General features: G+C 35.3%; 1 protein-coding gene across 1 annotated transcript; it reads left to right on the top strand.

The window, feature by feature from the left end:
• Nucleotides 1-55215: 55215 nt before the first annotated feature.
• On the top strand, nt 55216-137630 carry LOC138702036 (UNC93-like protein MFSD11). The gene is made up of 8 exons (XM_069829534.1): nt 55216-55396; nt 116673-116842; nt 118603-118779; nt 119798-120063; nt 122656-122781; nt 127205-127373; nt 129010-129145; nt 136781-137630. Exons 1-8 carry the CDS (start codon nt 55304-55306, stop codon nt 136982-136984), a joined length of 1341 nt encoding a protein of 446 aa, XP_069685635.1. The 5' UTR covers nt 55216-55303; the 3' UTR covers nt 136985-137630.
• Nucleotides 137631-138254: the final 624 nt, after the last annotated feature.

Below are 138254 nucleotides of genomic sequence, written 5' to 3'. Positions count from 1 at the left end.
TTTTTTTTTTAAAGATGGGACATGACAGTGAAGCGGCCGAGCTTGGAACTACAGTGTCATGTTGCCAATATTGACTACCACGCTGCCAGCTGATGGAAGCTTTAGCAATTGTCGTTAAGTAGCTGACATTAAAATATTCATTGACAATTGACGCGAAGGTAAGAAAACAATACAAAAATCGACAGAGAATCAAAGACGAAACATACCAATGCTAACATTGTGTGCACAAATGTCGCCAAGAGAGCTATTAACCACTCGCCACGTGGGAACTATAAGTTTGGCAACTCAGCCGTTGTTTCCATAGCAACAGGCCTATCACGCTATGTGACATTCAGTTGCTTTTCCGATCGCAACGTTCCTGTCATGTCCTATCTTTCAAAAAAACAAGTACAGTAAATCCAGAAATCGAGTTTGATCAAAAACCCTGTATATAATACTATACAAGGTCTTTGGAGTTGATATGCACTGATAGAAATAAAATTACATAAATTTGAACAGTGGAGTAATGTTTAGCGCGTCTGGCCGCGAAATCAGGTGGCCTGGGTTCGATTTCCGGTCGGGCCAAGTTACCTGGTTGAGATTTTTCCGGGGTTTTCCCTCAACCCAATATGAGCAAATGCTGGGTAATTTTCGGTGCTGGACCTTCGGACTCATTTCACCGGCATTATCAACTTCATCTCATTCAGACGCTAAATAACCTAAGATGTTGGTAAAGTGTCGTAAAATAATCTATTAAAATAAAATAAAAAACTTAAACATCTGACTTTTTATTAATTGTTCAATTTCATTCACGTAATATACATTTTATAGGCTGCATTTAGGTTAGGTTATCTGTGGGAGCAGGAAACATATATAGCTATGTTTAAAAAAAAACCGCTAGCCGACCAATATCAGCTTTACTCCGTGCTAAAGGAAAGTATTTTCTATAGCGCGGTAAACGCAATACATATTTCTCGCTGTATTGTATTACGGGCTTAAATCTGTACTGTAAATATTGTGTAATAAAATATATCTTGACGTAATTTAAAGTACAAGATAGTCCTAAGTCTAAATCAAAGTACATATTTTCTGTCCTCTTTTTTCGAACAATGTCCTTTTTGAAGCTTTGTATTCGCATTTTTTATCGATGAGAATCTGGTCAACCTGTGTAATCCTAATGATTCTTCTTTAGTTAGAAAATGCAATTTAGAGGACGCTATGATTATTGCGTATTGTGAGCATGTAACGCTTAGAAAATCATACAGAAATTGTACATATGTTATCTCATGAATTGACACCTGAACAGTCTTAACGCAGAATGGATCTGCCGTCAGTTTATTGCTAATCCCATGGATGAGGTAGACTTATCAGGGCAATTGTTACATGTGATGAAGAATGGGTATATTACCTCAACTCTTACATCTTAAAATAATGGTTCGATCCCCTTTAGCCTGCCAAAGTCTTCGTTATACAAAATCGCCTCGGCCCCAAAGTAATGTTACGTGTCTGGTGGAATTTTGAAGGTGTGATTCACTGGAGTTTGTTCCAAACGAACGTACAGTCGATGCGAATCTTTAATCTCAACAGCTAGAACGAGTTCATAAAGGTTTGAGGGACAGATACCCGGTATTAGTTAATCGCATTAGAATTATCTTGCAAGAGGACAATACCATACCCCATGCCGCTCCAACAACCATAGAAAAAGTCCAGGAATTGGGAGGACCTGCTACCACATGGCCCAGATCTTACGCCTTCAGATTACCATTTGTTTCTATGCATAGCCACTTCCTACGTATAAGAAATTTCCAAAACTTAGAAGCCATTGAAATGGGTATTACCGAATTCTTCACATAAAAATCAGAAACTGGTACCGTCTCGTGATAACAAAGCTCGCTGAACGATGGCTCAAGACCGTAGAATCTAATGGCCTTTACTTTGAAGATCAAATTAATTTCTTATCACAACACACTCCACCTAACATTTTTCTCCAAAACCGACATTGCTTATTGGACAGTATCTGTAAAACTAAAATTAAAGCTGTCTTGGAAATAGAATATTAAAAATATATGGCTGACAAAATCGCATCTTAAGGTCCTACGTAAGCTGTTAGAGATCGGGTCGATCCCAGGACCATAATGTATTCCCGTAACGATTAGGTTAATTATACTTGGTAGAAAATGAAATTAATGAATATGATAATATATGACTATCTCAAGTAATGACATTGCGTCATATTGGCCACATGGCTATGGAATCCAGTTGCGTATAATTATTATAGTTATAGTGTTGGTGAATTATTGAAGAGGAGATAGATCATTACGGAAGGAAGAGAAAGAATGCGACAATGGAAAACGCGGATAAAAATTAAAAAAAAATTGGCAGGTGCATAGCTTTACTATGCTGCATATCTTTACGTAGAACTACGTGTGGATACGATCACCTATTGACAGATGCATAGCTTTACTATGCTGCATATATTTACGTAGAACTACGTGTGGATACGATCACCTATTGACAGATGCATAGCTTTACTATGCTGCATATATTTACGTAGAACTACGTGTGGATACGATCACCTATTGACAGATGCATAGCTTTACTATGCTGCATATATTTACGTAGAACTACGTGTGGATACGATCACCTATTGACAGATGCATAGCTTTACTATGGTGCATATCTTTACGTAGAACTACGTGTGGATACGATCACCTATTGACAGATGCATAGCTTTACTATGCTGCATAAATTTACGTAGAATTACGTGTGGATACGATCACCTACTTAACTTTACTATGCTGCATATATTTACGTAGAACTACGTGTAGATACGATCACCTATTGACAGATGCATAGCTTTACTATGCTGCATATATTTACGTAGAACTACGTGTGAGTACGGTCACCTATTGACAGATGCATAGCTTTACTATGCTGCATATATTTACGTAGAACTACGTGTGGATACGATCGCCTGTTGATAGATCCATAGCTTTACTATACTGCATATCTTTACGTAGAAATACTTGTGAGTACGATCACCTGTTGACAGATGCATAGCTTTACTATACTATATATCTTTACGTAGAACTACGCGAGGGTAATGCGAGAAATGAAAAAAGCGGGATATAAGGCTAACTAGAGGGACACAAGGAAAAGACAAGAGGAATACAAGGAGAAGACAAGGAAGATGTGACGATGAATTCCCAAGTTACCTTACGTATCTACTGAGGAGAAACACGTAGTTTACGTCAAAAGAGAGAGTAAAACATGCAAGATGGAGAAGTATAAGTTATGATTTGGGTTAGGGATGAATAGTGAGACAGTCCAATCATACTTATGCCATTGTTGTGGGCCCAATGCGCTATCTCCAAATTTATACTATACGTGGGCGCACTTTGTCAGGGTCAAGGTTCTTTTACGTGCCTGAAATCAGCGGCACTTTACTTCCGTCTCGGAGGAAGCCGTTCTAAGGCATTTATCGTCCTTTGAATTTCATTTGTCCACAACAAGATTTGAACATGCAAACTTCGATACAACGACTACATTGGTAACAGACAGACCGCCGTGGAAAAAGAAAATTATGATAAAAGAGTGATGTAAGAATGGGAAAAGGAACAGGGCAAATAATGAGAAACATGAGACATAGAAGAGACTTAAATCACAGCTATGGACGGTTGTTTAGTCAACTGTCCGGAGACAGGTTTGAACCTTACAATGATTCCAACAAGGCACCAATTATGAGGCAACTAGGCCAAGTGATAATGGGATAGGGTGGCCAGTTTCTTTCCCCCTCCATTGCACACATCGCTGATTAGCTACATATCATACTAATCAGACTTCAGATGTATACAAACAATTGTTCTTCCTCTGACACATATCGTCAAGTGTATTGCCTGGTAATAGATGTCATATTAGCCAGAACCTCAGACAGATGCACGGTATATTACTGTATATTTCAAATTTCAAATTTTCAATTTCAAATTTATTCACAATTTACATTTGTAATTATACATATGAATAGATACTCGAAATGAGCATAATGCTCGTGCTCGTGTACTTTGTAACTAATTCAACAGTTCATAGCATAAATACACGTCAAAAAAATGACTTTCATACTCCATCGGCAAGTCTATCGTGCTATCAAAAAGGAGTGCGTTATATGGCAGTAAAAATTTTTAATAGCCTCCCTATCGATATAAAAAATGAAACTCAAAACATAAAATTATTTAGGGCCAAATTAAAGAAGTACCTAATTTCTCACGCCTTCTATTCTGTAGGTGAATTCATGACATTCAATAACACTTCATGAAATTGATACTAAAACTATGTATTGTACTAGTAGACTATATTGTAAATCTCGTCTGTATATATTTCATCTAGACTGTGACTATAAATTAAGATTTTTTGACTTGTTCCATATTCTAGCTGTAAGCATGTATGAATACCATGGAATGTTAATAAATACAATACAATACAATACAGTCCAGTAGTCTACATAAATTTTACAGAGATCAATAATAATGTTGATGATAGAAATAATAGTAATAATAATAATAATAATAATAATAATAATAATAATAATAATAGAATAGCCGTGACGGAGATGATAGAACGATAGTAATACAGATTAATTCATTAATAATAATAATAATAATAATAATAATAATAAAACAAAAATATTTACAATAATGAAATAAATACTAAGACGGATAAAATAAAATATAAAACCACTTAGCGAGAGTTAACACAACTTAATTAAGCATGCAATAACCAGGAAAAAAATGACGAACTCTAAAATCAACAGAAAAGTTCGTTGTATCGCAGACATCAATCGCCGTACTGACATTGTGTTATGTATTAATGGTAATAGTAGGGGGGAGCCGAAAGTCTACGTAACTGACGTTCTCTTCGAATCTTCTCATACAATCATGGGACGTTAATGCTGAAAAACATAATGTCTACGAGTCAAACTGTTCATTATTACCAGGATAAATACAAATAATACTGAAATATATTAATCAAGTTTCAGTTATAGATCTCCCCTTTTGTGCAAGAGGTATCATATCAAAATATTTTATGAATGGCGGGGAAAATATAAATTTCAATAACTCTCTAATGACAGAGATAGTGACAAGTACAATCAAGTGTATCTGTGGCGATGCTAAGAAATCATTTATTGGAGATATACATACACTGTTATTAATTTAAAAAATGTCCATTTATATTTATTATAATGTTTTATCTTATAGGTTACATGCATCAGATAAATACAATAAATATTAGTAACATATAATGCTAGTAACACTTAGAATAATAATAAAATTTATCAAATATCATACAAACATTTTCACTTTATTTTTAAACTTAAGAATGTGTAAATTGCTTAGTTCTGGATTATTTTTTAATACTGAATTGTATAGTCTTGGTCTATAAAAACTGTAAATCCCACATGTATGTGTATATGTGCCTTTGAAAGGAAACCACGAAATCTAGTTAATTCAGATGCTTTTGACTTGCGGTCTCAATCAAAAAGAAGTAAAATATAAATATAATCTATGACGTTATAGACCACTTGCTAACCGATCGTGTACACAAGCTCTCATATTCATCACGCAACCGCAAAGTCAAAGGTCATGGTGAGCATTGACTAACCGACAGTAATTCTGACTACAGAAACGATTTCACTTTAAAGAAACGTACGGGAGACACACCTTTCTCATATAATAGCAAAAGTGATATCATTGACGACAGATTGCAATTGTTATACCAACTCTTTAAAGTTAACATCGCAGAACTACAATTATGAAAGTGTTAATCAAATTGTTTTTATTGAGCGTGTTAATGCAGACAACAGGATGCGTTGCTCAACATTTTGTGAAGTGTTTGCAAGATATCGCACTCGGGCATTTTACTCCACAACGCACACTGGTTATATCCCATAACAGTCGTTTTCCAAAAGATGGCTATCGATGTGGGATGGGATCTTTAAAAGAAACTGGACGTAACTCGTGTTTACAAGATAAACCTTGGAACACTGCGATCGAAGCCATTCATCAGCTTCAGATGTGGCCCATATCTATTTCAGAAGCTAGTGATCCAAACCCAAAGTACAAAAAGATTGGAGATAAATATGGAAATTATATTTTGATATTGGAAGATTACAGTTATATTGCTGACGATATAAGAATTCAAGTGGCAAATATAAAAGCAACCTCCGCGTGGAATCCTCGAGGGAAGTACGTAGTATTAGTCTGGAATATGAATATTTCTACCGTTAAAACGTTAGCAGCAGATATATTTTCCGAACTTTGGGCCTCAAATATACTGAATGCTATTTTTGTTAGTCAAACGTCAAATAATTTTCGTGAATTCGAAATACGCACTTGGTTTCCATACCATCCGCCTGGTCGATGCGCTGATGTCAGAGACTCAAGTCTGTTGGACACATGGATCGAAAACACTGAAAATGGAGGTAATTTCCTTAACAACATCACGCTTTTTCCAAAGAAGATCCCACGAGATATGTCAGGCTGTCCCTTTCTGGTATCCACATTTGAGTACTATCCTTATATGATGAAGAGAAAGAACACCACCGTCGTGGACTATGAGGATGGCTTGGACATACGTTTGATTCAGTTAATAAGAGAAACCTATAACATGAACCTAATACTTCGACCTCCCCCTCCAGATGGCGGGAGATGGGGTTTTCTGTTGGACAACGGAACTTGGGTTGGCGTAACAGCGGAGATGATGAGGGGATCCTCAGACCTGGCACTTGTCGGCTGGTTCTACAGATGTCACATCATAGACGAGATAGAATGCTCCTTTCCGTACCTAATTGACGAGGCAAGATGGTACGTACCATGTGCTCAACCGTATCCACGTTGGATGAGTCTAACCAGAGTCTTCAAAGCCTCTCTCTGGGCTGGCTTTCTGGCAGCTTACATTGTGGTTGCTCTTATCACCTGGCAAGTCGTGAAGATTAGCAACAGCATTTCGACAACACCGGTCGAAAATCAGGCATACACCAGTTTGATCAAGTGTCTCTTCAACTTTTGGGCAATCATCCTTGAGGAATCTGCCTCCAACAATCCTCCGCACGTGGGAGTCATCCGAGCCGTCTTCCTCATCTGGGTTTTGTACTGTTGGGCTGTAAATACAGTCTATCAAACGTTCCTGACTTCCTTCTTAATAGACCCAGGTCTTCAACACCAACTGTCGTCTGAGGAAGAAATTTTGAACTCCGGAATTGCGTACGGTATACCAACAACAATGGTGTCTATCCTACCAGGATTGTCTGATTCACGTTACCATCGTAAACTGCGCTGTGACGAAGTGGAGGTGTGTCAGCATAGATTGGCTATTGAAGGAGACTTGGCATTGTTCTTCACAAAATACAACAATGAGTATATGGTGGCCCTTAAGTACATGGACGGTGATGGCAACCCTATGGTATGTCAATTTGAAGGAAACTCTTACAGGCAGTATGTGGTAATACCAGTCCCGAAAGGAAATCAAATGTTGGAGTCCTATAACAATATCATTCGTTATGTTTATCAGTCAGGATTGATGGAGAAGTGGTGGGAGGACTTAAAATATTTAGCTACATTGTCTTCTGCCAAAGATTTCAATTTGCCAGTCGGGGAATATATTAAACTCACGTTAGAACACTTACAGTCTGCGTTTTACTTCTTATTTTTGGGATATGCTTTCAGTGTGATCTCTTTTGTAACAGAATTTTCTTGTCGTGGTAAAGAATGCTTACGAGGTTAGCCCAGCGAATAGGGATTATAAAGAATGGACACTGAGCGAATTTTCCTGTGTTTTGTTTCTTTGTGCGCCAGCGGCTAGTTCCACTTTCAAGCGCTAGAGGTAGTGTAATCGAGCATACGCTAAGATAATAGAGTTGAGACACAGGATCCAAACATCGCTTACCTCATTGCATAATCCAGTAACGCTTTGCTTCAAATAAATTCAAGTTAACAGCTTTTCCTTATTTCTCAGTGACAAACTAGTTGTAATAATAATATTTTTTATTTCAGATATCATAAATTATATTGTAAAATAATATAATACATTATAAAATTAAGTATCGAATTCGTTTAATATTTGTATATAATATTATATAGGTATATGGTTTTACTTCTCGTAAGAGTTTTGTTTTTCCATTTTCAGCGCTATCAAATCATTACATATTTTAATTGTTGTTGGGGTCAACGTCTCAACTCTCATTATAAAGGAACTCTAGAGTCTAGATATTACAGTTAATGAAGGATTTTTTATTTTATGGATCCAATTTATTTTATTTGAGTACATAATGTACCTAGATGTATTAATTATATGTGTTATATTTCCGCTGTGTCGACTGCTAGCTGGTTTGATGTCAGCGCCAACTCTAGGGAGAAAGCTGAATCTGACGCTCTAGCTGGCTTGAAGGTCATTGAAATCGGTCCGGCTACATCAAAGGTACCGACGCGAAGTGTCCATTCTTTATAATCTCTATTCGCTGGTTAGCCTTGGAAATCAACAGCACATGACATATATACAGTAGAACCTCTGTTATCCGTGGTAATGAAGGGGGTGGGCTCATTTGTTAATCGAAAAAGTCGGATAATCCGTACCATAAAAGTTTCTCGTAAATTTAGTTAATAATTTCATAATTTCCTCTATGGTCTTGTATTCAACACGCTAGGTGTAGGATCAGAAGTTCACTGACTTAAATCTGATTGTTAACAACGGAGTTTAAGGGGCAAGGAAACTTCTTATAACGGCTATCTGTGGAAAGATAGGAATAGTATAGGTCTCAATATATAGATTTATATACTTACAGTCTTACTAATAAACTATGTATAGTTTTTATACGAGACTTATGCAGAGTTGAGACAGAAAACGTTACTAATAAACCGTGAATAAGCTATGGACGTATAAACAGGCTGTAACTATACAATGAGAATTGCTTTGCAGTAGTTATATACACGAAACCCCTTGTTTAAGCGTTGTATATAGGGAAAAAATGGCCGCCCCTTTAACAGCTGTTCGTATCGACTGTCATTTTATGATGATGTTTACCTTGTAACCACAGAAGAACAAACCAAAGATCATAGAATTATTAGAATAATATTGCTGTAGCTTGTACTCTTTGACCAAAATGTAGTGTGGTAATCGATTAGAGCCAGTTGTACTATCGATATTTAACACGCCACACCAGAGCACTCTACCGGATCCAGTAGAGAACCTCAGATATTCTATTACCTTTCGTAACGAAGTAATGACGAAACTATGACATAGCTGTGTAACAGTTATACTGTTATACACGACGTATGTAGTGATTATTAGTAAGGAATTTACACACGACTTATAAACGAGCTACTCATTGTATAAGTGTAAGACAGTTAAACGTCTGTATATAGAGTTTTTATTAGTAAGACCGTTAATATACTTCATCCTTGATTTTTATTAAATTCCACACGATTATGATTCCAATATCGCATTCTGAGATGAGCCTCAGCTTCTCGTTCCCCAAACGACGCAGTTATTTGCACTTATTATACTTAGCACAACACAATTTTTCTTTTGATACCCGTGTAAGAGATTTTATATAGAAGTTATACAGTACAACTCGAACAATAGACCATACCATACTGCGTAAGGATAAACTTTGTAATAACCTCTCTATAAAAAAAAATTTGCTAATATAACGTACAGTACTTCATGTGTTTCTGTAGAAAAAACAAAAGACAATCGGATAATCTGCCAATCGGTTAATAGGGTGACGAATAATCGGGGTTCTACTGTAGGCTATTTCCGATTTACGTTTCATAAGCACTTCCCATTAGTTTAATAATAATAATAATAATAATAATAATAATAATAATAATAATAATAATAATAATAATAGGTAAAAATGCGCTCGAAAGAGCATTGATAATACACATTATTGTTTTATCAAGTCGTTCAACGACCCCGTCCATCTTCTACACTGTTTGAAGTGATATCTGCCGCACTTTTGTTCACATAACTTGCATTCACACGAGTCACTCGGTTGGTGGAACTTCACTGTCTTGCACAATTTATGGTGGAAACCGTGCGTGGCCAAACCTATAATAGCATGTCTTTGTGGTTGGTTGCTGCTGGTCCACTCCCTGTTCGTCATGGCGTCTGTTGCGAAGAATTCTTTTTCTATCTCTCTTTCCTTCTGTTTTCTTCTCTCTGCGACATCCTTGTAAGGTTCCGTTGCTGGCAGCATCATCCTGATTCGCAGGTCCTCCAGAAATGGTGTTTCTCTGGCCAACATGTAGACCATTCTGCTCGGTGTATATTTGCTTGCACCTAGTGCCCTCTTCATGAATCTAGTTTTTACTTTCTCCAGCCTCTCCATGTCGCTCGCCGTAAGCTTCTCCCATACTAGTTCTAGCCCGTAGCTAGCGATTGGGGTGATCACTGTTTAATATGCTTGAATGTAAAAATAGACTACCCCCCAGTGATTGCAATATTGTTTATGTTCATTGATTGAAGATCTTTCTGGAAAATGAATCTAGGAACATAGCTTGCTACTCCAATGCAATAACACTAGCTAATAGTGGAAGAACTTTCTCTCTTTACTATACAATACTGTGGCTAATAGCAGAGATAGTGGTAAATGTATTCATGGTACTTATGCTATGGTTCCGCTATGGCTGTCATTGCCGAGCGAACAACGTTGGCGACAATCGTTCAGCGTTCAGCTTTAGTTGAGCGCTTTCCTTACAGCGAACATCGTCATCTTTGCTATCGATAGTATTATATCATCAGAAAATTTGACAAAGATATTGTAGGCAATGATTTTGCCGAATCATTTAGCGTTGGAGACAAGTTTAGGGTTTGTTGTTCTAGTAGGAAAAAAAGAGTTAAATTGTATCAGTGAGATACGTTGTTGTACTTATTGCAGTTTAAACGGAGACGTACAGTATATTTAAATTATTTTGTGCGAGATCGTGCGTATTTGCTTGTTTTCCGCACAGAACCAATACGCGGTAAGTGTGAAATACCACATTCAGTATTCCCAACGTAACACACATAACAATTTCCCTCTTCTTACCGCTTAAGCGCGACATTCATTTTACTGCCTTAGGCTTTTAACGTATTATTTTTAGAGACGTTTAACATAGTAATAATTATAAATTGGAAACTCACCACTGCAATTTCACCTAAATTGCAATGTTAATTATTGTTTTTAAATATTTGCAAAAATTAAGTAAAGTCTACTACTCCACGAAACTTATTGCATTCCTGATACAAGTAACATTAAGGAAGCCGTGAAAAAATCAACGAGATTCCAGATGCCGATGTTATTACTGCAATATGTTATATAAATAATATTGTTAAAATATTAAAATGAAAAATAAATCGTTACAAAAACTTACCGTTTGTTTTAAGTTCGCATTTATAGACTGGGGGAAAAAAAAAGACAGACGTATATCACGGCCTGGTGGAGTATAGTAAACACAGAAAACATTTTACAGCAACAATGTTGAAGAAAGATATTTTGGTGTTCCGAAGTTGGCGTCATTAAACAGAAACCAACATGGAGATTTCATTGCAACTAATTAGAAATTCGTATTTCAGGTATGTAATAAACGATCTTCGCACAAAATAATGTACGATACACGAGCGGTATGTTTGTTTTCATGTTCGAGGAAAAGATTGAAAAAGCTCAACTACGTTTCGCTTTTTCAATCTTTTCCTCGAACATGAAAACGTCAACATACCGCTCTTGTAACGTATATTACTATTTTGCACGGTCGTGTTTTTTGCTGTATTTACAGCTGTTGTTAGGCCTTGAAAGTTGGAATTTCCACACAGAAACTTGTTGCTAGGGAAACCTCTCTTCATAACATAAAACTATACTGAAATATACCCATTACAATACACTTATTGTTACTTAGTTATCATTACAGTGCAGTTTTGCGAAGGCTTTGGAATAATGTTGCTCTAAATTTTCAATGAAAAATATATTGTGTTTGCAATTTTAAAAAATATGATCGTGCAAAGAATGTTGTACAATACACGTTTGTGAAGTGCATTACAAAATCTCGGAAATTGAAAAACTCGCTCTTCTCGTTTTCCTCGATTTTGTAAAAAGCACTTCCCAAACTTGTACTGTAATATACTGTTCCGAGCGAGCGATCTGTGTGAACTTAATTAATTCAATTATAGTGGTTACAATATTCAAGCTTTTGTCCAACTTAAAACTAGTTCTAAGACACACTTAATTTGGATTTTAAAATAATCTCAAGTAACTGATTACATTAATCGTCGTTATTAAGGGTTGGAAAGATGGTCGGGGAAGATATTCCCTTGATATTCTTTATAAACGTCCCTGCTTTAACAACACTAAATTCAATTTTTTAATATAAATAGTGTCTTGAAAGAAAGGTAGAGTTTTAATTATTGTTCCTCTGATATAGCCTCCTGAGTCCTTAGACATTTTTGTTGTTTTATTTTAAAGTTCGATATAATTCTACACTAAAAAAAAGTCACTGACATGAAGAAAAATGCTGAAAAAATCCTGCAGGTTACAGTTAGGGTACAAATACAGGTATATTATACAGGGACATCATTTTATTTTTACTTCAATTTTTATTGTACCTGAGTTCTTGAATGTACTTCACTCCCACCCCTTCTACTAAGGAAGTTCCAACTCCACACAGAACCAAGACCGCAGATAGTAAGCAGTACTGAGTTACTGAGTATAGTACGTTCCAGAAATATGTTCGCGTTTTCCAGTGACGAAAGAGCTTTCAATATTGAATCATATTTTCGCACAGGTACTGTCCGTTTGCCTACGTCGCATCCCGATTTCCTCCTCTGTAATAGCTGGGCTGTCTTAGCTCTTTTCTGAAAACATATTTCTCTTAGGAATTGGAAGTTTACGTAATATTATGCAGCTGTTTAATTTAACTTAAATAAAAGGGCCTCGTTAAGTAATTAACTGTCACGTGATTTCCTCCCTTTCTACAATCCTGCGGCATAACCACTTGGACGAACAGTAGATAGCATGTCTGAGTAATTTTATATTTTCGGGTCGGGCAGAAGTGAAGATTGAATTTACAGTACGTAGAGTAGGTACAAAATTATTTCAACATGAGTTACTAGTACGAAGGACGAAACTGGCAATTGGAATTAGATGCAATAGTCTATAGTGCGATAATATGCACAAAAGAACTGAAGCCTGTATCGAAATGAGGGGCCACCATTTTCAAAACTGAGTTTAAATATTCATATTATGATTATTTTTCAATTTAACTTCTTTCTCTATTTTGTACGCTAATGTGCTGTAGACAGTATAATATACACCGCATAATGAATACGTTCGCATGGATAACTCACTTCGTGAGTAAAAACACTTATTCTTAATACAGTACTGTACTTTGATTAAAGAAAAACCTAATGAAAATTATCAAACTCAAAATCGCGATATTTCCTAGTTTACGTAAATGGATGAACTACTTTTCTTCCTTCCTATACCTAGTAGAGTGATTTGTGTTTTACACCAGTATCATCGAACTCCAGTCTTGGAGGGGGGAGCAAGCGGTGTTTCCGGTTCTCTAAAGGTATAGACAGGTTAATATTACAAATGTTAGTAAAAATAAAATGATGTCCCTGTACTTTACCTTGGATCTCTGCATATAGGTACATCTTATACAAAATTATTTCAACATGAGTTACTAGTACGAAGGACGAAACTGGCAATTGGAATTAGATGCAATAGTCTATAGTGCGATAATATGCACAAAAGAACTGAAGCCTGTATCGAAATGAACGGCCACCATTTTCAAAACTGTGTTTAAATATTCATATTATGATTATTTTTCAATTTAACTTCTTTCTCTATTTTGTACGCTAATGTGCTGTAGACAGTATAATATACACCGCATAATGAATACGTTCGCATGGATAACTCACTTCATGAGTAAAAACACTTATTCTTAATACAGTACTGTACTTTGATTAAAGAAAAACCTAATGAAAATTATCAAACTCAAAATCGCGATATTTCCTAGTTTACGTAAATGGATGAACTACTTTTCTTCCTTCCTATACCTAGTAGAGTGATTTGTGTTTTACGCCAGTATCATCGAACTCCAGTCTTGGAGGGGGGAGCAAGCGGTGTTTCCGGTTCTCTAAAGGTATAGACAGGTTAATATTACAAATGTTAGTAAAAATAAAATGATGTCCCTGTACTTTACCTTGGATCTCTGCATATAGGTACATCTTATACAAAATTATTTCAACATGAGTTACTAGTACGAAGGACGAAACTGGCAATTGGAATTAGATGCAATAGTCTATAGTGCGATAATATGCACAAAAGAACTGAAGCCTGTATCGAAATGAACGGCCACCATTTTCAAAACTGTGTTTAAATATTCATATTATGATTATTTTTCAATTTAACTTCTTTCTCTATTTTGTATGCTAATGTGCTGTAGACAGTATAATATACACTGCATAATGAATATGTTCGCATGGATAACTCACTTCGTGAGTAAAAACACTTATTCTTAATACAGTACTGTACTTTGATTAAAGAAAAACCTAATGAAAATTATCAAACTCAAAATCGCGATATTTCCTAGTTTACGTAAATGGATGAACTACTTTTCTTCCTTCCTATACCTAGTAGAGTGATTTGTGTTTTACGCCAGTATCATCGAACTCCAGTCTTGGAGGGGGGAGCAAGCGGTGTTTCCGGTTCTCTAAAGGTATAGACAGGTTATTATTAAAAATGTTAGTGAAAATAAAATGATGTCCCTGTACTTTACTTTGGATCTCTGCATATAGGTACATCTTATATCAAAATCATGTATGAAGTATAGTATTGTATAATATACTCTCAGGTCTGTGGAGGGTATTGGAATATAGGCCTACATAGAATTAGCTTCTGTCGAAATACTTACCGATCTTGGCTACAGTTTCACCAATTTTCTTCCACAACATTTCCTATTTATGAGTGTGTCTATATTTTACGGAACTCATATCGTACAGCGCGGGATGAGTGGAAACATGATTACCGGTTATTACAATATCATCATTTATTTGTGAGAAATTGCTAAATACACGATGTTTTGCAGCCATATTGTATTATCGTCATTCGTTTGTTTTCTAAATAAACGATGATCGCCACAGAACAAGAAAATAAATCATCGCTGTCAATTTTAAACTAAGTCAGTCCAAAGCGATGAACGCTAGCGTAGATCGCTGAAGGCCGTGCTGAGTATTGTAAAGAAACCAGCCCCGTGCACCTACAGACGTGGACAAATTATTAGCAAAATTGAAGATTTTTATTATATATTTTTACAAAATATGATTCTTCAATTTAGACTACACTTGACATTTTTGTGTATTTCCAAATTATTTGCAAAATTGAAGATTTGTACTGTATATTTTTAGAAAATTTAACTCTTCAATTTGGACTACATTTGATATTTTTGCATATTTACAAATTATTAGCAAAACTGAAGGTTTTTATTATATATTTTTACAAAATTCGATTCTTCAATTTGGAATACAGTTGACATTTTGGATATTTTTTAAAATTATTAGCAAAACTGAAGATTTTTATTTTATAGTTTTACAAAATTTGACTCTTCAATTTAGACTGTCTTTGACATTTTTGCTAATTTACAAATTATTAACAAAATTGAAGATTTTTATTATGTATTTTTACAAAATTTAACTCTTCAACTTAAACTACAGTTGACATTTTTGCATATTTCTGTCTACTGTAATGATAGAAATATGCAAAATTGTCAATTGTAGTCTAAATTGAAAAGTCAAATTTTGTAAACAGAATTATCATACAAATCGTCAATTTTGTTAATAATTTGTCCACGTCCGTAGAACTAATCGAACGGCGTTGTTCGCTCGTCGATGATCGCCATAGCTGAACCATAGCTTTAAAATAGTTTTACTTAGAAATATTGTATCATCAGGCTAAATGAACCTGTTAAGATTTGTTATACTGTTTTACTTAACACTTTCAACTGCAGAGATTATCATTGGTATTGGCAATAAAATTCTGAATTTGCTAATTGGAATACATTTCAAACACCCTGCCGCATAGTAATGCCTTAACACGAAATCTCAGTTAATATATGAGGAGAAAAATTCGCTCCGGCGCCGGGGATTGAACCCGGGTCTACGTACCAAGCGCTCTGACCACTGAGCTACGCCGAATTCAATCCACAGCACCGGATCGAACTCTCCTCCTTTAATGTTTCCCTTTGTGGCCTGACTCCAAGTTAGGTATATATCAATTTCATATTGTGGTATGCCGATAAGCTATTAATATTTGACTATAATTATTTATTTACTATGCCCCCTTTGCTTATCTTAAAAGTTAATAATTTACATTAACGTTTTCGATACATTTGTATCATCTTCAGATGTAGAGTGTTCAATGAACATTTATGATGAAAACCTTGCCTTATGGTATGGAACTTACTATGATTTTCGGATCTTGCTAAAGTGAATTGCTCTAACTTAACCTAATTTGGTCTATAATACACATGTTACATTAAGTTAAAATCATTTGCAGTCCATATAGTACAATTTAAAAGATTTAAAATTATTTAAAAGTGATATAAAGCTATAAATATGGTCAGGGGAATATAAAACGTTATAGGACACTTTAAAACACTGTAAGCACTTGTTGGCTGTGTTTGCCAGTTTTTAACATCGTTAGATGGGGCTGCTTCTGTTGATCTTGATTTTAACAACGAACTAAAACGGAGTTTAATATCAGCCAAGCATCAAGTAGGAGCAGTTCAACACACGTCAAATCACATGCAAGGCTGTATTAAACTCATGGACTCGACAACATCCATCTTGTACCAATAACGTCAAACCACCGACACATAGCAACATATATCTATGATTTTCACATCAATCTATTGACCAAAATCGAATGAAATGCTTTAATAATACACATTGTTAATAATTATAGACATGTTAGTGATATAAACAGTACTCCGTTTTAGTCCGTTCTTAAAATCAAGATCAACAGAAGCAGCCCCATCTAACGATGTTAAAAACTGGCAAACACAGCCAACAAGTGCTTACAGTGTTTTAAAGTGTCCTATAACGTTTTATATTCCCCTGGTCATATTTATAGCTTTATATCACTTTTAAATTGTACTATATGGACTGCAAATGAGTTTAACTTAATGTAACATGTGTATTATAGACCAAATTAGGTTAAGTTAGAGCAATTCACTTTAGCAAGATCCGAAAATCATAATAAGTGCCATACCATAAGGCAAGGTTTTCATCATAAATGTTCATTTAACACTCTACATCTGAAGATGATACAAATGTATCGAAAACGTTAATGTAAATTATTAACTTTTAAGATAAGCAAAGGTGGCACAGTAAATAAATAATTATAGTCAAATATTAGGTATATATGTTGACGTATATGTCCAATGTCAACTGCCATTATACTAGGAGCGCACTCAGCTGAGTGACTTGTTGGCCGGGAATCCGCAGTTAAGTGCACAGTAATCTCTACAGACATATGCACTGCAGCTATGTGAATATTATAGATTTATTAATATGTCCTACAGAATGATATCTGTAATATTGACAATTAATATTTGAGGAGAAAAATTCGCTCCGGCGCCGGGGATTGAACCTGGCTAGCAGTGCATTGGTTTTAGAAAGACAGAATCGAGGACTATTTCGAACTTCATTTGATGATTTACATCAGGACGATAAAAAGGATTTTTCTTCTTTTCCCCTCCCTTTTTTTTTTTTTTTTTTTTTTCGTATTTTCGCATGTTTAAGAAATTATTTCAAGAGCTTATAGCAGGAATTATAAATGAAATTCCAGAAGAAAAAAAAAAGACCGTGGCACAATAGGCTGTATACTGTCGTGGTGATGTAAGGAATTGGTGGTACAATAGTCGTCCGCAGCGCCACGAATGCGCCAGTAAAGTAGTGGCGTATCTGTGTTCTTATCTTAAACCTACAATATTTAATTCTATATATCGCTACTCCATGTATTGTGAGTCCCTGTCACCACAGCATGGCGCTTCCTCAGGTTGCGGATAGAGGAGACAGCCTCCAGATATGGAGGGTAGCTGCGAATATATTGAATAAGCAGTCGTGGACAGCCGATAAGGGGTGGTCCTCCAGCTTGGGGGTTGGGCGAAGGGCTAACAACCCATCACCGTAAAAAACAGCTTGTTACGAATCCCTACAATAAGGCAGGGTTTGGAATTGAACGGGTTACATCAGCTTCTTGTCTATGCGGATGACGTGAATATGTTAGGAGAAAATCCACAAACGATTAGGGAAAACACGGAAATTTTACTTGAAGCAAGTAAAGTGATCGGTTTGGAAGTAAATCCTGAAAAGACAACGTATATGATTATGTCTCGTGACCAGAATATTGTACGAAATGGAAATATAAAAATTGGAGATTTATCCTTCGAAGAGGTGGAAAAATTCAAATAACTTGGAGCAACAGTAACAAATATAAACGACACTTGGGAGGAAATTAAACGCAAAATAAATATGGGAAATGCGTGTTATTATTCGGTTGAGAAGCTCTTATCATCCAGTCTGCTGTCCAAAAATCTGAAAGTTAGAATTTATAAAACAGTTATATTACCGGTTGTTCTGTATGGTTGTGAAACTTGGACTCTCACTCTGAGAGAGGAACCTAGGTTAAGGGTGTTTGAGAATAAGGTGCTTAGGAAAATATTTGGGGCTAAGCGGGATGAAGTTACAGGAGAATGGAGAAAGTTACACAACACAGAACTGCACGCATTGTATTCTTCACCTGACATAATTAGGAACATTAAATCCAGACGTTTGAGATGAGCAGGGCATGTAGCACGTATGGGCGAATCCAGAAATGCATATAGAGTGTTAGTTGGGAGACCAGAGGGAAAAAGACCTTTAGGGAGGCCGAGACGTAGATGGGAGGATAATATTAAAATTGATTTGAGGGAGGTGGGGTATGATGATAGAGATTGGATTAATCTTACACAGGATAGGGGCCGCTGGCGGGCTTATGTGAGGGCGGCAATGAACCTTCGGGTTCCTTAAAAGCCATTTGTAAGTAAGTAAGTAAATATATATCGCGACGGGAAGCACCTCTTCTAGTGGTCGCCACCAGCGACGAAGCGAACCACTCTGCAGCGCCACTATTCTGTGGCTGTGGCTGCATCTGAAGGCCCTCATTTATATCCATTATCCACAAGCGGCAGCGCTTCTAAAAGTGGCCTCGTCTGAAGGGGCTCTTATTGTATTTTAATCAACCAAAGCCAATTATGATCTGCAGTCTTGTCGAAACAGTCTTTCGCACCTGATGCGCATTTGCTTAATTTGCTATTGCAACTGATGTTCAGATGTTAAGTATTTTCACTGTTCCATTAACAATACAATGGGCCGTGATATTTCATGATGACCGTGCTAATTAAATGTATTAAATATATTAATTTATAATATACTCTTGTTTCTGTATAGCAATAGTAGGCTTAATATAAAGTTATGTTTTATTTATAATTATTATTTATCCTATGATTGAGGTTCTGGCTGATATGTACATGTATTATCAGGCAGTACATCTCACATGATGATATGTGTCAGAGGAAGAACAATTGTTTTTAAGCATCTGAAGTCTGACCAGTGTTATGTGTATCTAGTCGGCGATGTATGCAATGGAAAGGGAAAGGAACTGGCCACCCTACCCTATTATCTCGTGGCCTAGTTGCCTCATAAGTGGTGCCTTCTTGGTATCACTTGTGATGGTTAGACTTGTCTTTAGGTAGTTGACTAAACAATAATTTATTTATTATTCCGGAAATAATCTTATTCAAATATCACGCGAGATCTCTTGTGATATTATATATGATAATCTGGGAATCGGTTTGTTTTGCAGTCATCAAAATACTTTTTTCTAACGAATTAATTTGTTTCAATAATTTTCTGGTTTTTTAGTATGAAATTCCAGACATCTTAGGCGATGAGCCTTTTTGCGTAGTAGAACGACCATTTTACATAATCCAGTTCTTAAGAAGAACTGAGTTGAATTAATGAAACGTGATAATTTAATTATACTCCAGCAGGACTTTTAAGAAACGTGAATCTAGAAGTAAAGAAGGCATAAAGAAAATGTTTACAGCACATATCCCTAGGTCTTGCTGCCAGTTCGAAAATCCTTGCAGAATTAATGTATAGCGCTTGTTTGAACTTGTCTATTAATTGACATGCAGCGTTACGGTTGTTTTTTTCTCCTGATATTCCTTGGCTCTCTTCTCCGTTTTTAACATAACAAACGGACGTATAGCTAAAGTTTAAACAATGAAAAATAATTAGTCATTCGTTCACTTACTGTATATATTATTTTTATGTCGTTGGAGTTCAATACGAGCTTCAGCGACAGAAGAATAAATAAAATTATAATTGCATCACCTGAAAACGGAACTAGCACACAAAGCTATTTAATTTCCCGTTACTTTAAATGTTTGTTTGTATCTCTTGTACCATTAACATCGTGTCTACTACATTGGATATTTTACAACGTCGTAGAAAGTGACAACGCAGAAGACTAGGTCTATTTCAGTTCACAATAATATTCTGTGTCTTGGCATCACAATCGGGGATAAAATGGGCACAATAAAAACTATGTGCATAACATTTGCGTCTTTAATTATCTGTTCCTCCAGTGAAGATCTTCAATTAGCTCAGTGCCTTCTGCATATCATGAAACAAAACTTTCTTCCAGAGCTCAACGTCATTATCTCTTACGACGATGAAGTAAGTAAGAATTCAAGTCAGACACCAAAATGCTTACGATGTGCAGAACAAACATTCACACCATCTTCAGAGGTAAATACATTAATTAACATGGAAGACATACATTCCTCTCAACAGATTAGCTTTCTTTTGGTGTCGAGAAGAGCAAATATACAAATAAATAGAAATCTGGACGCATTGGGAATATATGGAAACTTCATACTGATTTCTGAATATGAAACAAGCGAAGACATTATTGAAGATGTGACACAGCAGTTGCTGAATCTCAGACACAGTGTGATGTGGAATGCGAGGCAGAGATTTGTGGCCGCTGTACCGAATGTACGTAACGACAGCAAGGAACGAGTAGCGGAAGATGTACTGGCTGCGTTTTGGAAACACAATGTAATTAATGCTATTGTCTTGACTCCTTCATACCAACGGATTCCAGAGGAAGAAGAAGTCCCTCTAATGAACGTGTATTCGTGGTTCCCCTATCACCCTGTGGGAAGGTGTGCCAATGTGAAGGATGCCGTGTTGGTGGATCAGTGGGTGGTGGATGGTGAGGATGAGACATATTTTCTGTATAATGCATCTCTTTTTCCAAAGAAAACTGGTTTAAAGTTTACCGGATGTACGTTGACAATAGGCACATTCGAGTACGCACCTGTGGTTATGGATGTGGAAAGCCAAAATAATGTAAGTACTGTTTACAAAGGAGGAACAGAAGTGTTCTTAACTAGAATCATAGCCGAGAAGATGAATATGCCATTGGTGGTTCTGAACCCTCCGGCGGATGGCTGGAGATGGGGGTTTGAAACGAATGGAAAATGGACTGGAGTGACGGGAATGTTAATCAACGGAGAATGCGATACTGTTATGGGCAACTGGTACTACAGATGTCACCTGGTTGAAGAAGTCGAATGTATCACTCAACATAATATGGATGACACGCGTTGGTTCGTACCTTGTGCAAAGCCGTATCCCCGATGGTTAAGTATCACGAGAGTGTTCCAGCCTTCTCTCTGGCTGTCCTTCTTCCTCACGTATGTCACAATCGCCTTCGTCATGAGAAAACTCGTGCAAATTAAGAAGAGTACTTTTAAGGACTATAAACTGAAGTACATCTACAACAGCTTAGTGGAATGTCTCTTGGACTTCTGGGCTGTAATTCTGGGACAATCTGCGTGCGACATCCCGCAAGTTACTCTAATAAGATCACTCTTCCTGCTGTGGTTGGTAATGTGCCTAGCCATTAATACAGTATATCAGACTTTCTTGACTACATTTTTAATTGAACCAGGTTTACAGCAGCAGATATCTTCTGAGGATGAACTCCTGAATTCTAACCTTGTGCTTGGTATCCCCGACACTTATGTGAGCCTTTATCCTGATCTAAAAGACGATCGCTACAAGAGGCAAATACATTGTCCAAACGTGCTAAAGTGTCAAGACAGGGTGGCACTAAAAGGAGATATGTCCGTACTTTTCTCCATATTAAATACAGAATATGTAACGGCAACCAGACACACTGATGGAAGCGGAAAGCCTAAAATATGCAGATTTTATGAAAATTACTCCAATCAGTTTGTTTCGTTTCCTTTTCTAAAGGGAAATCCTTACACAGAGAGATTTGAACAAATAGTATTTATAATATTAGAATCTGGCTTGAAGGAAAAGTGGTGGAGCGATATAAAGTACATCGCCACTTTGAAGTCTATCTTGAGAGAAAGTAGTACTTCTGACGATTATGTTCAAATGTCCCTGGAGCATTTCCAGTCTGCATTTTTGTTATTGGTCTTAGGCTATATCCTCGCGTTGCTGTCCCTATTCTTAGAAATCTGTTGTCGATATAGAAAGCCCCGTTATGCTTTAAAGCACAAAAATTTAGATAAAGAAATAAATGTGGTAAAGGATAAAAACAACTGAATCGTAAACGAGAGCACTAATCGATCTGAACTTTCACGAAGTTACTGCGCCCCTAAGACAGGTCAGTGCAAAATCATTCCTCGAACATACGTAGCATTTCACTGGAGTAGAACTTGTAATGAACAATATGGAAAAAGATTCTGGGCATGTCTCCTTTCCTCCAGCTTTTAGAGTTTCATACACAAACCTCTTAATTTCATTTTCAGTTTGTTCTCATATCACATCAGAACTATAGCGTATTGTGGCATACAAGTTTCTCTGAGTCAAAATGAAGGCGGTCAATTAGGTATACCTTATTTTATTTCAAGGAGTGCAGTTCGGTGTTCAAAGGAGCCACCGAATAAAATAAGGTATACGAATACAGGATGGAAGTGAAATAACCCTACAAGTTTTCAGAACGAATAGTTCATGTTGTATGTAACAAAAAAGTGTGATACCATATTAGTGGAAAGATCATATTTTTCTCAGAAAAATGTTTTTTTTTTTTTTTTTCAAATGTTTAACACCCTCTTATTCGGTCACTATTGCGAGTAGGATCGTGATTTTTGTCTATATCGATAGAAAATTCAATAAAGAATAATTTATGCAAATCTAGTCTTTCGGGTGAAGCTCCCTGTAAAGCAGATTTGAATAATTTCAAGGGAAAAATTGTTCCGGGGCCGGGTATCGATCCCGGGACCTCTGGTTGAACGTACCAGCGCTCTACCACTGAGCTACCCGGGAACTCCACCCGACACCGTCTCAACTTTTCCCTTTATATCCACACAAATCGCGTGGGCTGACGAAACGCCAGAGACCCACAACGAGTGCACACAATCTCTGTGTGACTTGGAATTGTGGTTTTCTGTTACTCGTTGTGGGTCTTTGGCGTTTCGTCAGCCCACGCGAGTTGTGTGGATATAAAGGGAAAAGTTGAGACGGTGTCGGGTGGAGTTCCCGGGTAGCTCAGTGGTAGAGCGCTGGTACGTTCAACCAGAGGTCCCGGGATCGATACCCGGCCCCGGAACAATTTTTCCCTTGAAATTATTCAAATCTGCTTTACAGGGAGCTTCACCTGAAAGACTAGATTTGCATAATATATACGTTACTGTGTACGTTAACAGAAAACCACAATTCCAAGTCACACAGAGATTGTGTGCACTCGTTGTGGGTCTCTGGCGTTTCGTCAGCCCACGCGGATATAAAGGGAAAAGTTGAGACGGTGTCGGGTGGAGTTCCCGGGTAGCTCAGTGGTAGAGCGCAGGTACGTTCAACCAGAGGTCCCGGGATCGATACCCGGCCCCGGAACAATTTTTCCCTTGAAATTATTCAAAGAATAATTTATCCCTCTGGCGTATTTCAGTTGCGTGGACGGCTTTCATGTAAATTTAATTTTAAAACCACTAATTTGAAGCTACTAAACCATGCAACCAGATTGCAACGTTATAACCAGACAGGGAGTTGGGGAGTATAGTTGACCTTGACAGACAAACCTGAGTTTGTTGTCCTCTTACATCTGTATTACGAGAAGAAAGAACAGTGTGTTAGCGGTAATGTTGCCAAGGTGGTGAAACTTTCAAGTTTATTTTTCTAATTAACCGTGCATTTAAGTGTACCCTATCGTTCCTTTCAATCTGCAGAATTATTTCACTTCCACCCTGTATATCTTTGAAACGTTACCAAGCACTGATGTCAGTTAAGGATGTCCTATTGGCGAGACCTGTTAGTTTTTATGGTTGATCTATGTATATCTATAGTCCCGTCGCTCTTATTCCCAGCATCCAATCACGTTGCAGATCGGCTACATTTAAACGCGTGCGTCTTGTGATTCGCTTCCTAAGGCTCGATAAATAATATAATCGCTCGCCATTTTTGCTCTTTCGTTGGCGTTCGCAGAAAGCACACGAGAACTTTATTTGCCGCTACAGTGTGTTCTATTTATTATCATAGGAGCTACGACGTGATAATGTTTAACGGTGCGGCAAATAGAGTCCTCGTCTGGTAGCTTGGCAACGAAAGAACAAAAATGGCGAACGATACTACCTACCTAGACTTTATAGAGCCTCCACTTTCTAAGGCGTAAGCAAAGAGGAGGAGTCACGCTGGAAATAACAGCAACGCGATTATAGTGGCCGTTATAGAATAATTGTTCTATCTCTGAGTTGCAAAATCACACGTAGCAGTTCACTTACCTCACTTGTTAGCTTAAGATGTTTACAATGAAGTGGTTATAGAGCAGATAAGACTGTCGTCTACTGCCCTTCCTGGATGCAATAAAAGTGTTATTGATTCGGAGTTTGAGTGCTTTTAAGTTAAATTTTGCGCGTATGATATAAGTAAAATTAATTAATACAAAAATATTCTAATAATAAAAATAGCTTTTGGTGTTTTCATTGAGATAAACATTTTAAAGAATCCGTGATACCAAAAATGGTGTTTTATTTATTTATTTTTTTTGTATGTAAAATTAAATTATGGTTTATTTATCGACGCTCGCAACTGCCGAGTTATATCATATCAGCGTCGCCGGTGTGCTGGAATTTTGTCTCGCAAGAGTTTTTTTTTACATGCCAGTAAATCTACTGACATGAGCCTGTCATCGACCTAGGCCGGGATCGAACCTGCAATCTCGAGCACAGAAAGCCAGCGCTATACCGACTACACTACCCAGGCCGACTTTTGTATATATTCTGTGTTGTATATTAGGATATGTATAGTCTTTCTTCCTAATGTTTTGTGCGGTTTTAATATTCTGTATATCTGTCCATTTGATTTTGTGATGCGTGTGACTTAATGACAAGGTTAGCTTAGTACAGGGACATCATTTTATTTTTACCAACATTTTTAACATTAACCTGGCTATACTCGGAAACACTGTTGCCCCCTTCCATTACAGGAGTTTGATGTTACTAGTGCAATATGTAAACAAATCATTTTACTAGGTATAGGAGAGAAAAGTAATGTATCCATTTATTTTGTAGGGAAATACGATATTACGATTTTCAGTATGATCATCACTTTTACGAAATTTATCAAAATACAGTAGAGTAGTAACTTTTTTTTTTTTTTTTCAAAAACTCAACTTTTCAGGCGGCTATGTTCGTTATGTAATGTCTACTTTATTTAGCATATTAATTATTGATGTTAACATACAATATAGACATGCATTTAAATTGAGGGGGTCATAAGTAAAGGGCTGTTACTTTTGAGAAAATGGGGTTTAAATATTTAAGCTTTCGTAAAATCGGTGAAATTTTTATTTAAATTTTAATGTGTGGTGCGATTAAAATATCCCTTTGCCACTAAAATTTTAGATACTTTTGCTTACACTGGATGCACTTAACTCATGTTATTACAAATGTCACTAGCATTCCTTTGCTTCTAGCCACCTCAATTCAAAATAAGCTAATCTGATTTTTAAACAAGTTGCTGAAAATGGTTGCCGTTCATTACAATGCAGGCTTCAATTCAGTACTTTACAATTCATTTTATATATCAATATGCCTGGTAAATTATTAAGTAAGTATATAATAAATTTCAATCTTAAGACATATCAACTTGCAAATGTTTATTTGCTATTTAATAACAACATATGAACGTTTTCGCCGTTTAGGGCATCTTCAGATATAACAAAAAACATGTAATCTGGACCTATAATAGTAAATTATGCAAATGACATGGAGTAGAGAACAATATATGTAATACATGAGATTCATGAGCTTTATGTAAAATATGACATAATACACGATGAATATTGAGATGATCTTTGGATTTTAAAATTAAACTGGACGAACATTTTTACATATAGCTCATGTTACAATTAAATATACAATGATTAAAATTTGTCAATGATGTTAAAATTTAAAATTTATAATGATGATAATAAAATGTTTTAGAGTAATCATAGCTGAGAATTGTCGTAATAATAATAACTCGTTTATATTTTGCATTTATTACTATTTCTCCATCTCAATTTTCAGATGAAACAATTACAAAACACACGAACATCAGCTACGCAAACTATCTTGTAACTTACGACAATTCTCAGCAATGATTACTCTAAAACATTTTATTATCATCATTATAAATTTTAAATTTTAACATCATTGACAAATTTTAATCATTGTATATTTAATTGTAACATGAGCTATATGTAAAAATGTTCGTCCAGTTTAATTTTAAAATCCAAAGATCATCTCAGTATTCATCCTGTATTATGTCATATTATACATAAAGCTCATGAATCTCATGTATTACATATATTGTTCTCTACTCCTTGTCATTTGCATAATTTACTATTATAGGTCCAGATTACATGTTTTTTGTTATATCTGAAGATGCCCTAAACGGCGAAAACGTTCATATGTTGTTATTAAATAGCAAATAAACATTTGCAAGTTGATATGTCTTAAGATTGAAATTTATTATATACTTATTTAATAATTCAATTCAGTACGCATATTATTAAAAACATGTTGAAGCATATTCTCTGAAATTTAATTTATCGTTTCTTGAATATAATTTTTTGGTACGATATTATTAATATAGGTTCTTTTTTTCTATAGAAAACGCAATCATATTTATGAAACACACTATACACTGCAGTGTTTACTTCACTGCTTGAAGACTTCGAATGCAACAGCGGCCGTAAGTTTGTGTGTCTGACGGGAGCAAGGACATTAGTGAAGGGGTGAGAGTGAAGTACATTCAGAAAGGCAGGTACAATAAAAATGCAAGTAAAAATAAAATGATGTCCCTGTAGCAGCTGAACTATTGATAATCATGATTGTATCTTGTTTATGTTTCTTGATCCTGCTTAGTAAGGAACTTACTTGCTTCAGAAAAGTAATAATTATCTTGCTTATCACATTCAAATAATGTGTACGTATAACCACAGTCTAGTATATACAGTCACGAAGCTTGAGTTGTGAGGAGGCTAGGAACAATAGACTGTGCCGGTACTATTTCGCATTGTCTGTAATGAGGCGATATTAGCGATCCTAGTGGTTAGCAACTATCTATGGATTCATATTTACTACGTATTGACCTTCGTGACTGTATATACTAGACTGTGGTATAACAATGAGCATATTCATGTGTAGAGTAGGCCTGCTGGATAAAGAGTATATTAAATTTTTCTTAAAATTACATTTTACTTTTAAAATAAGCAAGAAGTGACAGTTTAACAAAATCATTTTTGTGGCAAAAACATTGTCAACTGAAACATAAGAGGTCATATATGCTCTCAACAAGATATCAGTGGCGAAGCTCTTAAGAGGCTTTTGAGGCTTAGCCTACCCAATATATTTGAGTCACTGTACCTAATAACAGTAGGCCTATAAGTTCATGATAACGATGTATCGTGGGCCTAACACTTGGTTTCACTCCGAACCTTTCATATATTAAGTTCACTGTTGGCAGTCATTCCATGATGAGAGTTTAGTGCAAGACTTGTGGCAGAAGCCTCTACGGGCCGTATTCATAGATATTCTTAGCGCGGGCTTCCGATGGATGATCAGCGAACTAACTTTTTCGTATTCATAAAGCAGTGTTAGCGATATGATATGATATGATATGATATGATATGATATGATATGATATGATATGATATGATATGATATGATATGATATGATATGATATGATATGATATGAATCTTGTACAAGTAACCAGTCGATAGTCGGGGCTAGTTTAGCATGCTCGTAGCGCGGGCTAGCGAAATGTCTATGAATAGCACCCTATAAGTCTAAAGGCATGGCTACATCCTTGACTCGCAAACTTAAGGGATGACCATGAAAAGGGTATCGATACGCTACAACTCGGTACGAGACGCAGTTCCTCACTTTCACAATACTGCGTTGCGCTATATTGGTGTTCTGTGAATGCGCTACGTTGTTAAGTGTTAGTTTAATCAAAAGTGCATGCGTGTATGTGTTACATGTTAATTTTGTGTAAAATGGCTCATACTGAAAGAACATTGAGATCATTATTTGTAGAATTGTTAAAAGAGAAACAGTTTTCAAATTGGAAATAGGCTATGAAACAAAATGTGCTTACAAAGATAGGAGATCGATACCAAATTTACATATTAAAATAGCAGATGGAGGAAGACAGAATATAAATTTAAATTGTCATGGCACCGGTATACGGCAGATGTCAAATTCCAGTTGTGCTTTGCCATGGACACGATAAAGACGCGTACACAATACTGTACAAGCGTAACTATAGGGAGTTAATGAAACGTTGGCATGACTGAGATACAGAAGGATAGACGACAGTAACGGTATTTATGAGATACTCTCATGTGCTTGTAGTAGAGAGTATTGTTATATGTGGCTCAAAAATAGTTATTTAGACTATTTGTCGTCTTAATAATACATTCTTATTGGTGGACTGACTTATTGCAAGTTGCGCCAACTTTTGAAAAACAATGGGAGCTCAAACACTTGAATTAAGTTAAAATAAATAAATCTCATAAATAATAATGATAATGATAATAACACGACGAATTATTGGGTGGGCTCGAGCCCCAAGGGCCTATATTGGCGCCATTGATTATTACGGATATTATAGAAGAAGTGTTTTCATAGCTTATTTCATTGTCTTCTTTAGACACGCTTAAATATTACAGCAAATTGTATTTATTTATCCTAATTCCATTACCCTGACGAACCAAAGGAAATTTCTTAAATACCACGTCACTGTTTTTGTTAAAACAAATTATGTGTATTAGTATGACGACAAAAGAGCACAATTAATAATGATAATAATAATAAATAGTCTACCTTTATAAAATTTCAAGAATATTTCAGAAGTCAAACGTTGAAAGGTGTAAGTGTAAACCAATGAATCTTGATTCAGCCTAATACGAGTTATTTGTAGCTACTTAGATTACAAGTAATGTATAGAGCAAAACAGTAATTTTGAGTTTAGATGACACTGTTGAAAACAATAAGTAATATATTACAACTTAGACAAGTCGAAATCGATTATAATTCTCTTTAGCTTCTTTATTACGTAACTTGTATTTACTATTGTAATATTACGCTTTTTAAGCACTCAAATGTAAGAGCTTTATTGTAATGCTGGTAAATCATTCAATCTTAATAAATATTATAATTATAATAAGAAGATTTGAATATTTACTTTTAAATTTCCCTGCGTACACGTAAATAGACAATCTTATCCTTGACACTCTGTATAGTACAGGGTCCGGCATTTGTTCCTGGCGGAAATTTAGAATTGCTCTTCCTCCACCCGATAACAGCATTCGCCTATCTATGATAATATAAACAGTTTGAAACGACTGGATGCATCTGTAAAGGGAAGAGTTCAGGACGTCCACATGTACCCAACGAAAGAGTCGAGAATGTGAGAGCAGCTTTCGTATGTAGTATGCTGAGGTAGTATATAACATGCTTAGAGCATTTCAGAATAGAGGAGATCTCTTCTCAGGAACCTTGTGGTTTTGTGGGCGTAGGATATAATGTGATGTTCGTCGTTCTCACGAAAAGAAACCAAGGAGTAGAGTTCCACTAAGTGTATTTATTCGGCTCACTTCCCTTGCTTGAGTCCAAGCGACGGAATACTGGCTGTTGTCTTCCGTGTGATTTCGGGTTATCGTCTAACGCCAGTTTAAAATCGCTGCTGTCACTTTTTGAGTAAAACACAAAGCTAAAAAGTGCGATATCTATACTTTATCACTTCGGTCGGCTGGAAAACGGAGAATGATAAGATATACACGATCGGAACACGTGCCGGAAATATTAATAATACTCACGCGATCGGCTCACAGGCCGTAGACTATATAAGTGAGTAAACACGCCACTGGCCGGCAGTCTTCTGACCAAACACACGATCGGCTCACTGGCCGGTAATATTCTGAGAAAATACACGCTCGGCTCACAGGCCGGTAATCGTCTGGGGAAAATACACGCTCGGCTCACAGGCCGGCAATCGTCTAGCAAAATACACGCTCGGCTCACGTCCTTTTAAATGCTCACTAAGGTGACGCGCTCACCAGACGCTACTATTGTTTGCCAGATTCAAACAACGCTACCAGCGCGTTCCTAGATAGGAAAAACCCCTTTATACTATACTAAAGTTCAGTAACCTACCTCGCGTCTACTGGTCTTAAATGCGTTAGGCGCCTGTCAGACTGAGTGAATAAAGAGCCTATTACGCGCTTCGCTGATCCCCGTGGCGTAGGTTAAACAAACATCTCAAAGAAATATAGAAATATCAAAAATGAAACTATACTATAACTTATATAGGAGAAAAAATATCTTACTATCGCCGGACCACCCGACTACAGCTTCAAAATGCACTTTCTTCATTCACACCTTCACGTTTTTCCATCAAATCTCGGCGCTGTAAGTGACGAACATAGTGAGAGGTTCCATCAGGACATATCAACAATGGAATCCAGGTGGCAGGGTCAATACGGTCCAAGCATGATGGGTGATTTCTGCTGGTTCCTACAGCGATCAACTACATGTCAACATAAGCGGAAAAGCAAAGATCTCAAGCACTTTTAACGGAGTTTTTAGTGCTTACTATATATTGTAACGGTCTTACTAATAAAAACTCTATATACAGACTTTTAACTCTCTTATACTTATGCAATGAGTAGCTCGTTTATAAGTCGTGTGTAAATTCCTTACTAATAATCACTATATACGTCGTGTATAACAGTATGACTGTTACACAGCTACGTCATAGTTTCGTCATTACTTCGTTACGAAAGGTAATAGAATATCTGAGGTTCTCCATTGCATCCGGTAGAGCGCTGTAGTGTGGCGTGTTAAATATCGATAGTACAACTGGCTCTAATTAATTACCACACTACATTTTGGTCAAAGAGTACAAGCTACAGCAATATTATTCTAATAATTCTATGATCTTTGGTTTGTTCTTCTGTGGTTACAAGGTAACCATCTTCATAAAATGACAGTCGATACGAACAGCTGTTAGAGGGGCGGCCATTTTTTCGCTATATACAACGCTTAAACAAGGGGTTTGGTGTATATAACTACTGCAAAACAATTCCCATGTATAGTTACAGCCTTTTTATACGTCCATAGCTTATTCACGGTTTATTAGTAACGTTTTCTGTTTCAATTCTGCATAAGTCTTGTATAAAAACTATACACGGTTTATTAGTAAGACGGTAAGTGTATATCTTCTTATACTCGTGACGAGAATTTTGTACGAAATGGAAATGTAAAAATTGGACATTTATCCTTTGAAGAGATGGAAAAATTAAAAAATCTTGGAGCAACAGTAACAAATATAAATGACACTCTGGGAGGAAATTAAACACAATAAATATGGGAAATGCCTGTTATTATTCGGTTGAGAAACTTTTGTTATCCAGTCTGCTGTCAAAAATTCTGATAGTTAGAATTTATAAAACAGTTATATTACCGGTTGTTCTGTATCGTTGTGAAACTTGGACTCTCACTTTGAGAGAGGAACATAGGTTAAGGTTGTTTGAGAATAAGGTGCTTAGGAAAATATTTGGGGCTAAGAGGGATGAAGTTACAGGAGAATGGAGAAAGGTACACAACACAGAACTGCACACATTGTATTCTTCACCTGACATAATTAGGAACATTAAATCCAGACGTTTGAGATGAGCAGGGCATGTAGCACGTATGGGCGAATCCAGAAATGCATATAGGGTGTTAGTTGAGGGCCGGAGGGAAAAAGACCTTTATGGAGGCCGAGACGTAGATGGGAGGATAATATTAAAATGGATTTGAGGGAGGTGGGATATGATGGTAGAGACTGGATTAATCTTGCTCAGGATAGGGACCAATGGCGGGCTTATGTGAGGGTGGCAATGAACCTCCGGGTTCCTTAAAAGCCAGTAAGTAATTAATTATATCTTATTATAAATGTATTTAAAATAATATAATATAACAATTTGCAAAGAATATATAAACTAAGCTCAATTTATATTTCTGCCTTTATGGTACAGAAAACCAGACGTACTGTGATAAATCTGATTACAGATTTGGAATCAGCGCATTAAAACACTTGAAATTTCCTCAGTAGCAGACAAAAAGTTTTTTTTTTTTTTTTTTTTTTTAGACCAGTGGTATTGTTTCCATTGTGATAGTTAATTTTTGCTTTCACTGGAATTATTTTCAAACAAGTAGAAAATGATGATAATGTTGCATTTATGTAACCAGAAACTGCGTAGGCGGAGTAACTCCGTATTTTCGTGTATACTTAAGATGGCAATTACAAACTACGGGTCATGATTCTAATATTAATTACGTTTAACAGTTGGAAATTCAATTAGTGTCACATACACAGGCACTCATAATGATTCCAGAGTTCGCTTTGTTCGTTATAAATGAAAAGTACATACTTCTTAGTACGTGTGTGAGACCATGGAATGAACGCAACTTGTCCATTATATTACAGGTTTATTACCTTTGAACTCATCACGCTACGAGTTCACCTCGGCTGGAGTTTGTTGTAAGACAGGGCAAAAGATTAAGTCTCGATCGCCATGTCAAATAAATAATTCCTGCCTTTTGCGACCGTCTAACACGCTCGCGTGCTGGAATAAGGTACTCTATTTATTTACTTCGTATCAAGCAATTGCCGTATTGACTTTAACGTAATCAAACCAGTGGCGGCTCATAAACCTTTAATGCATTGTGCCAGAGATAAGGATAATAATAAACAATAACAATAATGACATTATTATTATTATTACTATTATTATTATTATTATTATTATTATTATTATTATTATTACAATTACAAATGGTTTTTAAGGAACCCGAAGGTTCATTGCCGCCCTCACATAAGCCCGCCAGCGGCCCCTATCCTGTGCAAGATTAATCCAGTCTCTATCATCATACCCCACCTCCCTCAAATCCATTTTAATATTATCCTCCCATCTACGTCTCGGCCTCCCTAAAGGTCTTTTTCCCTCCGGTCTCCCAACTAACACTCTATATGCATTTCTGGATTCGCCCATACGTGCTACATGCCCTGCCCATCTCAAACGTCTGGATTTAATGTTCCTAATTATGTCAGGTGACGAATACAATGCGTGCAGTTCTGTGAGTGTAACTTTCTCCATTCTCCTGTAACTTCATCCCGCTTAGCCCCAAATATTTTCCTAAGCACCTTATTCTCAAACACCCTTAACCTATGTTCCTCTCTCAGAGTGAGAGTCCAAGTTTCACAACCATACAGAACAACCGGTAATATAACTGTTTTATAAATTCTAACTTTCAGATTTTTGGAAAGCAGACTGGATGATAAGAGCTTCTCAACCGAATAATAACACGCATTTCCCATATTTATTCTGCGTTTAATTTCCTCCCGAGTGTCGTTTATATTTGTTACTGTTGCTCCAAGATATTTGAATTTTTCCACCTCTTCGAAGGATAAATCTCCAATTTTTATATTTCCATTTCGTACAATATTCTGGTCACGAGACATAATCATATACTTTGTCTTTTCGGGATTTACTTCCAAACCGATCGCTTTACTTGCTTCAAGAATTATTATTATTATTATTATTATTATTATTATTATTATTATTATTATTATTATTATTATACTTACTTAGTGCCTTTTAAGGAACCCGGAGGTTCACTGCCGCCCTCACATAAGCCCGCCATTGGTCCATATCCTAAGCAAGATTAATCCAGTCTCTACCATCATATCCCACCTCCCTCAAATCCATTTTAATATTATCTTCCCATCTACGTCTCGGCCTCTCCAAAGGTCTTTTTCTCTCCGGCCTCCCAACTCTCCAAAGTATTACTCGTACAACAATGAGTGATACCCTAGATCATATATGTAACAGATAACTCCTCGCTACGTTAAAATCGGCAGCACTTTGAAGAGAACAACCGCCAGGATCGCCACCCGTCCGCCGTAAACGAACACGAGATGGCAGCACAGTCGCTAATGAAATTCAAATGGGTATTATGTCGTGACTCCTTATGTAACAACTAGATGGCAGCGTAGTAAACCTGACAAAAGTTGTTAACCTCAAAGCCTATAACCCCGACATATATGTTACATATATATCTAGGGTGATACATCAAAAGAACCGGAAACGCACCAGGTTTGCATTGTGTACACCAGTTGGCAGCACGAGTGTAGTGCCTGCACAAAATGGTGACAAAATAAGAAAAGAGTTTTTGTGTGTTGGAATATGCGAGATGTACGTCTGTTATAACAGTGCAACGCGCATTCGGACGAGGATATGGACACGAACCGCCATGTAAACAGAGGATTTTCCGGTGGTATCTGCAATTCAAGAACACTGGTTGTCTGTGTAAGGGGAAAAGTACCGGTCGACCGACAGTGCCTGACAGAGGTCTGCATCGGACGTTTTCGCTCGAGCGCCAAGTAGTTCATAGCATAATCCGATAGGTAGCGCACATGCATGATGGGTAAAATTGTCGCGAGCGATAAATCCTCGAACGGTATAAGCCGAGCGTTAGACATTCGTTCCTGATACAGTGATGATGTGTGTAGTATCATCATAGATGTTTATCATTTCAAAACTTTGCAGTGTTTAACTAACCTCTCCATAGTACAACTACAAAACTTGCTTTAAAATGTAATATAAATGTTGTAGGTAAATGTTTTTCTTTTTCCACACAGGAGTGATTTTGTTTTTTGCCACATCTGATAGATGTTATTGGATGTAAATGTAATTATTACGCAGTATATAGCGGAGCACTACGTATGGACCTATCATATTATATTATGTGGTAAATCAAATATAGAATAATTATTAACAATAATAACTGTATATCGAAGTTTTTCATAGTATTTTATTTATAACTTCATGTTTTCGTACGTTCCATTAGATTGTTCCATTAGACGTTTGTCATAAACGCAGAAAATAATGCCTTATTTTTACCATGTGAGCAAAACATATGTGTATCTTATCTGTCGCCTTTCATACAAGATAAGACATGTCGGTGAGATGACCTTGTACTGTGGTTCTATTTATTACGAGCGTATCACGACCGATCTTATCTCACTCGAGGGTGCGACATTCGACCGAGTTCAAGCGAGCGATTTAACTCCAATGCAGCACTCTGGTGCCTGATGAAACAGTGGAGAGAGTGCGAGGATCTTTCGTACATAGTCCACAAAAATCAACAGCCCGTGGAAGCCGCGAACTTGGAATACCACAGCACACTGTGTGGAAGATTTTGTGACAAGTTTAAACCATATCGTGTACAGCTTCTGCAACATTTGAAAGCTCGAGATTACCACCGGCGTCTGCAATTTAGCACCACAATACAGGAAGCAATGGAGGACGAAGATTTCGCCGCCTAGTTGATATTTAGTGACGAATGCACATTTCATTTATCTGGGGTTGTTAATCGTCATAATGTGCGTATTTGGGGCAGTCAAAATCCTCATGCATTTGTAATGCTTGAAAGAGATTCGCTAAAGGTGAATGTTTTCTGTGCGATGTCATACACAAAGGTGTATTGTCCGTTTTTCTTTTGTGAGAACACTGTTAAGGGTACATCTTGCCTAGACGGCATTTCTTGCAAGTTGAGAGGGCGCGAAGACATTCTTTTCCCCCTCCCTATTCACCAGATACCGTTAGCGACCGAGCAGTAGCTGTTACTTCTTATACCTGCACCCCCTACGCTGTACACAGAACAAAATAAAATATTTAATAAAGTACACTAGGGGATATAAAATGCAGCCATACAGATGTTTGACAATGACTTGTTTCAGTATATTTTAGTGTCATTGTTATAATATTTTCAACTGACTACTAATAAAATTAACGAATGTTGGTTTGAATGTTGGGGAGCGACACAGTGCAGATTGTCGCAGTGTAGCAACTAGCGGTGGAGAAAACATTTATCTTTTGCCCTGAGTGGTTTGAGATTTGTTTCGTCTAGTGATGGGAAATTCAGTTCAATTTACAGATTCGTTCGCGGCGAACTAGTTCGATAGAGAGATTAGTTCAACAATCTAGTTCGTTTAGTTCACCTAGTTCGTTTAGTTCATTTAGTTCGTCTGAGAAAAACTGACGCATATAATCATTTAGTTCGATGAGTTCATTTAGTTCGCTTGAGATGGAGAGGAAAGCTGATGCAAAGATATCAGAAAATCAGTATTATTTTAACTTTGAGGAATATATACTTATGCGATAATTGTTTCCTCTTAAAGAATAACTGATTTTGGGATATATGATGTTACATTACTTACTGTAGGCCAGTGTTTATTTATCACAACATTTATTTTATGAGAGAAAGTAACAGCAATGCAGTATCAAAATATTTTAGCGTTGCAAACGTTATTATGATTAAAACTACGGTAAAGTGAAAGCTTGAAAGAAAATAAATATTATTGAACTCTAAACTGTATAATCTAAATCCAACCCTCAAATTTCTTGATATTAATAATAATAATAATAATAATAATAATAATAATAATAATAATATAAAAGCAGAAAAACTAATAATCTCTCTTCAGACATACACATTTGGGGGACCGCACAAAAAAAACATATAATTGAACAAAATTGTATTGTCAGCAGAGGAACAGGTGGAGTGTCTCATTAAAAGCATCTTAAAATATGCTCCCTTATCACATCTATAATGCGGAGGGAGCAGGGGCGCCATTAGCAATAGGGGCACAAAGAGGGCGTGTCCCACAATATTTGATTTAATTGTTTATTATTATAATTAATGTTTATTATTAATCTGTTTACATGTGTTTAATAACATATGTTGTATTATGCAATCAGCAGTACAGATTTAAATAAATAGCGTCCTTAGACTTCATGTAGTCTTAAAGATTTCAATTTTCTTTAGTTTCTAATATCCCCCCTCCAATAGCTAACGGCGCCGATGAAGCGAGGAATACTCTATATGACAGATATTACATTCGAAAAATAGATCGAATGAAATTTAGGACATGAAAATCCATTCATTAACTGTTTTCAACATGAAGTTTCGAGTTGCCAATTCGGGACCCCAGTGCAATGGTAGAGTTCGAACATGCTAATTATTCGTACACAGAATCGATCTAAGAAAGCTGTAAACTATTACAGTTATTTTATTTTTAAAGAGAATTTCAACTAACATTTAAAGGAAAATGTACGTAACTGGTCACTAACGTAGCGATTCTGAGCGTAGAAATTAGGAATGTGTGTTGGAATGCTTAGATCCTGAATCCTACTATTTACTTCAATAAATTAAAGACAAGTAAATAATGTATTTGCGGATGTAATATCGGAGAGCATTATGGTCAACGTGAAATTGGGATTTTGTAATGCGTTTCCAAGAAACGATAACAGATTCGATATTGTAATAAAATTTTATAAACTTATAAATTTTATCGCTTAATGCTTGTCAGACTTAACCTCAAATCATTTCTTAATACTGGCTACGAAGGATACAAACACAACGTAACCAGACTGAACCACTCACGTTCATGTGCTCTTAACCTCAAACAGAATCGGCTGGGTAATGAACTATAATACAGTATTAGTGTCCGCATTTTATAAGTTGTGCAGAATGTTTATGATACACCGAATTTAGTATCTTTATGGGTCTAAAGAAGTAACATTATTAGCGTGTTGTGAAACACTGCCCAACACTCCTCTCGTTATGGGAACGGCTTCCCACAATGCATTGCTTCTTCTCATCTAGTTCGCGAACGACTTCCACAAAAATTTCGAACTAGTTCATCTAGTTCACTTGAACGACTAGTTCAATTCGAACTAATCGTTCGCGAACTACCCATCACTAGTTTCGTCCTTACAGTTTACTTCGTAGTGTTTTGTGAATATCGGTATAGGAAATAGTGTACATAGTGTAGTGTTAATTTCTTATATAAGTACATAGTTTTTTTTTATTTAGGCTTAGGACCGTATTTTTTCGTAGTTTGTAAATTATTTAACGAACATTATGGCTTCCAGCAGTGTTATAAAACATAAAAAAGGTAAACCAATGCGAAGTGGTCAGAAGAGGTGTGTTGAATTTATTTCAAACGTTATGTGCTGAAAATCCAACTTACAGTTTAGAAAAGGTGGCTGAGATGATGGGGAAACTGACGGGAGTGGGAAAAGCAAGTGTTTATCGCATCAGAAGAGAGGCGAAGATGAATGACAATAAATTAAAGAGTCCGGTGAAATTTCGCAAAACTATTCCACTATTAGAAAAATACGACGAATTCACAAAATCAACAATAAGATCTAAAGTTCACCAATTCTTTTTTCGTCAAGAACTGCCAACTTTAAACAAAATATTAGCTGCGGTGAACGATGATGAAGATAATAGTGATAACAACCTACCAAAATTCTCGAAGTATGTTAATTTAAATTAATTCTTGATTTCCGCACAAAACAGATTATGAAAGTCTATAAAAATATTTCTAGTTCTAATTTTATTATAATGCATGTCATAATACAGGCTTTGTATTATAATGTTATTATTCATAATTCCACTTAAATTCACTGCATAGTACTATAATTTGTGTAGCTGAACGTAGAAACGTATTACTACTGGTTCAGTAGACCTATGCTTATTAAGATCGAAATACTTAAATTTAATATGTCAGTTGTACGCCTGTTTTAGTATTTATTTCTTCTTACGTTACAAGTAACTGTCATATATTGAACTCATTAAATATTTTAATATGCAAATTATTGATATAGACAGTAATAAAAATAGAATTGATTTCTTGGTATAGACTTTCGAAATATAGATTTTGACACTTTGTGTTATAAGTCAATTAGTCGAACGTTTTTACGACGGACTGTAGCACCTTCCCCTTCACTGGCTGTAGAGAGTGTGAGTAGAGGGGAAAGCCTCTCAACCAAACTGAAATGGGGAGTAGATATGTTGACAACTAACCGAAGATTCAGACAATTTTGTCTTCCAACAAGACGGAGCACCCCCTCATTGGATGCTTGATGTTCGTGAATACCTGAACCATGAACTGCCGAATCGCTGGATTGAGCGTGTTGGTGCAGATGACCAAGCTCTGTTTCCTTGGCCCCCCAGGTCACCAGACCTAACGCCATGTGACTTCTCCTTTGGGGATACATTAAGGACCGCGTCTACGTACCTCCACTGCCACGAACACTGGTACAGCTGAGGGAGCGCATCAATAATGCAGTAATGGACAACGCTACACAATGTGAGGAACGAACTGAACTACCGCTTGGACATATGTCGTGTCACCCGAGAGGCACACATAGAACATAATATGTAGAGTGTGGGAATAAATGTGTTGCTTGTACGGTTCTTTTGATGCATCACTCATTGTTGTACGAGTAATACTTTGGAAAATATAGCACTTTGAAAACGATTACTTTGTAGTAGCTCTGTACATTACATTTAATGCTCATTTATGGCCATATCAGTTGCTGTGACGCCATTTTTAAAGCTGTGGTGCTCAGGATTTTTAAATGATCCTAAACTTTTGATTGCAGTTTTCCGTAACTTTATTTTAGTTTTCAATTTTTCCCCCTTTTTATGTGAAAATTACTTTACACAGGATTTTTAAATGACCTTACATCTTCATTGCAATTTTCCGTAACTTCAATTTTTTTTCTTTATTCCATACAGAAAGTTATTTTCGGAACTACTAACACTACATGCATGATATTTTGTACACACATTCTATAGGCTATTAAGAAACCTTTGTCTGTAACAGAAAATTGTTATTTTGTTGCATTTTAAAAATATGCCTCCATAGTTTTAAAAGTAAAATGTCGCAGAAACTTTGAATTTGTCCATGTTGAATCTTTCGTACACTACTTTTAACACTTGAATATAAATAATTGATTAAATGGCGATCTTACTCGTGTTAATTATTTAAGCATGTGCGGCTTACAGCTGTTTCGGTGCTATTCGACACCATCCTCAGAGCCTACTAGATCTCGGCGCTATCTCAACTTCGCTGCCTGTTGTGTGGGTGCGTTCGTGTGATGAAGAGTTGTGTCAAATAGTCTGTGTTCTGAAGTTGATCTGTGTGTTGAGAATTTGATTGGGGTGTGTTTTAGTGTGTATGTATATTTCATACTGTTCTAGTGTGTTGAGTTTTTTGTTTTTGGGTTGTATGTGTAGGACTTCCATGTCTGTATTTATGTTATTGTATGTGTGGTTAGCATTAGTTATGTGTTCGGCATATGTAGATGTATTGTGTCCTCTGGTTATTGCTTTAATGTGTTCTTTGTATCGAGTTTGGAATGATCTGCCTGTCTGTCCAATGTAGAAACTTTCGCAACTATTGCATGTGAGTTTGTATACGCCTTTGTGGTTGTATTTATTTGTGTGTGTTGAGATGTCTTTGTAGTTTTTTTCTGTTCTGTATGCTATGTTGTATTTCTGTTTTCTGAATGAGGATGCGATCTTGTGTGTGTTTTTGTTTTCGTATGCTAGTGTGATGTATTTCTTGTGTTTGTGTTGTGTTTTGTGTGTGTTGAGTTTTTGTTTTGTCTTCCTTATGATGTTGTCTATTATGTTTGGATTGTAACCGTTTTCTTGTGCTATGTATTTGATTGTGTTCACTTCTTCATTGTAGTGTTGTTGGCTCATGGGTATGTTGAGTAATCTGTGTACCATTGTCCTGAATGCAGCATGTTTGTGTTGTGTATGTGGTGGTGGTGGTGGTGGTGGTGGTGGTGGTGGTGATGGTTGTTGGTTTTCTGTATATTTTGAAGGTGTTTTTGTTGTCAACTTTTGTTATGGTGATGTCTAGGATGCTTACATAATTAACACGAGTAAGATCGCCATTTAATCAATTATTTCAATTTGTATTTAAAAATGGCTGAGATATATCCATTTTAGTGAATTAGTGTGTCACAGGTTTTTCTTCTTTTTTTTTTTCCTTCAAAATTTTGGTCCCAAATTACTTTTTCAAAATTTAATCTCGAATTTAAGTTGTTGCAGCAATGACATTTCTACATCTATACTAATAATAAATCTGTAGCCAACATTTTTCTGGTAATTTTCGATTTTCCAAAAATAATTGGTGTTAACATGTATAATTAACCATCCTGAAACCGAAAATCACTTTTTTGAAATTTTTGTTTGTCTGTCTGTCTGTCTGGATGTTTGTTACTTTTTCACGCGATAATGGCTGAACGGATTTCGATGAAAATTGGAATATAAATTAAGTTCATTGTAACTTAGATTTTAGGCTATATGGCATTCAAAATACGTTATTTAACAGGGGGGTTATAAGGGGGCCTGAATTAAATAAATCGAAATATCTCGCTTATTATTGCTATTTGTGAAAAATGTTACATAACAAAAGTTTCTTTGAAAATAATTTCCGATAAGTTTTATTCTATGCAAAATTTTGATAGTACTGATATTTAAGGATATACAAGACTTTTAAAGTAACAATACAATACATTTTCACTGCCGCCTCAGATTATAGTGTTGTTGTTCCTACTGTAACTCCTATGTGCAAAATATAAAATTTTTGAGTAGGAAGAAAAAACACATTTATTCATTCCATGTCAATGGTACATAGGAGATAGTGAATTCATACATTTTCGAAAGATAGAAATATAATTACATATCACTATATATGCTGTATTACTATTTAAGTTATTTGAAGGGTTCAGAACCATAGTGGGGCAAGCGCCATTTACTGAAGACGTAGAAAACAAGGGTTAAAATTAAGTTATTACCAGACATCGAGATTTTAGACCCGATAGAATAAGTTTACTAAGTCCATACTATAGGCAGCTTTGTCACTGTGTTTGAGATGGATGGGAGTCGGCAGGAGAGACATGTGTACATGAAACCAAGTTCAGTCCAGTCTGCTGGTGCCGTACAGTGACATTCCAAAGAAAGACAACTAATTTATCAAACATTAAAATGAAATGAATGTTAGAGGAGAAAAATTCTGTAGGACCAAAAAAAATCTATACGTAGATTGAAATAAAAATCTATAATGCGAAATTTTCAAAATAAATTAATTTGCATTTCCTTTCGGCTTCTTTCATAAGCACATGTGTGTTAAGGAACCCGGAGGTTCATTGCCGCCCTCACATAAGCCCGCCATCGTTCCCTATCCTGAGCGATTAATCCAGTCTCTATCATCATATCTCACCTCCCTCAAATCCATTTTAATATTGTCTTCCCATCTACGTCTCGGCCTCCCCAAAAGTCTTTTTCCCTCCGGCCTCCCAACTATCACTCTATATGCATTTCTGGATTCGCCCATACGTGCTACATGCCCTGCCCATCTCAAACGTCTGGATTTAATGTTCCTAATTATGTCAGGTGAATAATACAATCCGTGCAGTTCTGTGTTGTGTAACTTTCTCCATTCTCCTGTAACTTCATCCCTCTTCATCATCATTTCACATAGATCTAGGAATAACTCGGATGCTTTATTTGTAAGTGAATCTGACACAGGTGGAATTTCTTCCTCCTTAAAGAGACAAAATGTTTATCTGTGAAATGTGTTTTCGGGAGTTACAGTGGGTCTGAAGGTATCGTTTTTTTTTCTCCCCTTAGTCTGACATGACACAATTTATATGTAACATGATCCACATTAACTTCAAAATTATCATTTCCGAACTCCTGCACAAATAAATGCGTCTTAGGCCCAATTGTATAAAACTCCCTGACTAAAGATCAACTTTGATCGAAGATCGAAAAGTGAACCGAGTTCAGACACTTCTTCTATTGTATAAAACTTTTCTGCGATCAAATTACCTTGGTTCAAATGCAATCTAAGTTCACGTGAAAAGGATTTGGCAACATCGCATAAACAGGTGAAATAAGTGATGCGCGGACCATGTTATACAGGTTTGTTCAGTGTTGCCAATCTAGCGACTTTAACTCTTTTTCAACAACAATTTCTTTTAACTTTTATATTGCTTAAATAGGGATTTAATGACCTTTTTAGCACCCCATAGTGACAAAATTTAATCTTGCTTTGTTGATAATGAGCAGGGAAAGGATTTATATGTAAATACATATTTACTTATAAAGCTAATATAATTTATATTTTGCATTATCTTTATGTTTCACAATGTGTAGGGTTGAAAAATCCTACTTTTATTTTCCATATTTTTCCATATTTTAGAGTTTAGTACATATTTTCGTTAATTTCCATATATTTTCCATATTTCATATAAAACAGTCCATATTATATTAGGTTTAACAATAAAACAAAACAAAATTCCATTAACTTTTAAAAATACATTTCAACAATAGAGATTTAAACACATGTTCAGTAATCCCTTTAACATCAGAGTTATTTGAAAATTAGCAGTCCTATCAACAATGGGAAAGTAAGTTACAAAACTGTATTAATTTAATTTAAAATTTTTAACAGACTTCAGTTGTGCAGCTCAACAGTTAAATGCCAGTCAGAGTACACATAGGTTCAGTTTTGTAAATCATACTATAAAGACGGTAAATATGCCAAAAGTACGTCATTCAGTCAATTTAAAATCAAAACTAACAAGTTACATTTCAGAATTTAAAGAAGATGGTTTATCAACTGACAATAAAATATTATTTTGTAATTTGTGTCAGTGTGCAGTATCATCTACACAAAAGTTCCTGGTGCAACAACACATTACAACTAGTAAACATCAGGCCAACAAACAACTAAATTCCAAGCAGAGACAATTGTTTTTAACACAACCAACAACATCGAATGTAAGATCTGAGTTTAACATCGACCTGTGCCGTTCTCTCATCTCTGCTGATATTCCTCTCTACAAACTAAAGAATAAGGTCTTCAGGGAATTCCTTGAAAAATATACTCAACATACAATCCCGGATGAGTCAACACTTAGGAAGACGTATGCTCCATCCATCTACGATGAGACAATACAGAAGATAAGAGATGAAATTAAAGATAGTTCAATTTGGGTTTCCATTGATGAGACTCCCGACAAAGAAGGTAGACTTGTTGGTAATGTAGTTATCGGTTTGTTAAGTGAACAATATTCTGAACGAATTCTTTTACATTGTGATGTTCTAGAAAAGTGCAATAACAAAACTATAGTTAAACTGTTCAACGAAGCTATGGGTATCCTGTGGCCAAAGGGTATTATGTACGATAATGTGTTATTCTTTATTAGCGATGCTGCCCCTTATATGGTCAAAGCTGGACAAGCATTATCTGTTGTATATCCTAAATTGACTCATTTTACTTGTGTGGCGCATGCATTTCATCGTGTGGCAGAAGTGGTCAGAGACAATTTCCCTAAAGTAGATTTGTTGATTTCATCAGTGAAAAAAGTATTTCTCAAAGCTCCCAGTAGAGTTAACGTGTTGAAAGAAATGTACCCTGAAATTCCATTGCCACCAAAGCCAATTTTAACTAGATGGGGTACATGGCTAGAAGCAGTTGAATATTATGCCGAACATATAGACTCTATTAACAATGTTCTCCTTGCATTGGACTCTGAAGATGCAGTCTCAATTGATACTGCGAAAACAGTTACCTGTGACATAAGTGTGAAGAATGACTTAGCTCACATTCAGCATACATTTTCATGCATCATAAAAACGCTCAAAAGTCTCCAAAATAGGCACCTTTCACTATCTGAAAGTTTTGAAATTATAAATAGTACTGTGGAACAACTGAATCGTGGTAGAGGTAAAGTTGCAGATGCAGTAAGAGCTAAGGTGGACACTGTACTTTCAAAAAACCCTGGATATGAAGAACTACAAAAGGTTGTTGCTGTGATGAGTGGTGAATCAACAGTGAAGATTAACTTGGACTTATCCCCAGCAGACATTGTGAAATTGAATTATGTACCAGTTACTTCTTGTGACGTCGAACGCTCTTTTAGTCAGTATAAATCTATCCTCAGAGACAATAGAAGAAGATTCACTTTTCAGCACTTGAAAGAAATGTTTGTAACCTATTGTTATGGTAACAGACAATAAAAATTGTGTTTTGTTGAAACTACATTGGAAGATAAGGTACGTCCATTATATTTTTTGTTTAGTTTGATTAAAATGTACCAATATTTAACGTACATAGTCATTTTTTTATAATTTTAAGTCCATATTTAATTCCATATTTTGGTAAAAATCCATATTTAATTCCATATTTTGGTAAAAATAACTACATATATATTTACATATTTCATATATTTTTAGTCCATATAAATCCGTTCCCTGATAATGAGAAATCTAGCGACTTTACAACTACTTTTTGGCGACTTTCCGTATTACACTCTGTTGGAGACACTGGTTTTTTGTGCAGTGTAAATAATGGCGGACAATAAGAAGAAGGTTGACTGTTCTCCAAGTTGTTATCATGTTATGGTGTTTGATACTGCTAAACATAATAAAGCTTTATAAAAAGACAATTTTCGTTTAGTAATACAGTTAATTGAACATTTATGAATGTATCTATCATATCCATTGGTTGTTATAAACATAATGTAATTATAGGTTATGTTATTTGATACTGCTGAACACGATAGAGCCTTATAAAATATAAGAATGTTTGTGTATTAAGGCAAGAAATTGAAAGAAATATATATAAATGTACCTAACATATCTATTAATATTAATAATAATGGATATTTTATTTGCACAATCTGTCACTCGTATATTTCAAACAAAAAAGAAATAACTGAACTTGGATCATATAACTTAATCGGAGAAATTTCTTCAGTCAAAGTTGACTTTAGTTTAAGACAAATTAATCTCAGATTAACTTTATACAACACAAAATTCCAAGTTCAGCTAGAACGAGGATCAATTTAACCTCTGATCTAAGATTAAATGGTTTATACAATCGGCCCTGAGTAAATAAAGCACATGGGACGACAGGTAGGTCCCTACTCTCACTGCCCCCACCCACTACCGTCCTGATTTCCAACTTGAAATCGCACTGTTTTCTTCTATCGGGTCTAAAGTCTCTAAGCCTGATTATTACCATAATTCAATAGAAACATATAGCAAGTATTATAAAGCATACACATTAAAACTAAAAGATATGTCAATCTTCATTAAACTATGGTTGCATGTAATAACAATTAAGAAACATGTTAAAGGAATTGTCATTGCACCAAATGAGTGGTCTCTGGATCAAAATGATCGCATTTAAATTTTTAAATACAATTTAAATTAAGTAATATATTAAACGATTTATCCTTCTATCAAACACGAATGTTCCCTGGATCAAACGTCCTATTTTAATTATGTAATTACTTTATATTTATTTCTAACGGGTGCAGCGGAGCGCACGGGTACGGCTAGTACAAAATATAAAAATTGCGCATCAATTAGAAAAAAAAATCAACTTATACTATCTTCTCCCCTTCAGTGAATTCTTGTGTAATCCTGGTAAACATCAGAGTAATTTTGCGAAAGCTGCTATGCTGTTGAGTAAAATACAACACATTTTTATAGACTATCGTTAGAGTCGCGGTGAATGAAATCAGTTATTGACTCCTTCCTTTTGTAATGCAATATAGGCTAATCATTTTATCATCTGGGAATGTAAATTACTTTCATATAAATATAATGATATAAAGAATAAGAAAATTAAGTTTGTTTACTTGGGTTCCTCTGTCCCTTTTCTTGTTATTAGGCTTATTCACTTAGAACTTGCATGCGGTGTTTTGCCTATCTCTTCATAGATCCTCACATAAGCAAACATTACTTCTGTAAACATCCTCACATGCAAGTACTTCCTGTCACTGAACTTTCATTGCCTCATTCAGTGGTTAAATTTCGCATGCAAACATATTTAAATGTTTCGAAACATAAAACTTCAGTTCAGAAAGGTTTATCTTTAGGAGTTAAGATCTAGCTATGAGTCCACCTCTACCTATTCACTGCCCTGGATAACTTTCCAACGAACTCTTATTTTTCTTGACCCCGCCACGAGGAGTTGAGTGGCCACTTTCACACTCATGCTGAGTCACAACTCATTCATTTCATGGCTTCTCACCAAAACTACCCGGAGTTCTAGCCCAGGCAGTTCTTGTGAGACATGTTTTGGTACGATTGTCCAATTGTTGCTATTGACTGATTACACTAAACCCACATCGGCATCTTCTGAGTATAATTTAGGGAATCATATTATTTCATTGTTCATTTTTTTCTGTCCGGGATAAATCTGTGTTATGTGGTTTGAAAGTCGGTTTCAGAATGTAAAATTTATAGACGAAGTTAACTACAACAACATATTATAAATTATGGTTCATAGGCTATACTGTTTGTCCGAGTGTTTAAGTCGAATCCCGTTTCCCCCACTTGTTTCTGCTGGCCCCTCTGTAAAGGCTAGTGGCTGGACTCTTTCCTGAAAATATTTTCTGTGCGGAATTCGGAGTCTGCGTAATATTATACAACTTTAAAATTATTTAAAGAAAAGGTCCCCGTTAAGTAATTAACTGTCATGTGATTTCTCACGTTTCGACGGCCCTGCGACATAACGACTCGGACGGACAGTAGTTTTTACTCTATAAATGAAATTTTATACACCAACATTATAAACAGTCTTTATTATTTGAAAATAATGTACAACATGCCACATTATTGTACCAGTGTCGTAAAATATTACCATGCCAACTAAAACATAACTAGTACCATAAAGTTAATATTATTAAACGATTTTTCTTAGAATACCTAGCTAATATTTGCTGTCGTATCAACTCATTCTTCATAGAACCTGATTTCAAACTACCAGTCATTACAATTTCGATATATTATTTTTTATTTATTTTAGGATTGGTGTATAAGTTCATAATGTCCTTCTGTTCTTTCATTCATTCAGTAGTACTATAGTAACACAGCTACCATAGCAACGAAAAATGCTATAGAGGATTTCACATTAAGAAAAAAAAAACAAAAAGTAGCCTATGAAATACGTTTATAATGTTACTCAGGTATTGCATTCATCAAAATTAGGAAACTCGCTTCGCCCCTTTCCTTAACATTGACTCATGCAATAAAGTAGCTATAACATTATAAGCTACGAATAGTTACATAATATTCTGTTTTTGCTAATTAGGAAGTAGTATTCTAGAAACTTTGTCCCGCGCCGTGGCGTCGTGATCTATGGCATACTGCCTAGGACTCGCGGTACGGAATGCGCTTGTTCGAGTTTCATGGAGGAAGAAATTTTCTCATGAAATTTCGGCCAGTGTATGGGGCCGGTGCCCACCCAGCATCGTAATGCACTTGGGGAACGATTAGTACCGAAACTCGGTTACGAAAGCCAGCTATAACGGCGAGGGGATCATCGTGCTAACCACACGATACCTCAGTTCTTGTTGAATGATCGTCCACCTCTGCTCCGACATGTGGCCATGAGGCCAGCAGGCGGCTGGTCGATCTGGGCTCTAAAAGGGCTGTAGCGCCACGGATTATTATTATTATTATTGTTATTATTATTATTATTATTATTATTATTATTATTATTATTATTATTATTATATTCTAGAAACCTTGCTTAAGTACATGTAACTTGTAAGCTATATTATACCTCCAGTGTCGAAAATAAAGGGGGATACGCCCACTTCTTGGCCACTCCATATAATTATATACCTAGTACCTAGCTGTAAGTTCTTATTTGATATTTTGAATTCTATATAAAGTTGCTCTTCGACACATGTAACAGAGTTCACAGAATCCCATAAATAATGTACTGTAATCTAGCATTTTTCGAATCTTTGCTACCACATGAGTAGAGGGAATATCGAAAACACATGACAGCAGCGTGGTAGTATTACCACAGTCTAGTATATACAGTCACGAAGCTTGAGTTGTGAGGGTGCTAGGAACAATAGACTGTGCCAGTACTATTTCGCATTGTCTGTAATGAGGCGATATTAGCGATCCTAGAGGTTAGCAACTATCTATGGATGCATATTTACTACGTATTGAGCTTCGTGACTGTATATACTGTACTGTGGTATTACTGTTGCTGTAAAAGATGAAATACTTTACGTCTTTTAATAAAGTCTTATTCTTTTTCTTTCTTAAACTCTCTTATGATGTCGGGGTTTGACCATGCATTTCGGACAATTTTAATGTTTGTATTACGCATATACGAGGCAGAACGTCTGTGAAAAAGAATACAAAACCCATAACTATTAGTTATTGCCATCTAATACCAACGCGGTGCATGCTGTGGAGTAGCGGTTAGCATGCCTAACCGTATGACGAGCAGGCCCGGGTTCAAATCCTGGTTGGGACAAGTTACCTGGTTGAGGTTTTTTTCCTGGTGTTCCCTCAACCCAATAAGAGCAAATGCTGGGTAAATTTCAACACTGGACCCTGGACTCATTTCCTTGGTATATCACCTTCATTTCATTCAGACACTATGCTTGGTTTTTTGAAAGATGGGACATGACAGGAGCGTTGCGATCAGAAAAACAGCTGAATGTCACATAGCGTGGTAGGCCTGTTGCTATGATAACAACGGTTGAGTTGCCAAACTTACAGTTCCCACGTGATGAGTGCTTAATAGCTCTCTTGACAACATTTATTGTGCACACAATGTTAGCATTGGTATGTTTCGTGTTTGATTCTCTGTCGATTTTTGTATTGTTTTCTTACCTTCGCGTCAGTTGTCAATGAATGTTTTAACGTCAGCCATCTTAACTTCAATTGTTAGCTTCCATCATCTGGCAGCATGGTAGTCCATATTGACAATATAGCACTGTAGTTCCCGCTGTTTTGCAGTTGGTTCCCAAACAAAATATCAACAACGTGAGTTGGTTCCCCATGTTCAAATATCAACGTGAGTTGGTTCCCCATATTCAAATATCCAAGGCTGAGCTTCTAAAAACTATATTCGGACTGCCTTTATTGGCTTCTCAAGAAGTTGAAGATTGTTTTGTTAATGACTTAATGGCTGTCAAACCTATAGACGATCGATTGGACCAGTTCTTTGATTACCTCCTCCATATTTATATTACACCAACAAGTGAGCATCCATCTGCAATATGGGCTGAGTTTACTTCTTCCTTAGAGCGAACAACCAACTGTTGTGAATCTTTTCACAGTAAACTTAATGCGCACATTTGTGCTCCAAACCCAAATATATTTGCACTTGCAGATGCTCTGAAGGAGGTTCAGTGCGATACTTACATTAAGCTTAGGAGTAAAAGTAAATGTAGGCCTGAGATATTGCAACAAAAGGAAACTTTTGTGAAAGATTGGATGGAAAAGCTTTCTGATGGCAGTGTAAGTAGATATGCATTCCTGCGACACGTTTATTTCAAATTTTTACCAGTACAGAAATAAAATTGTGAAGTTATTCGACGCAGCGTGTCCGCCAAGCACAAAACATTTTTAACCTACCTACTACTGTAGACAGTAGTTGACAGTCCTAAGTCTGTATAAAATGGGAAGGGAAATGTTTCCTGTCTTGATCTAGTGCGGGAACCAATTGCAGTACACAGGAGAAATCAACCTGGAACCAACTCGAGTATAGCTCTGGGACGGACTGGGAACTAATTCACAGATTTGGGAACCAATTCCAGTACAGCCGTAGTTCCAAGCTCGGCCGCTTAACTGTCATGTCCCATCTTTCAAAAAAACAAGTCTAGGTAACCATAGCAGTTGATTGTAAAATAAACCAATTAAAACACGGTGCACTTCATGAACAACGGATAAAGATCCGTCAAGAACTTGCCTCCAGAAGTAAAACTCAGTATATCATACTGACAACGAAGATATATCGGTACCCGAGAGAAGATTCAAACCCTTGACCGTGGTTTGCTTCCACTCAACACAGTACAAGAAATCAGATTACAAATAAAAGTACACGCCCAAAAACATATTTCAGTCCATAATGACTTGCCTCTTCTTACGACAAAACAGGATATACTAGCAGCTTGTCTGGGCCTTTGCCTTGTTATAGACAAATAAGTAAATGCTAGAATTTGGAAAACCATAACTATCAAGGCTAACCACATTCAAGCTGTGTCCTCACATAACAGCATTCCTGCTACACATTATTGCAATTTAAAAAAACGGTGCCACTGAAATGACACATGCTTTCTCGCAACAATTCAGTTGTATGTACAGTGAAGCTTCGATATAACCGGATTAAAAGCGCGTTATAAGAGTGAAATGGGATTATCTTAAACACAAGCTTTCAAAATGTAGCCTATTTTATTACTGAGTGTCTGGATTTTAATGTCTTTGTTGCTATTTGATTTCAAAGTCTTATACTTAATCTGTTTTAGACAATAACACTGATATGTAATAATTTCAGTTTACAATTACGTATAAAAAAGAAGAATAAAGAAGGTACACGTGCGAATTCGAAACGAAGCAGTAGAGCAAGTGAACAGCTTCAAATACTTGGGGTGTACTATAAGCAATAACATGAGCTGCTGCCAGGAAGTCAAAAGGAGGATAGCAATAGCCAAGGACGCTTTTAATTGAAAAAGGACCGTCTTCTGCGAACTTATGGGAAAAGATTTAAGGAAGAGACTAGTCATTTGTGTGGAGTGTGGCATTGTATGGGAGCCGGAACATGGACATTACGACGAAATGAAGAGAAGCGAATGGAATCATTTGAAATGTGGATATGGAGAAGAATGGAGCGTGTGAAATGGACAGAGAGAATAAGAAATGAAGCTGTGCTAGGAAGAGTGGGTGAAGAAAGAATGATGCTCAAACTGATCAGGAAGAGAAAAAGGAATTGGTTGGGTCACTGGCTGAGAAGAAATTGCCTACTGAAGAATGCACTGAAAGGAATGGTGAACGGGAGAAGGGTTCGGGATAGGAGAAGATATCAGACGATAAACAACATTAAGATATACATATGCGGAGACAAAGAGGAAGGCAGAAAATAGGAGAGATTGAAAAATGCTGGATTTGCAGTGAAAGATCTGACTTTGGACGGAAAACTATGAATGAATGAGTTAAGTTTGTGATTTTTAAGAACGTTGCAAATTTTATGTTCTTGATTGGATGCAATAGAAGCTACAGTATATGCCACGGGCCATAGCCCTTTATTTTCGTCACTTGTTTCCAGACGCGTATGTTTTGATATGTAAGTAGTGTGCATCCTACTAAAACATTATTAATATCATCAGTTTCACAACACTCACATAGTGGACACGCTAGTAATTTAATTTTATTCAAGTATTTTGGATAAAAGACCACATTCAGTTTAATTTTTATTAATTAAATATTATATTTATTGTCTATTAGCACTGTATTCAATGAACCAAGATTTGGTATAATTCTCATATTTTTGGCGAATCCGTTCTCTATTTAACTCTATAATGCCTTCTCTAGATAATTTGATAGTATTAATAAGAGAGAGTTTCGATGCTTCCTTGGCTGAACAATCCACTGAGTCCAAATGGTATATGAGTCGTTTACAATGCACCACTGTCCATCTCTCTTAGTCCCAAATATTTTCCTAAGAACCTTATTCTCAAACACCCTTAATCTCTATTCCTCCCTCAAAGTGACAGTCCAAGTTTCACAACCATATAGAACAACCGGTTGTTTTATAAATTCTAACTTTCAGATTTTTTGACAGCAGACTAGATGACAAAAGCTTCTCAACCGAATAATAACACGCATTTCCCATATTTATTCTGCATTTAATTTCCTTCCGAGTGTCATTTAAATTTTTTACTGTTGCTTCAAAATATTTGAATTTTTGCACCTTTTCGAAGGATAAATCTCCAATTTTTATGTTTCTATTTCGTATAATATTCTGGTCACGAGACATAATCATATACTTCGTATTTTCGGGATTTACTTTCAAACCTATCGCTTTACTTGCTTCAAGTAAAATTTCCGTGTTTTCCCTAATCGTTTATGGATTTTCTCCTAACATATTCACGTCATCCGCATAGACAAGAAATTGATGTACCCCTTTCAATTCCAAACCCGCTCTGTTACCCTGAACTTTCCTAATGGCATATTCTAGAGCGAAGTTAAAAAGTAAAGGTGATAGTGCATCTCCTTGCTTTAGCCCGCAGTGAATTGGAAGAGATAGAAACTGACCTATATGGACTCTGCTGTAAATTTCACTAAGAAACATTTTAATTAATCGAACTAGTTTCTTGGGAATACCAAATTCAATAAGAATATCATATAAACCTTCTCTCTTAACAGAGTCATATGCCTTTTTGAAATCTATGAGTAACTGATGTACTGTACCCTTATACTGCCATTTTTCTCCAATATCTGTCGAATACAAAAAATCTGATCAGTAGTCGATCTATTACGCCTAAAACCACACTGATGATCCCCAATAATTTCATCTACGTACGGAGAATATTGGACAAAATTTTGCAGGACGTCAACAAAAGTGATATTCCTCGAAAGTTACTACAGTCTTGTCCCCCTTCTAAAAAATAGGTACAATTATGAACTCCTTCCATTGTTCTGGTACAATTTCCTTTTCCCAAATAGCAAGTACAAGTTTATAAATTTTTGCTAGATAATGCGCTTCCACTCTCTGGTATTAATTGTGCTGTAATTTGGTCGATGCCTGGAGACTTGTACTTTTTCAGATTTTCTTCGCAATTTCGACTTCTGAAAGTGTGGGTTCGGGTATAAAGTATCAGTGTGTATAGAGATAAAAATGCTTCGGCTGCAACCCTGAGAAGCCTGTTCACACGTCTCACTACTTTTAAACTGCGCGCAGCATGGAAAAGTAAAGAGCTGGTTCTGTGCTTTGGTAGCCGCTACTTCTCTCACACGCAGTGTTGCCAACACATAAATTGTATCCCCGTCAGTACAACACCTGGAAATCCGTAGAATCCGTCAAAATTAAAAAAAAAAAAAAAAAAAAAAGACCCTATATATATATATATATATATATATACTTGTTTACCAATCCTGATTAAAATAATAATTCGTCACAATCTAACTTGATTACGAATAAATCTGAAACAGGGGATTCTTAAACGTAGTACGGAACAGACAGGGCTGTTCAAATAAAAAGTAAAAGTAAAATCTTCCAAAAATTAAACAATTAAAAATTACAGTAGCTAAAAATGTCAAAAGACGATGTAAATCTAATTTCCGCCAGAAAAGCCGTCACCCGTCAAAGCCATTTTTTCCCGTCCGCTACGTTGAAATTCCGTCAATTTTGACGGAATTTCCGTTCAGTTGGCAACACTGCACACGTGTCATGTCAGTATTCTGTACTGCAGCGCTGCTGCGTAAGTAGCGACGTGTGACCGTACTTTTGCGAGTCATCAGCGACAATAGCGACTCTATCTGTACGACTCGGAATTACGTTGTCAGAGACAGCCATAATTCGATTGTTCGTGTAAAGTCGATTAAAATATTTCGATAGTCAAAGATCTTAGTGGAGAAATACATTACCGTATAAAGTTATGGACATGTGAAGTCGAAAAAAGTGTACATTTCGGATGTCTGACGGATTGAGACTAATGTAAAATACATTAATTATCCCAACATATTTACAAATCCACCTCATGTGCATGGCATATTGGGAAGCAATTCATGTATTTGTGTAGAGGAACTGAAGTGCCACATCTTTCGGAATACGGTGTTTGATTGCACACGCCCCCTAATCCCACCACACTCACATTTCCCTTCCCCCATCTGCAACCCATACAACACCTAATGGTAGAATCAGTGTGAGTGAAGTTTACGATACGTGTCGGACAGTAATTTCATTTTCTTTTCAAAATGGCTCTTGACAAGAGGTTTCTAAACGTTATACTATTAGGATTTGCTTTTATGTTCGTGTTCACTGCATTCCAGACAATGGGAAATATTGAGGTAAGGTGCACCACTTTTCTGCTTGAAATTACATCCTCACATATGTCAAGAAGACAGAAAGTAGGCGACGTAAATTAATAACGAAATGTAGCCTAATGGACTTTACAATTATTCTTTAAATTAATTTCTTTATTTTATACTGTATGACTCATGCGTGTTGCCATCGGTAGCAACAGATATGTTTTGAAAGAATTGCGTTATTGATTTACGGACTCTCTCTCTCTCTCTCTCTAGGCGCGCTTATTTTGAATCTCAACGCACATGGACCATTATCAAATCGCAGTTTATATCGGTGTTATCAGGAATTGTCCACGTTCGTGTGAAAAATAATCATCGTCGCACAGTAAAGAAACCGTTTCGCATATAGGCAAACGGCTGTACTTTCATTTTCATTAGGGTGATGTGGGATTTTTTTATGTTCTTGTGGAAAATCATCGCAGAATAAAAAGTGACAGGGGATTTGAGGAAAGTGTGCTTGATTGTGTGTAACACGTATACATGATTAGAATAATGGAATTAGGAAAAATAAATACAGTTTCATGTAATATTTGTGTCTAATGAATGGAAGGCAATAAGCTATGAATAATAGCCAATTCTCCGATAATAATAATAATAATAATAATAATAATAATAATAATAATAATAATAATAATAATAATAATAATTTATTTATTATTTTTTTATTTTTTTTATTTATTTAATGTGCTGTACAACAGCCAGCGGCCAATTACAGTTCAGCACAAATATAACAAAAAACATAAAAACAAAAATAATTATTACACATAAATATAATTACAATCAATTACAATAATGACGATGAATGGATAACTAAGAATACTATGAGACAATGTTAATTGAGTATAATGCCTAAAATAATACATAAATGATAAATCGTTGCCAAGAGCAAACAAAGTCTATACATTGAAGGGATCGAATTCGCAGCCATGCATGTTGGCATTTTTAATGCATCTGGAGACTGGTGAAAGAAATTTCGAATTTCTAATATAGAAAAGTTTGTGGGCTCTCATATCTTTTGTTGGAATACGTAAGGTAATATTGTTTAAGAAAGAGTCACAGGATATATCACCTTTGAGGACTTTACAAAAGAACAGATAATCTAGCTCATGGCGTCTAGCATATAGATTTTGACAATTAAAATATTCACATTTTCTCTCATAACTATACCCGGAATTAATGGGCAGAAATCTGAATGAACATGAGGATATAAATTTTCTTTGTATATTTTCTAATTTAGCCGAGTCCGTAGTTGTAATCGAGTTCCAAACTACAGATGCATATTCGAGTTTCGATCGCACCAATGTATAGTATAGCATTAAAAGAGAATCGGGCGTGGAAAAAGAATAAGTTATTGACCGTATTATTCCTAGCATTCTGATTGCGTGATTGTAAATGTAATCAACGTGACTATGAAAATACAATTTACTGTCAAAGAATATTCCCAAATCTTTTACGCAATCCGTTCTGTTAATTAGTACATTATTTAGATAATAATTAAATATCAGTGAAGAAGTTTTTATAGAAAAGGTTATTACATTAGTTTTGGATACGTTAATTTTCATACCATTGTCTTCCGACCATTTAGCGACTGAATTAATGTCACATTGAAGTGATTGACAGTCAGTACTAATAATAATAATAATAATAATAATAATAATAATAATAATAATAATAATAATAGAGGAAAGTGCCCAAAACCGGACCCCCATTTTGTTTTTGGTTTTTAAAAAATATGAAACAGTAAAAAATTATGTTTTAAAAGCATGTAATATTTACTTTATAATGTCATGCACCATTTACATTTTACTTTTAGAAAATATAATTAAAAATTGGTATGAAAAAAAATTATTTTCAATAAACTTACACTTTGGCGATTTGAAAAATAGTTGCCGAAATCGGACCCCTTGTAAAAATAATCAAAGTAACACTAAATAAATTCGGAAAAAAGGTATTAAATGAGAGAAAACATAATCTAGTTTCAAAGTATAAGTATAATATTACAGTTACAGGTTTTAGTTTTTAAAAAGAGATATAGGATGTATTCAAAAAAGATACACAAAACGTACAACAGAATTAAATCGTTTAGCGACAAAAATCGCAGATGTTCATGTCCTTTTCAGTCCCAGCACATGACGCAAATGACCCAAAGTTCCCCTTTAGAATCCTCCGAAAATTTTTTGTCACAAAACACACATACCAAGCATCATCTTTGGATAGGAAAAGTTTCAAGAAGAGATCCAATTCAGATATTCCAGAGGTCACGTTGTTTTCATCACGTAATATAATTACGCATTTAATTATTTGCACGCATCAGTTTCGTGTCCATGTCAAAGCACAACTGAATAACATTATTTTTTTAATTTAGTGTCGGACTGGTTGGAGCAGTTGGTATAGTCCTGGCCTTCTTTGCCCGAGGTTGCGAGTTCGATCCCGGGTCAGGTCGATGGCATTTAAGTGTGCTTAAATGCAACAGGCTCATGTCAGTAGATTTACTGGCATAACTCCTGCGGGACAAAATTTCGACACACTGGCGACGCTGATATGACGTCGGCAGTTGCGAGCGTCGTTAAATAAAACATAACATTTAAATTTAATGAGAGCCCCCGACGTAACTGAGGCGGTTAGCACGTTTGCCTGCTGTTCCGGAGCTGAGCTCGGGAGTGGGTTCGATTCCCCTTGGGTTGATTACCTGGTTGGAATTTTTCTGATGTTTTCCCAGTCAAAAGGTGAATTTTAGTAACTGACAAATCCTCGGCCTCATCTCGCAAATTAATTATTATTCCATCGACGCTAAATAATCTCGCAGTTGATAAAGAGTCGTTAAATAACAAACTAAAAAACTAAAATATATCGCAACCCCTCGTATATTATAATAAACTGTTCCAAATGGATTATGTATATGTACGGATTCCCCTTATGTATAAGAATGAACTCGTTCACATTGTTCAATTTATCGCATATTAAGTAAACGTTTCCAAGGTAACCAATATTTAATGTCAGTGTAAAAAGTCGTATCAGCAAATATTTTTTATTTATTTATTAGTGCAGGTCTTACACAGATGTTACATTCATGTCAAAAAATTGTGTAGTACACGAATCTTCATTCCCATTAACATTATTTGTCATGTTTATGTTCCTGTGAGAAAAACATCATCGCAGAAGAAAGAAAGTATTTAGCATTTGTTCCCACCAATTATTATTATTATTATTATTATTATTATTATTATTATTATTATTATTATTATTATTATTTCATAATTGGAAATATTAAAACCAGATGTTTGAGATGAGCAGGACATGTAGCACGTATGGGCGAATCCAGAAATGCATATAGAGTGTTAGTTGGGAGGCCGGAGGGAAAAAGACCTTTGGGAAGGCCGAGACGTAGATGGGAGGATAATATAAAAATGGATTTGAGGCAGGCGGGATATAATGGTAGAGGCTGGATTAATCTTGCTCAGGGTAGGGACCGATGGCGGGCTGTAATGAACCTCAGGGTTCCTTAAAAGTCATTTGTATTATTATTATTATTATTATTATTATTATTATTATTATTATTATTATTATTAAAGAAGTGCATCTGATAATAATGGCTGTAGAGTAGAAACATCTGCATACGGTTGAAAAAGTATTTTCGTAGCTTTTCTAGAGCAATAACAACAAATCTGTCATTAGAATGCAGTTTAGCTGTCCTTATAAATAAACATTGGAGAGTTTTATAATTCTGTGATTCATTAGGCTATAAAGTTTTAGGAGCAGTTCTTTTCAGTTTAGGGAGTTTTTTAAGTGGCGCATGGATAATCTTAGTTCTTTCAAACAGTGATTCAATTATTATCGTCCACTCAGATCTTATAATAAAGAGAGATATAGACCGTGATAGTAGCGTCATGCAGCATACAAAGAGATATCTAATAGTCTATGTCATCAAAGGCCGATTTTAGTAAATATAAAAAGCAACATTAGAAGCTTACTTACTTACTTATTGGCTTTTAAGGAACCCGGAGGTTCATTGCCGCCCTCACATAAGCCCGCCATTGATCCCTATCCTGAGCAAGATTAATCCAGTCTCTATGATCATATCCCACCTCCCTCAAATCCATTTTAATATTATCTTCCCATCTATGTCTCGGCCTCCCCAAAGGCCTTTTTCCCTCCGGCCTCCCAACTAACACTCTATATGCATTTCTGGATTCGCCCATACGTGCTACATGCCCTGCCACATTAGAAGCTATGTTATGTAAATATGTGAAAAATTAAATACGTGTATTTATTTACGTTATACAGTAAATTAATGAAGTCAGATCTTACGGTTTGAGATTATATAAAATGTTTTATGCTATTTGTAAAATTGAAATATATCTTCTTATTTGAATACTTAATAAATGACTTTGTGTATTTATTTTAAAACCAGTTGAACGAAATTTAGATTATTGTACTACAACCAGTACCGCGATTGTAGTAACATGACAAAGGTCTGAATTGTTACTAAACGTATATATTAGTGACAAAGTATTAGGTATATTAAGAATCTTCTCACTAACCTTTTTCCATCATTTTTTCACTCATATTAAGTCTGTCCCGCGCGTCATTACCGCGTGGTCTAAGGCGTCATGTTTCGACTGCATGCTGATTCGACTTTTCATGAAGAATAATGTACATTTTCACATAAAGTTCGCCTACTGTATGGGACCGGTTCCCATGTAGAAAAGTGGTCTGGAAGTGAGTTACAATGAGAGCGCAATCCGGTCCAGCAATTGCTGGGGGAGTTCGGGCATGAGTTCCATTCTCGCTCGAGCTAATAACCTATTTGATTTTTTCCCTGACTTTTTCTCGACTGTAAAGCGAATGTCAGGTAATCCAATGGAAAATCCTCGGTCTCATCTCGTCAAGTACCATCTCGCTGCCACAATTCCATCGGCGCCTAATAACCTAGTAGTTGATAAGCTAGTTAAATAGAAGAATTAAAAAAGTAGGCGTGAAACTAGCAGTCTAGGACTCTTAGGACTATTGCGCTACGTACATATTAAGCCTTGCTTTTAGTTGATCTTCACCCATTCGTCAGGATTTGTACTACGTCATTTACATTTCTTGATTTGTCTCCTAATGTATATTCAGTTGCTTTGAAATGTCATTGATTTGTGTCTGTCTATCCTACATTAACCTTTAACACGTCGTACGAATTGACTTCTGATAACATAATATGTCACATTCTTCTCTTTTTTAAGAAGCTCATATTTTATTTCCATATGTTACGGTTGTCATAGCAATAATCTGTTAGTTATAATATAGGGCTGCATTGCCTGTTATGTCAAATGTCTATATTTTAAATTATTTTTATCGCTAATTTGGCAGTTAGGACTAAATGTGCCTTTTAATCTCTAGATGAACATCAGTAAAATAACTATACAGTGGTACACTGAGTATGTTAATATAGGACGTCGAAATATTCTAGTTCTGTGACACGGTCGGCCTGGGTAGCGTAGTCGGTGTAGCGCTGGCCTTCTGTGCGCGATCTTACGGGTTCGATCCCGGCCCAGGTCGATGCGTTTAAGTGTGCTTAAATGCGACAGGCTCGTGTCAGTAGATTTACTGGCATGTAAAAGAACTCCTGCGGGACAAAATTTCGGCACACCGGCGACGCTGATATAACCTCGGCAGTTGCGAACGTTGTTAAATAAGCCATAATTTTAAAAAATTTCTATGACAAGATGGAAAAAAAAAATCTGGTAAAAATTTGTTGTTACACATGACTTTATTTGAATATAATTAATTACATTTCTGGCATCTAATTACATACAGAATGGGTGAAGTACATAATACAAAAATAACCTATAATTTGAAGCATTTCCTGGAATAACAACTTAACATACCTTCCGTCGTTTTTCCGTTTCCAGCATATATTGAAACCTTAATAACAAATAACACATCTCCTCCTGAGATTATTATTTCCCTCCAACAAACACAGTGTCCTCTAGAAACATTTGAATGTCGTTCTGCTCAATGCTGTTATACGAAATCTAAAATGTTTGATGCTTTGTATCTCAAATTAAATATTTTGAGGTTAAGTTCTTGTTCCAATTCTAGTTACAACATATGGTAGCAATACTTGGAAAATTAGGAAATTACATGAAGAGAGATTGGTTGCAAAATTTTTTTTTACTGCGAGACATACCGGTATTTTGATAGAGTAGAAGAGGAACGTAGATAGCCTACTGTATTTTGAAAGGATCAACATCAGAAAAAGTTCAGATTTATAGAAACAATCGGAAACAGCATATTCACTTATGCAAGAAGATAGATGCCCGAAAGTATTGCCTCAATATCATCCTAAAGGAAAAACAGGATTAGTCAGACCACTGAAAAGATTAGCAGACGACTTTTAAGTAAAGAAAAGGTATATTTTTTTACTTGGTTATTTAACGACGCTGTATCAACTACGAGATTATTAGCGTCGATGGGATTGGTGATAGCGAGATGATATTTGGCGAGATGAGGCCGAGGATTCACCATAGATTATCTAGGATTTGAACCCGGACCCGCTCGTTTCACGGTCAGGCATGCTATCGTGTGACCTGATAATGATTAATAATAATAATATAATAATAGTAATAATAATAATGGTTTCTTTAGTCTAGCAGAATTAAGGCCATGCGGCCTTCTCTAACACTCAACCAGGGGAAACGATTTATTAAAAGTCGGTGTTAAGTAGCTATTTATGCAAGAAGTTTCGAAATGATAGCGTTTTAAGCACGAGAAGTGAAGATTGTCCACGACTCGAAGGGGAGGTAGACATGGTGAGTGCTTAAAACGCTAGTTTCGCACGTGTGTCATACAAATTTTTTTTAGACAGTCGCTCGAGAATCCCTAATGTATTTATATTTTAAAGCTAATGCAAATGTTGATTCGTTCTCTCGCAACGGCGAACTTCTGATGTTAAAGACGAAAGAGCACAATATAGAGAACATACAGTAAAGACACCTAACAAATTCTGAGTGCGCATGTCACGAAACCGGGTGTATTATGTGGAACCTCCACTAGATGGATCTCCATCTACGACAGGGCTGGCATAATTTAATATTAACTGAAAACATTCATTACTCATCTTTTAATAATTTTAAAGACATGAGGCAAAGGAATGGCAATATAACCATAATAATAATTACTTCCGTATGCAATCATCATGAAAATATTCACTAATTGACGCTAACGTTCAAGTCACTGTTTGAGGCTTATGTTGGTAAAATTGATCCAAGTACAACATAATACATCATGGCGTCCATTGCAGTGAAGTGACAACATGAACGTCAACAATGGATATAAGTATTTTGACTTCCTAGCGACATAATATTAATGATAGATAATATACATACAAGATTATTCGTATTACTGACCAATAAAATAAATAAATAAATATTTTACTAATATTTTGATAGTGGTTTGATACTAGCGACATAGTTGGATTCATTGAGAACTAGACCTTACCGAGCTTGAATTTAGTACCAACAACATCAAAGGTGCCGACAAGAGTTGTCCCTACTGATTCTTCTTATACTGTGGAAAGAGTATTAGATTCGTATGGAAAAAGAGAGATTTCACGGTCTTCGGATATGTGGTAGTGATCTTTTGCTGGTTGTTACGAATAAATAAATAAATAGTTTGGAATTTATGTTTTCAGTATTTCTAATCTTTTAGGCACGTAAATTCACTTTCAAGCACTCTAATTTATGGATGCGGAAATCAATGTCTTTTCGATACTAAAATGAGAATCTAAAAGTCGTCATTATGAAACTATTGTCTAAAAAAATACTTTTCGAACTAGTGTTAAAGGTCGTTTTCGCCCGACACTGTGTAATAGTACATTTTTAATATGCTTGCATACTGTTAAAAATCAGCTTTTAGAAATAGCTGTCTCAAAATAAATTAAAAAAAAAAAACATAAAATCATAGGCAACATGATGAAGAAACTGAATTGTTGCGAAGTACTTAAAATGTGAAATGAGAAATATGTGTCTCACTTTTTATTTAGTCGCATATAGAGTGATCGTTTCTTATCTGCTCACGTAATTTTGGGAAACACGATTTATATTCACAAAATCAAGTCTTCACTCTATGTAGCTGATGGGCATTCGATCACGATTCATGAAATTCTGTCGAAATGCGACATAATGCCCAAAGGTTAATAATATAGACAGATTTCTATTAGCGCAATTACATACTGACAATAATCTCTCCAATCCATCTGTTTTGGCCTAGTGATTTAACGCCAATATTTATCGAAGTCCTAGTCTATTAATATTATTGGGTATATTGACATCGGTATTGGCTGATCTATCAATCGACCGGTCGTGGTAACCGCAGCGGTTAAGACACGTACCGGTGCCTTTGACGATGTGGGAAGGCTACGATCGTGGGAGTCCCGTCTGGAGATAATTTTTCTGAAATAGGTATTCAGGACACTCGAGGACTGTAGAGACAATGGTCAATGAAACTGTTAATAATACTTTAATAAGGTTCCCTTCAAGGGATAGTCTACTAGGACTGAATTTTTGGTCAAAATGGTAAAAATAATTTTTTTTCACGTAAATAATCAGCTTATACATTTGTTTAACATTATGTCCCATATTTAACCCCCACCTGCTACTTTTAAAGGTCTGGTGACCATTTTTAAAATGCCAAATGGCACACGCACTAAAAATTGCGTTTTCTCAAAACTATGTTTTTGGTCAATAATAAAGTTCCTAACGGCTTCCATTTCCTCCGATTTATATAAAACTTTTCAAGAATACTCACCATATTGCAGTACACAAAACTGTGAATGAAATCAGCTCTTCACTGAAAATTTTTAATGATATGAATTTTTAACTTCTAAAAATTGAAGAAAATGATCAAGAAAAAATTATGATTTGTAAGAAAATTTTTATCTCATGAACTAATGCTCAAATTTAAAAATCCATGCGCAGTTTTCTTTTTCATGAAATGTAAGTCCTTCACAGAAGATTTTTAAAACCAAAAACAATTCTGAAGCCGTCAAGTATGTTTTGAATTTACGCATGATTTAATATCATTAAAAATACGTGAAAATTAATATCTAAGGAACTAATGAATGAAACTTTATTAAATTTCTACTTATTTAATCATACAGACACAACAAATCCGCCGAATTTGAATGACCTTGAAAAGTTTCAAAACTCAGTCCCAGTGTTCCTTAATATTTAATACAGTAGTAATGGTGAAATTATCACATACAACTTCTTTTAAACATTATTTGAGTGTTTGTTGCCTTTTTATCCACTCTTGTACACGTTGCTGTCTATCATAAAACTACACGTGGAAGTAATTGCTCAAATCAATCTGAGGTATGAATATCTCCATCATACAAGATCTCGAAGCAATATCCGGAAATCGAAAAGCTGGCATGGAAATATGGTCGTGACAATTCCGTGGTTCTTCAACCCGACGTGGCCTCAAGGGACAAAGTGTATAATGACGGTATTTAATAGTGTTTTCCGCTACTTGTATGTTGGAATGATGTTCTAGGTCAGTGGCGCTACATGAGGTTCAGTCTCAAAGCTCGCCACAATACGAGGTCATAGTTTATGCAAGGATTTTAGAATTTTATTTTCCTTATCTTCTTCAAATTAAGTTGAAAATAAGTACTAATCGCATAAAGAACTTCTTCTTCCACGTCCAGGATTGAGTCTCTTGACCTGTTCGAAATTAAGAAGTTTATAAATTGTAACTAAAAATGTTTGTAATTAAGTTGCGTCGTTCCCTGGAATAACAAAGCAACGCTCTAACAATAAGGATAGATAAAATGTCATTTTAATCACTGGTGAAAAAAGCAGCAAATTTTTTCAACTCTTTTTTTTTTTGCGGTTATTTATTCTATATTGTACCTTTCTAGATTTTTGTTTTAAAAAAATAGATAGTAAACGGCCTCATCCATGTCTCTGATCTCTTTCTCCATTCAGAAAACACGGCACACTCCTTTTCATATGAGCGTTTGGATTTTTCAGACAGTAAATTTGACAGAACGTCCCTCGCTTTATCCAATACACTCTGCAACAGTATTATAGTAACAGTGCAAACAAGTTCGTATCAACGACCTTAATCGTTTTCAATAATAGGATCGACCAAAATGTTATTTTCAGTAATTCAGAGGACGGTTTGCAAATAGCAACAAGTAAGTTATTGGAAGTTATTAAAGTTTATAATCTTAAAATATCTTTAACCAAAACTAAAGCAATGGGCTTTCTGGGGACTAGGCACCTAAGGACTAAAATAGTAATAGAGGATAAAATAATTGAGCAGGTGAGTAGTTTCAATTATTTGGATTGCAACGTATCCTATTGCGAAAATAACGATGTTAACAACAAAATAAATAAATTCCAGAGAATGTGCGGTACAATAAAAAGAACTTTATCCCGGAAAACACTAAAAGAGACCCAACTAAAATTCTATAAAGTAATGGCAGTCCCTCTTCTTATGTAACTTATTGCAGTGAAAGCTGGGCATTGACTAGATCAGAAAGAAGAAGGATAGAGGCTGCAGAGATGAGATTTCTGAGATCAGTGGCAGGATACACTCTATTGGACCAGAAAAGAAGCACAGACATAAGGACGGAACTGGGAATTTTCCACTTAAACGACAGATTAGCAAGACAAAAGAAAAACTGGAAAGAACATATATTAAGGATGAATGAAGACAGATTCCCAAAAAAAAATACTGAACTACAGACCGGAAGGAAGGAGGAATGTCGGAAGACCCGCAATAGATGGGAGGACACTTTCCAAGAGGAAGGAACAGGCAACCAGGCCTAAACCTTGAAGATGATGATGATGATGATGATGATGATAATATTATCCAATGGTTGAGCTGTTTGGACATTTTCCTGCTGTCCGTCTGAAAAATTTCATTTCCGTTGCTTTGATTCTGCTCATATCTCTTTTCCTTAATGTCCAAATCTCACTTCCGTATAAAAGGGAGAATAATGCTACAGTGTTACTGTATATATTTTTATTCTTGTGGATTTTTGTACTAATTTAGCTTTTAATGTATTATTTATTATTCCTAAAATTTGTGTAAATTTGGTGATTTTCTTGTTCACATCTTTTTAATTTTGATAAGATATTCCACAACCTAGATAATTGAAATTTTGTACTTGTTCTAGGTATTGGTTATTGTGTATTATCTTACTTCTGATTGGATCTTGTCCCAAAAATGCCATTACTTTTGATTTTTGTGCTCAAATCTCCATCCCAAAATCTGATGATATTTTATTTAATGTATATATAGTCCTCTTTGTAAGTTATCCTCTGAATTGGAAATTATAACTTGATCGTCTGCAAAGAGCAGGGTATTTAATGTTAAGGTTCTGGTTATTAAGATTCCTGATGTATAGATTTGATTCCATTTAGAAATGATTTCATTCATGTAAATGAATACATGAATTTATATTTATAATTTCATTAAATACATTTCCATGCATATAATCAGCAGTAAGTATGATATTACCTGATATTCTGTTGAATAGATTAAAAAAACACGCATAACAGACATTATTAACAAAAGACTTAAATAGTATATTTTACTGCTATATGTGGTCAGTGAACTCGAACGTTGAAATTTGAATTTCAAACGAAAATACGGTCGCTCATGCTTGGAGCTTGCCACCTATTGAGAAATTATTGAAGGAACGAGGAATTATTGAAGATAGACGCCGTTAGATGTCTCTATTTCATGTAAGAAATCCTCCTGTAAGAGTTGCTCGTCAGGTCGGTGCGAAATATAAAGACAGCTGTTGTAATGTGAACTGTATAGAATGAAAATAATAATTTCGTGATTGTAACTAAACTAAGTATATGGAACAATAACAACAAGAAGGAATAATAGACACTAATAAATCAGCAATGGAAATAGCGAAATGATGAAACAATAGGAAATAAATAAATTAGCGGGGAAACAATTAAACTATTACTGCCATCTACTAGTGGAAGAGAGTAATAAATAATTGGGACCAATTAAACTGCTATTGCCATCTAGTGGTGCAGGGAAACAAACTACTTCTGCTTTCTAGTGGTGTTACTTCGTGCATTTTCCTTGAATTTTCTTGATGTCCTATTCGACTATAGGTAGCCATATGTCTGGAAGAATGATCTGGGTTGGCTAATAGCGTTATCCGAAAAACTCATATGTGCGGCTTCCTTGTACTTCCTTTATAAAATATTATCTACATTCGATTAACTTCTTATCTATACAGGATGATTCAGGATCTCTGCGACAAACTCTGGGGATTGACAGATCTCGCAAGGGGGATTATTTTTCGTGAAGCATCCCATGTTTTCCGATGCCTTGTTTAAAAATTATACATAGACAATGGATGCGGGATGACTTATCGTTGAATTTAAGTGCACATTTACTACATGTTACATTTTTTTCATTCAGACCATTGGCTCAACAGGTTTTAAACGTAAACAGACGACGTCAACATGCTACTGTATCTCCTTACAGTCAGAAGGAAAAGAAAAATAACGTACTGTAGTATATACCTTGCAAGGTTCAGTCCTCGTCATCATTGATGCAATTACCAGAGTTGCAGTAAACGACGATATATTCTCGTAAGTTGTCGAAGCTGAATCGTCTTCGCCTATCGCTTAAACAGTTTTTGTATCGAGAGAATTTCTGAAGAAAACCTCTAAAATGGGGATCACTCAATTTCTTTAGAGGAATATTTGTACTGAGCATCATGTTGCACGTGTCGTTAGACCCGGACAACTAAATGATGATGATGATTCCTCAGATTTCATCTCAACCCATTTCCTGTGCGATATACTGTTGCAATGTTTCTCTATAGCCTGAGTTGTTCTGGTTTTTATTTCAATTTTACATACCGTACATTACACACGATATTGTCTTCGTTAATACATAAAATGTCACTCTCATACTTCTTAATTGCATTTATGCTCGACCATGCCGAAATGTAGTAATTATACACCTGGTAGCAGCCCTTTAATGGACCTCATTAAAGTACACCTATTCATTAAAGTTCAGGTGTTCCACCAATCAGAAAACACCATTGTAGCAATATGAAAGCGCAAGTATCGATTATTCTCGGATATGCAATCGAAAGACAACTAGCAAAACGTCACGGAGGCTGGAAATCCAATACTGTCGCAGAAGGTTATGTTCTGTTACTATAATAATTAGCGTTAATTGTAAATAATATTCAAATAAATTCAATTTGTCATCTCGTTTTTCGATGTCTAAATCAATTTCAAGGTTATATCAAGATTAATGTTTATTTTACTTTCTAGATTATATCAAGGTCAATGACATTTGTTCCTCGGAAAAAAATCAATACTTTCGCGTCTGCGCACATCTCACAATTTACGAGATATTGCACAAGGTCAGTTCCGCTCTCCAGTCAGATAAGAATAACATGAATACTTATGAATAATTTCAAGTTAGAAATATGGTCGAGCATAAAAAATCGTATGAAACTTGCCTATAATGGTAATTAAGACGCTCGTATGAAAATTATGAAACTCGCGTCTTAATTACTACCATTATAGGCTCGTTGCATAATGTACTATTCTTATCTCTGAGCGAATTTAACGTCGTACTATTATGAATGGATCAGCACAACATATTCAACGCGTACTAAATACTTGAGCAGGATAACACAACTGCACACATTGCGTTGCAATGTTCTGTGAACAGATCGGGGTTCCTTTGTTTTGTACGCTGCTGTACTCGCCAGGTACACAAAAGACGGACGGCGCGGCACGTGCCATATACTCTGATGCGAAACAGCTTCACTTTTCCTCAAGTCATCCCGCATCCACTGTCTAGTTATACATATCATAAATATAGATTTTTTTATACGAGTAATTAATCTCAGGAGAAGACGTCTATCTCTCGCCATGTTTCCTGAAGTCTTCGGAAAGCGATATAAATTTCTCTCGATAATACTAATGAACGTTTCTGTATAATAATCAAATAATAGTTTTTTTATAGATATAAACACTAAATTATGTAATAAGCAACTTTTCTGCAATAAAATCGTGTAATACGCTTTCATTTCTCGTCTATAAAAACGTTTCCGGAACTCATTTCCTGCAATTAGTGTCGGTGCTTTCAGTCTTTGATCAAATACGGTCAAAGCCGGATGAACACAGAAACACATACCCACTTTAAATTATCTGAGGGTTTGTTAGCTATTGTAAGGTTTATTAAAGAAAACTTTGACCGACTTTGTGATGGTAAATGTGTGTCATAACACAAATAGAAATTGGATCTTGGGGGTCGTATTAAAGTAGGGCATTTCTAGACGTAGCGAAGAGTGAGAGAGAACAGTTGACTTTCGTCCTCTTGTAATATCAAAGCTCTCCTTTGTTTGTCGAGGGATACAATCTGCTCGTTATCGCCTCGAAAACACTTTATACAAGCACTGATTCTGAGTGTCGATATGTGAACCATCCAGTTATCAAACCCACACTCACTTTCAGTAAGAGTAGCCTAAAGGAAATTACGTGGCCTGGTGGTACCTGTAAGATTTCACCTGTACCGGACTGTCCTGCTTTCAAATACCGGAGAAGACATGAACCACAGATCTAAGTGTTGTATCTAGCAGCTTTCAGTTTTCTTCGCTGCCGGTATAATTAATGATGATGCGAATACTAGAGCATCAACTTTCCACGCAGGAGACTCGAGCTTCAATTCCTGCAAGTTGAGTAGCATTTCATCGTTGGTTTTATGAAACCTCCTATGTGACAGTACAGAGCATAAATTTTTCAGAAGGAAGGAAAATATATCAATAGGCCTACAGAAGAATATTAGATAATTCGGTAGAAAAGTTGGTGAATTTGATGACTTCATCGAGGATCAGTGTAGACCTCTTGATGTTTAAATAATGTTCCTTCCTCCTGAAAAATTATGTCCTGTGCTGTAACATAGGAGATTTCATAAAATCAACGACGATTTGTAGTAAATAAAATTGATGTTGTGGAAAATATTCAAGGGGTACTCCCATTCCCTGTGCCATAATTTCACAGTATTTCTCTATAATGCATAAGCATTCTCATCAACGATTTAGCGGTAACGGCATAATAATTATTATTTATTTATTTATTTATTTATTTATTTGTTTATTTATCTATTTATTTATACTGGTAGAGTTAAGGCCATAGGGCCTTCTCTTACACTCTACCAGGTCACAAACTATAAATGACGAGAAAGAATGTAAAAGGTGAAAAACAAGACAAATGACGAGAAAAAATGTAAAAGATGAAAAACAAGATAAATGACGAGAAAGAATGTTAAAGGTGAAAAACAAGATAAATGACGAGAAAGAATGTAAAAGGTGAAAAACAAGATAAATGACGAGAAAGAATGTAAAAGATGAAAAACAAGATAAATGACGAGAAATAATGTAAAAGGTGAAAAACAAGACAAATGACGAGAAAGAATGTAAAAGGTGAAAAACAAGACAAATGACGAGAAAGAATGTAAAAGGTGAAAAACAAGACAAATGACGAGAAAGAATGTAAAAGGTGAAAAACAAGATAAATGACGAGAAAGAATGTAAAAGATGAAAAACAAGATAAATGACGAGAAAGAATGTAAAAGATGAAAAACAAGACAAATGACGAGAAAGAATGTAAAAGATGAAAAACAAGACAAATGACGAGAAAGAATGTAAAAGATGAAAAACAAGATAAATGACGAGAAAGAATGTAAAAGGTGAAAAACAAGACAAATGACGAGAAAGAATGTAAAAGGTGAAAAACAAGACAAATGACGAGAAAGAATGTAAAAGATGAAAAACAAGATAAATGACGAGAAAGAATGTAAAAGATGAAAAACAAGATAAATGACTAGAAAGAATGTAAAAGGTGAAAAACAAGACAAATGACGAGAAAGAATGTAAAAGATGAAAAACAAGATAAATGACGAGAAAGAATGTAATTTTTTTTAGTTGGTTATTTAACGACGCTGTATCAACTACTAGGTTAGTTAGCGTCGATGAGATTGGTGATAGTGAGATGATATTTGGCGAGATGAGGCCGAGGATTCGCCATAGATTACCTTGCATTCGCATTACGGTTGGGGAAACCTCGGAAAAAAAACCCAACCAGGTAATCAACCCAAGCGGGGATCGAACCCGCACCCGAACGCAACTTCAGATCGGCAGGCAAGTGCCTTTACCGACTGAGTCACGCCGGTGACTAGCCTAAAGTCATCGACAGCCAATTCCGATAAACTATCATGTTAGATGACTAAGACTGTTCAGTCATAAAATTGACTACATGGAAACATTTATCACTAGCATAAAGTCATCGGCAGCCAATGCCAATAAACTGTCGTGTCAAATGATCCGAATTGTTCTGTGATAAAATTGACAACGTATGAACATTTATCACAAGCTAAACGCCATCGACAGCCAATTCCGATAAACTATCATGTCAGATGATCAGAATTATTCTATGATAAAATTGACAATGTGTGAACATTTATCACAAGCTAAACGTCATCGGCAGCCATTTCCAATAAATTATCATGTCTTATGACAAGAACATACTGTTCTTTGGTGAAATTGATAACGTAGGATCATTTATTACGGGTATAACGTCATCGGCAGCCAATGAAAATAATCTATCATGTCAGATGGTCAGAATTGTCCTGTAATACAATTAACAACGTGCGAACATTTATCACAAGCTAAACGTCATCGGTAGCAATCCCAGTGTACTATCACGTCAGATGATCAGAACTGTTCTTTGGTAAAAGTAACAACGTAGTAACATTCATAATGAGCATAACGTCATCGGTAGTCAATGCGAGTAAGTCATTGTGTCAGCTGACCAAAATTATTGTGATTCGTTAGTGGAAGTAAGGGTGACCGTACTTATGATGGCCAGCATCTCCCTCTAATCTCTTTTATCCTCGGGTAAGACATGGCAATCAATACTGTGAGAGACTGGATCTCGAAGACAGTATGACGCGATGAAAATCCCCGCATCCACTAGGACAAGAGATTTAATGCAGGTTCTTCCAGCTAACAGAGCTAAGTCGGCAACGAAAAATACGTGTATTCCGAAATAAAAAGATCTCAATTCCTAACTCTTCAGCTAGAAATGAGATAAGTGAATGATGTTATGGGTGGATGTTCAGCTCTGGTAGTCATGGACCTAAAACTAACGGTGTCTAGAATATATAGGTCGCTCCCCGAACACCAACAGAGCTTCCCCCAACCAGCCCGGCATCTTCTATAGAATTCCCACAATAGGAACACAAGAAACGTTCCTTTTTAAGGACCGACAGCAATCATCCCTCTCCAGTATTATAAATTTCTCTGATCCCGCAAGTAGAAACCACCATCGCATGTCCCTGACTGGTTAGAGACTTGGTCGTGAAGTAACTGGCTCGTAATCTCTAAAGGCATCATCGAAGCTCTTACATCTGACTGAAACCATTTTGACTTGTAACATCTATATTCGATTTTATTGAACGGAAATTCAACTTCAGTTGCCATGGAAATGCTTAAGGCCTATCTGATAAACTGAACAATGTGACGAGTCCATTCCTATAAAGTACTCCACGCACCCACATTTTTCAGTGCACTCTTGTAGTGTACATTCTTGAGTGCTAGCAGTGCGCACTTCCTGATTTTACCCCAGACGATTCAGTTATGAGTGCACTCCCGAGCGAGCGAAATTAAATTCTTAAAACAAAAGTAACAGCGGCTATCATGGTTATAGAAACTGAGAAATTTTAAAGTAAGAGAAAAAACATATTGCCCTCCTGTTAGTAGTTAATGCAAACTACGAATTCGTTTATACTGATGGATTTCTTCTTGTGAGGCGATTAAGGAAACAATGAAGTTCGTGATGCCGGTATATTACTCACTTTTGCTACAACATAGAAGATACTGACCTTCCTCCTTTTTGTTTCAACTGGCTTATAGTTTTTAGTCATAAACTGTTGAAACTCTTTCGAGCTATGTAAACAGGTCACATAACTCCATTAACGAAGTGTGGAATTTTACTGTCATCTCTCTTTATAATATAAAAACGTTCCGGTGAATTTCAATGTTGTGAAGGCCATAACTCGGAAATGAAGCATTTCCGAACACATGTTGTAATGAACTATTTTGATTGTCTACATGTGGGAAATACATACCTGAAATTATGCCCCGTATTTTTGAAACACCCTATATATATATATATATATATATATATATATATATATATATATATATATATATACCTATTTCAGTGACCTAATTCTATAAGAGAGCTCTGTAATGTAATGTAACAGCGAAAAATGGAAATTCCCATGAGTCATCCTATTTTGGACAGATGACGTTCGAATTAATCTGTTATAAATTTTTAATCGATAAATTGTTGCAAATACTTAGCTTTCACGATTGCAATGAGCTCGTGTCATTGAAGATAAGCTGCAGAGAAAACAATGAATATCGGTTTAATGGAATGCATTGAAATAAGTAGCATGGAAATTGATCTGTCGACAGGAAATAGTGCTGTGTCCTTTTCTGTTTGTTAACTTAGTTACTTAACGACGCTAATCTGGATAGGAAAACTTGTATCTTTCTCTTCCGTCTTTGTTTTTGGATTATGTTTACTTTAAATATGTGCTTCCGAGTATTTCTTGCAATAACGTGGTGCACCATGTATATTCTTCATCACTAGGGCTCGGATTTTTATATGCTAAAAGTCGGGGAAATATGTGACAAAAAAGAATAAAATATTTAATTATGTTTCAATTATTTAAACACCATGTATGGTGGGTCCCTATCACTACGGCATGGCGCGTCCTCAGGTTGCGGATAGAGGAGACGGCCTCCAGATATGGAGGGTAGCTGCGAATATATTGAATAAGCAGTCGTGGACAGCCGATAAGGGGTGGTCCTCCAGCTTGGGGGTTGGGCGAAGGGCTAACAACCCATCACCGTAAAAAACAGCTTGTTACGAATCCCTACAATAAGCCTCGGAATAGGACTGATTCTCTGGTATGGTTGTGAAACTTGGACTCTCACTCTGAGAGAGGAACATAGGTTAAGGGTGTTTGAGAATAAGGTACTTAGGAAAATATTTGGGGCTAAGCGGGATGAAGTTACAGGAGAATGGAGAAAGTTACACAGCACAGAACTGCACGCATTGTATTCTTCACCTAGCATAATTAGGAACTTAAAATCCAGACGTTTGAGATGGGCAGGGCATGTAGCACGTATGGGCGAATCCAGAAATGCATATAGAGTGTTAGTTGGGAGACCGGAGGGAAAAAGACCTTTAGGGAGGCCGAGACGTAGATGGGAGGATAATATTAAGATGGATTTGGGGGAGGTGGGGTGTGATGATAGAGACTGGATTAATCTTGCACAGGATAGGGACCGATGGCGGGCTTATGTGAGGGCGGCAATGAACCTTCGAGTTCCTTAAAAGCCATTTGTAAGTAAGTAAGTTATTTAAACAATATGCAGTACTCACCAGTATAAATTATGCTGTCTCGCCAATTGCTGAAGAATTACAGTACACAATGAGTTCCATCCTCAAGTTCTTAATCACAAATATCTGACGATTACCGTGGAACACTGCCTTTTATTGGGAAAAAGAGCGCTTTGGCCATTGATAAACAACATACGCTCCCTATGATTGGAATCGAAAATAGAGGAAACCGATGTTTATGAAATCATGATTTCTTCTTGAATCAATGTTATAACTTACAAGGCTCTCCTAAATGACACGCCAGTGTTTATGTGTGTAGTTAACAGTACAATTTTTTAGTGGTTACGGCTCTTATCCCTTGTGGTGAGAAAGCAGACTGCAATTCCACAGGTCCACAGATAGGCAATTACGAGAAACAGTTGCCAGCTGTCACGTCTAAGCAACTGCACTGAACATTCGGGTCATGATTAATCTGAAATGGGGCATTTGTCGAAAATTATTTGATAAAAACTTAATTTTTATGTGAATATTTGAAAATATGTATTTACATAAAAAATTTAAAATATGTGTTTTTATGTGAAATAAAATTTAAAATATATGCTCAGATGACCTAGTCCGAAACTTGAAACACAATTACGAGTCTCTATTACAGTGCAAGTAAAATATTTATTTACGTACCTAAGAATTCTAGCCCTGCTCATCACTGTACATAGTTTCATAGTCTTCGTATCATGTTTTCTGCTCGGTATTGGTCTTCAAGACAAATGGCAAAATTTTTCTTTCTCAAGAAAACGTGCCTATTGCCTAGCACAAGGATTGAACGTATCAGAGCTAACAGTCTGTGGTAAGGGTTTGAAATGTCTTCATCTTCATCCCTATAAGATAGCCATTTTCAACTGGTGTGCCGCGAATGATCCACTGGTGTGCAGCGAGAAAATGGAAATAGTAAAGGTTGTCTTAGCAAAATTAAAATATATATATATATATATATATATATATATATATATATATATATATATATAAGTGAAAATAGTAGTAAAAACAAGCGAGTCTATAAGAATCAACTTTCAGCAACTCGGCATAAGTCAAGATTCAGTAAAACAATGTACGCACAGTCTAGTACAGACGTGGACAAATTATTAACAAAATTGATGATTTTTATGATAATTCTGTTTACAAAATTTGATTTTTCAATTTCGACTACCGTACAGTTGACAATTTTGCATATTTCTATCATTACAGCAGACAGAAATATGCAAAAATGTCAACTGTAGTTTAAATTGAAGAGTTAAATTTTGTAAAAATGTATAATAACAAAATCTTCAATTTTGCTAATAATTTGTAAATTAGCAAAAATATCAACTACAGTCTAAATTGAAGAGTCAAATTTTGTAAAACTATAAAATAAAAATCTTCAGTTTTGCTAATAATTTGGAAATATCCAAAATGTCAACTATATTCCAGTCAAAATTGAAGAGTCAAATTTTGTAAAACTATAAAATAAAAATCTTCAGTTTTGCTAATAATTTGGAAATATCCAAAATGTCAACTATATTCCAAATTGAAGAATCGAATTTTGTAAAAATATATAATAAAAATCTTCAGTTTTGCTAATAATTTGTAAAGACGCAAAAATATCAAATGTAGTCCAAATTGAAGAGTTAAATTTTCTAAAAATATACAATACAAATCTTCAATTTTGCTAATAATTTGTCCACGTCTGTATATACAGTCACGAAGTTCAATACGTAGGGAATATGCATCCAATGACAGTTGAACTTTAGTTGCTAGCCGCTAGGATCGCTACTATCGCCTCATCACAGACAATGCGAAATAATACCGGCACAGTCTATTGTTCCTAGTACTCTCAGTTGACTTGCTAACCGGTTGGAGCATTGTAACGCGAGAAATGCAAAAAATCACCTCAAGCTTCGTTACTGTACAGTATGTACTAGACTGTGGTGTAGGTGTACGAGCGGCAGGGAAGACAATGACTGACGTGCAGCGAAGGTTAACATATCATTAACGTTAGAATATCATACCAACTTTGAATTGAACTGAATAGAATTTTACTTTAAGGTAGAGGGCACTGCGATCCATTACTGTTACCGTAATAGGTCTACTCCATTGACGCTCAAGCTAGACGCATTCCCAAACCCACACCGGCTGACTACACTAAGGTTCGCTGCGTATCCAGGTTTCGAGCAGGCAACCGCCCTTGTCCCTAGGTCAGCCTACTCCTTGCGTCGCCATCTGGCGTTCGGGGAATGCTGTGGAATGATAACGGAATGGAGAAATGTTGACAGAATGATGTAGATGCCTAATATGGGGTAGCGGGAGAACCCCGAGGAAAAGCCCCAACTGCGACCTTTTCCGCCACAAGTGTCATTATGGACCAAAGTTTAAACATATCGTATGTTACTTGTTTTTATGAAAGAAATTCCCTTTAGTTAGGCACCATTGGTTTAGATTATGTTAGTGTGTCGCGGGAATTTAAATTACAACTTTAGTGTGTCACATGTTGAAAAAGGTTGGAAAACGTTGCTTTAAAGTGTCGGTGGTTCATAAATTAAGTCGAGGGATTCCAGTGAAGCGCACACGATTTTCTCCTTGGATGTTAGAATCAGTCGTTGTCATTGATCCAATGCTTCTTTTTTTCACTCACTCACTTGGTTTCACCTGAATGCCCTTGCGTACCTTACGCCCAGAATCCATATTTTTATTATGAAGCTCCACTACATAATAAAAATAATGGAGGACTTGTTTTGGGTACAAAGCACGTACGGTCAGAAGACCCGTGCATTGGATTTTAGAGAAAATTATGATAATATAAAATCTATATGTATAATATTACTCAATAAATCCATCTATCTATCTATCTATCTATCTATCTATCTATCTATCTATCTATCTATCTATCTATCTATCTATCTATCTATCTATCTATCTATCTATCTATCTATCTATCTATCTATCTATCTATCTATCCTATCTCTCTGTCAATCTATCTATCTATCTATCTATCTATCTATCTATCTATCTATCTATCTATCTATCTATCTATCTATCTATCTATCTATCTATCTATCTATCTATCTATCTATCTATCTATCTATCTATCTATCTATCTATCTATCTATCTATCTATCTATCTTCTATCTCTCTGTCTGTCTGTCTGTTTGTCAGTCTGTCTAAAATAATGAGAATGTGATTTGCGGGTAGTGCGCGAAGGCGAGTTGGGCCCACATGTGTTCACGAAACAATTCGGCCTAATTCGGAGCGTTGTGTAAATATTTTGCGACCGTTTTCACAACTTCTCGCGAAGCAAGAAAAGAATTGCGCATTTTTCAGAAAATGACGTAATAGGATACACACGGACTCATTCATTTGAAGCCGCACGTGAAATTTGTGATAACAGAGTAATAACAATAACTAATGGACTATGATACATGCACATCTTCAAGTGCTGTTTCTATCGGAGCACGCTTCGGGCAACTTTGCTTCTTATCGAGAACGGAATCGGTTTCTCGCCACTTATTAAATACTGTAATACTGAAAAACCCGCCGAAACTTGTGTAAACACATCACGTAAGACTTCTTCAGTAGATACGTTTCAACGAGGAAAATGGGTTGCTGTACTGTATATCTAACCATGATTAATAAAACGTATTTGTCAGTCGAATTCAGACAACTGACAGAGATTGACAATGCGAAGTGCCAGAAGAATTGTATCGCTGATTTAGTGCAACAACTGATAAGGAAATCCCAAGCAATCTATCCTTGGCTGGCTTGAAGCAAACGACGAGGCCGGAAACCCCCAACGCGTCGTCCGTCAAAAGCAACCACATCGCTCGGTAAAATGCCGACAACTTAGGTTTGATTCGCTCGGTATAAGAAGAAATATTATTCGCAACACAATAAAGAAATTGATTGTTGTGAAACTCTGACAATCAAACTGTCACGTAGGCAGTGAGGTTCGAGTCCCGATAGGCAAAGAGCTTGTCACGGGGTCATCCTAGTTCCCCATCTTAGATATCAACATCATTTCGTCCAATCTCCATCCATCATACCATTCCTCACCTTCCAATAGTAACATTATCTCCGGGGAAAACAGAATCCGGACTTTAACAAAATTCGGAACGAAAAGTATAAATAATGTTATATATATATAATTAATTTCTCTTAACGTGCCTCCGTACATAATAATTCAAATCATGCCATTTGCTAGTTTATACTACGTAGTACAAAAAAATCACGAAGAAAATCCCTGAAGAAGATGGCAGAGCTAGTCATCGAAAGCTTGGAAGCAGCAATCCAACTCACCTGGCTGAGAACCCGAGAAAAATTATTCCATACCCAAAGTCGGGAAACCCTCATGTCTTTCGAAGAAAATCGTCTGACGAATCTTGAAGCGGAGCGACCTTGCGTGTTTATGGTTTAAAAAAAAGTTGCGCTGTATGAGGGATACACCGTTACATAAAATGCCTCGTCCAGTTTCGGGAATGAAACTACAGTTGTGTAGATTTTAATGTTTTATTTTTGTTTCGCTTTACAGATGTTTGTTAATTCCTGATCTCAGTGGTCAACCTCACTTGAGGATGGATGATTTGAAATAAATCTTGGTAGTATATGATAAGAGAAGTAATTAATGAAGGGCGTGCAATATAGTTTCTCTTCATATGAAGCAATATTCCGAAATTAGTCCCAGCTCAAAACAAATTTTGCATTATGGTTCACTCAAAGTGTAACGTACGTGTCTATTATCATTTAATATTGCAGAACTCGCGATTACAAATCAAACAAATGGTCGCACAGGTCTGTAGCTGCTCTCGATGCCGAGATATTGCTGAGAGAGTCCGCGCTGCCGAATAATTTTATATGCAGCTTCGACGCCTTTTTGCCCGTAGCAGAGGGATATGGTGCCATTGGACATGGTTACACAAATTACATTGGTTCGTGAGCTAACTACTAATAACATTAACATCGGCTGTGGCACATAGTATTGTTACAGTAAGCATTTGAAATTCTGTTGCTTGTTTCATCACGGATCCCGGAGCGGGTGCACATAACTCGGTGCGGCGAAAGACATTATTATTATTCTACCTAAAATATATATAATTATATTCTCTAACTTTATAGGGGATCAGGGTAATTTGCGTTGACACTCTAGCTCCATCTCACTTGCCGAATACCTCCAGACACGCAGCATCTGCTGCTGAATTAGCCGTGAAAAAGAAAGTCAATAAATATGCTCATCTTTTAGACAATTATATCTTTGTCCCCTTTGCTGTGGAGACCTTCGGTCCTTGGAGTCATGACGCTAAAGTTTTGGTATCTCAAATCGGCCAAATTTTGATCTCCATTACTGGTGATCGCCGTTGCACTACTTATTTGCGTCAACGCTTAAGTATTGCTATTCAACGCGGAAATGCAATGAGCGTTTTGGGTACTCTTCCAGAGTCCAGCCCTTTGGACGAACTTTTTCTCCTGTAAAATTTTTTTATCTCTATGTAAATGTTTATATTTAGTGTAATAGTAACGGTGAAAATATTGTTTAATCCAATATTTATTTATTTTTTTTCATAAGAGTATATTATTTTTGGGAGTGTTTTTGTAAGTAAGTATACTACTTAGAAAAAATTGTGTAAAATTAAATAAACTTAAATGTTTTAGCCCATTTAGGTATGTTACAATTTATTGAATAAAACTTTGCCTAATCTTCAAACACATGCCATTATTTTGTCTATTTCACAATTGTCTATCATGGAGTATTAAAAATTTGTGTTGATCACACTGATACTGCCTGGTAAAAAAATCTTGTTTATTTATCAGTCTATGAAATGATACATCACTTTGAAAGCAATATTGTTGGAAAACCAGCTCAGATACAGCAACCAAATTCATGCATGTGTACAATACACATGTTTAGAACATGTTTTTAATGAATGTAGTAACATATAATTAATAGTTTGTTAGTAAATTACGATTTACAAACATGGGGTAATTTGGGTATAATTATAGATTAATTGGTAAGTAATCTAGTTTTCGTTGCAGATCATGCCACGTACACAAATTATGGATGGTGACAGACAAATAAACATCCGAAGTGTTTACTGTTCCTGATTTTAATGGGCGATATTTTAAGTTTACAAAATGAGCCTTATCAAGAACTTAAATATTGGCTGATTTTTTTTTTGCCTTGTTAGGTCTAATTAAAATTTTTAAATGCCTACCTAACCTCTGCATTCTGTTCTAGGATACATAAATAGGGAACAAAATTGAGAATACTTTCTTATCACGTACCACCAGTAAAAATATGTGTTTATTTGTACTTTCAATGCGGAATCTAACCATATATTTTAAAAATATTTTTTCGTGGGCAAAGGCGTCTTAATGAGGAAAAATCTAAATTTCTCCATTTCCATAAAAAGTAATAAAATCTGTTTATATGTCATTATAAACTTTAGTTTCTCAGCAACAAAATAAACGTTGATTTTGATCATTGGCTGAAAGGCTTTCGAAGCTGCAACAGCTGATTTTTTGAAAATACGATAAATTTAAATATTTTTAATTTAAACACTATGAAGTTCTGATACTTCAAACTTTGCACAATGCATTGCATCACAGTTGTCTACGGATAGAAAAAGTTTCATTGTATTTAAAAATTGCAAGGTCAATTTTCTTTATATTTCGGTCGATTTGAATAGCTCATGGGCTATTCCATATGAAATCGATCAGTAAAAAACCTCGCATTTTTTATACTCTATACATGTATTCACTGACCTATAGTTGGGATAATTTCATTTTATAAGGACTTTAAAGAATGTTTTACTTCAATAATACATATTATACCCAAATTTCCCCCTCCATGGGGTAAAGTGAGTATAGTTAAACCTAAATTTATTATTATAAGATGAGGTCAACATACTTGTAAATTCAATAGAATCATTCTAGAAAGTGACTGGTAACATATAAAAAAACTGACTGAAAAATTTTATCAACGGTAATCTCACTAGAGGTTTTGATTTATCTAGAGAAAATCAAAACTCGAGTGGGATTTAATTGACTATTGCACGATTAGAAGAAAGTATATAAAGATTAGAAGTAACGAAGTACTCCAATACAATAAAATATTAATTGACTTACGAAAATACAACTGTCTTCAAATGTATTATTGTACCATCTCAACATTACAAATATTACGCTAGATGCATGCTAGATGGCAGTAGTGTCTTTATACAGACACTGTAATGATTACTAGCAATGCCTTCTCGTCGAGAAGTTCTCGATCTATACACGATGGCAATGTTACTAGTCAAGAAGGCTTTGTTGATTCAGTTTCAATTTTATTAGAACAGTTGCATTCCACTTCAATTATCCGAATCCCAGTAATCAACGTCACTTGACAGATGATTTTCAATAAATCTTAGTATTAAACAATCTCTGATACGTGACTATCCATAATATCATGTAGCAGAAGCTATAACATAACCTAACTAATATACACAAGTGTTAGAAAAGTTTTAATTAACGACGATGACATAAAAAATAAACATGAATAATTTTAAAAGGAATAATTATTGAATATACAATTTTCAAATTTGAATGTGGTTGGTGGTTCAATTGATGTTATATTGGACGTGTGCGTAATAGAAGTGGAACTCGTTGATTTATGCCTACATGGTGTATTCAACTTATTCAGGATTTCCGAATGAATAATTTTAAAAGGAATAATTATTGAATGTACAATTTTCAAATTTGAATGTGGTTGGTGGTTCAATTGATGTTATATTGGACGTGTGCGTAATAGAAGTGGACCTCGTTGATTTAGGCCTACATGGTGTATTCAACTTATTCAGGATTTCCGAATGGTGCTCTTCATTTATTTGTAAATCGGATTTCAGAAGATGCATAGGTATGATCAGTGATTTTTATTAATTCTTGTTCTTGAATGCCAATGCGAGTCATATTTGAAACTGCTGTGCATCGACTGGAGTGGTTTGATATATATATATATATATATATATATATATATATATATATTTTTTTTTTTTTTTTTTTTTTTTTTTTTTTGACGTCCAGACCAGCGCAGTTTCAAATGTTGGCAAACAAGGAAACAAATGCTAGGGACGCGATAAAATTAAACAAATGCTAGGGACGCGATAAAATTGTGCGATAAGCAGCCATGATTGGTTGAAATACGTCCTTTCGTACCGCTTTATTGGTGAAAAGTAGTATGACGTAGTAAGAGTGTAATAGTCAACGGTAATCTCACTAGAGGTTTTGATTTATCTAGACCAAATCAAAACTCGAGTGGGATTTAATTGACTATTACACGATTAGAAGAAAGTATATAAAGATTAGAAGTAACAAAGTACTCCAATACAATAAAATATTAATTGGCTTACGAAAATACAACTGTCTTCAAATGTATTATTGTACCATCTCAACATTACGCTAGATGGCTGTAGTGTTTTATGATTATGTTTTCTTGTTATCATTTGTGCCAACTATGGAATCATCATTCAACTCTGTGGACTGTTACTAGTCAAGAAGGCTTTGTTGATTCAATTTCATTTTTATTAAAACATTTGCATTTCACTTCAGTCATCCGGATCCCAGTAATCAACGTCACTTGACAGATGATTTCCAATAAATCTTAGTATTAAATAATCTCTGATACGTGACTATCCATAATATCATATAGTAGAAGCTATAACAAACATAACCTAAATAATATAAACAAGTGTTAGAAAAGTTTTAATTAGGGATGATGAAATAAACAAGAAACGTTTTAATTAACGACGATGAAATAAAAAAATAAACATGAATAATAATTGTAAAAGAAACAATTATCGGAAGCACAATTTTCAAATTTGAATGTTTTAGTGGTTGGTGGTTCAGTTGATGTTATATTGAACGTGTGCGTAAAAGAAGTGAACTCGTTGATGTACATGGTGTATCCCTCAACTTATTCAGGATTTCCGAATGGTGCTCTTCATATATGACCAGTGATCTTTATTAATTCTTTTTCTTGAATGCCAATGCGAGTAATATTTGAAAGTGCTGTGCATCGACTGGAGTGGTTTCTAATTTTCTGTTTTTTTGACGTCCAGACCAGTGCAGTTTGAAATGTTGGCAAACAAAGAAACAAATGCTAGGGTAGTGATAAAAATAAACAAATGCTAGGGACGCGATAAAATTAAACAAATGCTAGGGACGCGATAAAATTGTGCGATAAGCAGCCATGATTGTTTGAAAGACGTCCTTTCGTACCGTTTTATTGGTCAAAAGTAGTGTGACGTAGTAAAAGTGTAATAGTCATGGTAACAGGCTTTGGCTCTCTGAACTTAAAGAATGCTGTCTTTTATACCCAAATTACCCCAACATACTCTAGTAAGAATTTTATATTTCATGGTTATCATTCCCTGATAAATTAATAAGACTGGATATGGAATGTGAATAAAATTCGTTCAATATTTTAGACAGAGAGGTGGCGTGTTCAGATCCACTTCATCGGTGTTAGGGATGATAAAAACGTATATTTTTGCGAAAGAAAAGAAATCGAAATGGATTTTTATAGTATGGCAATACTTTCACTAATTAGAAAGTAAAAAGGCTCTGTAAAGCATGGGGTCGCAACTGCAAAGTTACCGGAATGACAGGAAATTCCATCTGAGCACACTTGCCACACCTAAATGACTGTGATATTAATACAAGAAGACAAATGTAGTTCATGCACGATGCAGCCCACTACACCTCTCTCGTCGCGTCAGAGATTATCTCGATGAACAACAATACTCTCACAAGTGGATTGGGCCCAGTGGCGTAGTGCCTGCCTACGTCATCGAAGTAATCAGATCTCAATCCACTCACTAGGCTCGCTAGTATCTGTAGGGTCACTTGAAGATTGCCGTTTATCAAACATCTGTAAACAATTAGAATTCGTATCTGAGCGTGTGCAGATTATATAGACAAACTGATTTATAAAGCGAAATGATAGCCTGATCTGACATTTTCAAAAGAAATCATTAAATTAAAGATGTACTTCCAATTGAATAATTCGTAAACAATTAGAATTCGTATCGGAGCGTGTGCAGATTATATAGACAAACTGATTTATAAAGCTTGTTACAAGCGAAAAGATAGCCTGATCTGACATTTTCAAAAAAAAATCATTAAATTAAAGATGTACTTCCAATTGAATAATTCGTAAACAATTAGAATTCGTATCTGAGCGTGTGCAGATTGTATAGACAAACTGATTTATAAAGCTTGTTACAAGCGAAATGATAGTCTGATCTGATATTTTCAAAAGAAATCATTAAATTAAAGAATTGTACTTCCAATTGAATAATTCTTAAGATAGAAATTTTAGGACTTGAGATATACACACGCATTACTTTGTGAAGTTAATGTTAACCCTAGTTGCTGAAAGAAATTAAGTGAAATCATTTTTTTTTCTGGAAAAAACTTTGTTGTAAATGAAGTGACAAATTTAATGTAGGCCTACTCTCACAATCTAATAAAGATATTTCTTAAACTTAAAACCAGACAGTACCACTAGCGGTCGGTCTTTTGAGGTCATTTTTGAAAGCGACTGTTGAAAATCTGTACCTTCACTGGGTCAGAGTCTAGAGTAGGTTGTTCAATAAGACTTAAAACCAGAGGTCGGAACACTGATTCACAATAGCCGTATTGTTGGATATTTGTCATATAGGTAGGTCGTCTCATAATGTCGGTTTTTTAGTAGGTTATTTTACGACGCTGTATCAACATCTCAGGTTATTTAGATCTGAATGAAATGAAGGTTATTTAGCGTCTGAATGAAATGAAGGTGATAATGCCGGTGAAATGAGTCCGGGGTCGAGCACCAATAGTTACCCAGCATTTGCTCGTATTGGGTTGAGGGAGAACCACGAAAAAAAACTCAAATAAGTAACTTGCCCCGACCGGAATTTGAACCCGGACCACCTGGTACTGTTTTTTTTTAATTCAGTGTTTTGTAAGATTTTAATTATTTTCTTTAGTTAGACAATATCAGGTAATTTAATCACTATGGGTGCTATTCATAGACATTTTTCTAGCCCGCGTTACGAACGTGCTAAACTAGCCCCGGCTATCGACTGGTTACTTGTACAGGATTCATATCATATCATCACAGTCTACTATATACAGTCGCGAAGCTTGAGGTGATTTTTTGCAAATCTCGTGATAAAGCGCTCCAAGCGGTTAGCAACTAGAAACAATAGATTGTCCACGGTCGACTTTGGACTGAATCGTATTTCCATCGAGTGCTAGCTCGTTGCGTATTTCACATTGATGCTTGTGAAATGTTCGTTATTGGTTGTAATGAAAATATTAATGGCTAAAATATAATAATTGGAATAATAATATTTTTCTAGAGACGTAGAAAAATTAAGTTTGTTTTAATGAAATTTATTGATCACGTTTTATTTTCAATTCTGGTGGGATTATTATTGCTTAGGCCTACTTTTTTTTCAAAGGATATGTTTTTAATTATAGCTGTTAATTTTGTTGTTATTTTTATTTGTTACTTTATTAGATACGTAGAAAAAGTCTGTTACAATAAAATTTATTAACCACGTTTTATTTCAAATTCTGGTGTGATTATTATTGCTTAACCTCAACTACGTAAGCCTACACTACAAGTACCGGTACACGTACATAAGCTAATCCATTAATTCATGTTTCCATTATTATTGTTGTAAAGGGAAATGCAAATTAATATTTATTGGTTTCATAGTTAATTATCGCAATAATCTTGAATGAGTGAAGCGATTATAGTAAATTTCAGTTCGTTTTGCACAAACAAAAATAATATTAACCTATTTCTTGCAGGTATCTTCGAGTTTATGGTGGAATTTAATATACTTCATTAAAATAATAAATTAACTTTATGAATTTAATTTTTCAATAATGGAAGGAAGGTGTTAATTTTTCCAAAAGAACACAACGAGAGTGTAACATATTTTGTCGGCTGCCAGGAGAGAGATCTGCGATGATGAGGCGATAGTAGCGATTCTAGTGGTGGGCAACTATCCATGTTTGCATTTTTATTACATATTGAGCTTCGCGACTGTATATAGTAGACTGTGATATCATATCGCTAACACTGGTTTATGAATACGAAAAACGTTAAGTAGCTGATCATCCACCGGAAGCCCACGCTAAGAATGTCTCTGAATACTGCCCTATATAATCTTATTATCCTAGGTTTAATTTGTACTTCAGTAAAAAAAAAAAAGCCATTCTTTGTTCTTAACTTCTATAATAAATTGTCTAGCTCATACCTGCACAATCAGCGCTCAACGAACGCGCGCTTTACCGCTCGCCGAAACGGAGAGGAAGATACGTCACAATGACATAGACTTGCTTTAGGTAGAGGAGAGTGAAACGACCACTCAGCTATCTAGTGGAGTGCAGTGTGTAGGCCTATTCTCAGTAACTGTTTCACGTTGCTTACCTACTGCTACAGTACAGTATGGAGGAATCTAAAAGACGGAACATAACATTTAACGATTTACAGCTCGAACTTATTGATCTTCAATGTGACCTAAGGGCTAAAGATCGTTTGAATAATACTAATAGCCTGGTTGAGTTTTACAAGACTAAACATTAGCAATAATATCCACGACTACACAGGCTGGTTGTGAAAATTATTGCTATGTTTGGCTCAACATTTATATTTGTGAGCAACTGTTTTCTATAATCAACTTTAATAAAGGCAGACATCGAACATCTGTAACTGATGTTTCATTACGATCAGTAGGCTACTGTTCCTTTCAGCTGCCAACAGCATAAAACCCCGTTTTAATGTACTGATAAATAAAAATATAACAAAATGATATTGCACATTTAAGTAGTTATAGAATTTCTATTATTTCTGTAAAATAAATATTTATTTATTAATTAATAATAGTCCAAGATAGTTTCGCAAACACTGAACGGGAATTCATTTCATAAATACTCGTAATAGTACTTTCTTTTGTGTATATTTTGTACGAGATCACCCCTTCTTCCAGTCCACCCTTATACAGAGCGCAGCTAATATCTGCATTCCGCTCATGAACTGTGAGCCGGCTCGGAGAGCGCAAACCTAGTGCAGGCCTGGTAGCTTTTATTTTTAATCAGATAATCTTTTAGTACTTTGATTTTTATTGTAATTGTAATTATTTTCTTAATATTGTAGTTGTAATCCCCTAGTAGAGGGGAAGAGAAGGCCTGATGACCTTATCTCTACCAGGTATATACTGTACTACTACTAATGCAATTTACAGGACGCTATAGTCCTTACTGCGTATTGGTAACCATGTGGCAGTCCTTAGTTGTTAATACAAGAATATAGAATGGAGGTAATGAAGTTTGAGATTAGAGTCATCTATAGTACTACTGGAAACAAGATTATAAAGCTGCTGTCGCGGCTCAAAAAAATATATGAAGTCGAGGGTGAAGGTTTCGTTAGTGAGAGTGTAGCACAACAATAATTCTAGACTTTAAATAATGAAGAAGGAGGCATTAAAGATTTACAAGGTCCTGGAAGACCTAACGTATGGAATACTGAAAATACACGCAGAGTTTTGGAAGAAAATCCACAACAAAGTACTCGCAGGTTGTCAGAAGAACTTGGTACTTCAAAAGATATAATACATCGTCACATTAAGGCCCGATTGTATAAACCATTTAATCTTAGATCTGAGGTTAAATTGACCCTTGTTTCAGCTGAACTTGGAATTTTGTGTTGTATAAAGTCTAATCTGAGATTAATTTATCAGAAACTAAAGTCAACTTTGACTGAAGAAATTTCTCCGATTAAGGCCCAATTGTATAAAACTCCCTGACTAAAGATCAACTTTGATCGAAGATCGGAAAGTGAACCGAGTTCAGACACTTCTTCTATTGTATAAAACTTTCCTGCGATCAAATTACCTTGGTTCAAATGCAATCTAAGTTCATGTGAAAAGGATTTGACAACATCGCATAAACAGATGAAATACGTGATGCGCGGACCATGTTATACAAGCTTGTTCAGTGCTGCCAATCTTGCGACTTTAACTCTTTTTCAACAACAATTTCTTTTAGCTTTTATATTGCTTAAATAGGGATTTAGTGATCTTTTTAGCACCCCATAGTGACCAAATTTAATCTTTCTTTGTTGATAATGAGAAATCTAGCGACTTTACAACTACTTTTTGGCGACTTTGTGTACACACTGTTGGAGACACTGGTTTTTTTTTTGTGTGTGTGCAATGTAAATAATGGCGAACAATAAGAAGAAGGTTGACTGTTCTCCAAGTTGTTATCATGTTACGGTGTTTGATACTGCTAAACATAATAAAGCTTTATAAAACGACAATTTTCGTTTAGTAATACAGTTAATTGAACATTTATGAATGTACCTATCATATCCATTAATAATTAATGGTTGTTATAAACATAATATAATTATAGGTTATGTTATTTGATGCTGCTGAACACGATAGAGCCTTATAAAATATAAGAATGTTTGTGTATTAAGGCAAGAAATTGAAAGAAATATATATAAATGTACCTAACATATCTATTAATATTAATAATAATGGATATTTTATTTGCACAATCTGTCACTCGTATATTTCAAACAGAAAAGAAGTAACTGAACTTGGATCATCTAACTTAATCGGAGAAATTTCTTCAGTCAAAGTTGACTTTAGTTTGAGACAAATTAATCTCAGATTAGACTTTATACAACACAAAATTCCAAGTTCAGCTGAAACAAGGGTCAATTTAACCTCTGATCTAAGATTAAATGGTTTATACAATCGGGCCTAAGTTAGATGATCCAAGTTTAGTTATTTCTTTTCTGTTTGAAATATACGAGTGACAGATTGTGCAAATAAAATATCCATTATTATTAATATTAATAGATATGTTAGGTACATTTATATATATTTCTTTCAATTTCTTGCCTTAATACACAAACATTCTTATATTTTATAAGGCTCTATCGTGTTCAGCAGTATCAAATAACATAACCTATAATTATATTATGTTTATAACAACCATTAATTATTAATGGATATGATAGGTACATTCATAAATGTTCAATTAACTATATTACTAAAAGAAAATTGTCGTTTTATAAAGCTTTATTATGTTTAGCAGTATCAAACACCATAACATGATAACAACTTGGAGAACAGTCAACCTTCTTCTTATTGTCCGCCATTATTTACATTGCAAAAAAAAAACAGTGTCTCCAACAGAGTGTAATACGGAAAGTCGCCAAAAAGTAGTTCTAAAATCGCTAGATTTCTCATTATCAACAAAGAAAGATTAAATTTTGTCACTATGGGGTGCTAAAAAGGTCACTAAATCCCTATTTAAGCAATATAAAAGTTAAAAGAAATTGTTGTTGAAAAAGAGTTAAAATCGCTAGATTGGCAACACTGAACAAACCTGTATAACATGGTCCGCGCATCACGTATTTCACCTGTTTATGCGATGTTGCCAAATCCTTTTCACGTGAACTTAGATTGCATTTGAACCAAGGTAATTTGATCGCAGAAAAGTTTTATACAATACAAGAAGTGTCTGAACTCGGTTTACTTTTCGATCTTCGATCAAAGTTGATCTTTAGTCAGGGAGTTCTATACAATTGGGCCTAAGAAGCTTAGAAAATCGTACAGAAGTTGTAGATCTATACCTCATGAATTGACAGCTAAAGAGACTGAACGCAGAGTGGATATTTGTCGTCAGCTTATCGCTAATCCCATGGATGATGGACTTAAAAGGAGATTTGTCACATGTGATATATAACCGCAATCCTTACACTTGAAAACAGTGACTCGATCCCTGTCAGCCTGCCAAAATCTTCATTAAAGAAAATCAGTTGGACCCGAAAGTAATGTTATTTGTCTGGTGGAATTTGGAAGACGTGATTCACTGGGAATTTGTTCGAAACGGACGTGCAATCGATACGGATCTCTATTCTCAACAGCTAGAACGTGTTCATGAAGTTTTGAGAGAGAGATACCCGGCATTAGTTAATCGAAATAGAATCCTCTTTCAACAGGATAATACAAGACTCCATAGCTCTCGAACAATCATGGGAAAAATCCAGGAATTAGGAGAAATCGAACTATTACTACACCCGGCATATAGTCCTGCTCCTACGCCTTTAGATTACCATCTGTTTCGATCCATGGTCCACTTGCTATGTGGAAGAAATTTCCAAAATTGGAAATCCGTTGAAATAGGTATCACCGAATTCTTTACATTAAAACCCAGAAATTGGTACCGTCACGGGATAACAAATCTCGCTGAAAGGTGACTCAAGACCGTAGAATCTTACGACATTTACTTTGAAGATTAGATTAATTTCTTGTCACAACACACTCCAACTAATTTTTTTTTCTCCAAAACCGACATTGCTTATGATATGAGACAGTATCTGTAGTAAAATCATATTATGAACATGATATAATTGAAGGCCTTGGATTGCCATGGTATCGTTTTGTTTTTATGATTTCAGTAATGATGGACATACTCTTGCTCAATGACCTACTTTTCTACAGCGATAAAAAGTAGTTCCATTTACAATTCCTATTTAGGTGTCTTGTCATCACAGCTCGAACATTTACTATGTTTTTTCGGCATTTACTTAATTCCTGGTATTACTACAATAGCCTAATTGTTTTTGACTAATTTTAACAACATTATGATCCGTAGACTAATCTGTATCATAGAATTGTGTCTATTTTTAAATGTTGATACAATTTATAATCTTTAATTAGCCTTTTTACGTAGAAATTAATTTGACTCACGATCTTCTTTATTTCTTCTATGAAATGTATATTTTTCTATCATTTTATTTTCCTTGAACAATTAATCTTTTCTTTTTGTTAATTCGTCATAGTTGACGTCTTGAATAATTTTAGGAGCTGTTCACGATTTAATTACTGAGTAAGTTGAAACTCAAACCATAGAACTGAGTGCTGCTTGCTTGTATCCTCTTATTAATGCTATTAACTACGAGTATGCTACACACAGAAAACCTCAGATCATCCAGATATTATTCCCAAGAGCCGCCTTAAGTTCACTCTTCCAATAATATTGTTTATCCTCATCGCCAATAATAAATTATTGTGTAGAAAATAATGGAAGTTATATTAAATCTGAATTTAGATATTACATCAAAATCAACACAAAAAAACATTACCATGACAATCCACGGCCTTCAATACATATCAAAACCGCTAACAGATTTAAATATTCATAGGCCTAATAATTTAAGTGGTGATTGTGAGCAAAGTCTGTACTGTAGGGCACGTGCCGTATTACCTCGTGCACACTTATACTCATTCCAATGTTGTGTGAATAAGAAAATGGGCTTTAATCATAAGATAATGAGAAAACGTCTAAAACTGACTCGGTGCCATTTCACACACAACCACTTACCAGCGCTTCCGAGTGGTGCTGCCTTATGGTTCAAACTTGCCAACGTCTGACGGCTTTGAACCAGCTCGAATATTTTGTCAGCTGAATCTTGCAGTGCTATCATCTTGCTTTGGTGAGAAAATGAAGGTGTCTAGTGTGTGCCCATAGAATTGTCCTCTTGACCTACAACAGCAGGTTAAAAAAAAACAATGATTTCTGAAGAATTAAATTAATTCCAATCGAAAAATGTTTGGGACATACTGTACATAGGTCTGGACTGCTTCTTGTCTAATGAAATTTTACAAAATAATTTTATTATAGCCGACTGTGCATAAATTATGATTTTGAAAATTAAAAAAAAATGCTTTAAATAAGCCAAATGCTTTAAATAGCCAAAGTTTTAGTAAAGTAGAAATTCATATATTTGATGTGCATACTTCCCGGATGAAGTGACTTGTTATTTCTCGAGTATAAACAAAATCCGCCTATTGTTCAAGAGAAAAACGATATACACAAACAGACGGTATGTTATGAAAACACTTTTTCTGTATCCGGGATCCTGAAAACGTGTACTGTATTTGCGTGTAGATCGTTAGCAACAGCAACACTACAACGCAATAGTGTCTTGACTTCCGTCAGGAAGATCCTCCACTCTTGGTTTTGAAGCTGTTTTCTACCACATTTTTCTTGCATCTTTGTAGATCTCATTCAATCATCCAATTTTCCCATTTTCAGTTTCCTTTGGATATAGCTAGTAGACGCTAGACGCTCGGGCATCTCTTTATTTGTCGTGCGTTGTATATGCCTTTATCTTACACTGGACCATAAATTTGCGTCATTATCTTCCTCTCAAAATAGTATTAAAATACGTATCTGTAGTTCGCATTTAGGAACTCATCATCATCATCTGTGGTCATACAGCCCTTTTAGTTTAGCCTTGATCTCCTTAAGAATTGCCGCCCAATCTTCCCTCTCTAGGGCTCTCCGTCTCCATCTCTTAATTCCTGCTTTAACTAGATCATCCTGAACATCATCCAACCATCGTAGTTTTGGTCTTCCTGCTCTTCTTTTACCACTTAGCGTGGCATCTACTAATCTTTTAGGAATATTATTATTGTCCATTCTGATAATGTGGCCCAGCCACTCCAGCCGTCTAATTTTTATATCAGTGACAATACTTGAATCTTTATATAGTTTTTGTAGTTCAGAATTGGTCCTAATTCTCCACTCTCCCTTCATTTAGGAACTAACAAGTTCAAAAGTGAGGTCGGTTAAGTTTAGACTGTAAACTTCTACGGGTCATTCAGAGCGACTACCATGCTTTCACTACGAATCAAAATCTCTAACGTAAGATTACGTTGTCTGGTGAATATGAGAACACAATAACTATGAAAGCAAGGTTACAACTTCAATATTTGCCTGGAGCCGCGACCTTGCATTGCTTCGAATGTCATGTTAAATTGTTTTATTATCTAGTTTTAACGGTTCCTTCCCAATAAAGCAGAACTCAATGAATGTCTAATATAACAAACTACAACCCATTAGGCCTACAGACTGAGCACGGTAAAGGCTGGTTCACAATAACCCGGGAACGGAAACTAGAAAGAGAACGGAAATATTGTTAAAATAAATGTATTTAAATGTGAGCATTCACAATAGTTAATTGTGAATTCTCACATTTAAATAGATTTATTTTAACAATATTTCCTTTCTCGCTCTCGTTGCCGTTTCCGTTCCCGGTTTATTGTGGGCCAGCCTTAACTTCCACCTTGTATTCGGAAGTTCAAGGTTTGATCCCAGGCTATCCTGAGTTAAGTTTTTCGTGGTTTCCCAAGCCTCTCTGCTGGGATAGTACCAATTACAAGAACCACGGCTCGTTTAAGGCTGATTTACAGTAAACCGGTAACGGAAACGAGAACGAGAACGGAAAAATTGTTGAAATAAATGTATTTAAATGTGAGCATTCACAATTAACGACAAACTTGCCGGAGTCCGGGAACGGGAACGTGAGAGTTGGTCAAGTTTTAACTTTGCCGTTCTCGTTTCCGATTACAGCCTATTAGATTTATTCTATTGTCATCAAAAAGGTATTTGGTCGTCATATATTTTGTAGCAAGGAGGCCGTCACGTAATTTCTTGTTCATTCATTGCTTTTAACTAACTCAGAAATTCTGTAGAAACACTTTCAATATATGCAACGTATATATGTAACCAGATTACCACGTGAATTGAATTCTTAAATATTCCGTGCCTTAAATTTAGAAGTTTGTTAATCTGTAGGCTATTTATGTTGGTTGGCTTGTACTCATGCGAGAACGCCATTGGTCAGTTGTACACAAATAACATCAGAATGCGTAATATGGACTTAACATATCGTTATTGACATACATGTCGACATACATAGCCGTTTCCGTTCTCGGTTTATTGTCAATCAGAAATCTTTACGTTCACATTCACGTTCTTCGCTTCCCGTTCTCGTTCTTGTTCTCATTCCCGGTTTATTCTGCACCAGTCTTTATAATCGTACAATTTTATTCTTCATAACGTAATTTCGTTGTCATCTTCGTACCTTCCGCGACAGGCTGACTTCTGACAGAGAAGTTATCCCAAATGGTTTAGAGTGCTACCCTCTAGCGAGAGGAAAAAGCATTACAGAGACAAACCACTGAAGAGTGGGAAAAGCCTAACAAAAATACAGTGAACGGTTAATCGAAAAAATCGGATAATCCGAACCTTAAAATTTTTTTATATATTAAGTGCATAATACAGTTTCGTAATTTCTTCCGTATTCTTGTGTTTTAACACGCTGCTATTATTCGGTTGAGAAACTTTTGTCATCCAGTATACTTTCAAAAAGCTGGAAGTTAGAATTTATAAAACAGTTATATTTCCGTTTGTTCTGTATGGTTTTGAAACTTGGACTGTCACTATAGAGACAGAGGTTAAGGGTGTTTGAGAATAAGGTGCTTAGGAAAGTATTTGGGACTAAGAGGGATGACGTTATAGGAGAGTGGAGAAAGTTACACAACGCAGAACTGCACGCATTGTATTCTTCACCTGACATAATTAGGATCATTAAATCCAGACGTTTGAGATGGGCAGGGCATGTAGCACGTATGGGTGAATCCAAAAATGCATATAGTTGTAAGACCTGAGGGAAAAGACTTTTCGGGGGGCCGAGACGTAGATGGGAGGATAATATTAAAATGGATTTGAGGGAGATGGGATATGATGCTAAGGACTGGATTAATCTTGCTCAGGATAGGAAGTGGTGGCGGGTTTATGTGAGGGCGGCAATGAACCTCCGGGTTCTCTAAAAGCCATAAGTAAATAAATATGTATTCCATTGCATAGAGATAAGATACTGCAGTAGTGATCTACTTTATACATATAAGAGAAGTCTGTATAGGAATTCCACGGGATAAAGTTCAAATGTTGTAGTACCGTCCGATTAGAGAAGCATAGACTCCTGTTGTGTGCACGTGCCGAGAACAAGCGACATTTTACAAATGAATAGAGACGAGTGTACCGCGTAACTTTCACTCTAAAAGCAGTAAACCGGTGGACAGGTTGGCACCTAGTTGTCGACCTGTTTCTGGATTCGTTCCAAAGAAAGCTCACTAGGCAAATAAAGGTTTTCCATTTCTGCCAACAAGATATTCCAGTCGCGTACAGGCTGGGCATGAACACGGGGTCCGCGACCACTGGTTGCTCGTGAGATGAACGTGAAGGGGCGCCATTTCCCTTATATTATTACTCCCACTTTCCTCTGGGCAGGGCATAGTTGCGCCCCACGGTCAGATAAGATGCAGCAGATAAAAAAGGGTCCCTGTTTTGTAGGCATAGTTGCGCCCCGATGAAATAGATAGAGAAAAAGACACTACGGAAACTCGAGCCTCGTAATCAACCAACCTTATTGATTTCTTATTCGATTTAATATTCATTATAGATACCGTTGAAATGAACACCATGAAGTTGGCAGTTCTTTACTAACTGCAAATCAAGCTTTCAGGTATAACTCCCTGTAAAGTTAATTTGAATAATTTCGAGGGAAAAATTGTTCCGGGGCCGGGTATCGAACCCGGGACCTTTGGTTAAACGTACCAACGCTCTCCCAACTGAGCTACCCGGGAACTCTACCCGACACCGATCCAATTTTTCCTCTATACCCACAGACCTCAAAGTGGGCTTGACAACCGTCAAGCAACCAACATCGAGTGCACACTAACTCTGTGTGACTTAAATTGTGGTTTTCTGTTACGTACAGTGACGTGTATTATGCAAATCAAGCTTTCAGGTATAACTCCCTGTAAAGTTAATTTGAATAATTTCGAGAGAAAAATTGTTCCGAGGCCGGGTATCGAACCCGGGACCTTTGGTTAAACGTACCAACGCTCTCCCAACTGAGCTACCCGGGAACTTTATTAACTGTTTTTCTACTGTTTATGCAGAAATTATCAATAGCCTATCGTTAAAATGAACACCCTGAAGTTGGCAGTACTTTATTAACTGTTTTTCTACTGTTTATGCTGTGATTATCAATAGCCTCCCGTCAAAATGAACACCATGAAGTTGGCAGTACTTTATTAACTGACATATTCAAATCAGTGAGCCGTTGGAATATGGGGCCTTAGCAGTCTTGATATTTTATTAGTGATTTTCACACCGTCTGTGGCGTATAGTGGTGGTGGTGGTGGTGGTGGTGGTGGTTTTTCAGCATCAAAGATGCTGGAAACGTATTTTCTCGGAAAAAAATCTTTTGCAGCATCACACTACTCCCTCGGTTATTCAGGACGTTGAATCAACGAGCTGTTTTACAGCGTTGGTGGAATTGATAATAGTGAGATGTGTCCTACGATTTCCCATGGGATTATCTGACGTTTGCCTTACAGTTTGAGAAACTCTAAGGGAAGAACTAACCTGATAGGTTGTTCAAATAATATTACAAATAGGCCTATCAGAAATTGTATAATGAGTAGCAATGAAAGTACGATAAAAGTTAATAAAAAATAAAACAGGAATATCCATTGTTTTCTGCATTGTTCAAATAGGTAGTATATTACATTCATTTAAATCAGTGGTCGTCGCTGAAATGGGTAACGGGTAAGATGTGCAACGAAATATGCACTTTCGTGCAGAAGGGAGATGTAGAAAACATACCCGGCCAGCAGCCACGGATGCACGCTGGTGTTGTAAGAGACCTGCGGGTAAGAGACGCTAGTCCGAGGGTGTACTGTACTGATGACCGCTGATTTAAATTATATTTACTTGCAATTTTTCTAAGTTGATTCACAGCAGTGTGTAGGTTGTTTTCAGAATAGCTTAAAATAGTTGGTTGTCAGGGAATAAAATTTTGTTTAAATTGTTGTTATTTTAATGTCATTGTCTTGAAGACGAGCAGAGAGATGTTAAGATAAAATCTAGCAATACTTAAACCGTGCGGCTAATATATCTGCTCCGTTGCGCTGATTGTGTAGTTTCTGTGCGTTAATGAGAAATACGATGCCGTTTACCGGAACAATGGGTGTCAAAATTTCTGGACCATAACCTTACTGTAAAAATAGGCAACCTACTTGTACACAGCTGTTATACTTAGTTTTTATGGTTATTGAAACGGATTTATTTCGCAACTTACTTACTTACTTACTTACTTACTTACTTACTTACTTACTTACTTACGGCTTTTAAGGAACCCGGAGGTTCATTGCCGCCCTCACATAAGCCCGCCATAGGTCCCTATCCTGAGCAAGATTAATCCATACCCTACCATCATATCCCACCTCCCTCAGATCCATTTTAATATTATCCTCCCATCTACGTCTCGGCCTCCCCAAAGGTCTTATTTCCTCCGGCCTCCCAACTACTAAAACTGCCTAAAATAATTAAATTTTACATTAAGATATTATTTTCTTTTACCTGTTTTGTTTCAAACCAGAGCCCGAAGTGGTATCATTTCTCTGAAACACGTAACTGTGAAGCTTATATTAATAACTAGCCGTACCCGTGCGCTCCGCTGCATCCGTTAGAAATAAATATAAATTAATTATATAATTAAAATAGGACATTTGATCCAGGGAACATTCGTGTTTGATAGAAGGATAAATCGTTTAATATGTTACTTAATTTAAATTGCATCCAAATAATTAAAATGCGATCATTTTGGTCCAGAGACACTCATTTGGTGCAATGACAATTCCTTTAACATGTTTCTTAATTTTTATTACATGCAACCTTAGTTTAATGAAGATTGACATCATTTAGATTTAATGTGTATATTTTATTTTACTTGTTATAGGTTTCCATTGAATTATGGTAATAACTTAATTTTAACCCTTGTTTTCTACGTATTCAGTAAATGGCGCTTGGCCCACTATGGTTCTGAACCCTTCAAATAACTTAAATTATATTATATTATATTATATTATATTATATTATATCAGAAGTTACTGTAATAACATTATAGCATTATGTCCCTCTAGAGAAACTATGCACTTTCCAATGGTGAAATAATAATTAATCATACAAATCGGTTAATTTAGCTTCCGATATTACTTCATACAAACACAGAAACATTCTCTGTAGGCTATCTTTCATAGCTTTCGATTGTTGCTGTCCAAGGCCTCTTATAGACGAAGTCATTTGTTTTTTAATTCATTACACGGCCCTAGATGGCAGTTATTTTAATTTTAAAACTCATTTATCTCATTAAATATTAGTCCTATCAAAATTTTTCAAGGAATAAAACTTATCGCAAATTATTTTAAAGAAACTTTTGTTATGTAACATTTTTCACAAAAATCAATAATAAGCGAGATATTTCGATTTATTTAATTCAGGCCCCCTTATAACCCCCATTTTAAATAATGCATTTTGAATGCCATATAGCCTAAAGTCTAAGTTACAACGAACTTAATTTATATTCCAATTTTCATCGAAATCCGTTCAGCCATTATCACGTGAAAAGGTAACAAACATACAGACAGACAGAGAGACATACAAACAAAAATTTCAAAAAAGCGATTTTCGGTTTCAGGGTGGTTAATTATATATGTTAGGACCAATTATTTTTGGAAAATCGAAAATTACCAGAAAAATTTCGGCTACAGATTTATTATTAGTATAGATAGGTCGAAAATAATATCTTCAGCGTTCCGATAACACATTCACACCATAAATGAAAATATAGTGTACAAATTTGTATTATTCGTATGTTATTCCCTTGAGAACTGCTTGGTGTATTAAAAGATACATATTCAGATAAAAGCTCGTAATGTTTGAAGCCTGGAATTGAAATCTCTGCTCCGTTGCACTGATTGCGTAGCTGGTGCTGACGTCTGAATCTGTCCACAGCGGAACTGTTATTTCGAGCTGTTTCCTTTCCTATATAGGACGACACAGAATCAGCCTAGCGTTCCTCAGTGAAGGCCATTTCTTGGTCCATTACCCACTCATGTAATAATACAGATAATGAAGATACGTCGAGCATGTTACATTTTAAATGCATGATAGGCATTATAGACTATAACTTCGAAAGATTGGCATGGGGAAGTTCAATGGAATTTGAACATCTAGGCCCCTAACTGAGGTCGGAAAGGCCTAACCATTGCTGATGACTAGAGCCCAGATTTCCATGCACTATCAAATCTTAAAACAAGCATACAGTTGGTAAAAAAAGTATTCATACACTACGTTCTACCTTGTTGGTGTCTATAATTTGTCTTTCAGCATTATGGCATTCAATAGATTTGTATAAGGATCTTATGGCAGTGTATTACATACAAACATATTCTAGTAACTTGAACATATTAGCTAATAACGGAATAAAATGCATATTCGTTGGCAAAGAAAGTATTCATACACTTCCATTGTTTGTAACCATTTGACTGTTACACACTCTTCTCCCGTCTTAGAGACTGACAACAAGCGAAGGTCGACTCCAGTAGTGTTCTTAGATGAGACTGTTTAGTTTAGTCTGACAGCGATACAATATGGGTCGTAAATCACAAGAATTGAGTGTCGCCTGCAAAGACTACATAATTTCATTATTTAAACAATGATTCAGCTATCGGAAGATAGGGAAGCTGGTTAAACGATCTCATGCGACTGTCCAGTATATTATTAAAAAGTTCAAGACTGGATCGACCGATAATGCAAGGCGACAGGGAAGACCAAGAGTCATTTCGCAACGAGAATCTCACCAACTGGTTCGTGAAGCCTCAAAAAAAAAAAAAAAAAAACTAGAATTAGTGCTGCTGAACTATTGCAACATCTTGCTTCAACTTCCAGGAAAATTGTTACACCTCAAACTCTCCGGAATTGTCTCCATGAAGCAGGCTATAAAGGCAGAGCAGTAAGAAAGAAGCCTTTTATAAGTGAGATAAACCGACAGAAAAGGTTGGAATTTGCTAAGAAATATATAAACATAGGACAAGGCTTCTGGCAGACTATTTTATTTACAGACGAAAGTAAATTTAACATTTTTGGATCTCATGGTGGACAGTTCATTTGGGGAAGATCAAATACAGAACTGGAAAGTAAAAATGTACAACAGTGAATCATGGAGGAGGCCATATCATGGTATGGGGCTGCAGGAGTTGGTGAACTGGAAGTAATTGAAAGTAACATGAATGCTGCGGGCTACATCAAAGTGCTCCGAGGTAATTTGTCTAAGAGTGTTGTGAAATTGGGCATACAAAACACCTATTTATTTCAACAAGACAACGACCCAAAGCATACAGCAAGAATAACGCGCGAGTGGCTGTTGTACAACGCCCTTAAATTATTTCCCACGCCGCCTCAATCTCCGGACGTCAACCCTATTGAAAATTTATGGCCACAATTGGAAAACAAAATCCGAAAGTTAAAGTGTTCCTCCAAAACTCAACTGGTTGAAAATTTGAGAAAATGTTGGTCTGAAATTACACCAGACTTCACGAACAAGCTTGTTGAATCCATGTCAAGGAGACTTCAGGCCATTATAAATGCAAAAGGTCTGCATACCAAATATTGTGTTTGTATACTGTAGAAAGTCTCATTTGTGTTGTGTATGAATACTTTTTTGTTGCCCCAAGAATGATTTTTTTTTTTTTCATATTGTAATACTTATTGTGTTTCAAAGGTTTTCTTTTTTCAGAAATGAATAGTTGTTACGTTTAATTCTAAATAATGAAAAAATGAAGTTCTCTGTCAATAAATTAAACCAAAAATCAAATAAAACATGGTGTATGAATACTTTTTTTACCAACTGTACATTCATGCGCTATCATATGACAAATCATGCACAGTGAAGCGAAAAAACAGTAAAAATATGTATTATTAAAGTTGAGTTCTACATTATGTTATATTTTTATTTTATTTTGAAACAACTAATTTCTAAAAATTTTCTTCACTTAAGCTCATGTGTTTATCTGAAGCACGTTCTTGAACACGGAAAATGACCTTTGCTGCGACGTTATCACGCCCCCGAAAGTACACAAGTACTTAGTCTTTATTACAACAATCACATTAAACTACACCGCCGTCCGTCTTTAAAATTTCTTTCCCTCAATCCATTGAGACACAAGATCTCTTCTTGCAGTTCTAACAGGAGCTATAGTAACACTTCATAATTCGACACAAAAGTAAGCTATACTAAATTGCAGTTTGCAAGCATGCTGCGTTTGCCTGTCTTTCAATATTTTTACCTCTAGCTTGAAGAGCGAGAGTTGGGGTTGGAAATTCAAGTATAACAAAAAGAGAGTTTAGTGGAAAGTTCAAAATGTGGTTTCGTGGTATCTTGTTTGACAACTATATTACCGGTAGCTTTCTTTCTTTCTTTCTTTCTTTCTTTCTTTCTCTTTTTCTTTCTTTCCTCAATAGATAAATAACGTGGATATACCAGATTCTACGAAACAACATTAAAAAAAGGTGCTATTATGCACGTTAACATAATATACGCACTAAAATCAGAAACGAGGATATTATATGCAATATAAAAGTCTAAATATGTGCTATGAAATGTAAAATCTTCAAAATATGGATTATGCGTGAACTTACTCCCGAAGAAGCCCGAAACATGCAAAAATACACGAAAAAGTAGGCCTACGCTTATTTGGAATTAATAAACTGATGTTACAAAACGAATATTTTCGAAGTTTGATAAGTGTAACAAGTTTACATAAAAACATGCATTTGCATGGAAATCCGGGCTCTACTGACGACATGTACACCGAAAAGAAAACTTTATAGCTGCAAATCTAAATAAGGACTTCTGGAAAAATACGCAAAATATCTCAAAATGTTACTACTCAGTCGAAGTAGATATATGGAAAAACATTGGTTTAGAAGGAGTAAAACTTAATACAGAACTAAAATGCAGCAGAGTATTGAACAATTCAAGAAGTTACATTTATTTTAGTTGACTTAAATAATTGCGATTTAAGCTATTATTAAATAAATTTAGTTTACCGCCAACACAAACTCTTTATACTTCAAAGACTTTCCGATTAACATCTGTAACTTTATGTGTAAAATTAAAGTTCCTACGCAGACCGGTTCCAGGTAGTAATAGCACAGTCTAGTATATACAGTCACGAAGCTTGAGTTGTGAGGGTACTAGGAACAATAGACTGTGCAGGTACTATTTCGCATTGTCTGTAATGAGGCGATAGTAGCGATCCTAGTGGTTAGCAACTACCTATGGATGCATATTTACTACGTATTGAGCTTCGTGACTGTATATACTAGACTGTGGTAATATTTCGTCGACTGAATGACCGTAGTATGGAGCACTCGTCCCGATCACATCCTTGAGTCCCCACCTGTGGAGTAACGGTTAGCGCGTCTGGCCGCGAAACCAGGTGGCCCGGAGCAAGGTTTTTCCGGGGTTTTCCCTCAACTCAATATGAGCAAATGCTGGGTAACTTTCGGTGCTGGACCCCGGACTCATTTCATCGGCATTATCACCTTCATATCATTCAGACGCTGAATAACCTAAGATGTTGATAAAGCATCGTAAAATAACCAACTAAAATAAATAAAATAAAAAATAATCACGTCATTGATGACCGATCTCATCCTTGATCACGTTTACCTGATATCCTTTCTTAGATTCGTTTATGCCTTTATATAAATCTCTAAAGTTTTTATTTATTCTCACTATTTGGTTCTACCTCATTCAGTTTTCCTTTAAATGATCTCTCTTTTTATTCTTAAGTGTACGACTTGCTTTCCGTCTTTCATTGAAATTATCTCTATTCGCCTGGACTAGATCCTGTAAGAATTTCAATTTTGCCTGTTTCTTTCTTTCTACTACCATGCAAAAATCTTCATCAGACCACGGTTTCTTTTTCTTAGTTTTATAATAACCTATGCTCTGCTCAGCTGCAATTTTGATATTATCTCTGATATTTTCCCACACGATATTAACATCCTCAACTTCGTCGGAACTTCCTAAAGCGGCAAACCTATTTGAAATTTAGGCCTGATAATAATCAATAAATTACACTTTTCGGAAACTTGGCATATACAGAGTGTCCCATTTATCTTGTGCACCTATTATAACTTTTTTGTTTGGATAGGTATTGGAATTTTTGTTTTTGGAAGTTATGTCAGAACGAGGGGCTAACATGAGTGTAGAGATTTGGTGCATGTAACTACATTATGATACAAGATACACGTGACGTCGTCAGTTTTTGAAATAGCACTACATACTTTAATCATGTTACATTGATTACATGAATTTAGACGAGTTCAAAAATGTATCACAATGTCACCTTCCCAATCAATAACAACAACAAAATGCAAAATGAATGCCATCAGAATGTGTCGTTTGTTATGGTGCCCCATTCATCTTGTGCATTAACTTACACAAAACGAAAGACGACTGACGTCCGTACATGTCGTGTGTTGTGTGTTTGCTGTTTTAACATGTAAACAAATTACAACAACTGTCGACGTCACAATCCACGTACAGTGGCCTGCATGTTCTCCGCACCTGTCGCCACTCGACTTCTTCCTGTGAGGAACTGTAAAGGACAGTGTGTACCAGAACATTCTGACAACACCAGACGACATGCAGCAATTCATTCGATAGGCTTGTGTGTCCATTCAGCCAGCAACGTGCAGGGCAGTCATACGGTCTTCGAATGTGCATTAATGTGAATGGTCACCATTTGGAACATCTTCTGTGACTCTCTAAGCATAACATTATCACATTGGAAGTACGTTTTTGTTTCGTTTTGTTGTTATTGATTAGGAAGGTGACACTGTGATACATTTTTGAACTCGTCTTAATGTGTGTTATCAATGCAACATGATTAAAGTACGTATTGCTATTTGAAAAGTTGATGACGTCACGTGTATCTTGTACCTTAATGTAGTTACATGCACCAAATCTCCACACTCATGTTAGCCCCTCGTTCCAACATAACGCTCAAAAACAAAAATTTCAATACCTATCTAAACAAAGAAGTTATAATAGGTGCACAAAATAAATGGGACACTCTGTACATACATTGCAGTTGAACACTTCGGTTCGCTATGATAACGATGAAATATGACTCACAGTATAGTTGCTATCATATGTGGCAGCTATATTATGAATTCCTAGGATATATCTTTAGTTCAACACCAACGTAGACTATCTTGCTCGGCCTTGTAGACCCTGTGGGCAACAGTTAATACACGTTTTATAGTTTTGACACGTAGAATTGGGTAGTCTACTTCTGATATTCTCAGACTAGCTAGACTGGGTTTTATTTTGTCTGTTTTTACACCTGAAAACTATGGAGAATTAAATCAATCCGGTGAAAATAACAAAGGACTTAGAAACAGGCTTTATTCGAGACATTCCGGTTTCTGTAAATAAAAAGTAAAGGTGTGTTTCGTCAGTCTGAACGAGTTGGTATTCCCCCCTTTTTCCTTCATCTTTATTAATGACGGGGATAGATGAAGCTTTACAAAATGCTGGTTTTTTCGCACAAATTTAGGCCTACAGCAATAGAATGTTTAAGTAAAATTTGTTTCAAAATTACAAGTCATACTACTGCTTCTTCATTTAACGGGAGAGGATGGTATTTTTTTTACTTTTTTCCTATTTTGTGTAAATTATTAATTTTTTGTATATAGAGCGCTCATAGCTTTGGCAACTCAACCAAATATAAATATTTTGAAAAAAAAATTATTTTGGGGCCCAAATTTGAAAAAAATTATACTAAAACATATATATGTAAACCGTTTTTAAAGATAGATTCAAACAGTTTTTGCAATGTATTTGCAAAAGTATGTTCTACAAACGGTCTGTAACAGAATTTTGATATTAGTCCCTACTTTTGTAAAATAAACAATTAAAATTTAGTAACAATTTTCTGATACAAACGGACGTATTTTTAAAATGAAATCAATTAACAAAATTCTGTTACAGAGAAAAGTTTCCTAATAGTCTAAAGAATGTTTGTTCTAAATTTCTTGCATGTATCTTTAATAGTTCAGAAATTATATCCATTTTGTCTGGCAATGTAGCAAAAAAAATGAAGTTACTGGAAACCGATAAAAGCGGGCGTGTGATTTAAAAATCCATAGCGCAGGAAGTTTAAAAATGACGTCTCAACATCCGATAAGGGCACAAATACCCACAAAATGTTATGCAATGCATTCCACACATATCAAAGAGTATTTTAAAGAAAAAACATTTTTTTTAATTTAATTTACCGGAAACAACAATAAAAGTGGGCGAGTGATTTAAAAATCCATAATGCAGGAAGTTTAAAAATGGCGATCCACACATATCACAGGGTATTTTGAAGATTTTTTTTTTTAATTTAGTCATTTTTCATCAAAAATACCATCCTCTCCCCTTAAGACAAGAACACTTTACAATGGAAGGAAATAGTAATAAGAAGTATTTGGATTGGATGAAAGTAGGAAAGAATAGTGCAGAAAATAAATTATTCCGAAATTTCCTGTTACAAATAAGTACAGGTACTATTTCGCAGTTGAGGCTTCTTTTACAAAGTACACTCCATTTTTTTTATTATAAGAAGAAAACAGTATCCGTAACTGTATTTGATTTTTTAAATTAAACTTTACTTAAATTAAAGTTAAAATATTAATTCCCTTGACTACGAATGTCCAGTTCAGACAATGGATGCCAAAGGAAACCCTCAAGCGGTAGTCACTATTTAAAAACGTTATTTTTGCTCTGGTAGTTTTTGTAAAAATGTCTCAATTTATCAAATGCTTGTCACTGTTATCACTGCCATGCGTTACGCAATGGCGCGTGGCATTGATACACGTGAACTGATTGCAGTTGGTCGTTCACCTCCGAGTGATACACAGATAAGATGAAAAGAACTTGGCCTTGATCAAAATGTTCCCGTCCAGGATTGCCAATTTGCGGGTAATTACCCGATTTTCGGGTTTCCGACGTTAGACGGGTATTTTGAGGGATAATCTAAAAATACGGGTATATTCGGGTTATCGATAATATTTCCCTTAAATAAGATACTAAGCTTATTCTCTTCATAAAATATAAAGTTTTCATTAGCAACTTTCTATTAAATTTCGTGTTGCCTTGAAAAAATAGAAGCCCGTTTATTCCAAATAAAAGGGGCGAAGCCCTTTCGGATAACATGTTTTTTTTTTCTCCATGTAATCCACAGGAACATCGTTTTTGTAGTGAAAGGAAAACGCTACAGTATTAATACGTGTAACAGTGTAAAGGAAGTTGTACGGTATTTGAATACGTAAGCAGCTATATAAAAAAGTGGCATCCCTGGATTTCTTTGTTTCTTGGTTACGAATTCAATATTTTAAACATAACCAACAACAGTTACAAAGCACATAGAATCGAGAAAGAAAAATGGATCAAGTTGCAGCAGAAGTTAAATCTCCACTCGTCAATTTTAACTAAAGGTACTTATCTTCCCTTGGGAGAAAAATTTGCCGTTTTTATCCAGATTTTTTAAATTCTTTTTTCCCCTTATTACTTGACACATAATTAAGGATTTTCACACAAAATAAACCTCTCAAATATTTAGAGGGGGAGCAATTTTTAATGCGAAACCTGGAATTTGTTTTAGTCCTAGGCCCACAGTTTAATTAGCTTCATTTTGATGCAAGAATGATGAAAATATAACAATTCTAGGTACACTTTGTGTTAACATTAGTGTTGTGAAACGCTGTAACACTGAACATGGAGAAAAATCATCTATATCCTGAAGGTATGAAAAATTGTAAAATCACACAGCTTCCTGACTGTATGAAAAATAATACAGTCAAATTCTACCGCCAAAATCGAATTGTTATTACACGAAAAATATATAAAATTGACAGAATGTGACGAATTGACATTTGCATAACTGCACTTCCGGTTTAAAGAAAGGGTGCTTCCGATCATTAAAGTCCACACCTGTGGAGTAACGATCAGCGCGTCTGGCTGCGAAACCAGGTGTTCGAATCCCGGTCGGGGCAAGTTATCTGGTTGAGGTTTTTTTCCGAAGTTTTCCCTCAACCCAATACGAGCAAATGCTGGGTAACTTTCGATGCTGGACCCCGGACTCATTTCACCGGCATTATCACCTTCATTTCATCCAGACGCTAAATAACCTGAGATGTTGGTACAGCGTCGTAAAATAACCCAGACGCGCTGACCGTTACTCCACAGGTGTGGACTGGTTTTTATTAACAAAGTCCTTTGATCTCACAGCCAAGTTCTTCCTGTCGTGAGCTGCACGTGTTATGAGGCGTTTCATGCACACTAAAAACTAAAAATTTTCTGCTTTAAAAAGTGTAAAAGATAATTTCTCTATTACACTTCTACTACGTCGTACCATTTTTGACCAATAAAGCGGTACGGAACGACGTGTGTCAACCAGTCATGGCTCCTTATCTACAATTTATCACCCCCTAGCATTTGTTTTATCACCTCCCTAGTATTTATTTGTTTCTATCACCTCCCTAGCATTTGTTTCTTTGTTTGCCACCATTGTACTTTATGTTTTAGCTTCTGCTGTATGAGATTATGGATAGTCACATATCAGAAATTGTTTAATATATTGATAATTGAAGTGGAATACAATTGTTTTAATAAAAATGAAACTGAATCAACAAAGCCTTCTTGACTAGTAATCGTTCATAGAGTTCAATGAAGATTGTACAGTTGGCACAACTGGTAACTAGAGAACAGCTTATCATAACACACTACATTTCATTTTTTTTTTTTTTTTCATTTATTTTATTCCATAGATCTTACATGTGCAATGAAGCTTTAAAATGTGGAACAAGTCAAAATTTTACAATATTACAATTACAATTTTTACAAATGTTTACAGTTTTACAATTTAGTAATTTTCTACAATTTTTACAACTTTGTGCAATTTTTTACAACATTTTGGCGAGATGTAGTGAGGTGAGGTGAGGCCCGAGGATTCGCCAAAATATTACCCGGCATTTGCCTTTTGGTTGGGAAAACCTCGGAAAAACCCAACCAGGTAATCAAATCAAAGGGGTTGATGCCGAGGACTCGCCATAGACCATCCGGCTTCAGTCCCACGGCTGGAAAACCTTGGAAGAAACCAAAGACCAAAGGGGGATCCAAACCAAGCCCGAACGCAGCTCCGGATCAGCAGCCCAGCGAGTCTGCCGACTGAGCTACATCGATGGCTCTACTAAAAGTATACAATACATAGAGAATCAGATTATTAAATTTACAAACGCAAACGATCATTCATAAGTTGAGCTATATGTATAATACAAAACAGGTTAATTAAATTTAAGGCATAAACAATTCAACCAGTTGTGATATACAGAAATTGATAATATATATCATGCAAACTACTTCAAATTACAAACACAAACCATTTATCAATAGAGCTATACAGATTACTATTCAATTTAAAGCATATACAATTCATCGGCCAAAACTATACTAATATATACAATACAAAGTAAGCAGATTAATTTAATTTACAAGCATACTTTCATTAAGCTATTCAAGCTACTGTCATCTAACGGAATATTTTTAATGATGAGATGGTACAGTTTGAAGACAGTTTAATATTTTAGTAAGTCTCTTAATATTTTATTGTATTAGAGTACTTCGTTACTTCTAATCTTTATATACTTTCTTCTAATTGTGTAATAGTCTATTAAATCCTACTCGAGTTTTGACTTTCTCTAGATAAATGAAAACCTCTAGTGAGATTACTATAGATAAACCTGTTTATAGGAGAGAAATATGGTCAAGTGACAAACCAGACTTCAGAAAAATGAAAATGAAGTACTTTAATTGTGGAAGGGTACAGGATATTATACGGAAGGATGCTACATATTTTGTAGAAGAAATGAAAATATTTGACTCAAAACAATAAGCCAAAATATATAGAAATAACTGGACGAAAATTAAATGGAAATATAAGCAAATGGGCAAAAAATACCAATAGTTCAGGAAAAATCGCTGTACGCAAAAATACAGTATGCGAAAAACAAAGTTTTTTTTTTGTATCAGAGCCAGTGGCGGCTGATTGACTGAGGCAAGTGAGGCCGGGCCTCTGTCACTTGGCTTAACTGAAATCAAATTTTGTGTTTTTATATAATGTATTAGTTATTTGAATGAAGCATATATCGCTGTAGAAGCATTTGAAAACTTTGATGTATATAGACCTGTTTTGCAGTAAAATTTGTTCCTGAGGCCGGGATCGCTCGTGCCGGGTCTGGCTTGTGATGTATATAGACCTGTTTTGCAGTAAAATTTGTTCCTGAGGCCAGAATCTTTCGTGCCGGGTCTGGCTTAATGCATTTCATGTCCTTTCGCGGGCTTTGAGTTTACGCTTAAAACGTTGTAGCTGAGGCACAATTCGTCTGGCCTGGTCAGGTTTCACTCGTCCCATCCACGGGCCGGCCTCAAGGGTAGAGTGGGGTGGGAATAGCAGTGGTGACTTATCTTCCTAACTAGGCCATAAATAACAAAATTCCAGCTCTTTGGCAGGCAGAGACCCACTCGATTCTCTCCCCTTATGTCTCAGTTTATGACATAAGCGAGGGTGTTCTACTATTGTACTTCGTAGTACAGTAGTGAATCTGGGCCAATGTTGTTATGTATTTTGGGCAAATATAAACAGAAACAAATGAGAGAAATAATGATGGTGCAGTTAATTCATTGTTAGAGTGTCCTATTTCGAGAAGAAATAATACTGAAAGAAAGGAAGTTTTAAATAAAGAGAGAGACTACCGAGATACCTACGACATCGCTGATAATTTTTCTGACAGATAATCTTAAAACGCGAGTTTCTATTGCATCCTGGTATGGGCAACATAAATGGTTATGTGGTAATGTGGTGCAAAATAAACTTCTCTTGGCCTTGTTTGTTGCTGTCAAGGGAAAAAAATAAAAAGAAAAGAAAGAAAGGGGAATTTGAACACATAATATGGGATGCTTCATAACACTGAAACAATCACTGAAACTCAGAGCATAACAGCTTATTTGGTGAGTGAAATTATTATTTTTCATTGATAGTAATAATAATAGATTAATAATAATAATAATAATATTACAGTAATAATGATATTAATAATATAATAACAATAATAATTAATATCATAAATAAACATTTCCTATCAGAGGCACTTAAACTAGTTGCATCTGGCCTAACCGAGGATTTCGATCACCGGCCGCTACTGATCAGAGCTGCTGAAAACGTACATTTTCGCGACAATTTGGTAATAAATGTTCTGCGGCAACGAGTTAATAGATTATTTAAGCGCATTAACTTTGCGTGTAAATGGATATTTCTATGGCAAAGTACTGGGTGTTTCTAAAATCTCTGAACGCTCAAATAAGCGTCGACTTCAACAAATATAGATTTCTGCAGGCAATGTATGCCAATTGCATAAACTTTATTATTATTATTATTATTATTATTATTATTATTATTATTATTATTATTATTCCGAGGTTACACTCGGGCATGGGTTTTGGGCCTAATACTTAACTGAATTCTTTCCGAGGTTTCTCTCGACTGTAAGATGAATGTCAGGCAATCTTATGGCGAATCCTCGTATTCATCTCGCTCAAATACCATCCCGCCATCACCAACCGAACCAACACTAGGTACCCAAAACTAACAATGACGTAAACAGTGAAATTGGGATTTGACATCATGAAAGAAAATTAATCTGTATTCAGTTCCCTGTATATTTGTATGAGAAAGCGAAATCGTTATGAAAGCTGCACAATTAAGGTCTAAATGAGTTTACAGCCCGTATGCATTTGTTGACAGTTTACGAAACGAGATAGTGGGCCTACGATGTGGCACAAACAATGGCTTTGCTAATCAGCTGTGGTCTTCTTCAACCCCATTACGCGAGTCAAAGTACGAAAGAATACATTTAAAGCGATGTGGCCTTTTAATGATTTATTACGATGTTGAAGGTCATTCATAACTTTTTAAATCAGTCCTATCTCAGTTTGCGACATTGTCACGCTCCAACAATAATGACGTCATCAGAGACGAAAGCCGATGATAGTTATTTTATTTGTATTGTTTAATATCACTTGCCGAAAGATAAGGGTAACATTTCTAAGAACGACGTCTATTTTTATTTACAAATAAATTTACCAAGCGTAGCAAAATTATGAAACAACAACACTGGAAAAATCATACATAATTCTATAAGACGTCTTCGTCGTCCCTATGATTCAGCTGTTTCAAAAATGCTTCAGATGACCATTAATTTAGCGTTATAATTTGAAGTAAATGACCACAAGTTAAGAAGAAGAATTTGAAAATATGTTTACTATAATGAATGTAAATTTTTATAATGTAACAGTTATTGACGTTAAGTAGAACTTGACATTTTAGTTATCCATATGAACATGTTGAAGAAATTATTGAGAATTTGTAGAAATAATAGCAATTGAGAAAGGTCTTAATCAGTTACTATGATAGGGAAAACGTTATAATCGGTTACTATGATGACAAAATAAAACAAAATTCGCGAGATCGATATTATAAGGAGCCCGTTAAGTGTAAAATAAAAGGTGCTAGTCCGTTAAGTCGTACTTTACTTACATAGATACACATCTGTTGAACGATCTTTACGATTCAAAATACCATAAAATTATTTAAACTTAAATGATGTTAACTTACTTTCTTCCTCTCTCTCCTGAAAATTATCTCTTGTCTGATTTCCTCTTTAGAAGTTTCTGAAAAATAATTATCCCTCCCCAAACAAGGCTGTGATAATTTCAATACGCATTACTATTTAAGTTTGTTTAAATATAATAATAATAACTTACTTACTTACAAATGGCTTTTAAGGAAACCGAAGGTTCATTGCCGCCCTCACATAAGCCCGCCAGCGGTCCCTATCCTGTGCAAGATCAATCCAGTCTCTATCATCATACCCCACCTCTCTCAAATCCATTTTAATATTATCCTCCCATCTACGTCTCGGCCTCCCTAAAGGTCTTTTTCCCTCCGGTCTCCCAACTAACACTCTATATGCATTTCTGGATTCGCCCATACGTGCTACATGCCCTGCCCATCTCAAAGTCTGGATTTAATGTTCCTAATTATGTCAGGTGAAGAATACAATGCGTGCAGTTCTGTGTTGTGTAACTTTCTCCATTCTCCTGTAACTTCATCCCGCTTAGCCCCAAATATTTTCCTAAGCACCTTATTCTCAAACACCCTTAACCTATGTTCCTCTCTCAGAGTGAGAGTCCAAGTTTCACAACCATACAGAACAACCGGTAATATAACTGTTTTATAAATTCTAACTTTCAGATTTTTGGAAAGCAGACTGGATGATAAGAGCTTCTCAACCGAATAATAGCACGCATTTCCCATATTTATTCTGCGTTTAATTTCCTCCCGAGTGTCGTTTATATTTGTTACTGTTGCTCCAAGATATTTGAATTTTTCCACCTCTTCGAAGGATAAATCTCCAATTTTTGTATTTCCATTTCGTACAATATTCTGGTCACGAGACATAATCATATACTTTGTCTTTTCGGGATTTACTTCCAAACCGATCGCTTTACTTGCTTCAAGTAAAATTTCCGTGTTTTCCCTAATCGTTTGTGTATTTTCTCCTAACATATTCACGTCATCCGCATAGACAAGAAGCTGATGTAACCCGTTCAATTCCAAACAATAATAATAATAATAATAATAATAATAATAACAACAACAACAATAATCTGTAGCGCTACAGTCCGGTGTGGATCCTGGCCTCCCCAGTTAAGAGTTGTCATCTCTTTCTATTTCATCTTGTTCAATTTTTATACACCAGAGTTCTCACAACTTCTTCGACTCCTTATCTCCATCTTAATTTGAGATTTCCACGTCCTCTTTGTCCTCTAAGGTTAACAAATAATACCTTTTGTGTGGGTTCAGTTTCGTCCATACGCGTTACAGTAGGCCTACATGCCCTGCCCATCTTAATCTGACTTTTTTTTTATCATATTGATAACATATGATTCATTCATTATATAATTTATATAATGTGGCATATTGTGAACGATTTGACTAAAGGTAAAGACTGTATGTAATGCTGGAGTACAAAAAGTAAAAACAGGGTTTATAAATGCACAAACAATATCACTGTCTCGAAGGAAAAATTAAGTATCAAAATCCGGTTCCAAAATCACCACCATTATTTTCCACATAATCGATTATTTGTAAAAAAAAAAAAAAAAAAAAAAAAAAAAAAAAAAAAAAAAAAAAACTATCTGCTCTGTTCCGTTCTGATTCTAATAAGGACTGTCAACATTCACAAGTAGTAGAACTGCTTGATCAAATGGCATAGTGCAAGGTCATTGCCAAAATCGACGTAGAACGAACACGCCCATAATAAAATGTCCCGAAGACATGCTGTGCTAAGTAATTCACACTAAACTTTCATAGTTTGAAGTTCGTATTTTCAGGCAGTTTTTCATACTACAAAAGTAACATAAAAAATGAACTAGGGTTATCTGTACATTCGACATTCCATAGTGAATAATCATAATAATCGACACTTGCAGGCCCTGAAGGAGAAGAATAAGCTAGTGAGCTTTGACTTTCGTAGGTACCGGAAGTCGGCTGGCTCTACTTCAGTTATACTGTCAGCTAAAACCGTTACTAATTTATGGATTGAATATTTATTATTATTATTATTATTATTATTATTATTATTTTGTTTATTATTTATTACATTTTCCGGCCGTTTCCGCGTTTTAGTGTTATTTACTGGATAGATGACTAATCCAACGGCTAAGAATTAAGAATTAGGTAACCCGGGTTCGAGTCCCGGTCCCGAAGAGAATTTTTCTCCACTCCACCCATCCTTCATCATATGATAACGCAGAATTCCTGCACGGAAATATCATATGTACTTCGGTACATCGCTATAATATGATATGCGTGAAATAATCACTTAGTGATTTAAGACGGCGCTCATTCCGTCGGATCCCGGCCACTTAGTCACTCGTAATAAGTGCACCTTTGCATATAGTGTATTGGACATTGTGCCACTGTCACACATCTGTGATATAGTGCATGAGGGTTGGCCACGAAAGGGAAACTGAGAGGGATTCAATCCGGCATCGGAACTGGAATCCGGTGTGGCTTAGTGGATAAAGCGTGAGCACGTAGAGCTGAAAACCCGGGTTCGAGTCCCAGTGACTGAGAGAATTTTTCTTCTCTTCAAAAATCAAGATAGCTGATCCTTGGGATCGAACTCTGGACCTCCTGCTTACAAGGCAGGCGTGCTAACATCACTTGAAATGTGGCGAAATACATTTTTTAGGATTTTTTTCAACATTAAAAATAAATGGAAACACAATTTCTTGAGCAATGTAAGAAACTAAAAAAGTAACAATTTATTGGAAAGGAAAATTGTGTGCTGTAGGCCTACAAGCTATATACTTATTTACAAATGGTTTTTTAGGAACCCGGAGGTTCAGTGCCGTCCTCATATAAGCCCGCCATCGGTCCCTCTGAGCAAGATTAATTCAGTCTCTACCATCATATCCCACCTCCCTCAAATCCATTTTTATATTATCCTCCTATCTACGTCTCGGCCTCCCCAAAGGTCTTTTTCCTTCCGGCATCCCAACTACACTCTATAACAATCTATATGCATTTCTGGATTTGCCCATACATGTTACATGCCCTGCCCATCTCAAATGTCGGGATTTAATATTCTTAATTACGTCAGATGAAGAATGCAATGCATTTAGTTTAACTTTCTCCATTCTCCTGTAACTTCATCCCTCTTAGCCCCAAATGTACAAGCTATATACGTAATAATAATAATAATAATAATAATAATAATAATAATAATCCGTGGTGCTACAGCCCTGTAAGGGCCCAGACCGACAAGCTGGCTGCTGGCCTTACGCCCACATCCCGAAACAGAGGTGGAAGATCATCCAACCAGAATGGAGGTTAACACGATGGTCTCCCCAGCTGTAATAGTTGGATTTCGTAACCGAATTTCGCTACCTATCGTAGCTCCCCAAGTGCACCACAATGCTGGGTGAGCACCGGTCCCATACACTGACCGAAATTTCATGAGAAAATTTCTTCCCCCATGAGGACTCGAACCAGCGCGCATTCCGTAACGCGAGTCCTAGGCGGGATACCTTGGACCACGACGCCACGGTGTGAGACATATACATAATGTACGAATATAATCAGAATACAATACTAGTATACCGTATATCAATAACCAATTTGTCCATGTTTTGACTTTTATTTTCAATAATTTCTCAAATACTTCATCAGTGACTTGCACGAAAACAGATAAGATAGAGTGAGATATACTGATTTATTTCCTGACTTGATTTTTCTGTTTACTTAAAGATAACCTACTATAATGAAGATTATATTTTAAGATGTGGGATTGAGTTACATATGAAAAATAATGTAATAGCAGTTGAAGCTAATCCGTTTAACATTACCATTTTACCATTTCAAAGATATTACATTTCTTGATCACAGATATAATGCTACTATAAGTAATATATTTATATTAAGAAATCTTTAATTTGGGGTCAGTAGTTCGTAAAATTTTGCGTTATAAAATGCAGTATTTTGCTTTTGTTGCCTGCTACTTCACGTCGCATTTATAACAAGGAACCGATATTTGTAGCATTACAGGTACTGAATGTAAAAAAAAAGTAGAATATTATTCATAACAATCATCCAACCAGAATGAAGGTATCGTGTGGTTAGCACGATGATCTCCCCAGAAACATGACAAAAAAACTTAATTGTTGCAAAAAATGGAAAGTGTGTAATGAAGTAGATGTCAACTTTGTAACACTCATTTTTTAATCTTGTTTAAATTCGTGGTTCATTAATTACAATACTTTGTCTTTATTCCAGAAAACAATTTTAGAAAGTATCAATGCAGAGGATCCCAGTTTCGAGGGAGATGGTTACACAAGCTTGGCTGTCATATACGCTGTATTTGCAGTTTGCAACTGGCTTGCGCCTTCCATCATTAGTGTTACTGGACCCAAGATAGCTATGTTGATTGGAGCAGTAACATATTGGTAAGCTAATACTTTGAGATACTATATTTAATTTTGTTATCATTTTTCTGAAACTGTTACTGTATTAATTGGCACAGTTCTCCTTAAGAATGTATTACATTTTCTCTTCCTGATCAGTTTCAGCATCATTCTTTCTTCACCCACTCTTTCCAACACAGCTTCGTTTCTTATTCTGTCTGTCCAATTCACATGTTCCATTCTTCTCCATATCCACATTTTAAAGGCTTCTAATAGCTTCCTTTCACTTTGTTATAATGCCCATGTTTCTGCCCCCATGCAATGCTACACTCCACACAAAGCACTTCACCAGTCTCTTCCTTAGTTCTTTCTCCGGAGGTCCAGAGAAGATGTTCCTTTATCTAAGAATAATAATAATAATAATAATAATAATAATAATAATAATAATAGTCCACACCTGTGGAGTAATGGTTAGCACGTCTGGCTGCGAAACCAGGCGGCTTGGGTTCGATTCCCAGTCGGGGAAAGTTACCTGGTTGAGGTTTTTCCGGGGTTTTCCCTCAACCCAATATGAGCAAATGCTAGGTAACTATCAGTGCTGGACCCCGGACTCATTTCACCGGCATTATCACCTTCATCTCATTCAGACGCGAAATAACCTAAGATGTTGATAAAGCGTCGTAAAATAACCCAGTAAAATAAAATAATAATAATAATAATAATAATAATAATAATAATAATAATAATAATAATTAGCCATCAGAAGTCTGCAGAAAATATTCCTTTTTCTAATAATAATAATAATAATAATAATAATAATATTTATTAGCGCTTAATGTACAGTAGAAGTTTCTGACATTGTCAAAATCTTGAAATTAAATATTAATGGAGTGAAATTATAGACGTAGATGAGAAGATAATATTAAAATGGATTTGAGGGAGGTGGGATATGATGGTAAGAGATTGGATTAATCTTGCTCAGGATAGGGACTGATGGCAGGCTTATGTGAGGGCGGCAATGAACCTCCGGGTTCCTTAAAAGCCAGTAAGTAAGTAAGAGTGAAATTATACAGTACGACAAATTGGAAGTAATGGAGATTACATTAATCTAGGAGCTATTTGAAATTATATAAAAAATTGGAAGTAACTAAAATGTCTGTAAACCACATATAGAGAAGTTATACAGAAAATTGGGAATAACACAGATTATAATGAGCGAAACTGAAATCATACACAATAAGTGATGATAATAATAATAATAATAATAATAATAATAATAATAATAATAATAATAATAATAATTACATGCTTTTAGCATTATCAATGTTGAAGTTAATCTTATAAATGTAATATTCTTATATTACATTTATATTACAAGTTAATGAGAGAGAGTAATGTTGTAGAACAGTTATAATTTAAAATTAATTATTTAATAGGAACTCTCATAAGATATTAGAAAGCTATAAGGTGTCATTTAAAGATGCTCTCGATGACGTCATAAGTCGCAAAAATATTTTCTTTCCATAAAAAGTTCTTTCTAAATACAAGGTTTCAACTGTCTGAGCCTCTTTCCTTAGAGTAAGAAAGTGGTTGGAGCATCGTGTTTACGTTCATCACATCACCTCATTCTGACCCCGAGATCGTAAGAGCATAATACTGTACCTCTATGCCCGCCATGCATCTTCATAGTGTCTATTCACTAACAGTGTATTATTTATTAGACCCAAAGGACATGGTTTGCTGTTGCAACTCTCTCCTCATAATAAATGCATGCATGACCTTTAGTTTAATTGTTGTTTCAGTCTGTTCATTGCATCATTTCTCCTTCCAAGAACATGGCTCTTGTATTTGGCATCGTGTGTGATGGGATTTGGTGCTGCTGTCATCTGGACAGGTCAAGGCAACTACCTAACTCTGAATTCAGATTCAACAACAATATCCAGAAATTCTGGTATTTTCTGGGCGATGCTACAGGCCAGGTATAGCAATTATCTGTATTATTAATTCATAACATTAATATATATTGTAACGATGATACCAAATACTTTCTATTATGATTCAGAGCATAGCTGCGTGCTACCTGGACAAGTTCAGTATTAATTAATAGGGCTAGGATTTTGATGAAATTGCATCTTTTTTTCTAGTAATCCAGAAACATTGCTGCTTTAGTATTTATGTGTTATGTGATAAACTGAGTGTTTTAAGACATATTTGTTAGGGTATTTTTTTGCATTTTTTGCCCGTTTCAACTCATTCAGTCATTTTTTAGGCATTTTCATTTAATTTTGGCCATAAATCCCCATTATTAATGTAGAATAATGTATATTTCCTTTGATATTTTCTTTACATATTTTGTCTATTAATACCCATTATTTTGTTTGATATTTTAAGCGTTTTTCTACACAAATATTGCCATTTTAACGTAGTATACCCCATGTAATGGATCAGTCCAACCACCCCTTCAATATAGACTCCTCTGTACCTGCTAATTCTGGATAAGAGTGGCCTTGTGGTAGACTACATGGAAACTAAAAGGTTGACCTCAGGTCCACATGCCGACATAGAGGTGAACTATCATACATGGAAACTACATCAGGTGAAATAATTAAAGTGTATTGCTTAGAAAAAAATTATGTAAAATTTAATTTAATTACTAATCTAAATATTAAGTAGTACAAAACCTCTTTTCCTACTAAGCCATTTATGTAAGATCAATTTTTAGGGAATTTTTAAGGGCATTTTTGAAAGATTTTTAGGTCATAAATGCATTGTTTTTAGGACATTTTTTCACGATTTATAGGTCATCAAAATCCTAGCCCTATTAATTAAGGTACTCATCTACCCTTGATTTTTAGTTTTTCTTCACAAATTTGATTTTTTTTTTTTTTTTTTTTTTACTTTGTCATCTGAAAGCTTGATTGCATTGTGATGTCGCTGTAAATTGCGCAAAATATGTAAGTATCGGTAATTAATATAATTTATCTTGTATGATTACAGCATGTTTCTTGGAAATCTCTTTGTGTATTTCCAATTTCAAGGAAAAACACAGATAGACGCTGACACTCGTCTCATTGTTTTCATAGTGCTACTAGTTGTAGCTGCAGTTGGAATTGTATTCCTATTACTTTTGCGACCTGCTCAGCGTGCAGATGGGGAACTGGAACGAAGAGAAGAAGGTGGACCACTAAATGCATTGAAAAGAGCATTTGTTCTCTTACTTACTAAAGAAATGTTACTGCTAAGCATAACATTCTTCTACACAGGTAACTGAATAAAAGGAGCTTTTACTATCACGACTAGCCACTATATTTTTCGAACTTTAAGAAGGCAACAAATGTTACTTGAAAGTCAGTTTAAAAAATTAATTTCTTTAGTGACTAGATAATATATATTTAATTTTTTTACTTTTTAAAATATTCGCTTTATCCAAAAAATGCCCTGTTATTTTGTTAACCATACTTTTCAGTACTTTGTTAACCATACTTTTCAGAACAAGCGGTAAAAAGTTCAACTTCTTAACATGAAATTTCTTGCAAGCTTATAGTACTACTGTATTTGAATGTGAGTAAATGCAGTGGAAAAATGACATAAAATGTCGATTTTCCGTCACGAAAACCTGTTCTTAATCGTTAAATGTAACTAAAGCATGAATTTTTAGGATGATTATGTTGATAAAATTGCCCAACATACCAGTGGCGGTTTCTCGGGGGAGGGAAGGGAGGAACGTCCTCCTCACAATTTCTTCTTTTCAAAGTAAATACCAAATAAAATATGTGCCTTGAAATTCGAGGAAGATTCGATAATTTTTAAGTTCACAGCTATAAGAAAAACTCAGTTGATCGAGTTTTAAACGACGCGCGCTCATGTGCTGCCAGAAAACTGTGAGAAAGATGCGAGATTGTCTGTGTGGAGGAATGGCACTCCATTCCTCCTCTACTGCAGTTAACACACACAGACAACAGCGCACTAGCGGCCAGAGAAAGAAGCAGAGTTTTAAAGCAAGTGAATGAATGGAGAGGGAGGAGATCCTCCTCTGAATCAGCCATGGGCAGGAAATAGAAACCGACTGGTTGTGCAGCAAAGCTCACTACTGCTGCCACCTAACGATGCTGCATTCAACCAGACTAAAACACATCTAGGAGAAGGCACAACAAAAAGTTTTAAAACAACGCTATGAAAGACATCATGTAAACTTTTTTTTAATTATAAATCGAAAATATTATTCATTGCACTTTATATAGGCTACTATTCATGGTTTGAAACTTTCGTGGATATTTGAAAGTTAAAGTCGAGTTTATGTAAAACAAAGAGGAAGTAGTTCTACGTAGTTGGCCCCTGAAATTCACTTCTATTCTTTGTTTACTAGACAGGGCAACAGCCAAGTTGTCAGTTTTGTACAAATATATTTGAAACTGAAAGTAGGTACTCCAAACTACATCATTTTTAACATAAAAAATTAATCGGCCACCGGCAGCTTTGAACAATAATGATAGTATGACTTTACAAGAACTGACACTCTTCAAAAGCATGTGATACTGAACTTGTAAAATGTACATGTGGCAACACAGACCACGTGGGTGGGTGCAGTGTTCTCGTTTTCCTCAGATTATTTCCCATTCCCATTTCCATTTCTGTAAAATGGTTCCGGTTATGAGTTAGTAGCTAGTCTCTTCCAACACGTGTGATGCTGTAATGTGCGCGAAAAATGCTGCGAGGTTGTGAATTTCCTTGTAATTGTTAATTTGCGCAATTATTCAACAATGAGTAGAAGTGAAAACATATTATATTTTGGACAATTTAGGAAACTCAGTTTACAAGAACAGATTATTGCTATGCAGGAGGGAAGGTCAACCCCAACACTACCTGGTCTTACATGTATGCATGTAGGCTAATTTGTAGCATGTTTCATTCAAGAAGGTGTTATTTCGTGCTGTTAACTTCTTTCCTCCTCTTAAGAAATATGCAGGAGCCGCCACTGCAACATACAAAAGGCGCTGAGAAACTTTGAAGCAGAATGTAGAACAGAATAATATAAAATTCTGTATTAATTTGAAAAGAAAACAATTAAAAGATGACTTTATTTAATGCAAAATAGTCGTATGTTTATATTTTCATGGAACAGTTTTTTAAAATAATAATAATAATAATAATAATAATAATAATAATAATAATAATAATAATAATTTTTTGCGGACTCCCATTAACTTCTCTGTGGATCCTCAGGGGCCGCAGCCCCTTGGTTGAGAATCACTGCCTTAGAAAATAACGATAAATAATCTTTTTAAGGAACAAATTTCAACACGAGTAGTAGATTCCACTGTATAGTTACTATGTTGTTTTGTTGTTTAGTCAACTGTCCGAAAACAGGTCTGAACCTCAGAAGTGATTACTAAGAAGGCACCACTTACGAGGCAACTAGGCCAGGAGATAATGGGATAGGGTGGCCAGTTCCTTTCCCCCTTCTTAAATGCATTTAATTATTGTGTCTCTAAAGAATCAATCAACAAATGATGCTATTTTGTTTTTGTTCCATTTTCCTGGCATAGAGTTTTGTTTCCTTTTTCTTGCATATTGATGCCTATAGATTTCTCACTAATGTAATGTGAAGATAGAAACAATGCAATAAATATTACGAGATACATTTAACGATAAAGATCTCAAGAAATCAAGTGTTTTAAGCTCTCATTTTACCTTACTTCAAAATTAATGTAAAATAAATCCAATTAATAAAGCTTAGATTTTCAAGTTAAATATTTATGTAGGCCTACATATTTCTCACTTTGTTATTACATAAAAACGGGTTCTAGTAATTAAACTTTATATTGACATATATTATGAACTCTTTTCTTTTTCAGGTATAGAATTGTCGTTCTTCAGTGGTGTATACAGTCCTAGCATCGGTTTTACAAAAAGGATGGGCGAAAATGTCAAACAGCTAGTTGGCTTGTCAGGAATTTTTATTGGATTAGGAGAAGTTGTAGGTATGTTCAGTTCCAGAGTAATAGAGCAAATAATGAAGTATTTTTTTATTAATTTAATGTGTATTTTGCTGGTATTTTAAATATTCTAATCAAATGTTGTTGTAGAAAAGTTATGATTATGCTTCGCATGTAATTTCCTTCACAATTTTCATATTCATAAATTTCCAAACTAATTCCTTCGCCCATTCTTTTGATATTCCTTCGAAAATCTTCAATTACGAATAATTTTTAGCATCGTTGTTTGCCTAATATTTTCATAGTTTTTCTTTAGAGCTGTTTCTTGAAAGACTATATACTATACCACTACCTTACAATACATCTGATTTTAAGTTAATTATCGAAAAAAGTTTTATATTGAAAGTGGTTAATAGGCTCATAACTAGACTGCCGAACTATATGCAGTTGCATGTTTTTATTGATTTGACATGTTGAAAAAGTTGTTGTTGTTTTCTAATGCCAGGCGTTTGACAATAAAGTCATTTGACCTCTTGCACTCCAATATTTTTCAAAGATATTATCATGACCAGTCACTGAAGCACAGATTTTGAGGTGTTCCGAATCTATTTCTTGGTTTGAGTCATGTTGAAAAAGTAAAAGTGGATCTTTGTTGATCATTGTTTTTACGTTCGACTAAAGCCAATTTTATTTTACATAAATGCATATTTTGAGGGTTTTTCTTTTAAATGCATACTGGTATATATTTTCATTTTTTCATATTTAAATGCATATATGAATATCTTTTTTGTTTTACCCGATTTATTGTCTGATTTCAAATTTGTCTCTGATAAAAATAGGAATAATTTCCAAGAATATAAAAATTATGGAGAAATAAAACCAATAATTTAGTTGATTACTGTTGAGGACATGAAATTGCTGCGACAACAAGGGTTAGACTACTTCTCTCTAATGTATAATTTGGGTAGTTGTGCACTTTAACATGAGGTTCTCTGTGTACATACTGGTCATGTAAGTGAAATGTTACAGAAGTCAAAACGAAAATACGTGTTGTCTAGATGTAATTCAGATTTTTACTCTGATTTTGTACAGGGGCGGTTTCTCCGGGCATGCTATGCTTGCTGCGCAAGCCCAATATTTTCGTAGAATATATATTTCTGAAAATGGCGTTACGTATATTAAAATTTATTTTGATTTTTGGAATACTGTATAGGTGTAATACCATCCGCAGGTTGCACACCACAAGTATCGCAACGCTTGCTCGTTTCCCGGAGCTACAGAAAGACGTAGAAATAGCCAGAATATGATGCACACGCAAGTGCCTTCCTCCTTAGTCCGTCCTAGGCGCCCATGCTTCTGTTATGTGTTGTTTGAAGCTCTGATCTGAGAGCTACACCAACGACTATTTAACGTTACACAGACCAGTATTGACAGCGGGTATGTGCTGTGCAATGTAATTGTATGAGCGGAATGCGTATGTCAGCTGCTGCATGTATTATTAATTCTTAAACACTAATTTGAAGTATTGCAATGAGTTCGGAATTGTGTGTTATTGAAACCTTATTATTAAATCCATTTTCCCGAAGGACTATTCAAGAGAAGACAGACATTATAGAGAATATGTGCTCATTACAACAATATGCATTGGTTGGCAGGGTCGAAAAAACTAAATAAACTGTTTTGTTGGCCATGTTTGTTATATTATATCGAATTTCTACATCTGATAAGCGAATATGATCCATGACTCATAACGATTATTTTTATTAATTATGAATTATTATATCCTCCCATCTTCCCCTGTGAATAAAAGAGCAAGCCTAACTTTCGTGACTAGCATTCGCCCCTGATTTTGTAGAACCAAAAATGAATGTATTTAGACATCTGCGACAATAAAGTCACATATTGTTAAGATCAGGAAACTGCTGCGACGACAATGCTGCTAGTGTGCTCTGATTTCATTGAAACAAAACTGAATGTATTTAAACACCTGAGACAATGAAGTCACTTGTCACGTCATGTGATATCGAGAGATCATTCTCGGCATTTAAAATAATTCTGACAGATAAGAGAAAACGTTTCACATTAGAAAGCATGGAGATATCGGTGTTGTTTACTGTCAAAATAATTACGTGAAAGGCAGACGAAGTTTTAAAAAAATTTGAAAAGTTAGAAAGTTAAAAATGTACCAATTAAAATATGTAGGCATGTAAAAGGAATAATTAATATACATTACCGGTATTTTATAGAAAAAGAAGTTTAATACAAATTATGGTTACTTTAAATTATTTTCATTTACATCATATTATTAAACCAAATAAACCTCTAAAGTGTATTTTAATTTTTAGCGCATATTTCAACAGTTTTACAGCATAGTTATGTGCATATTTTCGGGTTTTTTAGTGCTTTAAGTTCCATGGCCTACCCATAACATTCCAAAGTGTTCTTGTATGACAGCGGAAGAGAGACCTTGGGTTAAATATTTTATAAGATAAGGCTAGATAATCTACATACTTTCAATAATATTTTCTCGAAAGTGGTTCAAGGTACACAGACAATTAAATCTGGCACATAACAGATTCGATACATTTATAAAGTAGGGTAAAGTTGCCTAATTCCATGACACGTTTTTTCCATTGGATATCTTGCTAGGATGTTAACAGATGCCTCAAAAGTAAGTGAAAAATGCACTCTTTCGAGAAAGATGTCTGGTGCTCTGGTCGAACGGCAAAGCTTTGACTGACATACAATTTTAAAAAAGTATCACGGGATTAGGGATATCACAGAATTAGGCTACTTTACCCTAAGTGTAATAGTTAATAAATCTTTAACTGAAATTCCTATTCTTGTCATAATTATAGTTTAAATTCATTTATAATCTATACCGTACCAGTATCATACTATTTATTAGTGTTCATGAAGATTCAGATTCAACTGAATGGTTATCGAAAAACAATTACATTCAGCGACAATTAAATAATAAGGCTATATTAATTTTAAAGAAGCAGTTTAAAATCACTTTGCCTATTCGGAATACAGTCCTCTAGCTTCGATAAAAGGAAATCACCTGAAGACTATAAGGAGACTTGAGGTGGTCTTATATTGGGACAGTTCGTCACAGTGTCTTAGATGGATCCGAAGCCATAGAAGAGTCTTTCTGTCTGAAATAAGAAATGGTTCGTGATATTTCGCTCTTACATTATATTTCACTTCCACAATTTGTCCAAAATCTCTCAGATAACATCTTCAAAAGACAATCACAATTGAGTGACAAATTCTTGACTAATAAGACCTTTATTATTGTAGAAATAAATTAGCATTATTTTGATTTTCGATTTTTGACCTTATTTTACATAAATTTTGGACTAAAATCTTGTGCATGATTTTCACGTTCATTTATTTTTCTGATTAACTTTTCATTTCGAACTGAAATTAAATGTCCTAACACATAGCCTATCATTAAACTTTTCACTTCGCAGTTTACACTTTTCATTGGAGTTTCTTTTCCACTGTCGATTTTCAAAAGTGGTTCACAAAGTGAAACGTGAAAAGGAAAAATAGAGGAAACTTTTAAAATATATTATTACCGTAGGCTACTCTATTATTGTTCTTGTTTTTCCCCTGGACCCCTTATATGTATAGTAAAATGTATTTATTTATTTTTTTTATTCCTCTAAACGGATGTTGCTCAAAGACAAAGTATACCATCACAACATAAAAATATCCCTGTTAACATTTTGTTCAAATTATTCTAATCACAAATAATCTAACGTTCAAATTGATTCCATTAAAAAGAATTATAGCAATAGTTTCTACACAGTTGAATAGATCCTCTAAGAGTCATAAGTGCTGTCACTTTAAGAAATGATGTTGGCAATAACATTTTTTTCCAAAACTGTATCAGGAAGCCAAGTATTGTTCCTCGCTCCCCATTCATTAAACCCACCACCTCCAATTTTTACAGTTGGTATTTCTCCTTATTTATAATACCCAACTGTCGGATTGTAGATAAGTTACCTACTTTGTTTTTTTGAATTGACTTCTAATGGTTGAATCTATGACTTTCGAACCTGATGGCTGGATGGAGTATGAATCCTTTCTCATTTGTCTGGTACATAATGATGTCAATTCTTCAATGGCTGCCATCTTCTGCCAGACCATGCACCTCCTCAAAAATTTTGAATCCTCAATCTCTCAGGACGATAGTGTATAAATGTCCTTAACATACGTGCTATAATAACACCCTAATCATTCTTCATACTTATGAAACAAAACAAGCACACAGGAATATCTAATTTGATATCGGTACTATAAACAATATTAATAAGTACAGTACCGGTATATATTTTTTAAGATAATTATAAAGAAATGTTAGAATTATTTCCTGTTCAGTTATTTCATAGGTGTCATTGTCAAGAATTCACGCTTCCTATTGCTTTAGAGTTTAGGTATGGCCTTTTTATAATTACAGGTGGTGCTTTTTTTGGAATAATGGGACCAAAGACAATACGATGGGGCCGAGATCCGATTGTGATGGTTGGATTTCTTATCCATATGGCTTCATTCTTCCTCATTTTCTTAAATTTGCCTAATTCTTCTCCTTTTGGAGACACTGACGAAGCAGCTTTCATAACAAGCAAGTAAGTAGGCCTAAAAGCTATTGGATGTAAGTCACATTTAGTAATGGTGAGAAGATACTAAATTTCAAATTTTTGCACGCATTGGTATTATTGATTCAGATGTTATAAGTGATTAAAATTACAAAGGTTTATATGGATCGCTTTGTATAAGTCTAATTTAAGAAAGGAAAATGTTGACTGCAATTTCTTCATTCTGATAATTAAATTAATTAATTTGATCATTTTCATGATTTTCATTATACTGGCTTTGAGAACTTCATTTAGTTTATTTTTCTGTTACTTAAGGGGTTAGGTACAGCTTACAACAGTAAAATTTTTTAAATATTAAACATTTTTTCCTCCATTACTGTATATTGTACAATATTGAAAATTAGTATGTGTAAAACACTGTCCTTCTGCTATATGAAAAAATATTTTTACGATTAAAAAAATTATTTACTTTTTTTTTTTTTCAAAATTCAGTTCACTGTGCAGTGATGAAACGTTCCCACATAAATAAAAAACTATCCAACATTCTGTGATGAACGTTTTGTTTTTGTGTGTATTTATGCATGTCATATCTGCAATATGATGCAAGATCACTTCTCTACCTTTGATAGATTGCCTGATAAAAAATGTTGTTGTTGTTGTTTTCTAATGCCAGGCGTTTGACAATAAAGTCATTTGACCTCTTGCACTCCAATATTTTTCAAAGATATTATCACGACCAGCCAATGAAGTACAGATTTTGAGGTGTTCCGAATCCATTTCTTGGTTTGAGTTGCACAATGGGCAGTTAGGGGACTGATATATTCCAATTCTATGCAGGTGTTTAGCCAAACAATCATGGCCTGTTGCCAATCTAAATGCAGCTACAGACGATTTTCGTGGTAAATCGGGAATTAACTGTGGATTTTGATGCAGAGAGTTCCATTTTTTCCCTTGGGATTGTGTTATCAAATTTTGTTTGTTGAAGTCTAAGTATGTAGATTTAATAAATCTCTTCACAGAGTAATATGTAGATTTAGTAACAGGTCTGTAAGTAGCAGTGCTGCCCTTCTTTGCTAAAGCATCCGCATTCTCGTTTCCCATGATTCTACAGTGGGATGGTATCCATTGGAATACAATTCTTTTGCCTGATAAAAAATAAATTCCTTTTTAAAAAAATGAAAGAGCATGATGTTGTGAACATGAGTTTCATCAATAAAATAAAAGAGAGAGAACATGAAAAAGTTAACAAATTTATGAGTTACGAGGGAAACGCTTCATTACTGCACAGTGAACTGCCACTATTTTGGATTTTGAAAAAAAAAAAAAAATTTAAATCGTAAAAATATTTTTTTCATTTAGCAAAAGGACAGTGTTTTACACATAGCCTATCAATTTTCATTATTGTACAAGATACACCTAACTCCTTAACTATGCAGTTAAACTCTAAACTATAATCAATGAAGAAAAAAAAAAAAAAAACATGAATTTCCTTCCGCAGTTTGCATTATTATTTGATTCTTACATTAAGAAATCTGCGATTTACAGTCATGATATATTTTTTTTCAATCTACAATATTGTTGTACAATTACTAATCATATTGATACAGTGCATGTAAGAGGAACAACATAAATATTCACAAAGAAAATACGAATAATTTCATTGCAGTGCATATGTGGCCATCTTATGCAGTTTCTTGCTTGGATTTGGAGACAGTTGCTACAACACACAAATATATTCTATACTGGGCGGTGTCTTCCCAGAAGATAGCGCACCTGCCTTTGCTCTCTTCAAATTCACACAGGTATGTACAGAAGTTTCATAGTGCGAGTAACGTTTTTATTATAATCACTACGATCATGTAACCTGATGCTTCCTATTATTGATTTCATTATCACTAATAGTTCTATAAATGTTTTCATTGCCATGATATACTCCACTACAGACTGGTCAAATCTCGCAAATAGAAATATGGTACCATAGAAGGAGAATAAGTTTTATATTAAAATTAAAGCCTATTATATTTATTAAAATGAAATTTAATGGTAGAAAATGTATTCTAGCCTCCGGCGTAGCTCAGTCGGCAGAGACACTTGCCTTCTGATCCAGAACTGCGCTCAGGCTTGGGTTCGATTCCCACTTGGGCTGATTACTTGCTTGGGTTTTTTCCGAGGATTTTCCCAACTGTAAGGCGAATGTCAGGTAATCTGTGGCGAATCCTCGGTCTCGTCTCGCTATCACCAATTCCATTGACGCTAAATAACCCAGTAGTTAATACAGCGTCGTAAAATAACTAACTAAAAAAATGCATTTCTTCCTAATTGGTCAATACAGATTAGGAATGGAATAAGAAAGAGAAATATAAAAACTCAAAATACTGTGCAATAAATAAATATTATTTGAAGGAAGCATTATATTCTACCATTTCTATATTCATAAACGTATTAAGAGGTGATTTAATGTTGCAGATGTCAGTGGAGTTGTTAATTGTAATAGTTATTTATGTAACTTGTGTGAAAAGTGGAACTTCTTTGCATAAGCTGTATACAAGTACTGAAATTACACAAGTTTAAAAATGTCCACGCCACAGAAAAGTTTACATATAATTTTATTTACCACATAACAAAAAGAGAGACATTTTCTAGTAGAAATTTATCTTACTCTCATAACAAAAGCATATTCTACAATATCTAAATACAACAGAATCTTTACTGCAGGTCATGGATCGATCTTTAACATCAATAGTAATGGCATTTTGTTCTATAGTGACAAACGATACTGTACAATGTAATAGATTAGTTCAAGGTATTCAGAAAAGGATTACGGTACCTTTCACACCAAAAACCGTTTAAAATCTGTACTATTTATTATGATAGTAAACAAAAATAAATACATGTGGCTGTATTAAATATGTTGATCGTAATCCATACATGTATCGTCGAGCTTCATATTACTTTATTCCCTTATGGATGTGAAGGAAAAGAGCAGCAATTGGAAAGACTTTAAAATCTGGGTGCAATATTTGTGGCTTTAACTAATGAAAGTGATTGAAATATGGTTCAGTGTGGACAATAGCCTTTCAAATCTTATGACAAAAAAAAATTACTGCAAAATTAGAATTTATTGTTCAGTGTGGACAACAGCCTTTCAAACCTTATGACAAAAAGAAATAACTGCAAAATTAGAATTTATTGTTCAGTGTGGACAGCAGCCTTTCAAACCGTATGACAAAAAGAAATAATTGCAACATTAGAATTTATGTTCAGTGTGGACAGTAGCCTTTCAAACCTTATGACAAAAAGAAATAATTGCAACATTAGAATTTATTGTTCAGTGTGGACAACAGCCTTTCAAATCTTATGACAAAAAGAGATAACTGCAAAATTAGAATTTATTGTTCAGTGTGGACAGCAGCCTTTCAAACCGTATGACAAAAAGAAATAACTGCAACATTAGAATTTATTGTTCGGTGTGGACAGTAGCCTTTCAAACCTTATGACAAAGGAAATAATTGCAACATTAGAATTTATTGTTCAGTGTGGACAACAGCCTTTCAAACCTTATGACAAAAAGAAATAACTGCAACATTAGAATTTATTGTTCGGTGTGGACAGTAGCCTTTCAAACCTTATGACAAAGGAAATAATTGCAACATTAGAATTTATTGTTCAGTGTGGACAACAGCCTTTCAAACCTTATGACAAAAAGAAATAACTGCAAAATTAGAATTTATTGTTCAGTGTGGACAGTAGCCTTTCAAACCTTATGACAAAAAGAAATAACTGCATAATTAGAATTTATTGTTCAGTGTGGACAGTAGCCTTTCAAACCTTATGACAAAAAGAAATAATTGCAACATTAGAATTTATTGTTCAGTGTGGACAACAGCCTTTCAAATCTTATGACAAAAATAAATAATTGCAACATTAGAATTTATTGTTCAGTGTGGACAGTAGCCTTTCAAATCTTATGACAAAAAGAAATAATTGCAACATTAGAATTTATTGTTCAGTGTGGACAGTAGACTTTCAAACCTTATGACAAAAAGAAATAACTGCAAAATTAGAATTTATTGTTCAGTGTGGACAACAGCCTTTCAAACCTTATGACAAAAAGAAATAATTGCAACATTAGAATTTATTGTTCAGTGTGGACAGTAGCCTTTCAAACCTTATGACAAAAAGAAATAACTGCAACATTAGAATTTATTGTTCAGTGTGGACAACAGCCTTTCAAACCTTGTGACAAAAATAAATAATTGCAACATTAGAATTTATTGTTCAGTGTGGACAGTAGCCTTTCAAACCTTATGACAAAAATAAATAATTGCAACATTAGAATTTATTGTTCAGTGTGGACAGTAGCCTTTCAAACCTTATGACAAAAAGAAATAATTGCAACATTAGAATTTATTGTTCAGTGTGGACAGTAGCCTTTCAAACCTTATGACAAAATGAAATAACTGCAAAATTAGAATTTATTGTTCAGTGTGGACAGTAGCCTTTCAAACCTTATGACAAAAAGAAATAATTGCAACATTAGAATTTATTGTTCAGTGTGGACAGTAGCCTTTCAAACCTTATGACAAAATGAAATAACTGCAAAATTAGAATTTATTGTTCAGTGTGGACAGTAGCCTTTCAAACCTTATGACAAAAAGAAATAACTGCAACATTAGAATTTATTGTTCAGTGTGGACAGTAGCCTTTCAAACCTTATGACAAAAAGAAATAACTGCAAAATTAGAATTTATTGTTCAGTGTGGACAGTAGCCTTTCAAACCTTATGACAAAAAGAAATAACTGCAAAATTAGAATTTATTGTTCAGTGTGGACAGTAGCCTTTCAAACCTTATGACAAAAAGAAATAACTGCAACATTAGAATTTATTGTTCAGTGTGGACAGTAGCCTTTCAAACCTTATGACTAAAGGAAATAACTGCAAAATTAGAATTTATTGTTCAATGTGGACAACAGCCTTTCAAACCTTATGACAAAAGGAAATAACTGCAACATTAGAATTTAAAAGGTAAAGATTATTTAGCAATCACAACATGTAAAAATAACCTACCAAACTTTAGTAATATATTTTGAAATATGTCTACAAGTGTTACATAATTAATTTCAAATAATTTCCCCCCCTCCCCGCGACTGCCTCCGTGGTCTGTTGGTCAGCATGCTGTCTTCCAGATCGGGAGGTGTCGGGTTCGATTCCCGGGCTAGGCTCTCGGTAAATTTTTCTTGAAGAAGAGGAATTCCCTGGCTGTCTAGAGTCTGGAAATTTGTATGAATTTGAGTGTGATTGTGAGTGTGCCGCGTCTGTTGGTCAGCATGCTGGCTTCCAGATCGGGAGGTGTCGGGTTCGATTCCTGGGCTAGGCTGTCGGTGAATTTTTCTTGAAGAAGAGGAATTCCCTGGGTGTCTAGAGTCTAGAAATTTGTATGAATGTGAGTGTGATTGTGAATGTGCCGGATTAATATTCATTAATCAATCATCGCATATATAAAAATACATCAGGACTGTCGCTGGGCAGTAACCTGAACACACGTTTCAGCGTCACATTGTTGACAAATAACTTCATCTCTTAGCACAACATAAAGCATCTAATAGATGCTATAGAGTTACCAACAACGAAAAAAAATAAATAAATAATTTTTTTAAACGTACTTAGCAGTTTAAACTAGGAAAAACAAAAGTCAGGAAATACATCAAACTTTTGCCAAAACAAAAGAGCGAGAGTGAGAGCAATAGAGAATTAAACACTTGCCCCTGGAGACAGAAATAGGTTATTGTCTGTGAGAAGCTAGATTTCGAAAATGTAAACATTATTGGCGAAACACTTAAGTCACTACACTAATTGTTAAATCATTTTTGCTACCTATTTCTTTTAACAAGTAATAATCCTTCAGTCTTCTTTTACTAAAGAGCATTCAGGTACCTAAATGAATATATTTACTCTTTTTTAATAAAGCATAAAATGTGTCATCTAAGAATGTATGATTTTAAACTGAATTAAGTCTTTCAACAGAATTATTTCACATACGACATAAAATATCAAGTTTAAGCAGGGAGGCACCAATAAATTTGAAGATAATGATATCGACACCTAACTTGTTTTACTACCGTAATATTTGTAGCCATTGTCAAGCCTCATATTGAGCATTAGAGCAGCAATATTTTTGGATCATTAATCACTTTAACAATGTAAGATTAAAGGGGAGAAAATGACAGCTGAGTAGTTGAAGATCCTTGATGTGACCAGCTTAAGTACATTCCACACATCTTCACCGCACTCACACGAGATACTGATCAAGGTCAGTAAGTCAGAATGATAAAAGGACAGTGAATTGTGAACCACTTAAAAGAGATTGCTTTAGTCCGTGGTCTTGACCTGTTTTTGGGATATGGAATGAGTTTGAAGAAATATATTTTTGAGATCGCTAGAAAGGAGGAAGGAAACAATGGTCACTTGTTCAGAAGATGTTTAGACTGGACTTTTTTATTTCTGATAAAATCAGAACACATGACGTTCTGAAGGTCGGACTGATGCTCTCATTCAAGTTGATTTAGCTGTTTCTGATGGCTCCAGATAGAGAGTAGTCTTCTTTTTTTTAAGACGAAAATAAAACAATTTTCGAAATGTCTTGTGATCTAATTTCCTTCACACAGAAAATAGTACATTCTAAACTTTTGATTTATACATGTAGTACTTATACTCGTAAAATATCCATATCATACTCTTTTGTTTTTCTTTTAAGAAATTATATTTTATATAACCGCCACAGTGACCTAGTGGCTAGAGCACTATACTTATACACCTGTGGATCTGGGTTTGATTCCCGGAGTACCCCAGATTTATAACTTGTGTTGGGCAAGCCCTTGATCCAGGTAACACAGGGGTTTACTCCAGCAGCTCCGGTACCCCTGTGACATCCCAACAAATCTCCATCATCATCTCATCTCGTCCACACCTGTGGAGTAACGGCTAGCGCATCTGGCCGCGAAACCAGGTGGCCCGGGTTCGATTCCCAGTTGGGGCAAGTTACCCAATATGATTAGCTTATATTGCAGACTGTTTATACTGCATCATCTCATAACATGACATGCTTTTTTATATTAACTTATTAATTAGAAGCATTTTCATTATTACATAGGGAAAGGGCCTTGATGTGCCAATAGCATAATTTTATTATTTTATTCATACGTACATATAGCTTAATTTAATTTACAGTCTTCGAGCAGCATAGATGCAATATATAAGGTCAAGAATACATATAGGCACACTCGCACACAAACCCATGCTTTTGAGTGTTTACCTGAATATTTTTGTTCATGTCATATTGTCCCTAATACTTTTCGTATTCTTTATTACTCACTTCTTTAGTTTATATTTAATTCAGGTAGGTATCTAAGCTCTTGATTTAACAATAACTTGTTTCATTGAATAATATGAAAAATTATAGTTTGGTTTTGTTCAATTTTAGTGCCTTGTTTATAATTGTATTGTGACTCTAGAATCACTTAATATGACTATATTCTTGCAATGATGAATCCAAAGAAATAAATTTTGAAGGGATGTATAAATAGCTTCAACTTCTCCATTGTATTGTATTTATTAATATTCCATGGTATTTGTACATTGCTTACAGCTAGAATATGGAACAAGTCAAAAAACTTAATACTATTATAAAGTCTTAATTTATAGTCATAGTCTAGTTGAAATATGTACAGAAGAGGTTTACAATGTAGTCTACTAGTACAACACAAAGATTTAGTATCAATTTCATGAAGCGTTGTTGAATGTCATGAATTCACCTACAAAATAGAAGGTATGAAAAATTAGGTATTTCTTTAATTTGGCCCTAAATAATCTTATATTTTGAGTTTCATTTTTATATCGATAGGGAGGCTATTAAAATTTTTTACTGCCATATAACGCACTCCTTTTTGATAGCATGATAGACTTGCTGATGGAGTATGAAAGTCATTTTTTGACGCGTATTTATACTATGAACTGTTGAATTAGTAATAAAATTTTCACGATTACATACGAGGAAGATTGTTAATGAAAAATAACTGACAAGCCATGGGAATTATTTGCAGTTTTTTTTTTTTTTTTTAATAATCCTACACTATTCCCTATATTTGGCACCTACTATTATTCTAATGACTCTAAATTTATAGTATTTTCCCCACATTCTTATAGAAGGAAAAGAATTCACATGTATCACCTACTCCAGCTCCTTCCTCAAGATCCATGAAAGAACCATCTGCGTGTGTATATGTCCAATTACTTAATGGATATGTTGTATGTAGAGTTTGTAATGTTAACATTTTTGCTTCTTGGAGAGAAATATCTATCTTGTTAAAGATTTTGTGTAAGTATAGGTTGGAAGTAAATCCCGAAAAGACTAAGTATATGATTTTGTCTCGTGATCAGAATATTGTACGAAATGGAACTATAAGAGTTGGAGATTTATACTTCGAAGAGGTGGAAAAATTAAAATATCTTGCAGCAACAGTAACAAATATAAACGACACTTGGGAGGAAATTAAACGCAGAATAAATATGGGAAATGCGTGTTATTATTCGGTTGAGAAGCTTTTGTCATCTAGTCTGCTGTCAAAAAATCTGAAAGTTAGAATTTATAAAACAGTTATATTACCGGTTGTTCTGTATGGCTGTGAAACTTGGACTCTCACTTTGAGAGAGGAACAGAGATTGGGGGTTTTTGAGAATAAGGTGCTTAGGAAAATATTTGGGCTAAGAGGGATGAAGTTACAGGAGAATGGAGAAAGTTACACAATGCAGAGCTGCACGAATTGTATCCTTCACCTGACATAATTAGGAATATTAAATCCAGACGTTTGAGATGGGCAGGGCATGTAGCACGTATGCATATAGTGTGTTAGTTGGGAGGTCAGAGGGGAAAAGACCTTTGGGGAGGCCGAGACGTAGATGGGAAGATAATATTAAAATGGATTTGAGGGAGGTGGGATATGATGGTAGAGACTGGATTAATCTTGCTCAGGATAGGGACCAATGGCGGGCTTATGTGAGAGCGGCAATGAACCTCCGGGTTCCTTAAAAGCCAGTAAGTAAGTAAGTAAATAGGTTGTATTGCATATCTACATGATCAATCGGGTTATTAATTGATTGGCCTTAATGAATGGTTTATCATACGTTAATAGGAGGAAAACATTTTTTCCAGTTTTTGGTTTTATTGGCAATTTTTTTTATTTCATTCATTTTATTACGTAAAACATTAAATTTAAAATTACATTTAATGTTTACGTAATTTTAGAATTTTAACAACATGCAACATATTACAGTATAATGTATTTCCAAAATTGGGTATAAATTAGCACACATGTGGATGTTTTTGCCGGAACTCAACGAAAATGTGGATCATTAATCACACTTTTTATTATTTTTTTAGTCCGTAGCTGCAGCTGCCAGTTTCTTCTACAGCAGTCACTTGGGACTTCATGCTCAGCTCGGAATCCTTGTAGTTCTTGCCGTAGTTGGCACCATCTCATTTTGTTTTGTGGAATGGGCAGCTAGATCAAAGAAATCAAAAGGTTATAATGGGGCAATTGATGACCCAGATCTGTCAGATGGAACCATGCCCAACAACAGGTAAAACCGTGATCTTGATACTGCAGTGTTTAAGGAATTACTCCACATTCAGTTTTAAACGGTAATATGTAATCATAAAATCTGTTATTTCAACATCACTTTTCCATATTGTGTTTGGGTTGTCGACTTAGGTGATACATTCACATAAGCAGTTTTGTGGCATGAAATTTCTATAGGTACTGCGGAAGCTTTTTCTACAACTTAAAATTTTGTACTGAGAAGTATTTTGTCACCTAGGATGTAATGTGCGAATGAATGAAAGAATAAGTTGGTGATCAGAACACAAAAGTCCTGTTATTGTACATGGAAATATATACGTAAAAATATTTTGTGTGTTAATGGGGTAGTCAATCATACATTGAAGTCAAAATATTGTAAAATATGAAATAAGTTTATAAGTATAATACTATCTTTTTAAATTATGGCTAACCCCAATTCATGGTTCTATATTGAGACATGCATTAGAATTAGTTAAAATTCCTTTTTGAGTACCAGTTCAAAAAGCAGAATTGTATGAAATAATAAATTACTCACAAATGATGATAACGTTAAAAACTTATTAAAATAATCATTTTAATAATATACCACGTTAACTATTGAACGTACTATACCTTTGTGACTAGTTTCGACCTCGTTTTCGCCATTTCTGAACTGTCAGTCAAGTTACAGCGAGCTCAGAATATGTGCATCAGATACGTGTGCAACATCCGACGATATGATCACATATCACCGTCCTTCGCAAGTCTCTCGTGGCTCCGACTTAAAGAACGCAGAACTTTACACTCTTTGTCTTTACTCTTTCGAATTCTGCACACTTCAACACCAAATTACCTTTCGTCTCGTTTCTCTTATCTATACTCTAACCACGACGTAAATACCAGATCACTTATCTGTGGCACGCTAAATATACCTCTTCATAGAACATCTTGTTATTCCTCATCTTTTACAATATCCACCTCGCGTCAATGGAATTCCTTGTCACAAAGTATTAGGGGCTGCAAGACAACAAACACCTTTAAGAACAGCTTAAAAGATAACCTTATTAGCATTTCACTCCAATCATACTGATTTAAAATATTACTGACTACACTGTTGCTTTTTTTCTTTAGACATCATCCTGATTGTGCTGCATTTTCAAAATTGTCTCATAATAATCTCTTTCTATTATCTAATATAATTTGAAATATATTAACATTCTATGTATTTTAGTTTAATTCTGCTACCCAGTTTATTTCAGTGTTTAATTAATAGTTCATAGTATTTTGTTGTTTAAT

Source organism: Periplaneta americana, chromosome 6 (genome assembly GCF_040183065.1).
Source record: "Periplaneta americana isolate PAMFEO1 chromosome 6, P.americana_PAMFEO1_priV1, whole genome shotgun sequence".
NCBI lineage: Eukaryota > Metazoa > Arthropoda > Insecta > Blattodea > Blattidae > Periplaneta > Periplaneta americana.
Note: the sequence above shows the minus strand (reverse complement) of the source record. Positions and strands in the feature narration are given on the sequence as shown.

Bases quoted from the DNA above. Each gene is read 5' to 3' on its own strand.
- LOC138702036 (XM_069829534.1), top strand. From the start codon at position 55,304: ATGGCTCTTGACAAGAGGTTTCTAAACGTTATACTATTAGGATTTGCT. The intron at 55,397-116,672 runs GTAAGGTGCACC...TCTTTATTCCAG, and splicing joins AGACAATGGGAAATATTGAG to AAAACAATTTTAGAAAGTAT. The intron at 122,782-127,204 runs GTATGTTCAGTT...TTATAATTACAG, and splicing joins TGGATTAGGAGAAGTTGTAG to GTGGTGCTTTTTTTGGAATA.